Raw genomic sequence first — 144179 nt, forward strand, 5'->3', positions numbered from 1 at the left:
TTTAGTAATATTAATAGGTTACCTAATGAATACTTCACTTAATTTAACATTAGATTTTAGAAAAGAATGTACAAGCTAATGTAGGCCATGTGAGTAGATGAAAATGTATGCCTAATTACTTATTTGAATGCTTTTGATGGTAAAATGGCATACCAGCTTAGAGATAAGGAACCTAGGACTTTAAGAGATGCTTTCATAATTGCTATAAATGTAGAGAATAACTTGAGAATCTCGAGATTGGAAAGTAAAAGAGACGATCCTAGGTTGTTTGGAAATAAGGGGAGCATAAAGAAGGATAAAAAAGGTGGAGGTGGAAAAAGTTAAGAGCCTAGTAAGATAAGTCAAGTTCTAAATGCTATAAAGAATCCAAATATCTCTCAGGTAAAAAATGATAGGAATCCAATTGAAAATAGGGTCCCTTACTAGTCAAATTTCAATAGACACAATAGGTTGCAGAATTTCCCTTATAGGAAAATATGTTTTGATGGAATCCCTGGTTACCTTGATCCTACTCCATAAGAAATGAGAAAAGGATTGCCTAAATTTGTAGGGAACAATGATATCTCTTGTGAGGACCATTTGAGTTTTCTAGATATGATGAGTGATTATGAGGTTGAAGCTAAAGATGTTATTATGGAGTTGTTTGTTCTGTCCTTAAGTAAAGATGCTAGAGAATGGTTCAAGAGACTTCCTAAATTATCTATTGTTGATTAGAAGGATATTGAGTACTATTTCAAAAAACAGTATGGTGACAAGAAAAATTAGAGCTACATTTTGAGTGAATTCAGTAATATTAATATGTTACCTAATGAATATGTCACTTAATTTAACATTAGATTTTAGAAAAGAATGTACAAGCTAATGTAGGCCATGAAAGTAGATGACAATTTATGCCTAATTACTTATTTGAATGCTTTTCATGGTAAAATGGCATACCGACTTAGAGATAAGGAACCTAGGACTTTAAGAGATGCTTTCATAATTGCTATAAATGTAGAGAATAGCTTGAGAATCTCGAGATTGGAAAGTAAAAGAGACAATCCTAGGTTGTTTGGAAATAAGGGAAGCATAAAGAAGGATAACAAAGGTGGAGGTGGATAAAGGCAAGAGCCTAGTGAGATAATTCAAGTTCTAAATGCTATAAAGAATCCAAATATCCCTTAGGTAAAAAATGATAGGAATCCCATTGAAATTAGGGTCCCTTACTAGTCAAATTTCAATAGACAAAATAGGTTGCAAAATTTCCCTTATAATACCACCTGAAAAGATGGTCATCCTAATATCACTCCCCCCAAGAATACCAATAACAACGTGACCCTTGATCCCTTATCCAAAAACTCTATAAATTTAGTGGATGGTCCTAAATTCACTACTGAACCTACATGGTACTTTGTGTGTCAATTACTCCATGCCCTTGAATCTTGTGTAGTAGCCTTGTCCTTCCCTAGAAAATAGGCTATAGTAGAAAAATGTCAAGAACATGAAGAAAACAATGATGATGTACGATGTAACATGTTTGAATCACACTATGATTATTCTAATTCTGAGGATTATAATAGAGATGTAAACGAGCAAAGCAGTTTCACAATAAAATTTAGTAGCAAGTATTTTTTGATGAGAGTGATGTTGAAGACAATGTGTGCAACATGGTAAATGCCAAAGAAGAGGTCACATTAAGGAAGCCCTCTAGGGAAGAGATTGATCAAATTACTACAAACATGATAGCTCAAGTACAAACTAGAAACATGGCTAAAAATTAGGGTAGTGATAAGGTGGCTAGTATGTTTATAAAGGAAGTTAATCCTAAAAAAGGGGAAGCTATGAAGCCTAAAGAAATCCCTACCAAGAAGGTTAAAATTATCAATAGAAATTGGGAAGCAAAGAAGGAGAATAATTCCAAGGTTTGTGAGTTCCTGAATAATGCTCCAAAGAAGTTAGATGAGAAGTTACCAAAAGAAATCACTACAAGTGACAAGAATCACCAAGGTGTTTTAAATATTTTTGTTAAACATTGTGATTAAAGGAGTATTGTTATTGATAGCCCATCTAACTCTTCTATAGATATGACTATAATGTTATCAAAAATCATTGTCAAAGTTCCTTTGTTTGAATTGTTAAGGATCCCTAAACATAGAAATAAAGCTTTAGCATGGTTGGGAGGTACTAATATAAATTTGAGACATGAGTGTAATGAAAATCAAAATCCCAAGGAAAACGATAAAGAAAGGTAAAGGAAAAAGAAGTTGAAGTAGTTGTGTCTCAAATTCCTCAAATGTTTTTGGATAATTCTGTAAATCAATGTTTGGGAAATGTTGAGCCATTTTTCTTAAGCATTTTAGTAAATGGTAAAACATTAAAAGATTTCATGATTGACTTTGGTGCTTCCAATACTATGATTCCTTTTCAAATAATAAAAGAATTAGGCTTGAAGGTAGATACTACTCAAGGAAGATGTTGTGCTATGGATAAAAGAGAAGTGACAGTCATAGATACTATTAATTTTTTACCATATAGACTAATAGCCTGTCTTGACAAAGAACTTACTATGAGTGTATTGGTTGTTGATATTACACCTCAGTATGGCATGTTGTTATCTAGAAAGTGGAGTGTTTCCATGGGAGGGAGTCTACAATGTGATTTATCATTTGGTACTTTTAACATTGAGGGGAATTTGATAAAAGTAAATAGGGAGCCTAAAAGTGTATACATGATAGAAGAAGATGTAGAGGACAATATGAAAAATCTTGTGGATATAGATATTAATGCATTCTGAGCTGAGGTTTTGACTTTGAAGAAATCCAAGCATAAGTCTCAGATGGGAGTAGAAGCTAACACAAAGAAAGACAAAGGTGATTTATGAACAATATTTTTTGATGGTGCATGTTGCAAGGATGGATCTAGTGTAGGTATTTTGTTGATATCCCCAACAAGGGTAACATACAAATTCTCTTTTACTTTAAGTTTCCCTTGCACCAACAATATAGCAAAATATGATGCTTTACTATTAGGCCTTAGACTAGCTCATAAGCATAGGATAAAATGTTTACATGTTATAGGAGATTCTAAATTGGTTGTATCCCAAGTAAGAAATGCTTATGTGTCAAAGAACAAAAGATTAAAACAATACATAAATGTTGTACGGGATATGATTGAATATTTTGATGCATTTGGGATAGTTTTGAAAGATAGGACTAATAATAAGATGGAATACTTACTAGCAAATATAGAAATAAAGGCTAATGATATCACATTTGCTGGTGTGTCTAAACTTGAGATTCAAACTAGGCCCATTGTTCTTGATAATGTCCAGAATTGGCAAGTATCTGAAGATGATAATGACATTTTGAGATTTATAAATTGTGACAATATGTTGTTAGGACAAGAAATTGATTGCGCAACCTAAGTAGAGAATATAAATGGAAAAAAATACTATTTTTGGGTAGGAAGTTGTACAATTAAAGACAAAGAAAATCCCAAAGGGTTTAGTTGTTTTAGAAACTATTTTTGATAACCAAGATAGATCACAAGTTGATGCCAATAAGTATGATGTTGAAGATCTAGAGGAGATAAATTAGGGAACTAAGGAAACACCTAAAAATGTATATATTGGTAAGAAATTGCCTCCTAAAATTAGGAAATATTTTATAGACTTGATAAGGAAATATAGACATGTGTTTGCATGATCATATGATGACCTAAAAGCCTATAGGGAAGATTTTTTCAGCATGAGATACCTTTGAAACTAGATGCTAAAAATTTTAGGTAGAAACAAAGGCCAATAAATCCAACTTTGGCTCCCAAAATACAAGAGGAACTAATCACATTAAGAGATACAGGACTCATAAAGCCTATTAGACATTTCCCTTGGTTATCCAATTTGTTCTTGTTAGGAAAAAAAATGGAGACACAAGGTTATGTGTTGACTCCAGGAATCTTAATATATCTTCATAAAAGGATAATTATGGATTGCCATATATGGAAGCTATGTTGCAAAGGGTCACTGGTTCTGAGCTTATGTCTATGATGGATGGATTTTTAGGTTATAATCAAGTGGTTGTTAAAGAATTAGAATAGTTCAAGACTACTTTTACTACTCCATGGGGTGCTTATGTTTATGTTAGGATTCCTTTTGGGCTTACTAATGTTGGGACTACTTTGAAAGGGCTATGGATGTGGCTTTTACTGATATTATTGATAAAAAATTTGTTGTCTATTAGGATGCCCTCACTATTTATTCCAAGGATGAGAATGATCATTGCATATGTTTGGAAAAGGTATTTATTAGAGCCCTTAAGTATGGTATCTCTTTGAATCCAAGGAAATATAATTTTGGTGTTACTAAAGGAAAGTTGTTAGGACATCTAGTTAGAAAGCATGGAGTAAGGATTGACCCTGAAAGGGTAGAAGCAATAGACAAGATTCAAAAACCTAAAAGTGTTAAAGGCATTCAGTCATTTTTGGATAGATCAACTTTCTTAGAAGATTTGTGAATAATTTTGTAGAGATTAGTACCCCTATATCAAGGATGCTAAAGAAAGGGTCTAAGATAAAATGGGAAGGTGAACCTAGCATTGCATTCCAAAAGATCAAGCAAGCTATTAAAGATGCTCTTGTTCTCAGGGAACCTAATTATGATAAAAAAATGCATATATTTTATTTTTCCTCATTTCAAATTATTGCTACAATATTGTTACAAAAAAATGAAGAAGGTTATGAGCAACACATTGCATTTTTTAGCAAATCTTTGCAAGCAACAAAACTTAAGTATGATATAAATGAAAAATAGGAATATGCACTAGTGAAGGGGGTAAAATCTTTTAGATGTTTTTGATTAGATAAAAAAGTTTTATAGGGATCCTAAAACCAAAGTTTGAAACAATACAAAAGGTTGAAAGTAAGCAATTAAAGCCCAACCAAAGGACAATGGCCAAACAAAAGGCTAGAACAACAGATCACCAAACAAAAGGTGACCAAAGTGGCAACATAACACCCACCAACATAGGTTTTATCTAGGTTCCTAAAACCAAAATAAGATAAGGGGAAAATTTCCCCAACCATGATATGCAACAAATTACAATAGGCCAAAAGCTAAGGAAAAAAAAAAGTACGAAAAGCCAAAAAGACTAGTCATACTTTGCCTTTAGATCCCTTCTTTTTAGAACGTAATGCCATATCAAAAGAGGTAGTGGATAGATTGATCTATTTTTATTTTACTATGGTCCATCCATCCTCTACCAAGCTAGTAACCTTCTACCACCATAAATTAACAACACCAGAGCCAAGCCCAGAAATCCCTAAGACCAGGGAAGAGGCCGCAATAAGAATATATGCAACCAAAGAAGAAGGCACAAGAATGTTTGACCTTGATAAAGAAGAAGTGGAGGGCATGACCATATTTCCTTTTATTGTGGTCCTTCCAACCCCCACCAAACCATTAGCCATCTAGCTCTAAGAAGAAACAATGCCACAACTAGAACCTGAAACCCTTGAAGCCAGGGGAAAAAATGTACCAAAGGAAGATACAATAGAAACAAGAGAAGGAACATCAACTTGAGAAGGAGATAGAGAGGTGGCTGCCCCCAAGACACTAGAAAATAGAAAAATTTCATCCATAGAAGGAGCCAAAGGAGGATCCTCCATCAAATCACTAGAAGATGAGACAATAGAAACCAAAGACTGATTTGCTGCAACCAAAGGTGCCAAAGGATGATCCTTTGCTAAAGAGCTAGGAACAATAGAAGAATCCTCCACCAAAATATCTTTAAGAGAGTCAACATCACCTATAGAGAGGACCTTGTGGACTGTGTAGTGACCATTTGAGACCCCTTTCCACCAAGAAGGGGTCATCTTCGGTCTAGATTTACCAACAGAGCAGCCAGAAGCTAGGTGACTAGTCTTGTGGCACTTCCTATAGTAGAAAGGGATACCCTCATATTCAAGAAGAATAATCCATGATCCTAATGAAGAAGCCACTAAAATCATTTTTGGAAGTGCCTTGGAGACATCAATCTCAACTAGTATGCGAGCATACATTGTTTGAAAAACATTGCATGAATCCTTATCAATCAAGAAAATGAACCAAGGGATCTCCACACCTCCTCCAAAACAAAATCTACCCAAAGGTGAAAGGGGAGATTCAACAACCTAACCTAGACAGGGAACATATTAAAAGATTCTGTCAATGGTTTGAAATCTTTATGCCAAGGTTTAGCCATCAAGGAAAAATTTTCTTCCCAATAGAAAACATGGTGAAGGATGGAATCTCTATCAATAGTAGATTCAAATTTAACAATGAACAAACCCCTAGGCAAAGGGTAAATATGGGCTATCTTTGAAATTATGGGGTCCCAAAAATGGGTAATCCGGGCATGAAAGTTTGACAAAGAAGGCCAAAAACCCTTAAAATAAAAGATAGTAGCATTGGCTAAGAATTCAACCATATAGCTTGAGATCTCATCAATAATATCATATTTTAAATCAATATTTAAAGGGTTACTTACCACAATCGAAGCTCTTGAATGCACAGTATATGAATCCCTGGCTTATTAGCAAGTCCACCAAGACTAGCCTCAAAGGCAACCACATTAGCATATGAAATGGCCGAACCACCCGCACTAGACAAATAAACCCTAGAAGCCAAAGGGACCTCCATAAAGCTAAACACAGGAATAAACTCAATCCAAAGCTAGTTGCTAGAGTAAGAGCAGGACCCATATAGGAGGCAGAGCCAAATCCAAGAACAAAAGTTGAGCCAAAGTCAAATCCAGGCATAGAGGCAGGATTGAAGCCAAGGGCCAAAGCCAAAGCCTAAGCCAAGCGTAGGGAACTAGGTGAGAAAAAATCAAAAAGTTGTAGAGCCAATCAATGAGTCCATAGCTAAGAGACCATGTAGGTCTAGATGCAAAGGGTAGATCACCAAGGGCCGAAGCCAAAGCTGAAGCCAGGCACAGGGAGCCAGGTGAGAAAAAAATTCAAAAATTGCAAAGCTCGGAATAATGTATTAAGCTCAACAATGTAGAATTGTTGTTGCTTTTAGATGTTACTTAATGGGAGCTTCTATTATTACTTTTGATCCTACTACTACTGTAAAAGATATTTTTTCACAACAAGAGGTATCTAGTAGAAGATGTAGATGGATTAACAGAATATAAGAATTTAACATTGATATTTAGATCACTAAACTGGTAAGGGGTCAAGGTTTGGCCAAATTGATGATAGAAGCCAATTTAAAGGCAAACCAAATCAATCAACTTGATGATAGTTGTAGGGATAATCTTTGTGATATGGATACCTCTAACTAGTACAAATATGTGATCTATTATTTGCAAAACATAAAATCCCCATCAGAGTTAACAGACAACTAGAAAAGATCCCTTAAGTTATAGGCCATAAGGTATGTTATAGTGCAAGGTCAATTATGGTGGAGAAATATGGAAGGGGTGCTTTTGAAGTGTGTAGATGAAATTGAATCTAAAAGAATTTTGAAGGATATGCATGAAGGTGTATGTGGTGGTCATTTTATGACTAAGACCACTGCTCATAAAATTCTTAGGGCTGGCTTTGATGGCCAACACTTTTCAAAGATGCTCATGAGTTTGTGAAGATTTGTGATGCTTGTCAAAGGTTTAGTTGAAAGTTAATTTTTTTTAGAATTTACCATTAAGACCTATTGAAGTACATGCACCATTTTAGCAATGGGGAATTCATTTTGTTGGTGAGATCTCAAATAGGTCTAGTGGTGGACATTCTTAGACACTGGTAGCTATTGATTACTTCACTAAGTGGGTTGAAGCAATTCGTACTAAGAATGAAACAAGTAAAGTGGTGATTAATTTCATTCTAAATAATATTGTGACCAGGTTTGGATGCCCATAGAAGATTGTAACTGATAATACTATGTGTTTTAGATCTGAGGAATATAATTTTTTTTGTAAGAAGTGTGGCATTATAGAGTACACATCATCACCCTATCATCACCAAGGAAATGGTTAGGCAGAATCAAGTAATAAAAGTATATTAAAAATCATCAAGAGGATTTTAGGAGAAAACAAGAAGGCCTAGGATTCAAAATTTCCATTAGCTTTGTGGGTTGATAAGGTTACTATGAAAAAGGCCATTGGATGTGCTCCATTTGATTTGGTCTATGGTATAAAAGCTAGACTTCCATAGAATATCTTAAAGGAGATGTATAAATTTGTTCAACTATATGAAGATGATATCATTGATGAGATACAACTCAGAATGGATGATATTTTTCAATTAGAAGAAGCAAGGAGAGAGTCTTCTATTTAGAATGCCAAGTTACAATCGCAAATGAAGCACTTATATGACAAAAGGGCCATTGAGAGGAAATTTGAAATAGGTGACATGGTATTGATGTGGAATGCTAGAATGGAAGATAAATGAAAGCATGGTAAATTTGACCCAATCTGGCTTAGCTCATATAGCATTTGTGATATAAGTGGAGAAGATTCATATTTTTTGAAAGATTTAATTGGTGACATTCTTGAATTTTCAGTTCATGGATAATTCTTGAAGAGGTACTTTTCTTAAAGTATTTATTTTCCATGAACAATAGTTTTTAGGTTTCCTTGTGTTCTTGTATATTTTTTATATTTTTTAGATCCTTGTAAATATCTCTATATAGTCTAGTTCCTTGTTTCTATTGTTTTGTTTTGTGCTCTTTGAAGAATTTGTCATTCCCATACTAGGTGTGTGGTCCTTTCTTCCATATATTTTGAACTCTTGCATAGACTCAAGTAGTCTATCATCCCTAGATAGAGCCACTGTTGGTCTGATTTTTCATAGTACAGAGAATTTCTAAAATTTTGGTGAAAAATCATTTAAGTCATTGTATAATCTAGATTAGGGTTTTGTTCCTTATAATTTTTTCAAATTTTTAGGTTACCCTAGTCATGCCCTAGTTCGCTTGCTATTTGAATTCTATTAAATTTTCAAGGTTTGTCATCAAAATAGTCATTGAAATACCCTAAGAGTGTAAAAAACCTAAAACTTTTTCAAATTTTCAAAAGGGTTTGTAAAGCACTTAAGTTCTTCCCTTTATGGTCTTATGGGGTAGGGTTTCTCGTAAGAATGAAGTACCTTCTTGCTCATGTTTTTGTGGTCATGTTTCACCATGCAACATAAAGGCATAAAGGAGCTCATGTTTTATGGGGATACATTTATGTTTTCTATAGTAGCAGAATAGTTCATATTGAGGTTCCTCTATCATACACTTGATCCTTGGGCAAAGAGGCATAAAGGCTTTTTATGCTTTGAAAGTGGTCCTACAGCTTTATAGTGATAAGTTGAGTGAGTGAGCGAAAGGAGTTTGAAGAGGTATTTGTGGTCATACATTAAAGTGTTAAGCATATGAGCATGAAAGGTTTTAAAGGAGATGTGTTAGATCACTTTACGAGAATATGAGCAAGTTATTGAGTAGAGGGGCAGCAAGGTATTGTGGTTTGATCTATGCACCTCCATTCTATTGAATGGCATAAAGGCATAATATCTCAGTATGGCATAAAGGATGGTTTATAAGAAGGCATAAAGTGTCTTAAGGTTTTACATGTAAAAGGAACTCATAAGAATGAAAGTGAAGTTCAATTTTGTTTATGTGCCTTCACTTCTTGGACTTTCAGACAACCATAAAGCCATATTATAATGGTGATCATGCTAAGTTTGACTTGTTGAGTTGTTAGATGGGCTCTAATGAGAACAAATCAAATAGTGACATGCCATACATGCCAAATGGGCCCAACCTACATGGAAAACAACTTAAGTTCTTCATTTTGCATGTGCCTAAAATCAACGGTGATGTTCTTTTCTATTTTTCTAAGATGCAATTTGGGTTGTTGATAAGTGAAAAGTGAAATTTCTCATTATGCCTTTATGATTGCATAGTCACCGTATGAACAAATAGTTGTTTCATCCCTTTCTTCATGGTTACAAGTTAAGTCTAAGTGTATAATTGTAAAAGAATATATAAAGGAATGAAAAGAAGGCTTTATGTTGCTACAAGAAAGGAGAAACATAAGAGTAGGATGCCATTTATAAAGACTTTCTAATGTTACAAGGTTAAGGTAACTCGTGCAGGTGTAAAGGAGATATAAAGAAAAGATAAGAGATATTACGATGCCATGGATAAAGCCTGAAGTGTATTATTGGAGGACAAATGTGTAAAGTGTTACAATGTCCTAAGTAGTGAAGGAAGCATAATAGCATAAAGAAATTTCATAAGGGTTTCGGTGATATGTGTGTGTATCAACAAAAAGGGTAAAGTGAAGATTGTAGCAAAGGCTTTACTCTCATAGGAGAAAGGTTTGAAATGTAAGAACATAAGTATCTGCTAAGGAGGGTTGAGATTCTATAGTGTAAGGAGCTATGTAAGAGTATAAAATAATTTTCAATACATTGCTAGACAAACCCTAATGCTTCCATGCCTCAAGTATTCTAAAGCATCACTAGACATATGTAAAGGCTTGCTAAGTGTGTTTTTGGGCTTATGAAGATTGAAAGGTTTTGATTCAGTGTATAAAAAAAAGACCAAAATTTGAAAAGGGAGCAATTGAGGTGTCATGGTAGTTCAAAAAAAAGGACAAATTCACCATGGCCAAGTAAAATAAAACACTAAAAAGTACTTCAAGATCAAATTTCATGATTGATATTCCTTGTTGTCAACCTATGAAGGTGGTATTCAAAACTTGTGCATGCAGAATTTATTAAAAAGTTGGTAGATTGTATGACTAAACCATAAATATTTGATTGAACATTTGAAATATTACCATTTTGAAGAATTTGTGTTCCTATTCTAAAAAATTCTCCAAGTATCCATAGCCTCATGATTTTTGTGTTATTGTTATGAGAGTTCAAAGTATAATTTGTAGAGAAAATGGCTAAGAAAGAAGTCAAAGAGGTTCCTGCAGAAGAAGTAGAGGTTGAAGACGAGGGTGACAATGTTGCAAAGGTCACACCTAAAGGAAAAAGGAAGAAGGGTGCTATCAAAATAGAGAAGAAATCAAGGGTTAGGAAGCCAAATAAGCATGCAAAAGATTGGCTAAAGATCCTTCTAGGGTCATCCAATGCCATTTTGGAAAATAACCATATTTTCAAAGACCCTTATTTCATAGTTAGGGATGAAAAATTCCCTAGGATTGGATGGTTTTAATCTATTTTTTAGATTTCTACCAAAATAGAACTAAAAACATACTAGTCTGCAACCCATGGAATAGGAAAATGGAAAAGTTGATATCCCTAGAGGTGTTTTTTGATGTGGACCTATTAAAGGCACTGATAAATTCTTACAAACTAGACACTAGGACATTCCAAAGGCATAACAAGAGCTTTTTGTGCACACTGGATGGAACTTCTTTCATAGAAGGTTTTGTATTAGAATGACAAACAGATGTACCTATTGACATTGAAGAGTTACAAGGGAAATTTGGGAGAAATAAGACCTATTTTGTGAACAATGTGATGCTACCCCAAATCCCTTAGAATGTAACAAAGGCGGGGCTGATTCCAAAGAAGGTAGGGGATCATTTTCCCTTGAGTAGGTTCAAGAACTACTTCAATAATATTGTATATGGACTGCACAAGGTTCTAGGAAGTGATGGTATAGAGGACTGTGTATATGGTTCATTATTTCTGATGGCATGTGACATACAAAACCCCTTCCAGCACAAAGAATATGATTATGTGGCATTCATCATGGACAATATGCGCACTCAAATTGTCAATGCAAATAAAGGAGAATTGAAGGATTTCAAGTTCCATCATTACTCACTATTGATGCACTTGATCTTGTATTACAACACTGGTTATATCAGCTAGGACTTCATCGATCAAACTTATGATGAATTTGGCAAGTTACTTGTGCAACTATGGACTTCCATTTGGGATAGAAATTTACATTATTCAAATGCACTTATGTTCTTTAATCTGTTTAGTTGTGTGATTATGAGGCAACTAGACCGTACTTTCTTTAGGGCCCCAAATGTTTTGAAAACTTTTCTTAGACATTCTTTCTTCGATGAGAAAACAAAATTAGATCATAATTGGGGGGACATATTTTTTTTAAGCAGTGCACAATAATGAGGTATATGCATGCTCATAGCCTCCTCACATTTTGCCCAAGTATTTACCCCCTAGATTGGCCATTATTGAATTCTTTTAGCAATTCCTAATAATGAACAAAGAGATGATCCCTCCTTTTTTACACAAACCCACATTTGTTTGTAGAATTTTTAAGGTAGGAGATTTTGAAATAGGTAAGAATGCATTTGAAGAATTGAGTGAATACCTAGGTCAGTATAAGTTTTCCACTGGACCTTATAGGATATATGATACTAAGAACTACATTACAAATGAGGTTAAAGCCATCATGGGTTATATTTTACCTCCTAGTAAGCCAATATTTATAGAATATTTGATTGCTAATATAGTAGCAATGGGGGAGGTTGATGAGCTATTAGGAAAATATGGTGAAATAAGGAAGGTGGAGGAGGCCTTAAGAAGGACGAACCCTAATTTCAAGGGTTTCTATATAGAAATTCCATACCCTAGTAACTTAAGGAAGATGGTAGAAAATTTTGATTACATAATTTCTTAGATGCCACATGAGCCAAAGGGAGAAGAAGCAACTATAAATAGAGAATCCCTAAGCTAGATGTACAATTGGAGGTTCATGTGGAGGAGGAGCAACCATCATCTTCAACATGGGTGCCAAAGGATAATAAGAGGTAGAAAACAATGCACATCCTAGAGAAGGTGGTAAGTAGGGCCTTGCAAGTGATGCCAAGGAATGATGAATATTTTTTTGCCATTAGGAAAATTTATTTTAATCAAAGGGCTATAGAGCTAGGAAAAGCCTCTAGTGATCTTCAAATTGTAGCATCAAGATTGGATGATAAACTCATCAAATCTAAAAAAAAAATATGGAGGATGATGATTCCATTAAATCATCAAAATTAAAAAATTTTCTTTATAAAACAAAATAGAATGAGCTCACATTGAGCCTCATGCCAAGAGAGGATCCTAAGAAGAATAGTGAATTGGTTCAAAAATTGTTAGCTTATTAACCAAATAGTGAAACAATGACCCCTGCAGAAACCAGGGAGTTGGTACATAGGAGTGTTATGATTTTGATACCAAATTGGGATATTGAGAGAGAATTTGTTCTTGATCAAATGAGGAGACAAGACAAAGCCATTAGCTATGAGGCCAGTAGCAATGAGGGACTGAAGAGGGGGTCATGTTTTAACACAAACACAAAGGCCCTAGTAGTATGGAGTGTTGCCCTAGACACCAAAAAACCTAAAATGATGAACATATAGGAAACTGCATAGGACAACATGATTGTTTGAACATTAGATAAAAGTAGTGGAAAAGAGATCTCTAGCCTGGTCAAACACTTTGCACTCATGAATGAGGCAAAAGTAGATCAAATTGAGGATAGGTTAGCTACTATATACAATGAATGTCTAGATGTCAAAATGCTATATGAGGAAGAGATCAAAATGAGTTTTGTTAAAAAATAGAGGATAGGGGAGTTGGAAGGGAGAATTTAGAGCCTAGAAGAAAAGGTGGCATCTATAAAAGAATAATTCAGTCTGATGTAGAGGAAAAACATGCACCTAGACAAGTGGAAGATGAAAAGCACACTATAGAAGTAGAAGGCCAAATATAAGAGATACCTATAGGAGTGATAGTGCCAGTCCCTATGGTGAGTGTGGAAATAGAGGTTCCTCAATCTAACAGTGCAACAAAGAACAATGTTATGATGAATGTGCTGAGTCAGAGAATAAGCATCTTGAAGATAATCTCTCAAGATGCATATAATGCATGCATCAACTTACAATCTATAGAACATGTGTGTAAAGAAAGTAGTAGGTTGGCTTTATCCAATTTTCCAACAATGGGGACCTTACATGCAATTCTTTGACAAGTTAATACCATTGCTAGCCAAAAGGCTAGACCTTTCTGATAAGGTTATTGCTATAAATGAGGGCATGGACAAGGTGAAAGATCTGTTGCAATTCTTCATAGGGAAATTGGCAATAATTCAGAATAAAATGAAAATATTGACAAATGGTTTTCATTCTTTAATTTTTTCTATCCTTGATTCTAATAATAAAGTAAAGGATTTAGATGAATGGTCTAATTTTTTTGACCATATTGTAGACTTTTCATAGGTGGCATCCATTTTTCAAGGTGATATTGATGAGTGTGTTTTTAATGAACTTGTTGATACCCTATTCAAGATTGAAATTGAAATGAATTGGTTTCCCACAAAAGGGAAAGTGATCACTAATGCTAGGTGATAGAATTCTATTGGTGAATTAGGAACAACCAAGACATGTAAGTGGCCCACCAAAATTGAACTCATTGTATGGGAAGCAATCATAGAAATAAAGGATTTACCAATAGGGGGCAACTAGAGAAAAAGACAAAGTTAAAGTTTTTATCCTCCAACTATCATATGGAACTATTTTTGTTGTTCCTTTTTGAATTAAGGTGTCCAAGATATTTTGAAAAAGGTTTTTTTACATATTGTTGTAAAAGGACACCTATAAATCACAATTTCCCTTTGCTTATTGCTACACATGCTTATATAAATGAGGTTTTAAGGTATTGTGAGGGTCTAAATACTTGTATGGTTTTTCAATTATCAAGAAAGTATAGTTGCTCCAATTATGTGTAGTTATTTTTGAGTTTACTTCTAATTATGTACTTTCTGATGATAGATAGAAATGATAGAATTAGTATAAATTTTTGGGTTTCTCATTTAGTTTCTATTGGTTATTGTATTTGTTAGCAAAAAGGGATAATGCACAAGGGTATTTACACTAGATCTGTGTCACCATTTTCTATCTCCATTTCATGAGTTTGTTAATTTTGAGATCATTTGAATAAGGTTCAATTGATTGAATGCAGTCTGGATGGGTTGTCCATTGGTTATATTGTTGCTTTTAATTCAATGGATTATGTAAATGCTTCAATAAATCAGTAAAATTTATGAGTTTATGAAAAGAATATTTCATAGGAATAGAAATAGGTGATTATAGTTGATAAATTCAATTACAATTTAATTGAACAAGATCTCCTACCAATAGTTGACTCTTTGCTCTCATCAATAAGCCAGTGGTCATATAAACTAGAAATGGTTGAGAGTAAAGTTTTCTTCTACATTTCAATACAATTATAAATTCAAAATCATTTTCATTTCATTTTGTTTGAGGTTATAATGCTAGTCACCACTCATTTATATTTAGTTTATGAGTCTTAGGTAGTAGCTATTTCTAGAAATACTTGTAAACCCTAGGAGAATCATGACCAGATCTTCTTATGATGGATGCACATAAACTTGTAAGCATTAAAGAAATTGGTAAATTGTGTATGTGCCTAACTATAGAAGTTGATAATTAGAATGAAACTAAGTTATTTTTTATTCAATAGTTTGCATTAGAATCATCCCTAGGTATACCCATCTTGATTTTGGAGAGCCTAAGAGTAGAAAACCATCCTTGGTTTTGTTGAAGTTGGGTCCAAGTCTTTTGCACATGTAATTGTTTATAGGAATTGGCTAATCCTAAGGTTATATTAGTATTATCACTTTGGTATTGAGCATTTTGTTGTTCAGTAGTTTCAAACACTAAAAAATGGGATTCAAAGACATTTAGTATGATTCTTTGAATAATGATGATCAAGTTAAGCATGCAAGTGCAATGAAAGAGATGATGATCAAATTCAGGCACACACATCTACAATTGAGGACTAGAATTATAGTGGTTTTATAAAACAAAGTGGATGCTAAGTGGAAGTGAGCATAATCCATTGGAAAGAAAATAAGAGAGACAACATTGGCACAAGTTATGCCATATTTAAGGAAGACTCATATGTCTATAGACCTTCAAGATTTTTTAAAGAATTTTATGCCAAGGGAGAGAGTATATAATGTTTTGAAAAATAAAGCTCATGAAGTTGAGCAAGATAGTATTCAAGTATGGAAAGAATAATTTTGATTTCGTATTGCATCTTTTGAAGTGAGGGAAGGTTGAGATGCCATAGAATTTTAAGATGAATACAAGCAAGAAATGGCCATGCTGACCAAGGAGTTTCAACAACTAGGTAATCGGTATGATAAAAAAGAGATAGTTACAACTGAAGATGACACTAACACCCCTCCACCTAATCCAAATATATTGATAGAAGGAGAAATTAAAAGCTTAATGAATGACTCAAGATAACTCTTCACTAACCCAATTTTATTATAGATAGTTAAATATCCAAAGCTTGAAGTCAAGAAGACTAATGATGTTAATGTCGCATCAATTTTAGAGGATGCAAGTGCCAAGTAACTTGGTAAGATATTATCTATATATACACTAAGTTTTATGCAAATATTGAAAAAAAAGAAGAAAATTTTGAGAAAGGTTGTTGCACTAAATTGGTAGAGGATGAAGTAACATAGAAAGAGAAAGAGAATACTCAAGTTCATATTCAATTTCCAAGTGCAAAGGTTGCTAAACCAACCAATGTGACACCTATGTGATAGGTGATTTCTACACAAGTGTAATAGTCAAAGTTAAGATCAAATGAAAAAGGAAAACACTTGCAATTATCAGTACCCCATCATACACCATCACAATCTCAAGATGTGATTCATGTAGGTGAAGGAGATGATGAGTCAATGAGCCTTGATGAGATAATTACATTTCCTAAATATGATTGGAATAATCTTACAGTAGAGAAAATGCAAGAATAGAAAATCTTGTTGATTTGTAGGGGAAATCAAAAGTAGTTGAAAAGAGAGAAGAAGAGAAGATAGATACTTCATTCTATAAAAGATATTTTTATAGATGCATTTGGAATCACAAAGTTGAATAATCATCATATAATTTTGGATCAACTAGTGTATGTAGTTGATAAAATCCAGATAGATGACATAGAGACTGTTGGTTTTTTGAAGCTTCACAATTTCAAATTACCCCACTAAGAACAAGAGACATCTAGGGGTATATACTTCCCATCTTCAACACACCCTTTCAGACACCAAGCCAAATATAAGGCTAGACCCTTTTTCTACTTTAGCCTCTACAAAACAAGGTGGGTGGACCTATAGATTCTTTATATGGTACTAGTTGTCAAAAACATATACTAAATCATTAATAGTGTGTTCTTTTTGATGTTACACAATTGTCATATCAATTGACAGATAGTGCTTACTGAGCTCACTTGGTTAGTGAAAATAGGTTTCCTTGTCTACCAAGCATTCAAAAGTTTACTCTAAATAGATGATAGTATCAATGATCATACTTGGGCATTGAAGGAATTTAGGAAGAAAAGAGTGTTAACCAAGATCACTTGATTAATGAAGGGAAATGATAATAGAGTTAGCATTCACCAAGTTAACTTAGTTGCCAAATGATTTCTACAAGTTTGCAATGTTAACTGAGCTTTTGTTGGTCAACATAGGAAATCATTCCAAAGTTAGTTTTTGTAATACCCCAAAATTGGCTCATTGCCATGATCACCAATTTTGGTATGTTTTGGTCAATTCTAAAATCCTATGTCACTAGGAAATTCTAGTTCTATTTTTTGCTACTTGACCTAATTGTCAAATGCAAAAAAACCCTAATTTACATTAATCATGCTATTTATTTAATTCCTAAAGTATTGACTCATATTAGTCACATTAAACCTATCTGATTAATATTTGATTTAATTTGAAGTGTTTACACTTTAATTAAATTAAATTATATCCTAAGGCTAATGTACTAGGGAATTAAAGTATTTAATTTAATATTATTCCCACTTTAATTAATTGCATTAGATTATTCAATTAAATGAAAAAGGTATTTATGAGCTCATATCTCACCTATTAAATTAAATGATATCTTCAAAATACTCTCTTCAATTCTAAATGGAAACTCTAAGTGAACTACTTCTTGAAATTGGAATCAATGTAGTTAACTTTCTCTCACACTTATGACAAGTTCAGTTAACTACTCGTCACACTCAAATTTGAAATAGTTCACTCCACCTGCACAAGGAAATTTCCATATTAACTAAATCTTCTATCTAATCCTAATTGTTCATCAAGGTTGATCCTGACTGTAGATTCATTTCTAGATTCTATTTAAGGGGCTCATAATTCCTCATTAAGGGGGTTGAATTGAATTCGTATCAAAACTCTATTCGATCGTGCACTCACTTACTCATTATTAGCATAAGCTTTCAATTCTTAGATTAAATATCATATAGCTTTAGTATGCATATATATGATCTAGTTTATTTTATATGTTCTTAGAATAATTGCATACCTCATATAGAATAATTTCATTCAATATAGACTTAATCGAATTTAAACCCTTTGTTTTAGAATCATCTGGTTACCTATACCTCAAATCTGAGAGCATAAATAGGAAAAATCCTTCAAGATAGAAATCAATGGGTCACACTATCAGACCTCTTGGATGAATTATCCCATGTTCATTCTAAGATGAATCCATAGGTAAGGACCATGTTGAAGTGTGTGTGAGGTTCAGAGGCCCACAAATTTATGCATACATTTCTAGTTCCCATTGTGGTAAACTAAATTTCTGCCAAGAGGGTGAAAACCTCATAAATAGGCACCTCTTGTTCCCAATGCTCCATCTTGTAGACCATCATTTGGCTATCTATATAGTTCCTTTACTACTTTTCTCGCTTTCTACTCATGTATCCATGGATTGAGTCTTGTCACAACTTGAAAGCATTACCCTTCAATGTCATAGAACCTTGTGCAACAATCACTAGTGGTCCTCACTATGCCCACCTATTATCACCAGTATCACTCTTTTCAATATTCTCCTCATAGAATCTCTTTTGAGATAGTCACTAGTCATTTTGGCTATGTCTACCTATTGTCACTAGTATCACTCTTTGTCAAGATTCTCCTCATAGAATCTCTTTTGCAATAGTCACTAGTTGTTTTAGCTAAGTCTACCTACTATTGCTTGGGTCATGTTTTGAGATTCCTTTATGGAAGATCTCTCTTGCATCATTCACTAGTCATCCTGGTTGTGTTTGTCTACTATGGTCAATCCTCTTAGGTTCTTCACCTTGAAGATTCCTCTTTGACCTCAATCACCAGTCATTTTGACTATGTCTGCCTACTATTGTCACCCTAACTGAAGAGATTTTTTTCATCCATGTTTTGGACACTAACACTTGACATCAATCCCATGACAAAAATTGAACTAAAAATGATCTACATGTTTGGATATGTTAAGCAATTTTTATTTATTTTTTGCTTTCGCTTTCATCATGTCTCCTCAAGCAACTCGATGATGTCATTTTTGACTAGAGAAGTAATGACTAGGGGCATGATATTTTCTTTTTTTTTTGCTTGTGGTTTAGTTCCAATAAGTTGGCATATTCCTATAAAAGGGGTGTTTGCTATAAGAGCCTCCATCTCATATTGGATGGTCGAGTGTACCTTGACTCCTTTTATATGAATACATCAATAGCATTGGTTCTTCTCCTTGTCTATTAGAGTGAACTCTTCATGCTATATTATATATTGATACTCATCCTATTAAGTGAACAGATGGGTCACTACGAGTATACCTAGCACACTTATGTCTCAGGTTGTGAATGCAAGGGTTATTGTAGATAGAATACTTACTAAATACTTAGCATAAGATGAATTTCTCATGTGTTTGATGTGTCTACCATGAAAGAAAATTTTTGGTCATCCTAATGTTTATATTTTGATGCTTATGTTAACTTGCTACAATAAAAGGGACAAATGTCCTAGTCATTCTGCCTTCTTGTTCCTCAAATGCTTATGTTCAATCCTAACAAACTTATAATATATGTCCTATTCATATTCCCATGATTATACTATTAGTGGGAAGTGTAGGACATATAGGATTTTGTTCTATGTTAAGTGATGATAAATTTTCAACGCTTGGTAACTAGACCTAGGGTTGCATTTAACATAGTCTTGCATTGCATATTTCACTTGCATAATCATGTGATTCAATCACAACTCTATTTCCATCCTTCATGATGGGGGATTGTGGATCTCTTCAAACATATTAGGATTTTCCATGGCTGCACAAGCATTTGGTTCTTTGGTTCGTATTCACGCACTCTTCGAGGGGATACATGTCACTGTCAAGCAAAAACATACAATACTTCATGAGATGTCAGTTCATTTCCATATACATTACATCCATAAACTCATGTCATTTACATTACATAATCAAGTCACATCACATCAAAAATTCATCCATTACATCACATTTCATATCTCATAATGATCATATAAACATCTCATGTACATCAAAGGAAAAGACACTAACAATGACATGAACACAATGCTACTCGATTCAAAATCTCATATATATATATATATATATATATATATATATATATATATATATATATATATATATATATATATATATATATATATATATATATATATATATATATCTCAAAAAAATGTGTCAGTACAAAAATGAATGCTACTCAAGTGTTATCGATCAAAAATTATACAAAATGGTGCCAGCACACCAATCAATACATAGCCAGAATCAAAATTGGTGCTAAGCATATCATATGACTAGTTGTGGCCTACACCATCAGCTTTAGCAAGAGGAAGAGGAGAATGTGACATATCTAGTCTAGTGAGAGGGCATGAACCCCTAGACTCATGAGCATACTATGATAAATGAGGCACCTACTAACCCTCATCAGGCACCACTATTGAGTATGCTACAAAATATTATGTTGCTCAGGCTGTCTGCAATCATACCTCATCCTGCAGCATCTCTACTCTCTTCTTGGCAATCTGCACTCGATCCCATAACCTCTAAATATCCTAATCTTGTTGAGAGATCTGTGCATCCTTGATGGCCACCTATATTTGTAGATCTCCCAACTATCAAGAGGCATGGAAAATCCGCTCTCTATACCATCATAGTGAATCTTGTGGTCTAGTAGTAGGTTGCTCCTGCAACTCCTCGTCCAACATCTCAAGTTCCTACTCTACAAGTGCCTACTCCTCTACCCTCACCCTCTATCATTGACCCTACTCTCCACCACTACCTCTAGCACCTAGGTTTGACCCCATCTACTATGGGGAATCTACACCTATTATACCCTATGTCTCACTTGTGGTGGTGGACCTTGTGGCTGATGCTACTATGGTGGTGGAACCTATGGTGGACTCTATGGCTAATGCTGATATGGTGGTTTCTATTGCTATATAGGCCCCTATACTACTACCTACTGCGGAGCTTGTGCTACTACCCCTAAGGGATTTGTGAAGTGTAGGAAGGGGTGACTGATAAGATAGGCCTAATATGCCGACATTGCCCCTACATTTGATATCTTTGGAAGGTAATCCCATTATGTTGTAACAAGGTTGCACACATCAATCATAGATTTACCAGCATCTAATCTTATAGGCCATCCTTGCATCAGGTCCTAGGCTACCCTCACATAGACACAATACTCCTAGGAGATATCTTGTGGCCACTACCTCCACACGCGTGTAATAGAAAATCTCTTGATAATCTGTGTGGTCCTACCCACCAGTGGCCATGAGAAGAACATCCAACCTAGCTCCCTCGAAGCATCATCCCAATCCTCTATCTCTCACTATGGCCACCATATGATGGAGACTAGGTCATCAAATGGGTCATCCAATGATTTGTCTTACCCATGCCTACCTAGGTAATCTACCCCTTATATCTACATATTTATGACTCTATACGATTGTGGGCATCCTAAAAAATGGGCCTCATCATGGGTAGACACTCCAATGCCCAAATTTGTAAAACATAAACTCTGGTGGCCATGCTCTTTCACTCATGATACTCAATCTTGTGCATCTCATAGAACATGTGTGCCAACATGTACTTGCCCCATCTAAATCACTCAGGAGAATCAAGCATATGTTGCAACATGACCCCCCATCCACACTCTAATCCATGCTATCCTCTATCTGGCATCAAGAATCAGCTAATTAATATGGCTAACACTAAATCCAATCTATCTATTAGTCCATAGGTGTGTATGAACTCATCCCATGTAATGGCTCACCCAATCGCTAGCTGTCTCTAGAAGATGGCACACAATGCCTCTATACCTACCTGAGGTACTATGTCATAGACCACTCTTGGTCCATTGAAGGGGATTTGCAATATCATATATATTTCCTCAAGAGTGATCATCATCTCTCCCTGTGGTAAGTGAAATGTGTTTTTTTTCAAATGGAAACACTCAACCAAGATAGTCAGCAAGCCATGATTCACTAGTACTGTTGGGATTTGGCATAGAGAAGTGAGACCCAATCTGTCAATATGGGCCATGTTTGTAGCATCAAGGCTTTGCAATAGAGCTCCATATGGCTAATAATGTGATCTAAATGTGACATCACTAAAGATCTTCACACACAAACAACAACAACGCACAAATAGTTAGTACTCACTCAAAAAGTCAAAACAACAAAGAAATGAAAGCAAATTCAAGGCTAAAACATCAAAAAATACAAGTTTTAAATTACATGGTGTGCCAAATTTTTGTGTGAAGATCCATTTCCTCATGCAACAATTCATTTCTTCATGCGAGATTATGCATCTTCACATGAGAAATTAGGTCCTTACATGAAGAAAGATGATCTCGCACGAAAGGTGATGACAACTTGAATGAAGTTCACCCAAATTCATGCACTTCTCACACGAGAAGTGGGTATCTCCTGCACGAGAATTCCCATTGACATGTACGAAAGAAACATTGAGTTGGTGAATCTTCACATAAGAAGAGATTGGATTGACACAAGAAAGGATAGTCTTATGCAAAAATTGATTGATAACCTCCTATAATATGCTAAATATGCAATAAATGACTTTGAAATGTGTGAAAATGAAAGTACAAAGTAAGGTTATCAACCACTCACTAGAGGTACATAGTCCACCGATCGGTTGTGTTGTTGAGAGTGCTCAAAATGGTGATATTGCACAGAGACTGCCATCCTCCTCCTAGAGCTCCTATTCACTAAAGACAAAAGGCAAAAATGATTTGAAAATGACCCCTTGGTCCCTTATATAGGGTGTGACATAATTTTCCAAAGTGCTCTGATTTGCACAAAAATCACCCCCTGGCTAATTTAACTGTTCTAAATCCATTTTTGGGATGAAATTTGAAATCTAACAAACCTAAGTAGCTTAAAGACATGTTCTAAAATTTTGGGACCGATGCAATCAAACACTTGTGCAGTCCAAATTTCTCTAATACTTTGTGATTCTTGGAATCCTTTCAACTCAAAATTTCTTCAAATTTCATCACTAATTTGGAAAAAGTTAACTATGGTCAAATATGGTCAACTTTTGGTCAAACATGGCCTTCAGGACCTTGAAATCATGCCAGATTGACTCTAAATTTTCCTTTGATTGTTCTAATATCTCCTTTATTCTACTGACTCTTTATGTTCTTCTATATCTCTCAACATATTGCTTTACATCATATTTCTGTTGTGTCATCTTTTGATTTCGCTCCTAAGCGGGTAGGATGATTACATCATTGAAATTGAATTTCAAATCAATCTGAATCTTCATTGCTCGAGATATCTTGTTCCAATATTATTTCCTCATCACTTAGGGCATCTCATTGCTAGGGGCATCTTTTTCCTTTTTGTGTGACATCTTTGTCATCTATTTCATCTTGTCATCGATTGATCACACTTTATCGTATCTTATAAAGAGTTATATGGATAGGTATCGTGATAATCTGAATCTTGACTCATGAGGATCAAAGCCTCATCTTGGGGATGATTCTATGACTCAATTTGATCTTGCTATCTTTTATCAATTTTAGGTATCTGGATGTTCTATCTAGATCCTTAAAGATTAAGCTCCATTTTGGAGATAATCTTTTAAATTCTTATCAAATCTCAGGTATCTAGATGTGATTTCTAGATCCTTAAGGTTAAACTTCATTATGAAAGAAACTTTTAAAATTCTTATCAACACTTAGGTATCTAGACGTTCTCTCTAGATCCTTAAAGATTAAGCTCTATTCTGGAGATAGTCTTTTAAATGCTTATCAAGGCTTGGGTATCTAGATACTCTTTTTGGATTCTTAAAGGTTAAACTTAATTCTAAAGGAAACCTTTAAAATTCTTATCAATTTAGGTATCTAGGTGCTCTACTTGGATTTCTTATGATTAAGCTTCATTCTGGAGATGGTCCTTAAAAACTTATCAATTGGTCTTTGTATCATCAATTTTGGAACCAATCTAATTTCTTGATCCTTGCATCACACTTTCTAATTTTCTTTGAATCGAATGTGTTTCTCGCACATTCATTCAAGGAGGGGAAAAATGTAATACCCCAAAATTGGCTCATTGCTATGATCACCAATTCTAGTATATTCTAGTCAATTCTAAAGTCCTATGTCACTAGGCAATTCTAGTTCTGATTTTTGCTACTTGACCTAATTGTCAAATGCAAAAAAACCCTAATCTACATTAGTCATGCTATTTATTTAATTATTAAAGTATTGACTCATATCAGTCACATTAAACCTATCTGATTAATATTTGATTTAATTGAAGTGTTTACACTTTAATTAAATTAAATCATATCCTAAGGCTAATGTACTAGGGAATTAAAGTATTTAATTTAATATTATGCCCACTTTAATTAATTGAATTAGATTATTCAATTAAATTAAAAAGGTATTTATGAGGTCATATCTCACCTATTAAATTAAATGATATCTTCAAAATCCTCTCTTCAATTCTAAATGGAAATTCTAAGTGAACTACTTCTCAAAATTGGAATCAATCTAGTTAACTTGCTCTCACACTTATGAAAAGTTTAGTTAACTACTCATCACACGCAGATTTGAAATAGTTCACTCTACCTGCACAAGGAAATTTCCATCTTAACTAAATCTTCTATCTAATCCCAGCCATTCATCAAGATTGATCCTGGCCGTTGATTCACTTCTAGATTCTATTTAAGGGGCTCATAACTCCTCATTAAGGGGGTTGAATTGAATTCATATCAAAACTCTACTGGATCATGCACTCACTTACTCATTATTAGCATAAGTTTTCATTTCTTAGATTAAATATCATATAGCTTTAGTACGTATACATATGATCTAGTTTATTTTATATGTCCTTAGAATAATTGCATACCTCATATAGAATAATTGCATTCAATATAGACTTAATTGCATTTAAACCCTTCATTGTAGAATGGTCTGGTTGCCTACACCTCAACTCTGAGAGCATAAATAGGAAAAATCCTTCTATATAGAAGGCAATGGGTCACACTATTGAACCTCTTGGATGAATTATCCCATGTTCATTCCAGTATGAATCTACAAGTAAGGACCACATTGAAGTGTGTGTGAGGTTCAGAGGATGACAAATTCATGCATACAGTTTCTACTAAGCAGGGTTAGCTTATGAATGATTTTTCTTATTTTGACATATGAAACTTAATTACTTTATGTATTGATTCTAACCAACTATGATGATGAGTATTGGTAATTATAATTTGAATTTGGGCCAACTTGACAATCTGGAAGGTATAAATAAAAGGCCAAGTTGAGATTTCTAATGTTTGCAAGTGTGTTGATTAAATTAAAAGGAAGAGAGAGAGAGAGAGAGAGAGAGAGAGAGAGAGAGAGAGAGATCTATAGCATGATTTTCCTATAGTGCAATCACACTATTTCAAATACAAAAAATTAATAAAGCTACTTTACTATTGAAGAATGTCCACATTCTATGTTTTACTTTTTCTTTTGTGCACTATATCAGACAAAAAATTACTTCTCATGGTGTAGGAGGTCACAAAGCACAATATTCTATCATTGTTCACCATTCTTTCCAATGCTAAACTATGTTGCTACATGTGAAATCTAATTATTCATCATCCAAGTTGATCAATTGAGACAAGTGTAATCTTTTTCCAATGGAAAATTTGAGGAAAGAGTCTTTTCTATTCTAATTTCACATGTTACAATTTCTAATTTCTAATTTGAGGTGTTGTAATCTATTGAAATTATAATATGAAAAATTGTATTATCTAGTTAAATTATAATTGGAAAGAGATCTAGATTTAGCAATTTAGTTTCATCAAAGTTAGGTCATTTCATTGTTACTATCTAACCATTGTAGTAGTGATCTAAAATCTCTTAACAAGAGTTAGTCTAATAGCTAATTGTAAATCCTCTAACAAGGTGGTAATTCCATTGAATATTTTTAAGACCTCTTGCAAGACCACACCTAGTAGGGCGATTAAATCCTCTAATACAGTCACACCTAACAATGTGTTTTGTAACCTTTAACAAAGTTGGCTCCTAATAGGGCTCACTTCAAAAGAGTGAAAAATAGTAACTGGTTACATTGGTGGTTTTTCCCACATTGGGTTTCCACGTTAAATCTTGGTGTCTCATGTGTTCATGTTATTTATTTTATGCTTCCAAGTTAATTACTAATAATGTTTTAAGATCTACTAAAAGCAATTTATTCTGTATTTACTAAGTTACAACAGTTTCTGTTTGTTTACCAAGCATTAGCAACAATCACTTTTTTCAGTGTAAATTTTATTGTTAACATTTAAGGGATCTAGGATTTATTTTAGTGGTAATTGATTCACCCCTCCTCTCAGTTACTCCTATATTTTGAAAAATTGATATCAGAGCTTTTGGTACCTATAGGAAAGGTTTCAAGGACCTTGTTTGTGTTGAAAATGTTACTAGGTTTTCTATTATCCCACTGAGAAACTGACATATCTAGGGGTAGCTAACTCCCATTTTCAACATGCCTTTTCTGACAATAGGCCAACTATAAGGCATGACCCTTCTTCTACTTCAAGCTCTACTAGACCTACGTAGGTAGACCTCAAATTCAATTGATACCATACCAATGCAAAACATATCCCTAAATCTATTTAATGTAGATGAAAACCCCTTGTATCTCCTAATAACTCATGAAATGACACAAATCTATAGTAGCTAAATGAAAATATATGAATCTCATAAGCTGAGTGAGGGTTAAACAATTATAACTCCTTCAACATGAAACATGAAAAAACTTTTGATTTAATAATGTTGAATTTCAACAAAACCTCAGATATGTAGCAGTAAGACCTAATGATCCTGTAACCAATCAGTGCCTTAACCATTGGGAAAATCTATGAATCAAATACATACATATAGATATCTGATACTTATTTATATATTTAGATATACAATCTATCTATTCAAGTTGTAAATAGACATCAATGCTCAATCTAAACCTCATTCTTACATGATATCCCCATTAGTAAACTTACAACCCTGTTGATTTCTCTGAAGCATTTACATAACTACTTGAGTTATAAGCAACAATGAAATAACATACAGCCTTAAGGGACTACAACTATGACCTAGACTCTTTGTTCAAAGACCATCAAAAATTGAAGCTCACTGATAAAGGAGACAAGATTCAAGATGAAACTCATGAAATTTTGCTATTCTTTGTATTAATTTCCTTGAAACAATACAACCATATGCATGAAATGAAGAAAAAACCTAACAAATATGAACTATCAGTATTATCCTTCTTAGTGTTGTTCATACAAGAGAAATTTTGCTGAAGAAAATGGTTTCACAGTAATAACTGGAACCCTGCTCGTATTACCCAGAGAAAACTGCCAACCTACTGGTTTCTCAGTTGAAAAAACTAAAACCTCTACAATGAGGAAAAGAAAAGAAGATACAGGAGAAGAGTTAATTCTTGGATCTGATCAAAACATGACATTTGTCCACTTGGAAAACCTTCTCAATAGGTTAAAACCAACTCTCTAATCTTTCCCCTCAATTGGTGAATCAAATCTTCAATCAGTTATGGCTCCAAAAGCATCAAATATCTTAAATGTATGATTGAACCAACAACTAATTTGGATTCCTGAACTTTACTCAAGGTAAAAGTGAAAATCAGTTTAAAAATGACTCCTAAAAGCTAAGAAAATCCTTTAGAATCAATTTTCTTCACATCTAGACTTCATTAAGCCTTCATACCTACCTTTTATCTGATCCTGATGCTTCATGATGAATTCTACCCCTTCCACTGAGAACGCCCCATAATTTGTAAAACTCCTTGCAGTGTGTACCAGTAAATACCTGTACAAAATCTAAGCTTAAATCTAAAAAAATTATCTTCTCCCAGTTTTGATGATATACTGCACTACCTTTTTCTTATAAAAATCACCCCTATTATGGCCATTTGAAATTCAGGCTCTTGGACTATGAACAGGCATTAAAATTAAAAAATTAATATAGTTGAACTATATAAACTTTAAATTTATTTCAAATCCTTCATTTTAATGATCTATGCATTGAATATTTGGACTTTTCTTTTAAAATCATTTCTCTTTCTGCCCTCGCCACTTGTCAAAATTTGATTGGTTGTACACTATATGAGATATTTTTTACTAACTAATACTTTAATATTAATTAATATCCTTCATTCCATCCCCATAGCCCCAGAGGCCTTTGAATTTATCTTTACATTAATACATTGTTTGAATATTTTATTTGTCTTCCCCATATCTCATAAGGTTGAAACCCATTGAATTCTCTATTTACACTCATACGCTACTTGAAGCATAACACCGAGAACCTTTATGAACTTGCCTTACGTGCATACATTGAACACTATCCTTTATGCTCTTACAAGCACTCATATCACTGGAGGTCCCAAAAATTTGTTTTATGCTCTTACACAAGTGAATTTCCAAGCGGAGCAGCATAAGGCTTTGAATTTTGACTTACGGACATACGTTGGGCTTCATGTTTCGTAACACTATAGAAGCTTGGAAAGAAGCTTTCTCTCATATGTATGAAGCTTACTGGTAGTATTGGGAGTCCTTGAAATCTCAACCTCCACTTATAGGAATGGAGCGTAACCCCAGAGGCTTATAAATTTGGCTTCATGCTCACACGTGAGCTTGAGCTCATGCTCACACTCGTGGCATCAAAATACATGAACTATGACCTATGGGCCCCTCTACCATGGATCGGCTTTAAAATTTGTGTGTCACAAGCCACTAAGCACTTTGTGTATGGTTTTATTTAAAGACCTAAAGAGTTTCCCACTCAAAGAATATGGTATTAATCATTGACCTCTATTATTTGCATGTGACGTGAGCTATATTTGCTGCAACTTTGCTTCATTGCTTGCGAGTTGTGTCTTTTAAAAAGACGTCTTCATCCCCTAACCAGAATCTTCCTTTGAAAGCTGATGCTTTGTTCTTTTCATTTTGCCAAGACTTCTATTTATGCCTATAGCTTCTTGAGCTGATGCCACTTTGAAACATTTAAAATCTCCTTCAAAATGGCATTAGATTTTCCTTTTTAAATATTTGTGGGGTCTCTTTTTATTGCGCTATGTCTCCTTTGAAATTTTTTAGCGTAGACTTTAGTAGGCTCTCCTACTTCTTAATGCACTTGCTCTCTTGCTCCTTAACGCACTTGGGTTCCTCCTATGTGTGGCTCTCTTAATGGTTGTGGCTGTTATGCTTTGAAAGGTTTGGCTTCATTGTTACTTTGACCTATGTGGAGAGATTCCTTTTTTTATTTGACACATACTCTACCTCTATCCATCATCTAAACTCTTTGTGAGTAACATACATTGACTGCTGATTTTATATGCATTGGGGGGGCTTGCCTCTTTTACTGCTCATGCAAGCTCTTTTTATGGTGTGGGTAGAGTTTCATGCAAGCGTGGAGTCTCTCTATTGTCTACTTTGGCTTTGACTACAGGCTGCACCTTTTTTCTATGTTGGTTTTGTTCTTACATGCCATTTTGCGTGGATCTTTCTCTTCTAAATGTGTGCTCTATTATTGTTTAAGCCATAGATATCCACACATGTTGTGGCTTTTTTTTCAATTCCATCCTGATAGATTTAGCTAGGCCCCAAAGTGGGTCCAGCTAAAAAAATTTCATTTTCAAACAACTGATCATCTTAAATTGATTTACCAACCATGTCGAACTAATTGGAAACAAATTTGATCAATGATTTGTCATTAAAAACTCATTTTCCATCAATTTTCAACTTTTCAATTTTGCACCAGGAGGTCCATTGACTACCTTTGAAAACTGACCCAAACCTCTGACCAAGCTCTAAAAATTGGCACATTGAATCTTTTTTCCTCATACTTGCATCCCACCAAATCTGATCTCATGACGAGTTCCCAGTCAAAAGATATCGACTATCAAAGTTGCCTTCTCAAAATTACCTACAAGCAAACATGTCAGAAAACAACAAAGTGGGTTTGGATTTGGCTTGGAAAACTGGGCAAATGGGCACATGGGAAAATGAAACTTGGGGCATTGGTTCTCTGTTATGAGGATATTATAAATCTGGGATTAAGGCTCATGATGAATAACTGGGCAGAAATTGCGAGTGGTCAAAGTGAGCTACTTGGATTTGCTGACTGGAAAGGATGATAGAAAAGCATTTTTTTGCAAATGGGATTGACCTAAAAAAGTGTGCAAATGGATTCTTCATGACTTACAAACTAGCACACTTGGAGAATTTTTAGAGGATAATATAGGGGTACAATCCATTTAACCTAGCCAATCATGGATTAGGAGATATAACATCACAAACATGGGTTCCAACAAATCTGCAAATACTGACACCAGTAAAAGGATAGAAATTCCATTTGGAATCGCGCTTGAAAATAGATCAAACAAATTTTTCATGAGATGAAACTTGAAACATAGCAAGTCTCTGATGTCTACAATGCAATGCAAAAGGAATTTCAACATTTGGTTCAACTGGGTCAAAAGTATAACACATCAAACAAGGATTCTTAGAATTCTGTGCAAAGTGCAAAAGCATGAGAATAGTAACTGACCAACTTTGAGGGATTCAAAACATAGATAAATGGATTCAAAATGACTGGAAATCTAAAATATAGACTCTTAGGTATGGATACTAGACATTCTTAAAGTGGAAATTCATGACACAATTCTGGGTGCGAGATATTTAGGTACCAACACAGCCTCCTATTATTGTTTGGCACTTTGGTGAAAAATATAGAATAGACAATGGCTCAAAATATGACTTCGCCAAATGACTCAGAATGACAAGTTATCATTGTGGAATGCTTAGATAGGCTGAATGGAAGGTGTTAAAAACATTAAACACCTCAAGGGCCTCAAACTGATAGTCAGGTACATAATCACTTAAAAGCATTTATAGGCCTAATTTTCTCAATGGTACTCAAAATTGAGGCTTTGATTTTGAGTCCCAACAATGGCTCTGTCTAGGGATGCATGCCCCTTGTGGACATGGCAAGGATTTAGATCTCTAGAAGAAGCATACCACACACTTGAACATTGGAAACTTCTCTTGAACAACTTTATTGAAAGCAGAGAAACAACTACTCCTACTATGTACACACGATGACCCTGGGTCATCAGAAAGTTTTCAAAACTCCTTACCTTTTTCATAAACCTGATTCTCATTTACATCTCTCTGAGGTAAGCTGAAATTATCTTTCTCAATTTTACCAATCAGATTACATCTTGAATCACATCACTTGACAAAATGAAATATCTTTCTTCATTCTCACAGTGAATATAAAAATCAGACATACTTTCTTCATCTTGCTCACTATGAGAAGAAACATCAGCATGCTTATGACTACACAAACTAAACTAAGAATCAAAATCCAATGAAACTTCAGAATCTACATCATTCACCAAGTTGCATATGCCAAAAACTTGCAACTCACCTTGTGTCTCTGGATGTGAAGAATATGTGAAATCTGATTGTTGCCTACTTGCAACCATGTTACTCATCAAATTGGATTTATCCTTTCCTGAAACCTCTTCACATTCTTCAAACAATTGATTAGTCACCAAACATGAAAACTCATTCTGAAAGTTTTGATCTAAACTATGCTAATCATAATCATTTTCCTCATCTAACTGAATGTCAGAATAAACCTTGAACTTATCTTTACAAGACCTATCAGCATATAAGGAAAATCTATAATCTGATTGACAATATTCACAGTTTTCCTCTTCATCATATTAAACATCAAAACAATGTTCAACAAGATCAACATAAAAAGAATCTGAAATAACATTAACCTTCCCTTCATTAACATTCTCCACATCCAACAAATCATCATGTGCAAAGATATTTGAGGTATTATCATCTACACCTCCAAAATCTGATAAGGATTGTTTGGGTTCCACATCTCTTTCTACATCAAACTTTGGGGAAGTAACTTGACTAAATGAAGAAACATTATGATGGAAAATATGAAAATCCTTAGAAACACTTGCTTTTCAAATCACGAGCCAAAAAATCTGAGATTTCATCAGTTCTCAAGAAGACTGCCTCAAAAATCTTCTCCTGACTATGATTGTCATCTAGATAACATGAAGAACTCACAATAGCAAGATCATTCGTATAACAATCTAGAAAATCAGAATTGTTACAACATTCATTCTTATCATGGCAATCACTACCCTTACTATTGTTACAAATTTCTTCAACTTCATATTCACTATAACAAAATTTATTTTCACTTTCATATCCATCTTCATTATGCTGATTGCAATTACCCGATTCACTTGCATTTGAATCCTTCTCTTCACATTTGGAAGATAGATTATCTTGCTCTATGGACTCATTGTATTCATTACTACCTTGGCTTTTAGTAGACTCATTATCATTAAGAGATATTTCATGAGATCTATAATCACCGCTTTCCATCTCCTCAATGAACCTTTCAATTTGCAAAATTATTTGTAACCTTATAGGTGCTGGCCAATTGACTAAATCAGGTACTATAACATCAATGAAAATACTAGGCAGGGAAGATTCCTCATGTCTACAATGAAAAGGCATCTTGTTGATTATTGATTTAATCCTTATATAACATTTTTTGGTATTTAAACCTTGAGTACTTCCTACCTAAATTATTATTGGATTGACAATCCTTTTGTAGACCAGTCTATTCAACAAAGCAATGTTATTATTCATAGTTTCTAAACTCTCAAAATTTGGCAAACTAATCTCAGATCCGAGATCTAACTCCATTATAAAGGAAAATTTCTACCTCTTATTTCTAGTGCTGAAAATCACTTGATAGAGGCAACCATGTTTTTTACATTTGACTTCCATGAAAAGAAAACATGAAAACCAAAATACCTCAAGTGCTGATGCTGAACTTCGACCTACTAATTTGGCATAGGTGCAAGACTGAAATCTTTACACCACTGATCAAACTTTGTAGAGCCGCCACCTCCTTTCAAGAGGATAAAGAGATCACTACTATGATTCACTTTTTACACTTCAATTTCTTATAACAGTAGATTGAAAAAAGAACTTAAAACTTATCAAGAATTTAAAATTCCTTTTCAAGAAACTACCAAAAACTTTAGATCTACTCATACAACTGAAATTCCTTCAAATTTTTGCAATGAAATCAACTAGGGACAAACTGATACAAAGATTTGAGAGTCACCACTCACACTTTGTGAGAAATAAAACATAATTTGTCACTTAATAAATCTGAACCAGACCTTCAATGTAGGAGAAACTTCTAGATCATTAACACCTTAAAAAGAAAATATACTTTATAAATCAATTCTTGACTCTGAAACTTTCTCAACAGCACCTGCAAAGACTAAACTGATTGAAGTTAGACTTATAACAGTCATAGAACACAATTTTAATCCAATTTTACAACATACTGCTGATTATGAATAAAGCTTAACTAGGGAACATGAAACTTAAGCAAGGAAATAAGAAACACATTTTGCTATATATATATAATATATCCAATCTATTTCATGCCAGAGATTTAGGTTCTTTCTAAATGCAACTCCCCAGCAGAGTCGCCATTTTGCTGGCTTTTTGAAAATGTTACTAGGTTTTCAATCATCCCACTAAGAAACTGACATATCTAGGGGCAGCTAACTCCCATTTTCAACATGCCATTTCTAACAATAGGCCAACTATAAGGCATGACCCTTCTTCTACTTCAGGCTCTGCTAGACCTAGGTGGGTAGACCTCAGATTCAATTGATACCATACTAGTGCAAAACATATCCCTAAATCTATTTAATGTAGATGAAAACCCCTTGTATCTCCTAATAACTCATGAAATGACACAAATCTATAGTATCTAAATGAAAATATATGAATCTCATAAGATGAGTGAGGGTTAAACAATTATAACTCCTTCAACATGAAACATGAAATTTTTTTTGATTTAATAACGTTGAATTTCAACAAAACCTCAGATATGCAGCAGTAAGACGTAATGATCCTATAACTGATCAGTGCCTTAACCATTGGGAAAATCCACTAATCAAATGCATACATATGGCTATCTGATACTTATTTATATATTCAAATATACGATCTATCTATTCAACTTGTAAATAGACATCAATGCTCAATCTGAACCTCATTCTTACATGATATCCCCATCAGTAAACTTACAACCCTGTTGATTTCCCTGAAGCATTTACATAACTACTTGAGTTATAAGCAACAATGAAATTACATACAACCTTAAGGGACTGCAACTACGATCTAGTCTCTTTGTTTAAAGACCATCAAACATTAAAGCTCACTGATAAAGGAGACAATATTCAAGATGAACCTCATGAAGTTCTGCTATTCTCTGTATTAATTTCCTTGAAACAATACAACCATATGCATGAAATGAAAGCATGAAAAAACCTAACAGATATGAACTATCTATATTATCCTTCTTAGTGATGTTCATACAAAAGAAATTTTGCTGAAGAAAATGGTTTCACAGTAATAATTGGAACCCTACTAGTATTACCCAGAGAAAACTGCCAACCTACTAGTTTCTCAGTGACAAAAATTGAAACCTCTACAATGAGGAAAAGAAAAGAGGATATAGGAGAAGAGTTAATTCTTGGATCTAATCAAAACATGACATTTGTCCACTTTGAAAACCTTCTCAATAGGTTAAAACCAACTCTCTAATCTTTCCCCTCAACTAGTGAATCAAATCTTCAATCAATTATGGCTCCAAAAGCATCAAATATCTGAAATGTATGATTGAACCAACAACTGATTTTGATTCTTGAACTTTATGCAAGGTAAAAGTGAAAATTAGTTTAAAAATTACTCCTAAAAGCCAAGAAAACCCTTTAGAATCAATTTTCTTCACATCTAGACTTCACCAAGCCTTTGTACCTATCTTTTATCTGATCCTGATGCTTCATGGTGAATTCTGCCCCTTCCATCGAGAATGCCCCAGAATTTGCAAAACTCCTTGTAGCATGAACCAGTGAATATTTGTACGAAATCTAACCTTAAATCTAAAAAAAATATCTTCTTCTAGATTCGACGGTATACTGCACTACCTTTTTCTTATAAAAATCACCCCTGTTATGGCCATTCGAAATTCAGGCTCCTGGACTGTGAACAGGCATTAAAATTCAAAACTTTAAAAATTTATATAGTTGAACTATACAAACTTTAAATTTATTTCAAATCCTTCATTTTAATGATCTATGCATTGAATATTTGGACTTTTCTTTTAAAATCATTTCTCTTTCTACCCTTGCCACTTGTCAAAATTTGACTAGTTGTGCACTATATGAGATATTTTTTATTAACTAATATCTCATTATATTTATTAACTAATACCTTAATATTAATTAATATCCTTCATTCCATCCCCATAGCCCCAAAGGCCTTTGAATTTATCTTTACGTTCACATGCTGCTTGAATATTTTATTTGTCTTTCCCATATCCCGTAAGGTTGGAACCTGTTGAATTCTCTATTTACGCTCATATACTGCTTGAAGCGTAACACCAAGAACCTTTATGAACTTGCGTTACATCCATACATTGAACACTGTCCTTTACACTCTTATGAGCACTCGTATCATCAGAGGTCTCAAAAATTTGGTTTACACTCTTATGCAAGCAAATTTCCAAGTAGAGCAACGTAAGGCTTTGAATTTTGACTTACGAACATACATTGGGCTTCACATTTTGTAACACTATAGAAGCTTGGAAATAAGCTTTCTCTCATATGTGTGAAGCCTACTGATAGCATCGAGAGTCTTTGAAATCTCAACCTCCACTTACAGGAATGGAGCGTAACCCTAAAGGCTTATAAATTTGGCTTTACACTCACACGTAAGCTTGAGCTCACACTCACATGCATGGCATCAAAATACATGAACTATGACTTGTGGGCCCCTCTACCATGGCTCGGCTTTAAAAGCTATGTGTCACAAGACACTAAGAACTTTGTGTATGGTTGTATTTAAAGACCTAAAGAGTTCCCCACACAAAGAATATGGGATTAATCATTGACCTCTGTTATTTGCATGTGACATGAGCTATGTTTTCTGTGGCTATGCTTCATTGCTTGTGGGTTGTGTCTTTTAAAAGGATATCTTCATCTCCTAACCAACAACTTCCTTTGAAAGCTGATACTTTGTTCTTTTCATTTGGCTGAGACTTCTATTCATGCCTGCAACTTGTTGAGCTGATGCCGCTTTGAAACATTTAAAATCTCCTTCAAAATGGCATGAGATTTTCCTTTTTAAATTTGTGTGGGGTCTCTTTTTATTGTGTTATGTCTCCTTTGAACTTATTTAGTGTAGACTTTAGTAGGCTTTCCTACTCCTTAAAGCACTTGGCTTCCTCCTATGCATGACCCTCTTATTAGTTGTGGCTATTACAATTTGAAATGTTTGGCTTTGTTGTTACTTTGACCTGCGTGGGGAGATTCCTTTTTTTATTTGACGCCTGCTCTTCCTCTATCTGTCATCTAAACTCTTTGTGAGTAATCATATATTGATTGTAGATTCTATATGCATTAGGGGCATTGGCCTCTTTTACTACTCAGGCAAGCTCTTTTTATGGTGTGGATAGAGTTTCATGCAAGCGTGGAGTCTCTCTGTTGTCCACTTTGGCTTTGATTGTAGGCTGCACATTTTTTCTATGTTGCTTTTGTTCTTACATGCCATTTTTCATGGATCTTTCTCTTCTAAATACATGCTCTATTATTGTTTAATCCATAGATATCCACACATGTTGTGGCTTTATTTTCAATTCCATCCTAATAGATTTACCCAAGCTCGAAAGTGGTTCTGGCTAAAAAAAAAATTTCTTCAAACAACTGATCATCTCACACTAATTGGAAACAAATTTGAGCAATGGTATGTCACTAAAAACTCATTTTCCATCAATTTTTAACTTTTCAATTCTGCGCCAGGAGGTCAGTTGACTGCCTTTGAAAACTGACCCAAACCTTTAACCAAGCTCTTAAAACTAGCACACTAAATCTTTGTTTCACATACTTGCATCATGCCAAATCTTGTCTGATGATGAATTCCCAATCAAAACATATCAACTGTCAAAGTTTCCTTCTCAAAATTACCTGCAAGCAAACGCATCAGAAAACAACAAACTGGGTTTGGATTTGGCTTGGAAAACTGGGCAAATGGGCACATGGGAAAATGAAACTCGAGGCATTGGTTCTCTATTATGAGGATATTATCAATCTTGGATTAGGACTCATGATGAATAATAGGGCACAAATAGCAAGTGGTTAAAGTGAGCTACTCGGATTTGCTGACTGGAAAGGATGACATAAAAGCAATTTTTTGCAAATGGGATTGACCTAAAAAAGTGTGCAAATGGATTCATCATGACTTACAAACTAGCACACTTAGAGTATTTTTAGAGGAAAATACAGGGCTACAATCCATTTGACCTAGCCAATCATAGATAAGGAGATATAACATCACAAACAGGGGTTCCAACAAATTTGCAAATAATGACACCAGTAAAAAGATAGAAATTCCACCTAGAATTGCATTTGAAAACTAATCAAACAGATTCTTCATGAGATGAAACTTGAAACATAACAAATCTCTAACATCTAGAATGTAACACGAAAGTAATTTCAATATTTGGTTCAACTAGGTCAAAACTATAACACATCAAACAGGGATTCCCAGAATTCTATGCAAAGTGCAAAATTATGAAAATAGTAACTGACCAACTTTGAGGGATTCAAACCCTAGTCAAATGGATTTGAAATGACTCAAAATCTGAAATATAGACTCTTAGGTATGGATACTAGACATTCCCAAAGTGGAAAATCATGACACAATTTTGGGTGTGAGATATTTAGGTACAAACATAGCCTCTTGTCACTATTTGACACTTTGGTGAAAAATGCAGAATAGACAATGGCTCAAAATAGGACTTCACCAAATGACTTGGAATGACAAGTTATCATCATGGAACGCTTAGACAGGGTGAATGGAAGGTGTTAGAAACATTAAACACCTCAAGGGCATCAAACTAAAAGCTGGGTACATTATCACTTAAAAGCATTTATAGGTCTGATTTTCTCAATGGTACTCAAAATCAGGGATTCGATTTTGAGTCCCAACAGACCTAAGCTAAAGATTAGGATGTCTTACAAGAGAGAGATTCCAAATCTTAACAAAAACAACTTCTCAACATGGCAGGGACTCATGAGATTTTATCTAGCCACCATTAGTGATTTAGGCTACAAATACCTTGATGAAGAACACAAAACTCCTACTAGTACATTATCTATTGGAGATCTTGTTGAGAAAAAGAATCATAACATCATGATGATTGATATTGCATCTACTATCAGCTGTAATGAATTTGATGAGATCAAAGACTGTAAGACTTCTTTTGATATGTGGAACAAGTTAAAAGATATCTATGGTAGTGATGACAATGTAAGGAGAGCCAAAGTAGAAGGCCTTAGAGGACAGTTTGTTCAGATGATGATGAGAGAAGATGAAAATATTGTCAAATGTGTGAAAAGAATCAAAGCTAGTGTTAGTGCAATTAGAGCCTTTGGAGGAGAAATCAAGGAAGAAATTTTTGTAAGGTAAAGTTCTCAGAACTTTACTTCCTATCTATGCAATTAGAGCATCTACTATTCAAGAAAAAGGTTTGATCTAAATCACAAGTTAACTTTAGATTCCCTAGTAGGAAGATTGATAGCTTTTGAGCTAAACAACTTTGATAATTATGTTCCAGCCTCCAAAAATATTGAGTGTATATTTGAAGCCAAACTTTCACTCAACGAAAAAGATAAGAAAACAAAGGACAATCAGTCAAAAAGTGAAGAGGAAATAGAGGAAAGTTTTGATAGTGATCTTGAAGTTGTGTAATCTTTACTTGCAAAGAAATATTCTAGAGGTAGAGGAAAGTAAAAAGGTAAAGTTCCTTTAATCTATTTTTCATGTGAAGAAATTGGTCATATTGCTGCCAGGTGTCCAAACAAAGAAAGAAAGGACGAGAAGAAGAGCCACAAGTACAAAGGAAAGAAGGAATCCAAAAGTCACCAATCCTTTAAAGAAAAAGGTAAGAAGACTTGTTTTGTTGCTAAAGATTCTAATAATGGTGAAGATGAAATAGTATACATTGTTGTAAAAGATGAATCTAATAAAGAAGAAGATAAGATGTCACTTATATCTCATGTTAGTAAAAATGATACATGGATCATAGATATTGGATGTTCACATCATATGACTAGAGACAAAATAAAATTTGAACACTTTGAACACTATGATGGAGGTAGTGTAAGGTTTGGAAACAATGAACCTTGTTGCCTAAAAGGGAAAGGTCACATTTCATTAACCAATGAACTTGTATGTGACAATTTCTTTTGGGTTGAAGGACTAAAACATAACCTACCAAGTGTAGCATAGCTAATCAACAATGGATTCAAGGTAGAATTTATGCAAGGCAAGGCAAGACTGCTAGATGACAAAGGGAATCTAACTGGATTAGGCAAACAAATAAGAGGTGACCTATTCTATCTTGACCTTGATGATTGCTCATGTTTTATTGCTCAAATGAAAGAAAGTTGGTTATGGCACAAAAGACTATGTCATGTAAATTTTGATAATATGGTCAAGATAAGAAAATTTATAAAAGTAAGAGGTATCCCTAGTTTGAAGAAACCAAATGTTGGTTTATGCAAAAATTGTCAGATTGGCAAAATGGTAAAGATTAGTTTTAAGAGAAAAAACTATCAATCTAAAGATGTCTTTGAAATTATACATACTAACTTATGTGGACCTATTGGAGTAGAAAGTTATAGTGGAGAAAAATTATTTATTCTTTTTGTTGATTACTACTCTAGAATGATGACTGTTATGTATCTTAGAGAAAAGTTAGAAGCATTTGAGAAATTCAAATGGTATCTACCAAGAGTAGAAAAAGAAATAGGAAAAATACTAAAATGTTTAAGATCAGATAGAAGTGATGAATTCATTTCCAATGAATTCAATAATTTATACATTGAAAGAGGAATCAAAAGGAAAGTATCAACCCCTGGCACTCTTGAGAAGAATGGAATAGATGAAAGAAGAAATAGATCATCATGTATTGTGCAAGAACTCTTATGATTGAAAAAAATGTTTCTATCAAATACTGGAAGGAAGCCATTAGCACTACAGTTCATACTTTGAATCAAGTACAGTTGAAGGACTCAAATAAAACTCCCTATGAACTATGATATGGCTACAAAGGCAATGTAAGTTACCTAAAAGTATTTGGTAGTAAATATTATATCTTGAAAGAGTCTAGAAAAGGAAAATTTGATGTGAAAGGTGATGAAGGTATATTGTTAGGATATTCCTACAGAAGTAAGGCATATAAGTGTTTGAATTTGTCTACTCATAAAATCATAGAAAGTGCACATGTGAGAATTGATAAGTTTGTAGAAAAGATTAAAGAAGAAAGGAAAGAGGAACCAAAATATTACAAAATATTTTTTGACTTCAAACATGATTGATACATTGTTAGGCATATCTAACAATAAGGAGACTTCACCTCCCAAGTCTTCCACAGTTACCAAGTTGCAAGAAGTACAAACCAAGTCATAGGGACTCGAGTGACGTTCTAAATCTATTGAGTCAATACCTAATGAGTCTAAATGACCCAAGCCTAAAGTTGAAATTCAAAATGAAGAAGGCATCATGCAATACCTACCAATTTTGAATGAGCTAAGCCAAGTATGTTAGAAAGCATCATGCACATGATCAAATTATTGGAGATAAATCAAAAGGTACTATGACAAGAAGCAAATTAAAAGGTACATGTTTACTTGCTGATTTTGAACCTAGAAGTATTAAGGATGCTCTAGAAAATTAAAGTTGGATTGAGGCAATGAACGAAGAAATAGAACAAATAGAAAAGAACAAAACTTGGACTCTTGTTCCTAGGCCTAAAGATAAAAATGTGATTGGAACAAAATTGGTATTTAGAAATAAGTTGAATGAAGATGGACAAGCATTGAGAAATAAAGCTAGATTAGTGTGTAAAGGATATTCTCAAGAAGAAGGAATTGATTATGGTGAGACTTTTTACCCTATTACAAGATTAGATGGTGTCAGGACCCTACTTGTATATGCAGCTCATAGAGGATTCAAAGTATATCAAATGGATGTTAAATCTACATTCTTAAATGGAATTCTTGATGAAGAAGTCTACATTGAATAGCTAGAAGGTTTTGTTGATCCTAACAAAAGGGACATTGTCTATAAGGTACACAAAGCACTATATGGTCTCAAACAAGCTCCTAGAGCCTGGTATGAAAGACTACATAACTACTTGATATAGATTGGTTTTCAGAGAACAGATGATAATAGTAGTTTGTACATCAAGGAAGGACCAAATAACAAAATTGGGTTGGCAGAGATATTTTTGGATGATATTGCAATGAAATCAACTAGTAAATAACTGGTGCAAAGATTTAGAGTCACCACTCACACTTTGTGAGAAATAAAATATATTTTGTCACTTGACAAATCTGAACTAGACTTTCAGATCACTTGACAAATCTGAACTAGACTTTCAGATATAGGAGAGATGCAAATCATCAAACCACTCTTGTAAATTTACAAACTTGGGAAAGGGAACACAAACATATGTTCATTCTTGACTCTAATTTTACAATAGCACTTTGAAAACAAAATCCGAATAAATTGATTGAAGATAAATACTCTTAGCAATACAATTTAGACTCAACCTTCAAAGCTATTGCAAAAAATGGATAAAAACTTACTCGGGTGCATAACTTGGAGTAAGATACTAGAATGAACATCAAAAAACTTACTGTTGTAACTTTTTTATGCACTTCTTCTATTGTATTAAATCTCTTCTTTTCAAATTCTTAAGGTTTGTTTATCATTTTGATCTAATATAGTCCCCAGTTGGTGACTCAGATGGGCAAAACCATACTGAAAAATAGGACTAAAATATTCAATTCACACTAGAGATTCTTATCCTTTTAACAAGGTGTAATTTCCATCATCTCCCTAGCATAGTCTCCATTTTGCTGGTTTTTTGAAACTTCATGATATCAAATTACCCCAATGAGAATAGGATACATCTAGGGGCAGTTATTTCCCATCTTCAACATACCCTTTTAGACAATAGGCCAACTATAAGACTAGGCCCTTCTTCTACTTTAGACTATACATAACTTATGTGGGTGGACCTATAGATTATATATATGGTACCAGTTAAAAAAAGCATACACAGAATCTAAAAAAGAAGTAGATAAACCCCTTAATCTTCTAACACTTATGCAAAAATCCTAGACATGAAATAGCTAATGACATAACCTAAGAAATTGATGAGCTAAGTGAGGGCACCACATTTCAGTTCATTTAACATGAAAGGGAAAAGATTTTGATTAATGATGTTGAAAATCACCACAACCCAAGTATGCAACAACAAACACATGCAATCTCCTAGCTGATTAGTCCCTTATCCATTGGGCACAGGCTAAGTCAAAACATACACATGGATATGTGAGATATATTTAGATATATAATGTATCCTTTCACCTTGTAGATAGACATCTATCTTCATAAAATCTCTCATGCTTATTGTAATATCAACCTAGTGAAACTTGCAACCCTATTAAGGTAAATAAGCATTTACTTGGCTCTTTGTTCCAATAGCAAACCTATCTAGACATACAACCTTAAGGGATTACAAAACATTGTAGACAAGAGAGGAAGGAGACAAGAATCAAAATGAAACTAAGAAAATGAAGCTTTTTATTAATCTCCTTGAAACCAATACATCATGATATATGGAAAAACTCAAAATATACACAATAAATGACTGCATAATCTATTTTCTTCAAGGGAGCTACAATACTATTGTTCATAGAAGAGAAATATGTTGAGAGTAGGTGGTATCATAGTAATAAAATTGGATTCATCCTTGTGATCACAATATTAAATACTAGAACCTTCTTATTGGTCTCTCAATAGTGAGAAAATTTAAAAAATTTGGAACTTTACAAATGAGAGGAGGAGAGAATATATAGACAAGAAGAAGTTTCCAAATCAGATTTGATGATGCCACGTGTCCACTTGAAACTCTTGCTTCTACTATTTTTGAAATGTTTCTCTTATTTCTTGGTGACCGAGAATCAAATCTTATCATAGCCAAATAACTATTTTGCAAAATATCTCCTTACAGTGATGAGAAAAACTACTTTATTGGAAAATGTTAGATAAGCAAGAGCCTTTAATTTAATTCTCTTTTTGTTCATCTAATCATGATCATGAAATTCTCAACTACCTCTACAATTTCCTTTGAGATATTTACCTTTTCTTTGGTGTCCATTTAGAATCTGATTTTATATCATTTTCCACCATATCCCCTCTCAACTAAAAAATCTAATCCTTACTCAGAGACTATGTCTGCAAATCAAATTATTTTCTCATTCTATTTTGTGGTGTGCATAACCGTACCCTATTCCTACATTTTTTATCAATTATATTTATCACCCCAGGTCAAAAGCCATCTAACTTTCTAGGTGGCATGAAGTCACTTCCCTATTTTCTCTAAAACTCACACAACTTTATAAAGTAGGAAAGCACCCATCATCAATCTTCAATTGTTGGACAGTTCCACAAGATTTACTTCATTTGAAAATATTCATCAACCTTATCCAATAAAATTTAGCTAACCCACAAAATGTTCTAACACCTTTCCAACTTGGTGGCCCCTAAGAGAAGTGATCATAGCAATTAAAATGTGTTGCACAGGTGCTTCCCCACTTTATCTAAACTTTGAGCTTGTTTATATTGTGGGTAACCACTACCCATTGATCTTCTCAAGATCAATGGTGTACATGTCTTGAATCCTTTGGCATTTATAAACTTCCTTTGTGATGTCATTGAAGACATGTTTCACTAGGGTGCTTTATTGCTTTGGTTAAAATCTACACATCTTCATAAAGTTGTAATATGCCCACCATTGATATTTCCAAGATCAACAATACATAGATGTAACACCAAAAGTGATCCCACTATATGATTCGACCAATGATATTGCTAGAAAGTTGCATGTGCTTTGAATAACTCTGACAACTTGAGACTTTTGTAGTGCAGTAAAATGAAATAACCTCATCACATGCTACATGGCACAAAGGTGCTTGCCCACATTACATAAGCTTTGAGCAACTTTATCTTGCGGGCATGCGTTGATCATTGATCTTTCAAAGATCAATGATTGACATCAACATACTACTATAGTTAAGAATTTTTCCCAAATGCTTATGAAAATAAGCATAGTTAAGGTATTTCTTACAATGAAGAGTTTTTATTTCACTAAAATTGAATAAAAATAATTACAAGAAAATGAAAACTTAGGATAAATGGTTCCCACAAGATTTAATTAAAATATTACATTCCACTATTTTGAGGGTTGGGGCACCAAAAGAAGCGTTTATGGAATTTGAAAGATTTTGTCAAAGGTTTTAACAAATTTTAAACACTAAACTAGGGTTTTTCACTATAAGGTATAAAAAAATAAAGGGTGAAAAACTAGGCCAATAGAGACTAGTGAGAAGTTATTACAATGGTATGAGAGAATAATGGATCATAAGGTTTTGCTAAAGGTCTTGCAAGAACTTTTATAGAGACAAGCTGAACTTTCTACATCTATTAAATAGTTGGACACAAATTTGAAGACCATCAATTCTTTATATTTAAAATTGTGTGATATATATTTCTTTATAGCAGATACTACATGCTCATTAGAGCTATTGCATGAAAATATAAGAGAGAATGTTATTGCATTGGCCAATAATGCATGTTAAAGATCATCCTCTTATAGTGAACTAACATTCAGTCAAAAGAGGTTAGTGAAGCTTAGAGCTAGAGATAGAGAGATAAGGCACAAGTTGAAATTGGTTTGAATTCAATTATTTCTATGTATAGAGATAATTTAGAAGGCAATCTCTATTGCTAGAGATATTTGGAAGAAAGAGACCTTTTTTTCACACATTGTAGGATTCATTGATCTAGTTGTCAAGCTCAAAATTCAACTTCAAATTTTTGAATAGGTACACGAGAGATGGAATAAAGGCTATGCCAATAATGTAGCAAGTCATCAACAATTATTTGGTAAGTATCAATTAACCCCAACAGCCCCAAGTTCCATCAATGAGAAAACTAAGGGGAATGAGAATGAAGATGATACATGACGATATGATATAATAAGACAAGGAGAGTAAATATGTAGATCAAAGATCAAGTATAATATTTTATAAGATAACATTATGGTCTCAGGGGGAGTACTCATTTTTGAGCAATATATGGTTTCATCACAAAATATTTTTCCAACTAATGTCAAAGGGGGAGATTGTTGATCCTCTAATCCTATGATGTTGATTAGTGCACAAACACTTTGTCCTTTACAAGGCAAGATTACAAGGTCATCATTGTGACCAAGATATCTAGTAGAGGTTGAGCATACAAAGATTATACTATTTAGGATAGTGATTGTTGAGTATTTAGTAGTGACCAAGAAGATGACTGAGTCAAGCAATATAGGTAGAGGCAAGAAATATAGTAGAGAGGAAGCATGTTGAAAATTTATCAAGAGAAAAGTAAACAATTATATATAAGTCAAGTAACAAGATTAAGTTCTTTACATGATCACACATCAGAGAACTCAAGTGTCAAGTAGTTCAATTTTCACATATAAGTGTGTAATGGCACAAACTCATATGTAAACCATTTTGGGAAACTTTTATTTGATATTTAATATTTTAAGAGCTCGCTAAGATGTTGATCATGTGTCTTTGTAGAAGGTAATGATCCCAAGGCATGCGATACAACCAAACATAAAAGGGATATAAATGGAAAAAGATGATGAAGTGTAAATCATCAATCAAGATCTAGGACCTTCACAGAACATCTATTTAAGGAGGATTCTAACCCTAGAATTGAAGAGAGGTTGAAAATATGTGTAAGAGTATGTTAATGCGCATGTGAAGGAGTGAAGAAAAAGTCTGAAATCAAAGCAAACAAAAAGAAATATTATTGAAGAGGAACTAAACAGAGTTATCAAATTAGAGATATAGAGAGGATACCCAAGATCATCTTGTAAAGCATATTGAGGGTCAAGTACTAAATTACTTATTGTTAATTGAGATGGGATAAATCTCTTAATAGAGTGTTCTTAATAGATCTATGTAAACCTCCTAATAGAGTCCTTACTTCATTGTGAGTGTAAAATCTTTTAACAAGGTGAGACCTAATAGTGTCTTAAGCTTTTAACATGGTAGACCCCTCATAGGGTAGATCATATTTTATGATCAAATATTGTAACCATAATAGGTTAACTTTATTGTTGCAACATTGACATTTTGTGGGTTTCATCCCCACCCTAGTTTTACCTTCATCTTGAAGTGTTTCTTAGTAACCAAATCATTGTGTTATGTGTTGAACTATTTATGGATTTGATTTATTTCATTTATGTGTCAACATTTCAGTTTTAGTGATAGATCTGTGAGATGAATTAGGTATGAATGAATGAAATTGGTTTCTAAGTCAAAAGTTTCTTAGTGTCTTGTTTCCCATATACTTATTCCAAGAACAATGCCAGCAATGTTTTAGGATATTGTGTTCATGTTGTTTGATGCATTTTATAACAATTAGAAGGATTAGAAACATCCATTGTAGTTGGGATCAAAGCTTGAGTCAATTGAGCGATAGTGAGTTATGTCCAAGAATGATGTTGGGAATAAGTGCATGTTTCATGAGCATTGTGTGAAAATGAAATCCATGACTGAACCTGATCAAAACATGTTGGAAATTTTGTTTGGACCACCTAAGAGTCAAGGTTCTTTGGTTTAACCTCAAAGATGCACATGATTCCTTGTGGGTATACCAAGAAATGGTGAAACCCATGAGTAGAATGTAATGCCCCACCAAGGGATCTAAAAGAAATAAACTAAAGTTTTACTAAGTTTGCCAACATTTTTTTCAAAAAAAATAAGAAAGAATGACATAAACATCAAACACATAGTAGTAGAAGCAATAACATACAATCAACTACAACATACATAATAGGTTACAGTCCTTAAGAATCCCATGATGTTGAATCACATTTAAATCTAATTAATATTAAGTCCATCAAATACCACATCCATATGAAAGAATAATTATAAATTCAAATGTCCATTTAAATAATATACATTTTCTTTGAATGTCTCTTGGAAAATGAAATTTGGAATGCTCAATCATCCACTATACATGTCATTGAAAGGCTTAAAAGAATATACATATGTAGAAATAAAAATACATCATCCCCCTCAGATCCATGATACAAAGTACAATAAAAATAAATGAAACCATCCACCATACATGATATATCCATCCATCATAAAAGATATAATCATCCATCATAAAGTATAACCATCCATCAAATGATACATAGAAAGAATGATAGTAAATGTAGACAACAAAGCTCCAATCGTGGTGACTATAGATAGATCTCGATGGTAAGAGTGAAAAAGCACTACAACTTGACCGCATAGGACCTAAATGGCCCACTCCCACCACACTGAGGAGATAGTCTCAAGTCCCAAATAGTATATCAATCCACATGTCAAAAGTACTCTCTAAGTCCAAGTAAACCTAAAAGTATTCTAACTCAAGGGTTCCAAGATAGGTCGACATCTATACCCAGAGGCGCACAAGATATTTAGGAAACCTCCTATATAAGTGGGCAAGTGTCATCACATGAATCACGCTAGAGTTACCATGGTAGTCTCTTAAGACCTTGGCCCCCTAGTGATTCCTATGCAGCTACTAGTATCCTCTTGTACTAACAAGGCATACTATAGAATGCAAGGTCATAACCAAGCATTTTCTCTACTCCCATCCTAGTTTGTAATAGAACTTGAGGCATGGGAAAGAACATACAACGACTCTTATTAGGTTCATTTAACTCTCATTTAATGTAATATTTTCACTTATTAAAAAACTTACAATGAGTTACCCTGGTAGCCACTTAGGGCCCTAGCCCCCATTGCAAGCCACTTCTTGACACTACATATAGATTTCCTACCCTAGGCTCATGAAATCACAAATCACAAAATCATAGTAAAATCACTTTAGTCCTATACAAGTGACTGAAAAACATAATAAAGAAAATCATAATATTCGCATTAGTTCTCTATGATCAACTAGAAAGAATCAAAGATAGATCACAATATCCATTGGTTCTCAACAAGAAATTGAAAAGTGTCCCAACAATACTAATCAATGACTCAAAATGCTTAAATCAAGTATCTCATAGCATAAGTCTCACTATCCCACATAGACACTAAAGACCATAATCAGCAATATAAACACACTCAACATAGAGCATACCATCACATACCATGGTTAAGTAAAAGTAATCAAGATCAAGTTAGCATGCTACCACACTCACAAAACTCCCAAGCCTCTAGTAGACATCCTAGAACTAGTCAACAATCTAGTCAACCCGAAACCCAAAATACAAGTAGCATATAGAGATAAGATACAAGTACATGTTTTAGTTTGTTTTTGAAAACACATAGTCAAGTCAAATAGGAGGTTTCAATTTTTGTTTTAGAGTTTGTTATCAAGTAAGAAGACTCTCTTTTACCCTATAGTTATCCTTTATATATATTTGAATAAAATTAAGGTTTAACCTTTGTAACACTTGAAGTCAACCTTTCTAAAATTTACTAAGGCTAAGTTATTTGTTCGTTTAAATTTGCTAAGTTAAATTCATATTGCTTTTCGATAAGATAATTGTATTTCTACTAAGTCAAAATTTGAATAGTCTTCAACAAATTTAAAAAAAGGTCTCCTATTTAGCTATTGTTTATAATAAATTAAATTTATTTAAAATAAATTAATATCTTATAAATAATATTAATTAATTATTATAAATTTAAAAACTTTTAATAATATTGAATAATTTATAATGATTAATAACTAAAAGCTTTTATTAAAATTAATTTTAATAACATTTAATTTTTTTTTATAGAAAATAATTAAAATGCATATTTTTTATAAGCCCACTGGCTTATGCAAGGCTGTGGCCTCTGCGCCGTAGTACCCTACTATCACAGGGCCTATGGCAATAGGTACAATGTACATTGTCATTGTAGTACCTGCAACAATAGGTGTACTAGTCATATAGCAGTGATAGGGGGGTATGGGGTAATTCCCTCCCCCTCCATTTTTAATTAAATTTTTAAAAAAATTATTTAATAACTTTTCTAAAAAACACATTTTATTATATTTTCAATATATATATATGTTATAAATTTTAAAACACAAATTTTTTTGAATAGAATTTGTTTAAAAATTCCTTCTTTTGTTTAAAACAAAATCTTAGCATAGATCTGATAGAGTTACTACTACCAATTGGTCAAACTTTGAATGAGATCTTCAATTTTATTGCACAACCCTACCCTATTCTATTTTCTTCCAAATTCAAGATCTATGAAAAGAAATATTGTATTGAACATTTATAACTTCCCATACATAGAAGATTTAACACACACGCAAGAGAATCATAATATGATAAATTTGGTCACAAGAACTATCCATGCATTCATTAAACAGACATGATGAAGGCAAGAAAAAAAGAGCGTATTAAAATATGTGAAAATCACAAGCATCTACCTAAACACTGATGCTAATTGCTATGCCCTAGAAAAGCATAGAGAGAATTTATCCTCTCGGAACCTTCTCATTTTCAAAAATTTCTTCCTTCTCCAATATTCATGGTGATTCAAAAATGAACCCCCAAGTTGTGATATGGAGTTCTCTCCCTAAAATTGGGCCACTAATTGTACTTTCACCTAAGAGAACTCCTTGCTCACAACCCTTAACTCATTATTAACTTTTATTTATCTTTCTTTTATCTTTTCCATGCACATTCATCAATTAATTAAATTACTTTATTTAATTTTTTCTTGACTCTTTCTAAATTAATTTATTAAATTTAATCTCATGCATGCATCATGCGATCATCAAATTTTTAATAAATTAATTTCTTTTTCACTTCTAAATTTATTATTGAACCTTAAATTTGATAACTATTTATTAACTTAAATAATAATATTATTTAGCATTTATTTGAAAATTAACTCTAAATATATTATTATTAAATTAAATAAATATTATCACGTTCCAAATTTATACTATAACTTTTTATCTTCAAATTTAATTCTCTTATTTAATTAATTTCTAAATTAATTAATTATAATTTAATTATTAAAATATCATAATAATTTTCCATTAAATTAAATCATTAATTTAATCTTTTAATTAGACTTAATTAATAGAAAGTTCACCAAAGACTCAAAGTAAAATACGAAAACCCATCATAGAAAAATGCATACAAAATCAAACTAAAGGGTTATAATCATGAATTAACATCATCTGACACATTTGGAGGGTAATCAACTCAGATACTTGTCCTAATTTTCAATTATGACAAATGGCTTAAATGTTTAGGATTTTGACTTAAGAATTTATCTCCCTTCTCTTACTATTGAGATAATGTTATAGGGTACACTCATCCTGACAATTCAGGAAAGTTGATACCTAGTACCTACAACCTGCATAAAATCTACACATGTACATACACAATATATACTAAGCTAAATAGGTAATGGCAAGAAGTGGTGCATCATGTAGATCCTAACTAGTAGCTGACTACAACGCCCTCCCTTAATAACATCAAAAATGCCACACATAAAGAAAAAAAACACGCACACCATACACATGTAGTATGGGGCAAGTATCCATAAGAAAACACATATAATGATCCATCTAACTAAACATCATGAAAAATTAAAAAGCACTATAACAATCATCATGCACACATGAAGGATAGAGTACTAAGTAATCTCATCATATATCAACTTAATCTAAAACAATATCTGATAATCTAAAGAAAATGCTACTAATCATCAAACATAAAACTGGCCTAAAAAATTTTGGTAATGATAGCAAAAATGTAAACTAGAAAAGTGTAAACTAGGGGCAGGCACTACATCCACCCCCCTAGGATTAGACTTACTCTTGGAAGCCTATAAACAAGTAGGGATATAAATCCCATAATCTAGATGCATCCTCCCATGTAGTTGAATAGTCATCAATAGGGTCCCATTAAGCCCTCACTACTCCAAAATGTGAATGAGCTCCAAAGCTAGCTACCCATCCTCTACGTACAATGCATTCCAATCAAGAACATGTACCACATCAAGGATATACTACCTAAGTAATAAATCATGGAAAAAATCATGAATGTGAGCTAGGTTGGGCAGTAAAGCAAGATGATAGGAAACTAGACCAATCCTCTCAAGTATCTTGAACAATCCCACAAGATGAGGTGCTAGCTTCAAACCCTTTCCATAACAGATCAGACTCTTTTGCGAATGCACTCTCAAGAAAAATTTCTCTCCTAGAACAATCTGCTTATCTGTCCTATGTGCATCATCATACCTTTTTTGTCTATCATGTGCCATAGTCAAGTGCTCTCAGATATGCACTACCTATTGCTCCATATCTCAAAGCATCTCAGAACCCAATAGGATGCGATCCTCAAGACTACCCCAACTCAAAGGTGTATGACAAGGACAACCATCTCAAGCCTAGAAAGGTTTCATGCCAATAGAACTATGATATATGTTGTTGTAATTAAACTCCACTACGTAGAGATAGTCCTCCCAATGTGTCTACCTATTCATCACATACATCCTCAACATATCTTCTAGAACTTGATTCACTCTCTCCATTTGTCCATCTATCTCTAGGTGATATGACAAACTGAAATTCAATTGTGCTCCAAGATCATGTTGCAACAATGTCCAAAATGCAGAAGTGAATACAGGATCCCTATCCAAAATGATCTTTTAGGGAATACCATGTAGTCTCACGATGTCATGCATGAAGACATTAGCTATAGAAGCTACAGTGTAGGAAGAACTTATTGGTGAAAAATGTGTTGCCTTATTCAATCAATCAACAATGACCATGATAGCATCATGATGATGAGGAGTCATAGGTAATCCTACTATGAATTCCATAGAGATGATGTCCCACTTCCATGAAGGAATGAGATTTGATTTCAGAAGTCATGTTGGATGCTAGTGCTCTACTTTGACCCTCTGATACTCAAGGCACCTAGCCAAAAAATTAGCAATATCATGCTTCATCCCTATCCAATAAAATAAATGTCGCAAATCTGCATGCATCTTCTTGACACCTAGATGTGCTGAGTAAGGTACACAATGGGCCTCTAATAGGATCAGTGTGCAAAGCTCATCCAATAGTTGCACATAAATCCTCCCTAAATGTCTCAAAAGGCTATCTAACTCTAGGACATAGTCTAAAAACATACCCTCAAAAGGTCTCCCTAACTCTATCTCTTTGCACATCTCTTGATACGAAGACTTGGTAGAGAGCCTAAAGTATCTAGCTCCTCAAATTGACACTAAGATTCATAGATGATATCACATGTCTCCTGTGACTCAAAGCATTTTTTACCACATTCTCTTTCCCCTAAATGTACTTTACCTTGAACTCATACTCACATAGAAACTCCATCCATCGTCTTTATCAAGCATTCAGATTAGGATCAGTGAAAATGTATTGGAGATTACAATGATTGCTATGAAGTTCAAATCTATGCCCCAACAAGAAATGTCTCCATCTCATCAAGGCATGAACTACTACTGCTAACTCAAGATCATGTGTAGGATAATTTAACTCATGATCCTTGAGCTTACATGATTCATATGCAATCACCCATCCATTCTACATCAAAATCACTCCAATATCCTTAAGGGAAGCATCTGTACACACCATGAAATAACCTACTACATTAGGTACTACTAAGATTGGTGCACTAGTCAAAAGCTCCTTGAGCTTCCAAAATGCTTCCACATATTTCTTCATCCATAGAAACTTCTTTCCTTTCCTCTGAAGGGAAGTGATAGGATGTGCTATTATGGAGAAGTTTTGGATGAATCTATGATAATAATTAGCTAGACCTATGAAATTGCAAATTTCCAACACAATAGTGGGTGTAGGCCAATCTACTATTGCCTAGATCTTCATAGGATCTATAGAGATACCCTCACCTAATATGATGTGCCCTAAGTACTGCATCTCTAATTGAAATAAATCACACTTTACTACATTGGGATAAAGTTGATTATCTCTTAAGCACTACAAAACCAAATGCAGATGTTCCTCATGCTCCTTCTAGGACTTAGAATATATCAGTATATCATCAAGAAGTACAAGTATGAATCTATCAAAGTAGGAATAGAACACTCCATTCATCAGGCTAATAAAAGTTGATGGAGCATTTTTTAGCCCAAAAGGTACTACTGTGAACTCATAGTGCCCATTGTTGAGATAGTGGGTGTTGCACACATTGCATAATATTGTTATTTTATTATTTTATTTTTTATTATGTAATGTTGTGCCTAGATGGATGTGCAACATGTAAAGATTCCCATAGAATATTCTTCATGAGTTGTATTGTAACATTGTGAAAATATTTGATGTAATTATTTAATATTGGGGAAAAGAATTAAATGCCCAATATTAAATGTGGGGTTAGTGGGTTAGGTAGCACATGGTTTATGTAATACCACTTAGTGGTTTTGTGGGACTTGCTACTATATAAGCAGCCACAAGGGTAGTTGTTGTATTGTGAGAGAAGAGAGAGTGACAAGGAGAAGACAAAAGGCAAGAGTCAAGTGGGACAAGGCTTGACAGGTTAGCCAAGGGAGCATTTGTGAAGTTTGAAAGCATGGCATGGGATGTGTGGATTCATGCTTGTTCACATAGTTTGCTCGGTTGTGGCTATGGCCATGAAGGCTTCCATGGTTGTATGGCAATGGTATTTTTTGCTGAATAATACATGGTGATGGATGCTTTTGGAGGCTAGGTTTTTCTCTCAATGAGGGTTTCCCAGGGTATATCTTGTGTCACATTTTGTGGGTATGTTGTCTATTCTCTTGCATGTGGATTTTAATTCTGTGTTTATTTCAAATCTATTATGGGTTATGTGGAAACGGTTATATTTTTTATCGCCAAGTTTCCTTACAAGTGGTATCAGAGCTATGGTTTTATTATTGTAACCCTAGATTGAATCCATGGGAATGCATGAGAGGATAAAAGAAAGGGCAAGATATATGAATGATTTATTGCAGATATGAGGACTTTGGGTTTGCTGTTATGATGGGATGTTAAAATATTTTGGGCATGTGAAATTGTTGGACAAAAAGATTTTTCGGATGTTTCATTTAAATGAGGGTTTTTTGGGGGTAGCTTGCAAAAATGACCTCCTAGGTAAAAACAGACCTCACCACTAGATCCGGGTCAATGTTTCCATAAATTTTGATCTATAATATGCCCTAGTTTGGCCATGTTCAGAGGAAATGAAAGAGTTTTTTAGTTTCAGCCTATGATGACCGTCAAATTTAATCCCGTCGGAATTTTCATCACTGAAAAAATAAAAAAATAAAAAATCGTACTGGAAATGGTAAAAAGACTATCTTAGTAAAATGACCATAACTTTCTCTCAGAATATCGAATTTCAGAGTTCTTATAGGCGTTGGAAAGATAATTCAGAGCAGTACAAGATGGTGTAGGTTTGGTTTTGTGATTTTGAAATTTTGTTAGGTTTTAAGAGCCCTAAAGTTAGATGTTATTTATTTTGAGCACGGATTAGGGCATAACTTGGGCATAGGGAGTCGGATTTTGGACTTCGAGTAGTCAACAAAAAGCTCTTGGAGAGCTCTACACATTGGTTCAGATTTGGTGCAGGTTTGGCATGATTTATTTTTTGATATATTGATCTGAATAGCTTATAGGTATATTTTGACTATGGTAACATTATGAGTTTATGACATTGAAGATTTAAGATTTGATGTCATTGTATACTCAGTTCATATTTCAGATTGGTCTCATGATGATATGGTTATTAGTGTTTCATTTGGATATGTATGATGACTTGTTGGGTCTACAAGTTGTGCAGTATTGTAAGCGGTCTATACTTACAGGTTGCATTTATAGCTTGGTTATGGGTTGTCTTTGCCCATTGATCTTTCATTATTGATGCATATTCAAATTGGTGGCTTAGATTTGGGTTGTCTATGCCCTAAGTCACATGATTTTATCTTCATGTAGAAGGGATGAGATGTTGTTACCAGGTACAATCATGGTGGAGGATTGTGGTTGACTATGCTGACAGGTTGAACATATTGAGAGCCAGATGCTCGGTTCATGGATGTGATCATGGTGTCATGGATTTTGGCATGACATGATTGGTTATACAATTACATCCTTGATGTTCATTAGCTTGGATTTCTGATACAGTTATGGTGGTATATCTTCTTGGTTGAGGATCATGATTAATTGGTTTCTTTTGAGGAGCTCATGATGTGCACTTTGAGTTCTTTTATGGTTTGATGCCTTGGTTGATTCTCATAGTTAGAGGATGGGTTTTTTTCATCATTATGTCATGGATAGCTTGGATACATGGTTTAGTGGGAGCTTGTGACAGTGATGGGGTGACAGTGCAGGATTAGTTCCTGGTTTGATTTGGATCTTCAAGTAGGAGATGGATTTTATGATGCCATAGGTGACTTGGTACAATGGTTGAGTGGGAGTTTATTGTTGGCATTGATATATTTATTGAGTGTTTGCAGATGTTGGAGGTTTGTCTTAGATCCTATTGCTACAGAAGCGTCTTTGACATTTTCATGGTGCACTTGTTATCTTCATGGTATGTGAAGATGGTTAGATCTTGAGGACTCATGGAGTTCTTGGTTATCTTCATGGTGTATGGAGATTGTTCTTCCTGGTATGTGGAGATGGTTTTCTTCATGGTGTGTGGAGATGGTTGCATCTTGAGGACTCACAAGGTTCTTGGAAAAGGTGTGGTTTATGCTTTTATTTGGCATGTTATCCTTGGTATGAGGATGGTTTCATTATTATGTCATGGTATACTCTTGATACGTTTTTAGAGTTGTGACATGTTATGATGTGTTCATATGGAGCATGTTATCTCTTTGGTTGAGATGGTTAGATCATGTTGTCATGTTTATGTTCCTGAGGCCATGGTTGGAACTTTGACATTGATCTTGGTTTAGTTTCTTGGTATTGAGTACACTGATCATAAGCTGGATACTTCATGATATTTATATGTTGCATTTGAAGTTGGCATGGATTGATTGGTTATAGGTGCTCATGGAAACTTAGAGATGGTGGTGATGTTGATTTCTCTTGGATTAGAGAAGTATTTGTTGGGACGGTTGATGGTTTCAATAGGAAGTCCGAGGGGCAGTCACCTAATATGGACTTGAGAGGAGATTGTTCTTAGATGAGTCTTGGTTGGAGACTTGGGTATCTTGACGAGCATTCTCATTCCCCACTCTTGGTCTACTCGGCAGTTTGCTACTTGAGAGGTATAGCCCATTATTTCTCTCAGTTGCATTATATTTATGCTTGTCTTTCATGGATATGGATCTTGAGCTATGGTACATGAGTTAGTTCTGGAGGGTTCATTTGAGAGATGGTTTAGCATTAGTTATCTCCATGTGCATATGTTGTTATGCTGGTTGAGTTTGGGAGATGGTTTTATATTGGGCATTTTCCTTGGATTAGGAATGGTTATTCCTCGGTTTAGGAATGGATTTATTGAGTGTGATCTTCTTGTGAGAGGCTTACATACATGAGTAGTTATATGGTATGGTTTGGGTGTTGTTGAGGCTTCTTGTTGGGAATTTTATGGAGGAGATCATACTTGCACAATTTACATCTAGAGGTGTGTGTAGAAGGACATGATACAGGTTATGATTTGCATGGTTTCTCTGGTCTTGGTTATCTTCTTGGATGTTTAGTTTTTCCTACATTGGATTTGAGATTGGTTAGAGATTGTGATCACTAGTTTGTGCTCATGTATGTCATGTGAGAGATGACATGGTTATTTCTTTATCTCTTTCCTCTATTGGTTGTGGTGAACTTGGGAGAGCATTGAAGATTTGTTATGAGAGTTGTTCTTGCAGGATATTAGTTTATGTATTGTGGATGTCCTTGATACTACATGGACTCACTTCTTTGAGATGTGTTGAGTGGATTGGTTATAGATTTGACATTATCTTTTGCAGTGGGAGCTTCTTGGTATATATGTGGCAGGTATTGCTCTTGAGGCTTGTGATTGCAGGTTATAGATTGGATATGTCGGTGATATGAGAATTCACTTGTTATACCTTTGAGTTATGGATAGTTGGATGGGTTTGGCACTTATTGTGGGTGTTATTTCAGCTATGGATATTTTGACAACTATGGATACATGTGATTACCTTTGGATCAGGTTATTTGTGCTTGGAATTTCAGTTGGTACAGGATTTTATGATCTTCTAATGCGACAGGTTGGGTGGTTTTTCTCTTTGGATGGCTTCTATGTATGTCCAGTGGGAGTGGCATAATAGGAGGTGAGATCATTCATGTTCGAGATGTTGGATACTTTGATTTTGTTGCAAGTACCAGGATGGAGCACTTTGTGTATTTTGATCCATGATGGTGGATGTGCTGGGAGGGATTGTTCCCTTGTTCATTTATGTGGCTACAGATTGACCCTATGCAATGTATACAACAAGTGGGAGATTGTTGAGATAGTGGGTGTTGCACACATTGCATAATATTGTTATTTTATTATTTTATTTTTTATTATGTAATGTTGTGCCTAGATGGACTTGCAACATGTAAAGATTCCCATGGAATATTCTTGATGAGTTGTATTGTAACATTGTGAAAATATTTGATGTAATTATTTAATATTGGGGAAAAGAATTAAATGTCCAATATTAAATGTGGGGTTAGTGGGTTAGGTAGCACATGGTTTTAGCACATGGTTTATGTAATACCACTTGGTAGTTTTGTGGGACTTGCTACTATATAAGCAGCCACAAGGGTAGTTGTTGTAGTGTGAGAGAAGAGAGAGTGACAAGGAGAAGACAAAAGGAAAGAGTCGAGCGGGACAAGGCTTGACAGGTTAGCCAAGGGAGCATTTTTGAAGGTTGAAAGCATGGCATGGGATGTGTGGATTCATGCTTGTTCACATAGTTTTCTCGGTTATGGCTATGGCCATGAAGGCTTCCATGGTTGTATGGCAATGGTATTTTTTGCTGAATAATACATGGTGATGGATGCTTTTGGAGGTTGGGTTTTTCCCTCAATGAGGGTTTCCTAGGGTATATCTTGTGTCACATTTTGTGGGTATGTTGTCTATTCTCTTGCATGTGGATTTTAATTCCGTGTTTATTTTAGATCTATTATGGGTTATGTGGAAACGGTTATATTTTTTATTGCCAAGTTTCCTTACACCCATATCGAGTTTTGAAGGTGGTCTTATGAATGTCAGCTTCCATGATGTGAAGTTGATGGTATCCTAACTTAAGGTCAATATTAGAGAACACTATAACTACCTTGATCTGATCAAATAAATCATTGATCCTTGTTAGAGGATACTTGTTCTTTATTATCACCTTGTTCAGTTGTCTATAATCAATGTAAAGGTGCAAAGAACCATCCTTCTTCTTCACAAAGAGCACTAGAGCTCCCCATGGTGATACACTAGTTTGGATACTACCCTTGGCCAAAAGTTCCTCTACCTATAGGTGCAACTCACTTAATTCCTAAGTCATCATTCTATAAGGAGCTCTAGAGATAGGCTCTACTCCTAGAGTGAGGTCAATGCTAAAATCAATATCTCTCTTCGAGGGCATGCCTGGAATCTCACTCAGAAAGACATTTGTATACTCCTATAGAATAGGGTGGTCCAAAGTCTTTCTTGTAGGATCTTCTTCATCTAGCTCACTTACCATAGTAGCAAATATCCAACATCCCTTACAAAAGCTATGCTTCAATTGCATAGCAAAAATCATCTCTAGAGATATAGGCCTCAATATCCCCACAATCTCAACATCCTTCCCTTGGTCATCCTGACACATAATGGTCTTCTTCCTATAGTCTATACTAGCTCTATGAGAGCCAAGCCAATCCATACCTAAGACCACATCATAGGAGCCAAGAGGAATAACTCAAAGGTCAACTAATCTCTCAAACCCTCCTATGCTAAGCCCACACTTATGAACTATGAAATTTGTGGAAACCTTAGCACCTAATGCTAGTTCCACTTGCCAACCCTAATCTTGCTTAACCACTTCTAGCTTACACTTAGCAACTAATATTGGTGAAATAAAAGAATTTGTGGCACCTGAGTCAAACAATACAGAGAGAGGTGTACCTCAAATAGCTCCCACTATCTCAACCATGGTCCCCTGATGGTCTTCTTGACAAAGATCAATTAACACAAAAACCTTATGAGCTCTACTGACATCTCTAATTATAGGCTTAGATGTTGCTAGCCTAGGACCTAAATACATAGGTGCTCACTATGGACAATGAGCTATAATGTGTCCAATCTCCCCACATGTATAACATCCTATGCCTCTGCCAGATTCTCTCCCTATAAGTGGTGCATTCAACCACTAGTGGTTATCCCTACAAGTAAAAGATTGGATACTCTATGTAGGTTGAGTGTGTTGATTTATTTTATTGCACTAAGCATTTTGATTGTTCTTAGAGTTAGAACCACTACCACCACTTTGTGCCTAAGGATATGATCCCTTCTACTACTATGACTATTGAGGCTATTGTTGATACTAATTCCCATTAGGAAAAGGACGCTTCTTGTTCCCACCTAAGTTGTGATTTCCCTTAGATCCTAATGTTGTAGGTGCTACACAAAACCCCCATGCCTAAGGTTGATACTCTACTCAACAAGGATGGCTCAATGTATCACATCCTTGAGGTTTTTAGGGTCAATTACCTTAACACCCCCAACTATATAGTTTTTCAAGCCTCTAATTAAATGTTTTACCAACTATGCTAGGTTGTCAATGAATTTGAAAAAAAGGTATGAGCTCATAGAACTTGCGTTCATACTCTACAATGGCCATATTTTATTGTCTCAGGTTATGAAACTCATCTGCTCTATGTCACTTCCATTCCTCTGGTAGGAATCACTCATGAAAGCTCTCTAAGAATATTTCCCATGTGAAACTATTCATATTTATGCCTAGCTTCTTTTCCTCGATAGTCCAATAAGTGGCTTCAAAGTTTTCTAGGTTGGCAATGGAAAAACTTTCTTTGACATTATTATCAAAGTCCTACATAGAAAAATTCTATCAAGAGGAAAAAGGCACTGTTTGGCTACATATCCTGAACCATGCCCATTAAAGGGCTTGACCTTGGTCCTCATAAGGTCCTTCATTTGAGCAGATACTATGGATCTATGATGATCCCTCCAAGGGCTCCTAGACCTAGGTCTATGCTCATGTCATGCTTGATGTACTCTATCTTGATCATGAATAGGAGGTAGGCAATATATAATAGTTTGCATCATTTGCCTCAAATCCATGTCCTTAGAGTCGGCATGCTACTCTCTATGGCTCTCTTCCTGATGCTCACTAATATGCTCTTCCCTATTCTCTTCCTAAATGGGGCCTTTGTGGATAGACTCATGTACATTGATAGCTCTACCTCATCCACAACCTCTACCATAGCTAAGGCCATGACCTCTAATGGAAGATCTCATCACAGATACCATCCTACAATAATATCCAAGATACAAGATACTAAAACAACCATAAAGCATACTAATAAAAGAAATTATATAAAAGACACATGGTTTTGAAAACAAAATATGTTTTAATGTTCAACTTTTCCTATGTTTAGGTTTAAGTATAATTTTTAGTTTCATGACTAAGTGTTGAAGTATGAAAAATATACAACTAAAAGTTTAAGTTTTGTTTCAATTCAACTAGTTCAAGTTTTAGTTTGATATAGGTACATATAACAGTTTAAAGTTTTTATTTTTGTTCAACTAGTTAACACTAGTGGCATTCCAATATATCTAGAGTTCCCAATGTAGAAACTTGCACTTTAATACCAGATGTAATGCCCCACCAAGGGATCCAAGATAAATAACCTAAAGTTTTACTAAGTTTGCCAACATTTTTTTTTGAAACAAGAAAGAATAACATACACATCAAACACATAGTAGTGGAAGAAATAACATACAATCAACTACAACATACATAACATGTTACATTCCTTAAGGATCCCATGACATTAAATAACATTTAAATTTAATTAATACTAAGTCCATCAAATACCACATCCATATGAAAGAATAATTATAAAGTCCAGTGTCCATTTAAATAATATACATTTTTTTTGAATACCTCTTGGTAAATGAAATTTTGATTGCTCAATTATCCACTATACATTCAGAGGGTATGAAAGGCTTAAAAGAATATACATATGTAGAAATAAAAATACACCATCCCCCCCTTGGATCTATGATACAAAGTACAATAAAAATAAATGAAACCATCCACCATACATGATATATCCATCCATCATAAAAGATATAATCATCCATTATAAAGTATAACCATTCATCAAATGATACATAGACAGAATGATAGTAACTGTAGAGAAGGAAGCTCTAGCCATGGTGACTATGGATGGATCTCAATGGTAAGAGTGAAAAAGAACTATCACTCGACCACATGGAACCTAAATGGACCTGAGCACACTGAGGAGATAGTCTCAAGTCCCAAATAGGATATCAATCCACATATCAAAAGTACTCTCTAAGTCCAGGGAAACCTAAAAGTACTCTAACTCAAGGGTTCCAAGAAAGGTTGACATCTATACCCAAAAGCACACAAGACACATAGGAAACCTACTATGTAAGTGGGAAAGTGTCATCACATGAATCATGCCAGAGTTACCCTAGTAGTCTCTCAAGACCCCAGCCCCCTAGTGATCCATTTGTGGCCACTAGTATCCTCTCATACTAACAAGGCATACTATGGAATGTAGGGTCGCAACCAAGCATTCTTTCTACTCTCATCCTAGTCTATACTAGCACTAAAGGCATGGGCGAGAACATACAAAGACTCTTATTAGGTTCATTTTAATCTCATTTAGTGTAATGTTTTCACTTATTAAACAACTTACAATGAGTTACCTTGGTAGCCACTTAGGGCCCTGGCCCCCATTGCAATCCACTTCCTAACACTAATATAGATTTCCTACTGTAGGCTCATGAAATGAGAAATCATAGAATCATAGTATAATCACTTCAGCCCTATAGAAGTGACTAGAAAATATCATCAAGAAAATCATAATATTCACATTAGTTCTCTATGAGCAACTAGAAAGCATTAAAGATAAATCACAATATCCTTCGATTCTCAATGAGAAACCAGAAAGTGTCCCAACAATACTAATCAATGACTCAAAATGGTTAAATTAGGTATCTCATAGCATAAGTCTCGCTATCCCACAAAGACACTGAAGATAGTAATCAACAATATAAACACACTCAACATAGAGCATACCATCACATACCATGGTTAAGTAAAAGTAATCAAGATCGAGTCAACATGATACCACACTCACAAAACTCCCAAGCCTCTGGTAGATGTCCTAGAACTGGTCAACAATCTAATCAACCCCAAACCTAAAATATAGGCAACATATAGAGATAAGATATAAGTACATGTTTTGGTCATGTCAAATATGAGGTTTCAGCTTTCATTTCAAAGTTTTTTATCAAGAAGACTCTCTTTTACCCTATAGTTATACCATATATATATTTGAACAAAATTAAGGTTTAACCCCTGTAATACTTGAAGTCAACTTGTCTAAAATTTACTAAGGGTAAGTTATTTGTTTGTTTAAATTTGCTAAGTTAAATTCATAGTACTTTCTGATAAGATAATTGTATCTCTACTAAGTCAAAATTCGAATAATCTTCAACAAATTTAAAAAAAGGTCTCCTATTTAGATATTGTTTATAATAAATTAAATTTATTTAAAATGAACAAATATCTATCAATATATCATTTAATTATTTATCATACATTTATTTTAAATTAATTAATATCTTTTAAATAAAATTAATTAATTATTATAAATTTAAAAACTTTTAATAATATTAAGTAATTTATAGTAATTAATTACTAAAAACTTTTATTAGAATTAATTTTAATAACATTAAAAAATAACTTTAAAAAAAATTAAAATGCGTATTTTCTATAAGCTCACTAGCTTATGCAAGGTCATGGCTTCTGTGCTAAAATGTCTTGCTATCACAGGGCCTGCAGTGACAACTATAGTGGACGTTGTCATTGCAGTACCTGTGACAATAGGTGTACATGTTGCAAAGCAATGATAGGGTGGGTTTGGGGTAATTCCCTCCCCCTCCATTTTTAATTAATTTTTTTTTAAAATTTATTTAATAACTTTTTTTAAAAAAAAATGTTTTATTATATGTGCAATATATATATATATAATATTTATTTATTTATTTATTTATTTATTTATATATAAATTAATTTATGTTATAAACTGTGTAATACAATTGTTTTTGAATAGAATATTCTTTAAAAATTCCTTTAAAAAAAAAAAAGAAATCTTAGTCTAGATCTAATAGAGTTACTACAACCAATCGATCGAACTTTGAATGAGGTCTTCAATTTTATTGCACAACCCTACCCCATTCTTTTTTTTTTCCAAACTCAAGATCTACGAAAAGAAATATTATATTGAACATTTATAACTTCCCATACATAGAAGATTTAACACATGCATCAGAGAATCATAATATGATAAATTTTGTCACAAGAATTATTTAGGCATCCATTAAACAGACATGATGAAGGCAGGAAAAATGAGCGTATTAAAATATGCAAAAATACAAGTGACTACCTAGACATTGATGATAATCGCTATGCCCCAAAAAACTATAGAGACAATTTCTCCTCTCAAAACCTTCTCCTTTTTGAAAATTTCTTCCTTCTCCAAAATTCTTGGTGATTTGAAAATGAACCCCCAAGTTGTGATATGGAGTTCTCTCCCTAAAATCGAGGCAATAATTGTGCATTCACCCAAGAGAACACCTTGCTCACAACCCTTAACTCATTATTAACTTTTATTTATCTTTCTTTTATCTTTTCCATGCACATTCATCAATTAATTAAATTACTTTATTTAATTTTTCCTTGACTCTTTTTAAATTAATTTATTAAATTTAATCTCATGCATGCATCATGCCATCATGCAATTTTTAATAAATTAATTTCTTTTTCACTTCTAAATTTATTATTGAACCTTAAATTTGATAACTATTTATTAACTTCAATAATAATATTATTTAGCATTTATTTGAAAATTAACTCTAAATATATTATTATTAAATTAAATAAATATTATCAAGTTTCAAATTTATACTATAACTTTTTATTTTCAAATTTAATTCTCTTATTTAATTAATTTCTAAATTAATTAAATATAATTAAATATAATTAAATATTAAAATATCATAATAATTTTTTGCTAAATTAAATCATTAATTTAATATTTTAGTTAGACTTAATTAATAGAAAATTCACCAAAGACTCAAAGTAAAATATGAAAACCCATCATAGAAAAACACATACAAAACCAAACTAAAGGGTTATAATCATGAATTAACATCATCTGACACATTTGGAGGGTACTTAACTCACATACTTGTCCAAATTTTCAATTAGGACAAATGGCTTAAAGGTTTAGGATTTGGCCTTAGGAATTTATCTCCCCTCTCTTACCATTGAGATAATGCGATAAGGTACGATCATCCTGACAATTTAGGAAAGTCGATACTCAATACCTACAACCTGCATAAGATCCATGCATGTACATACACAATATATACTAAGTTAAACATGCAATGGCATGAAGTGATGCATCATTTTGATCCCAACTAGCAGGTAACTATGACTCCCTCCCTTAACCACATCAAAAATGCCACACATAAAGAAAACAAATACACACACCATACACATGCAGTATTGGGTAAGTATCCATAAGAAAACACATATAATGATCCATATAACTAAACATCATCAAAAACTAAAAAGCATTGTAATAATCATCATGCACACATGAAGTATATAGTACCAAGTAATCTCATCATATATCAACTAAATCTGAAACAATATCTGATAATCTCAAGATAATGCTACTAATCATCAAACATAAAACTAGCCTAAAAGAGTTTGTCAATGATAGCAAAAATGTAAACTAGGAAAATGTAAATTAGGGGCAAGCACTACATTGAATAAGTTTACTTAGAGAGACATCAAAGGGCTCTACATTAGAGTTATCATTTTATTTGTAGCTTTGTCATTCATGAAATATAGTCACAAACATAATTATTACTAATGGAAAGATTTTTTATGTAATCCTATTGGATAATTCAATGGATACATTTAAGTAGCCCTTGTTTTGAGAATTAAAATCATGTTTAGAGTTTCACTAATCAGATAGGAGTTCAACTTTTTAAAGGATGGATGATAAATTTGTTTGGATGTCTTAAACCCATAAGAAACTAAGTTCTTATTAAAATCCAAAGAGTATATGTGAACAAGATTAAAATAAAAACACTTGCAACTCAATGATAGAATGGTAGCACCATAATATAGCAATAATAGACCCACAAACTCTTATACACAACCCATATCCATAATTGCATTAAAAGAGGCATGTAATAACATTTTGTATAACAAGGTGTAATCCTTAAACTCATTGAATTTGTTGTATGTTCATTATAAGCCAAGTGTATAGGTTATACATTGTTTACAATGTATCTAACAAGCTAGTAGCTTTCTCTACCATTCAACCCTTTCCCAAAAATGGAAATGACCTACTAGTTGTAGATATGCATTAACATGACGTAAATTTATAAGAGGACCAATTCACTCAATTGTTCTATAAGGCTATGAGCAATTTGGCATTTCAAGAAAAGGATCCTAGGATAATACAAATGAGAATTATGCCATTTTCTACAATAAAGAGAAGGTATTGGTAGGGTTATTCTATATCCTTAGTCAAAATAAATTGAGACTACACACAATTTCTAAATAGTGTATCACATAACCTAGTCTACATATCGCCCTAGGATGAAGATTGTGTAAGAAACTAAGGAGATGAAATGAAAAATGCATGAATTTCTATAGAAAGGGTTTGAATAATATCTCATCAATAACTACTTACTATATTAGGTGTACTTACTATATTTTATTAGGTGTACTGAATTTCTATTAGTGCTTTCTATATTTTTTGCTTATGGTGTACTTACTAGATGTATTTATCATGAGTTGATACTCATTATTGGATCTTAATTATTGTAGGTGGTCGATGTTTATTTATGAAAATTATTTATTTGTTGGCTATTATTCTTTTGACACTTACCATTTGATTTGGAAGTGGTTTCATTTCAATGTTGTATATATTTGATTTTAATACTTGATTTATATTTGGTATATTTTGTTAACTTTTCTATGTAGTGTTGTTAATGGTTGAGTGTCTGTTCAACTTTGGTTATCTTTCCTTATCAATAATATGTGTCCCCTTGTGGTAGATTTGTCTATTAGGATTCCTTTCCTAGGATTGATTTTATGGTTTCATGTATATGGATTGTACATTATATCCCTTACATTAAAAGAGTGGGAGTCTAATTAGATGACCATGTAGTCGAGAGGTAATGACTTCTTACCATTTGGGTCCTCTAAGGATTGACACCAATATTGGATGTTCATTGATGTAATTGTACCTTTATCATTTTTGTTCTTATCTTGAAGACTTATATTCAGTGGATGCATATATGTATCATGTATCTTATATTATGAGATCCTACAACATGTGGTGTTGTATTTTGATGTACATGAATTTATTATTGCATACCCCACAACATGTGTAGTAGATGTTGTTATTTGGACACTCTTTATCATATCAATTACATTTATGTATTTTCTTATGAGATTTTGTATTTGTTACTCATTTACGATTGTGGACATTTTTCTTGAGATTAAAAGTAATTAATAAAACCTTCTTAAATGTGATTCAACACAAAGAAACCCTAGAGAAATGGGAACTATACTTTTAATTACTTATGTGTAATTGATGTATATGTGTATATTGTTTCCTTGTTTTTATCTTATGTCGTTTAAAATTTAAAAATATATTTCATTAAAAATTGTAACATAGTAGTTTCATTTCTCTAGGGTTCCCAAGTGGAGCATTACACCTAGCTTATAAATTTGTGAAGAAAGGTCTAAAGCTAAAACTAGGTGAGCTTATGCTGAAAGAATTTGAAGACAATATGTTGATGATTTGGGTTGCAAAGACCAATACATGCAAATTTGGTTCTCTATGGGTATATTTATTTTTATATCTTCAAAATTAATTTCCCACTATTGGTAATGTGGACTAGGATGTTAAGAGGCCTATTATTTATCAAAATAATGAATTTATCAATGCTCTTAGTGATAACTTGGAAAGGGTGATGGATGAATATTTTAAACAATTCAAGGATATAATGCAAGAAAAGGTTCCAAATTCTCTCATAATAGTTGAACAATATAGGGATGATATATATTTCTCGGTAGACATTGGCAACACATTGATCAAAGAAGTGGAATTAAGAACTACTTGGTTGGAGCCCATGGAATATGAAATGGAAATTGACTGAGTAACTAGGTCAATAAAGGATTTATTAAATAAATTCAAGGATTTGAAAGCCAAAATTTTTAGTACTTATGAGTGATCAAAAAAGAATTAATATGGAAATTTTTGTAACTAAGTTGGTTAAGAAATCAAAGAAATTGATTGATAAGATAGAAGGTCAATTCAATGGAGAAGAAGAAACAAGGAAGTTGGTTGATGTAGCAACTGAGAGAAATGAAGAAGATAATGACAATGAAGCTAGAGAAGAGATTGATATGGAAGTAACTGATCCTAAGAGAGGAAAAATAAAAAAATCTTATACACCTCTGATTCCTAAGATGCTTGGTTTAGGACTAGGGTTGCTACCCCACCTACCAAGAAAGAAGACATAAAAATTCTCAAACATGTGCAATCACAAACTAAAACTTAACAAAAGTGAAAGGATGGTCTGTTAGAAATAGATAATAGTGAGGGGGGGTGAATTAGTATTCTACAATATTTTTTCCCACAACTAAATATTGTTAATTACTTTATAACTTGCATATGAAATTAAACCAACAATATTGAATAGTAAATATAACCATACACATAAATAACTTATAATACCATTATCTATTAACTAGGGAAACCTTGGCCAAGGGAAAACCCCGATGGGGATTCAAATTCCACAAGATGATTCACTAAAAAAAGGATCATGTTAAGGATATTGACCCTGTTAGGAGTCTATGAAGTACATATAGTGTCTTAAGTCTTTGTTAGAGGACTAGGCCTTGTTAGAAGCCTCAACCCTATTAGGAGTTGGTAGCTCAAATATAATGTATGGAAGAGAAGCCCACTCCTTAACATGTAGTTATACAATAAAATTCTTAAAGAATAGATATAAATATAATATTTTATTACTATTTTAACTCACCCTTTCTCTGACCATACATCAAATCTCACATAACATAAGGCTCATATATCTTTCAAGCTATATGTAAAATAATTTACATATCATACAACTTCCATATCTAGAAAACCTATTATGCAAGATAAGATCTTTACTTATACCTCTCACATTCATAATTCTCTACTTAGTTAGCCTTCATGTCTTCACACACTTGATATAATATAAAATAACTTATGGATTGATATCCAAAAAGTTGGCTCATCATGACTTACTAATTATTTTGTCACTGAAATAATTCCTTAAGTCATACATCTCATAAATATGCTTTGTTTTTCCTTGTCAAATACTCATATTGGTATTTCAACTATAACTTGCACCATATTGTCCATACACATCTGCACATTGGAATAGGTCATCATGACACTATCATAGAGCTATACTCAACTATGCATAAGGTAACTCAAAATGATTCTTTCATGCATATCACATATGTTTCTATACTACTGCAAACTATCTAACACCTAGAAAATTTTCTAACTCTAAATGCATAAATAAACTATCAAATACATGTTGCCATAAATGACAACTATCAAGAAATTTAACTGACCATATTGCTAACATGATCAATCATCCACCAACCAATAGAAAAATATGAGAAGAAGGTTAGTTATTGATGAAGATAGTGAAAAAATTGAGCCTGATAATATAAGTCAACTCAAAGTAGCAAGGAATAAAGTACCCAAGATAATTGATGAAATTATAGATTCAATAAGGGAAACTTTAGGATTAGCTGCATTTAGACATTTAAAGTATCCCATGTTGAATGAGGAGGGTAAATTTAAACTTGAAGAAGCCATTATTGATATGATGTATAGGTTCAAGCATGTACCCATTGAACTTTCTAACATGATTCCAAAATATTTGTGTAACAAGATTGTTACTAGATGGAGATATGAAATAGACCCTAAGAGAACAATGAAAGAAAGTACATGTGCAATATTTATGCCACACTTTTTAGTACTAGAGTGAATCATGGAGTTAAAAAATACTAGGATATGTTCATGCATAAGCATAAAGCATTGAAGTTATTAACTAGGAGGATTTGAGAATTTAATGAAGCTAGTATCAAGGTGTTAAAATGAATATTTAGTATAGAGAACATCAAGGAGACAATCCATGAATCTAACACTAAGCCAACACAATATATTGAACTTGATAATAGAGAAGATTATGTTGAAAATATATCTACTCAAAATATTATTAATGGCATACCTAAAATGGTAAAGGACATAGAAGAAAAATTGTTAATTGAAAAAATGATAGGAGAATACCTAGATGAATAATTTAATGAAGATTGGGATGTCATGGATACTACCCAGAAAATCATGAAGATCAGCCAAATGCCAAGTTATCCACTATGAATGTACCCAAAAATTCACCTGTCATTGAACAAATTCAAGATTATGAAGTACCTGAAACACCAATAGAAACATGAACTATAAATATAAATGTGAATGATTCTTGTTATTCTTTATCCAGTATTATTGATATGGATGTAGAAAACACCAACAAATAGAAAACCAAGCATCAAGGTGAAACAAGAAAAGATGAAGGAACAAATGATAAAAATAACCTACTAGAGAAAATGTTGGAAATGTTCAAAATGAAGGAGGTGACGATACAAACACTATAGATACATGTTCTATTACAACTAGCACAAGGCCAAATGGTCAAGGACCTTAGCCTAAGGGAATAAAGGCACAAGATCAAAAAATTGAAAATGAGAAACAAAAGGATAAGCAAACTCAAGAGCAACCTCAAGTACAAATCAAGAAGAATACACAAAGAGAATCCCCTAAGTAAAAGAAAGATTTAGAAAAGAAGAAGACTAATGTATAAACAAAAACTAAGTAGGAGCAAAAAGTTTTGATGCCACCCAATGTGTCCTCAAGAACTAGCTCAAATACTTTTAAAGGAAAGAAGAAGAAGAAGAAGAAGTCTATATGAGATCATATCACATTAAAGTAATTGTGATTCCTAAGTGTGACCCTCACAAGCTTGTTCCTAGAGAATTAAAAGGAATATTGTGAATTATGGACAATGAAAGATGAACAAGATAAACTCAGAAAATATGTAAATAACAAACAAGTGTTGATAGATATCAAGTTTATTCTATTACAAATTGCACCCACCATACCTTTAGATGGAAAATACCTATTTCTTGATTAATTTGGATTCATTTTAGAGAAGGTAAATGCACTAGATATATATGCCCAAGAAAAGTTAATGGACTGAACAAAAAATAAGTTAGAGCACAAGGTAATGGAAAAGGTTGCACAATCAATTCCTATCCAAAAAGTGAAATTATAATCTATTGTTACCAAATTGGAGGAGATGAAAAAGTTAGTTATTAACTTATTTTATAAATTATGTAACATTTCATATTTTATAGAGGACATCAAGGAAGAATTGTAGAAAATTGACGAAGATCACAAAAAATAGTGTAGATCATTTACTAGCTCACTTGAGTTCTTTCCAAGTTCATTGTTCAAGAGTTACACTTTTTAGGTGTTCAAAATAAATTGAGAGAATAAGAAGAAAATATTAGAGAATAATTTAATGAAATCCAATCTATGGTACTACCTCACATTGAGGTTAAGAAAATACATGTGAAGAAGGCCAAAGATATAATTGCTACAGTTGAGTTATATGTTATTGAACACATGTTAGATCTTTATGCACAACTACATGTTGTGAAAATTGCATGTCAAGCTCACAAGGATGCCTAAAACTCTTCCTTAGACATTATCAAGAATTCCTAGAAGTATTTATTTGGAAAATTGTGAGTATATTATGTACACCATTTTTATTTTTGAGGCTACTTTTTGACATCATTGTCAAAAAAGGGGGATAAATATCTATGTTGATAGGGGGAGTTAGATATGGCTATTAGGAGATATAATTACTTAAAACTTAATGCAATGCTTACAAAAATAGATTTTGAAAAAAAAAGGTTTGGAAAAAAATATATACATGGTGAGCCAAGGAGTAAAGAATCTACTAAAGAATAGAATTACCATGCAACAACAAAGGAAGAATTAGTGACATCAATAATAGAAGGTGATATATCTTTACCAAGTATAAAGAAGATCTAAATAACCAAAGTGGCATTTTGATTAGATCACTATTGTTACTTTCTCACCATTATAGTAGAAAATCTCCTAACCGAATGGACTTGATGGATCTTTGTTGTAACTCTCTTAATAGAGTGAAAACTTGAAGAGTGTTGCAAAATCCTTGTAAAAGGTAGACTTGTTGGTATCTCTAAACATTATTATTTATTGGTGTCAAACACTTATTCATTTACAAGGAAGATTTAGATGGTCATCATTATGACCAAGATACTCTATATAGGCCAAGTCATGTACATAAGTAAGTATGTACCTAGCTCTATAGGAGTCAAGTAAGTTTTTTGGTCACAAAGTATTTTAGTATATGAACTGAGAGATTCATCAAGAACCAATAATTTTTTGAGAATACATGTTCCAAGTGACTAAGTGTGTACTAAGAATAGTGAAGGTTGAGCAATAGCAATGCTGAGCATAAGGAAAGAATAAAGGTCAGGCTACATAGAGTTTACGTGAAAGTGAAGAATGGAATAGAGCTTTAGGCAAAATGATTATCAGGGTGACTTGGAAGGGAAATTTAAGTTTTGAAGAGGTTTTTATAGAAAATTTAAGAATACTAAAGGTTTTTATAGAACATTTACACATTGTGGATCATTGATTCCTATGTTGTGTGTTTGATGATCAAAATGAAGAGGGAAAACATAGAATCATCTAGAAAACTCTTTACAGATATCTTTACTACTCAAATGATAGAATTTGAGAACAATGACTCTCATTAAAATTTCAATTAGTGGATCAGAAATATTTATATTTTATTTTATATCTAGAAATACTTTGTTGGTATTGGTAATATTGTATGGGAAGCAAGACAAACAAGTGACAAAGAAGATTGATGAGTATATTACTCAATTGGATAATACAATGGATGCTTATTTTGATGAATTTAAGCAAAGGATGAAAAGAAGAATGAGGATTCCTAAAGAATTGCTTACAAGGTACTACAATGACATATTTTTTCTTGTTGACATGGACAACACTTTTGTATAAGCAGTTAAGCCAAGGAAGGCTTAGTCACAAAGTTTTCAATATTATATAGAAAGTGATGTTGTAAGTGCAAATATTGAGGCACTATTGAAAGATAAGATAGACATCTAGGCTAAATCTTTTGGTAGATATGAGGAATCCAAAGTAAGAAAAAATGTGAATATCAATATAGCTTCCAAAGAGAAGAAAAGAAATAAAATGATTGAAGATCTAAAAGCTAAGATGGGTACCTTAGGAAAGGGAAAGGAACCATTGAAAATTACACAAGATATTGGTGAAGATGAAGAACAAGACAATGGTGATAACAAAGAAGAAGAAGAATGTGACAAGGTAAATCCCTAGTTGTTGTCATGCCACCAAGGAAGAAGGCTCAAGGAACATAGGAGAAGATGATAGTGACACCTCCACCACCAAACAAGCCAAGAAAAATTATTGTTTCTAGTGTCATGTAGTTTCCAAAGTAGAAGGTAGTAGAGACTACTGAGCCTAGTGCCCCCAGAACTAGAAGAAGGAGATTGGTCAGAGGATCATGTATCAGGTAGATAATAACTATTGATGAGGTATGTGAAACCTTGAGAAGATCTATAGGATCATCTAGTTTTAGATATATGTCATATATGAAACACTAGATAATGATGATAGAAATAAAGTTGAGGAGGCTATGGTAGAAATGATTGTAAATTAAGAAAATAAATCCTAGTGTAATAGAGAAGAAGATACCCAAAGATCTTTATGATAGACTAGAAAGAAGATGGTAGTAGGTTGAAATAGTAAAGAAATAGATAAGAATTGACACATTAGTTAGATTTATACCTGATCTTTCATAGGATCAATAAGACATTATTTTTGGAATAATATAGCACTAGATTTCTTCCTAAATATGGAATTTTTTTTATATTACAAACTAAAGAGGAAGATATACAACAAGTGATTTTCTATGGAAGAGCATTTTTGGTCTAACTAAAAAGAAGGTAGAGACTATAAACATTAATGATGAATATAGTAGTGGAGAAAGATTAGGTGTGTTGAGTCCACAAGGTAGCATGTCTCCTATACATGCTAACATCCCGAATACTGCAAAAGCTGAGAATTCAAGGGTCACCAACATAGAGGTAGATGGTGAAGATAGAGAAACAAATGTAAGTGATTATATTGTTTCAGTGCCTGATATTGAGTAAGAAAAAGAATCAAATAAAGATGAACTAATTGCAACTATTATTTTCTCAAGTATAGGTGCACAAATACAACCAAGTCATCACACCCCCTCACCAACTTCAAAAGCAATTTTGAGTAGTAGCACTCCTTCACTTAGTAGAAAAGGAAAAGAAATAAAAGATGTTTCATTAGATATTGATGTTAGTCTAGATGAAATTATTGAGATTCCATAGTTGGATATAGAAAATCTCACCTTGGAGAAAACTATTTTTCTACAAGAAATTTTGATGAATAAGAAGAGACAAGAAGAGATCAAAAGAGAGCACAAGTAGGAACAGGTACTACACAATGTAAATCATGTTTTTGTTGATGCTTTTGACATTCAAAATTTTAAAGAAGATGCACCAATCATAAACTAGCTTGTAAATATAGTTGACCAAGTGAATGCTAGAAATATGGAGTCATATGAGAAGTTAATGGATTGGTCAGCAAGAAGATTTGAAACCAAGGTTGGGGACAAAGTTTACATAACTATTGCTGAGAAGAAAGTGCTACTATAAGAGAAAGAATGGTTTATGATTTAATTGATTCAAAAGGTACAACATTTCTACACAATTTTGTAAGATGTTCTAAGACTTACTCACAATATTTTGAAAAAAATAAATTCAATTCAAGATGAGATGAAGGCATCCAGTAGAATTATGTTAGAGTTAGCGGGATCAAGCATTGATCATTACAATAATCTACTAAATGGTCAAGGCACATTGGTCGAGCTTCAAGTAGCTAACAATAATATGAGATCCAAATTGATCTCTATTCAAGCAATGATGATACCTCATTTGGAGGTCATGTAGAGAGAGATGAAAAAAACCTAGGATCTTATTATAGAAGACCACAATTTATTAGTGGTTGATAGTTTAATTGATTTGGTTGCAAGACTTCACTTGCAAAATCACATTTTGGAGGTAGAAAGAATCACATGGTATCATGCACTATCCATGATTACCACAATTCACAAGGAATTCATTAGAACATATGGATTACTTCCATCCATTCAATGCCAAAAAAAGTGACATCTAGTATTCAAAAAAAAGGGGAAATGAGATATGTGTATAAGGAAAGAAATTTAAAGATGGGAAAATAAAATTGAAGAGAGACAGAGTAATGTGATGAGAACAAGATGCAAAAGAAAGGTAAAAGAAGAAGTAAAAGTGTACTACATGTATAGATTTTAATAAAGGAGAAATAGTTATGTTATTCATTTTTGTATTTATTTTTATTGTTCATAAGTCACATGACTTAGGGGGAGAGATTGGTATCAAATTGTATTGTATAGATGTAAATATGCCAAAAGTGGTGTAAATATGACAAGACATTTTTTCCACTAATGTCAAAGGGGGAGATTGTTGGTATTTATAACTATTGTTATCTATTAGTGTCAACCACTTAGTTATTTACAAGGAAGAGTCAGACGATCATCACTATTATTGAACTAATCTATATAGGTCAATTCATGTACATAAGTATGTACCTAGCTCTATAGGAGTCGAGTAAGTTTTTGGGTCATAGAGAATTTTTGTATACAAATTGAGCAAGTCATTAGTGATTGAGAAAGTTTTGAGAATAGATGTGCTAAGTTACTTAGTGTGTACCAAGCACAATGAAGATTGAGCAACAACAATGTTGAGCATTAGGAAATAGTAAAGGCTAAGCTATCCAGAGTTTACATGAAAGTTAGGAATGGATTAGAGTTTTAGGAAAATTATTATCACACTAACTTGGAAGGGATATTTAAGTTTTCAAGAGGTTGTTATAGAAAATTTCATATTGTTAGAGGTTGTTACAAAACATTTACTCATTGTGGATCATTGATCCCTATGTTGTGTGTTCAATGATCAGGATGAAGAAGCAAAACATGGAATCATATAGAATTTTTTTATGAAGATATTTATATAGTGATGATCTTAACATAAATCATATACTAGTAGAGAAGGAGATGAAAAAGAGTTTATGTGTGAACATGAAGCTATTGATACAAAAGGATTGAGATTTGTTTAGAAGTCATTGAAGGGTTCTATTACGATCTAATAGATTGAGTGGCCTAGTCATTGCAGTGAAGTGAAAGGGAAAGACAAGCATATTAGATTAGAGGAGAGAATTAGTTGGCATGGAGTAGACTCAAAATCATCTTATAGAGAAAACTAAGAGTCAGGTCCTAAATCTATTTTACAAAATTGAATCAGGGTAAATCTCTTAACAAAGTGGTCTTAACAGATCTTTTAAATCTCCTAACAATGTCCTTACTTTGTTGTAAGTGTTAAATCGTCTAATAAGGTGAGACCTAACAATATCTTAAGCTTTTAATAGGATAAATCCTCCATAGGGTAGATCATATTTTATGGTCAAACATTGTAACCATAATTGGTTAACTTTATACTATAGTAGTGAAGATTTGCACACATCATCCCCATCCTAGTTTTACCTTCATCTTGGAGGGTTTCTGGGTAACAAATATTGTGTTATGTGTTTTACTTTAATGCATGTGATTGATCAAACTTATATGTTACAATAGATTTACATTACTAGTTTTGCATGCACAAGTTATTGATAGATGTGAATGAATTGGCGAAAAGTGAAAAGTGTTTTAGATTATGATTCACCCCACTCTCTCATTATCTAGTTTATCTTGTTTACTCCTCCATCAATCAATAGACTTTAGTAAGTTTTTTTTATTACTCATAGAAAAGTAAGTCACCAAAAGTGACATTATTATATGCCCAAATAGGAAACCTTTATGTTGCAGTAGTGAAGAATTTGTGGGTGACACCCTCATTGTAGGTTTCCTCTAACCAATGATTTCTATATTACCAAATCATTCTACCAATTATGTTAATTTGATGGTGTGTTTATGTGTTTCAAATGAATTAGATTAGATATGTTTACTTTAATTTTAGTAAATGCGATTATGGATATGTATGCAAATGTTAATTAGTTATAGGAGAGAAAGAGATTGTTCAAGGTCAAAAGTTTTGGAAGGTATTGACTTAGCCCCCCTTCCACACCTCCCCACCCTCTGAAATCCTACCTTTTCCCTAAACTCCAAACTCCTAGAAGTGATATATACTTTATTTCTGATCATTAGAGCGTTGCAAGCCTTATCCAACAAATGTTTCTTTTTCCTTTTCCACGTTTTGAAGCTGACTCTTTTCAGAATTGATTGTAAAATCCATATAAAAGGGGTATTTCTCCATTCATTTTTATATCCATATTTCATGAGAATTCCTAAAATAAAGCTACTATGAATTCAAGGAGTTAAAGAGAAATAAATCATTCACTGAAGTCATTCAACATCCATCAACCATAAATTCATTTATTTCCATAGATCTAGATAATTTCTCCATAGGAGATAAAGACAACTTTTTTATCAAGGAGGTCTAGATCTACATTTATCCATCAAGTGTTCTTCTTCAAGTAAATGTTTTGGAAAACTACAAAATTTTACATTCAAGGGTTTGGTTACATGATTTGCTACTGGGTTTTTGTGGAGTCCAAGCTATTGCATCAACACTTATGATTGTCTCCAAAGTGGGAAAAACATCATTGAGGTATATGGTAATTTTTTTAGATCTATATTACATTTCCTCATGTTTTCTCAATTTGATTTCAAGGTTAATTCCTAGATAAGGGATTGACTAAGGAAAACCCACTCCCTCTAGTAATTTCCCCTTATTTATTGTATGGAGGTACAAAGTTATGGAGTTTTAGATTAGGAATTACGTATGTGAAGATATGATATTTATCATAGTCCTGAGACCTCTAGATTTTTTCCTCTAAACAATGAGTCACCTCAATTCAACCTCTTCCTCTAACTATGATATTCCTTAATCAAAAGATGTATCCTTTAGGTTTTTTGGTACCATTATTCTTGTACTTTTAGTATATTCTGATCATGTTTCTAGAGATCTAAAGTTTCTTCTTCTACTAAGCCTCAAGCTAAATATATTACTTCTCTCTTCTACTTACATTCATAGATTAGATCCCTTTCTTTAATATCATTTAAGACTCCTCCTTATGGAAATTAAGAACCATCCAAAACTCTAGAATAAATGAAATTGTATCTTATCATATACTAATCACATTTCATTTGTTAGAAGGTTTTGGATCCTCCTACATGTGACCTATAATTTGGTGAGTAATCTAACCTAACATTGTTAACCATTTTATATGATATAGACATCAAGGGACCAATCTTTGATACCAATTATTAAATAGGATAAATAATTGAGAGGAGGGTGAAACAATTATTCCTAGACACTTGTAATTTTTTTTGACTATCCATTAATTATTAACAACCATCAAGCAATACTAAACAAGTTTTTGTTAAAAAATACAAAATAACCATATGAAAGATAAGAATGAATGCACAAGAAGAGAAAAAAATACAATATCAGAATCTAAATTGAAAACCTAAGTTGGGAAAAACCATAGAGAATCTAATTCTCATGAAATGAAACACCTATTAAGGTGGCATTGATTATGGTATTTTTCACAACAAGGATAACTTCTTGAAATAAGCACTATAATAAAGGGGTGTTGTTAATAGGTTTCACTTTTAGAGTGGAAAATTCCTATAAATATAATAGGTCTCATTATTGAAAGGTATATGAAGGATGAAAGTTGAATTGACATACATTATAGTTTTTGTTGTTGATATTGTGCAATTACAACCTTTCATTTCCTAAAACACCTCAAATTAACTATCGTAGTAAGTTTTCAAAATATCAAAGACATCTAAATGATCACTAAATAGCCAAAACAATCACTAGAACCCAGTAAATTATCAACAAGTGCACCCATAAATTGAACTAACAACACATATTTAGAATTACTAGGGAGTATGAAATATTGACATTCTAGTATATTCATTACAATGAAAATATTTATCAAAATAACATTTACCAATATTCCACAAAATATACCAAAATTTTTAAGTCCTTTCAACAACCAATTGATACCACTAAAGTGATGGTATGGATGTTTTGACATCACTAACAATTAATGTGAGAACCATAATGTCAAGTCTAACAACATCTTCCTTTTGTGAATTATTTTTAGGAATCATACCACCATTTCTATTTTCTATTATAGATTAAACTATTTAGACAACATTATGAAAGAAATGGTTGAGCCAAAAAAACCTAGGCGATAATTCCACCATCTTCCACTAGTGGCTTATATTTACGTTGTACAATTTTCATATGTCTCTTTGTGATCCTCATTTTATGTTTTTGTGTAAGTCATTGCCTCATCAAACCTTCGTGTAGCTAATACCATGGACACCCTAGGCCTTAGTATAAAATGATGTCTTAAAAACCTTTCCTTAAAATCTATATCCTAAGAACCTTATCTAAACTCTAGGTCTATAAAACAAGGAGGTGTAAGAAAAATAAATTCCCCACCTTCAAAAGTTAAAAGTAAGGCCAAAACAAAAGCTAAGTTAAAATTCCACCTAATTGATTCTGACATATAATTAAATTGAGGAGACTAGCACACTACATATGTTTACTAGGTTGGCCATTGAATTTGAAAAAGAAAATAACCTTAAAGAGGGATTTGATTTTGATAATGTAGATGAAACTAAAAAATAGGTCAAAGGAAAATAGTATCATAGAGGATGAGACCCTCTCAACTTCTGCAAGCAACCCCTCCCATATTTTTGCAAGTGCTAAATTTGATTCTTGTGATCCCACCTTAGTTTTAGGGAAGGTCAAAATAATTACTATGATTACTAAAAAATCCAAAGCTTTGGTAGAGGGGGATTGTAGAAATTTTTTCTTAGTATAGAAAGAAGTTAGTAATATGAAAAAAAATGGTGAATATGGAGGAGAGACTTTATAATATTTCCCACTTTTCCTTCAAGGTCTTGTATAGTTTAGCCACCACTCTATAATTGCTACAAATAGACACTTCTATTGTAGATGATGAAGAAGCCAACTACAAGGAGCTATTAAGTTCAGTATGGAAGATTGGGCTATAATAATTCGAACAAAGGAATGCAAGAAGAAGAAAGACTAGGGAGGTGTTTCTTTTTATTACACTATACTTAGGAGTGTCTTCTCAGGATTTTTTATATTTTGTTCAAACTTATATCATGTTACACTACTTTTATTTTTATGTTAGTCTAGTATGACTCTCCCTAGTCTATGGTTAAGAGTTCTAATATTGTGATTTTTATTTTGATAGACACTAGTATTAGTCTAGTTGTTTTACTAATAGCTACTAATATCTAGATTTAATAGCTATGTTCAATGCTAATGATACATTTCTTAGTTTCTAGGGTAAGGTTGATATAATGGGTCCTATTGGTCATTTTTTGCATGATATTCTATATATGAAAAAGTTAGGATGTTTATTTTGTAATTCCCTATATTGTTGATGTAAGGCTAATGTTTTCCACCCTAAGCCTTTTTGAAAAGGATATCACCATTATTTTACAAATTTTTTACATTAAATTTTTATTTTTTTCAATTATTATTATTTTTGTTAATGGATCATAAATGATCTAATACAGATAGATAACTTGAATAGACTTAAAGATGGTAAATCTTATGTTATTTAACTATAGAAATTATTAAAATGTTATATCATTTGATGTATATGAATTAATTTAATATTCAATTTCTATTATATATCATTATTTTTCTGAAATGTTTTTTCTCCAAAAGCATTAAGTGTTAACTAGAAAAAATGAACTAATCTTTTGTTCTTTAAGATCATAATAACTTTTATATTTACAAATTCCATGAAAAATGTGAATATTACAAATTTTTACAACTCCATATACATATTAAAAATATAAATTAAAAATAAGCATGCCCCTTTTGTAGATGGTGCCCCCAAGATCATCTGACTATTACTAAGAAGAGTACAACACTCATTTTATCCCATTCTTTTATAAGAATACACAATTATCTTAATATAAAATATTATTCAAAATTCAAAATATTCTATGCTTCCACACTATGAACTAATGCTAAAACTATGGGGCAAAGAAATACAATATGCAAGAATAATGTCACAACACAATTGTATCAACTATATAGACTTAATATCCCACGTACAGATTTGATTTAAGAAATATTTATTATAGTGATGTTTATTTTGTTCTCGCATCTAGAATTGTTTCTTTGTTTATGTTATGTGTTTAATATGGCAATAAGCGGAGCACCCTTCATCACAATGAGTCACCTCAAGTCAATTTCTTCCTCTAATTTTGATATTTCTTTAATCAAAACATTTATCCTTTAGGTTTTTGGGTGCCATTGTTCTTCTAGTTTCAATATATTTTGATAATGTTTCTATAGATCTAAAGTTTCTTCTTCTACTAAGCCTCAAGTAGAATATATTACTTCTTTATTCTGTTTATATTGATAGATTAGATCCCTTTTGTTCATATCATTTAAGACTCCTCCTTAGGGAAATGAAGAACCATCCAAAACCCTACAATAAATGAAAATGCATCTTATCTTGTACTAATCACATTTCATTTGTTACAAGGTTTTGGATCCTCCTACATGTAACCTATAATTTGGTGAGTGATCTAACCTAACATTGTTAACCATTTTATATGATAAAAACACCAAGGGAAAAATCTTTGATACCAATTATTGAATGGGATAAATAACTGAGAGGATGGTGAAATAATTATTCCTAGACACTAGGCAAAAGCCTGCAACACAATAGTAACTTGCGAGCCTCTCATGTGGGAGGTCTTGGGTTTGAATCTACCTTCACTTAATATATAATAATAATTAATCTAGGCTTGGGTTGTTTACTGATCAAAAATAAAAAATATTCCTATAGACTTGTAAAAAAACTTTTGATCATCCATTAATTAGTAACATTCATCAACCAATACTAAATATACTTTTGTTAAAGAATAGAAAATCACCATATGAAAGATAAGAATGGAAGCATCGGAAGAGCGAAAAAATTAATACTAGGATTTAAATGGAAAACCCAAGTCGGGAAAAATAATAGAGAATCTAATTCTCATGAAATGAAAAACACCTATTAAGGTGGCATCGATAATGGCATTTTTCACAACATGGATAACTTATTGAAATAAGCACTGTAATAGAGTGGTGTTATTAATAGGTATCACTTTTAGAGTGGATAATTCCTATAAATATAATAGGTCTCATTGTTGAAAGGTATATGAAGGATGAAAGTTGAATTGACATAGAGTATAGTTATTATTGTTGATCTTGTCCAATTACAACCTTCCATTGCTTAAAACACCTCTAGTTAACTACCTTAGTAAGTTTTCAAGATATCAAAGACATCTGAACGATCACTAAATAACCAGAACAATCACTAGAAACTAGTAAAGTACTAATAAGTGTATCTATAAATTGAACTAAGCACACATATTTAGAAGTACTAGGGAGTATAAAATATTAGCATTCTAGGACATTCACGTATAGTGAAATTTGATTATCAAAACAACCTTTACCAATGGTTCACAAAATTTGCCAAAAACATTAAACCCTTTCAACAACCAATTGATACCATTGAAGGGATGGTATGGATGTTTTTCCATCAATGAGAATTAATGTGAGAACCATAAATTTAGGTCTGACAACATCTCCAATTTGTTATTTTTTTATGAATCATACCACCATTTTTATTTTTTAATATAGATTACATGATTTAGAGAGTATTATAAAAGAAATGGTTGAACCAAAAAACCTAGACGATAATTCCACCATCTTACTAGTGGCTTATATTCATTTGTACCATTTCCATATATCCTTTTGTGATCCTCATTTTATTGTTGTTGAATAAGTCATTGCCTCATCAACCCCTCCTTTAGTTAGTACTATGGACACCATAGGCCTTAGTATAAAATGATTTCTTAGAAACCTTTCCTTAAATTCTATATCTAATGAACTTTCACTGAACTCTAGGTCTATAGAAAAAAGGAAGTATAAGAAAAAAAAATGCCCCACCTTCAAAAGTTAAAACCAAGGCCGAAACGAAAGCTAAGTTAAAAATCTGCCATATTGACTCTAACATAGAATTAAATTGAGGAGACTACCACACTCCATAGGTTTACTAGGTTGGCCATTGAATTTGACAAAAGAAAATAACCTTAAAGAGGCCTTTGAGTTTGATTACATAGGTGATCTCAAAGGAAAATAATATCATAAAGGATGATACCCTTTCAACTTTTGCAAGTAACTCCTGCGATATTTTTGCAAGTGTTAAATCTAATTCTTGTGATCCCACCTTTGTTTTGGGGAAGGTCAAAATAATTAATATGATTACTAACCAAGGCAAGGCTTTGGTGGAGGGGGATTGTAGAAAATTTGTCTTGGTATAGGAAGAAGTTAGTAATGTGAAAAAAACAATGGTGAATATGGAGGAGAGACTTTATAATCTTTCCCACTTTTTCTTCAAGGTCATGTATAGTTCAACCACCACTCTATAATTGCTACAAATAGACACTTCTACTATAGATGATGAAGAAGCCGACTATAAGGAGCTATTCAAGTTCATTATAGAAGATTGGGCTATAATAATTCTAACAAAGGAATTCAAGAAGAAAGACTAGGGAGGTGCTCCTTGTTTTTTTTACACTATACTTAGAAGTGTCTTCCCAGGATTTGTTATATTTTGTTTGAACTTAGATGATGTTACTCTACTTTTTATTTTTATGTTAGTCTAGTATGACTCTCTCTATTCTATGGTTAAGACTTCTATTACTGTGATGTTTACTTTGACGGACAATAGTATTAATCTGGTTGTTTTGATAATAGCTACTAATATAGATTTAATAGTTATTTTCAATGCTAATGATAGGTTTGTTAGTTTCCAAGGCTAGGTCCTATTGCTCATTTGTTGCAAGATATTTATATATGAAAAAGTTAGGATGATTCTTTTGCAATTCCCCATATTGATGTAAGGTTGATGTTTTCCACCCTCTAAGCTTGTTTGAGAAGGACATCACCATTATTTTACAAATTTTTTACATCAAAAAAATTATTTTTTCAATTATTATTATTTGTGTTAATGGATCATAAATAATCTAATAAAGATAGATAACTTGAATAGACTTAAAGATGATAGATCTCATGTTATTCAATTATAACAATTATTAAAATTTCATATCATTTAATGTATATGAATTAATTTAATATTCCATTTCTATTATATTTCATGATTTTTCTTTAGTAAAAAATAAATGTTAACTAGAACAAATGAACTAATCTTTTGTCTTTTAAGTTCATAATAAATTTTATATTTACAAATTCCATGAAAATTGTGAATATTACAAATGTTTACAACTCCACATAATTATTACAATTTTTTTTTTAAAACTTAAGCATGCCCCTTTCGTAGAGGGTGCCCTAAAGATTATCTCACTACTATTAAGAAGAGTACAACACTCATTTTATCCCATTCTTTTATAGGAATAAACAATTCTCTTTCATATAAAATATTATTCAAAATTCAAAATATTCTATCCTTGTGCACTACGAACTAATGCTAAAACTATAGAGCAAAGAATTAAAATATGCAAAAACAATGTCACGACACAATTGGATCGACTATATAAACTTAATATCCCACGTACAGATTTGATTTGAATAATAATATTGTATGTTGGATTACAACTAAAAAGTACCACCAAATCAGTTTCAAAGCTTAAATCAATCATTGTAGGTGGATTACAACTAAAAATTAGATTTCATACTTTCAATTATATTCTACTTGCTTTTGTTGACTACGGTATTCTAAACTGATCAACTAAAATCAGTGGTTTGACACGTACAATCTTCCACGAACTTTTCATAGTGAACATGCGCATTCCCTACAATAATTAAGAAAAATAATTGACATAACATATATGGAAATTTTTGTCACAATAGCACTTAACCACAATTTTATAATGGTCGAATCACATTATTCACAAAAACTTTTATTTAAATTCTTAAAAATTCTTAAGAAATGACTCTGTAAAGTTATAGTCTATGGCATTACCTTGTTGGGTAATGAACTTTGTGGAAAATATTTTAGTTGGCTTTTGTTTCGAATGTTCTTTTTTATTATTTTATGGAGGGCTTTAAATATATATATTTTTAAAAAGAGAATAGTATGCAAGTTTAGAATTTGATAGTCACCATTATTTGTCATCTAAATTGTTTATAATGGTTTGGTCATTTTAATACCTTTTATTTTATATTTTAAAGTTTTAAATCATTTATTTATATTAAACATTTTAAAATATAAATATATTTATCAATTTATCAAAAAATTATTTTAATTTTTTATATTTTTATTAATTTAACTAGTAATATACATTAAATATAATAAATGTCTTATTTCAAATAAATTAGAGTAAATACTTTAATTTTGTTTCGAAACATAATTTATTAGATATGATCGATTTAAGAATGAAGTCAATTTTCATATTACTAGAATTTAAGAGAATTTTTATAGAAAATTTACCTAAGGACCATACTATCATAAAATTTAATCTTTAAAAGGTCGATGTCATCATAAAATACAATCATTTGAGAAAACTAAATAACTAAAAGTTTTGGAGAAAATTACCCATTGGTTATCACCTAACATAGAGAGATCTTCAATCTAACAATATAAGATAATATACCCCCTAGTAGTATCACTAAAAAAACATGAGGTAATCTTGTATAAAACTATCTGTGAGTCCTACCATATTTAGCTCCTAAAATAGGGAAATAAATAAAATGACCAAGATTTATCTTATCTAGGCAATCAAAGTCTTGATGCATTGAAGAAGACTATGCTTCATTGTTTTGATTAATTGAAGGATCCCAAGACCCCCTACCAACGTTGTTCGTTTCTTTGATTGTCTCAAATAGATACTATCAACAAAGAAATGGCCATCACTTTGGTGTAAGAAACCAAAGAAATCATCTACATTATTTTAAATTATCATTCATCTTTTCAATTGCCTCTCTCATGACTCAATTGCCCATTTTCTCACTCCCTTTCATCATTAGACTTTGGAAATCTCTGGCTATCATCTTCTTGAGTTTTTTTCCTAAAAAGGAACATGCCCTTCTTGTATAAGATAATTATTTTTCCAACCAATCTTTGAGACTACCTTTCTCACTAGCCATTTTTGAAGAAATTTAATGTTTTTTGTTAGAGTTGGTTTATGTGTTTCGAAAATCCTCCATCACTTATTATTATAATCAATATTTTTCATGATTTCTTCCTTGGTGAATTGGATACATCTATCACCATCACCTAAATCTACACATTACATAATAAGCAGATCATGGGTCACATTTTCAATGGCTCTCTCCATGTTCCCTGTTAGGTTCTTCTTAAAATCTCCTTGACATAATTTCTTATCTAGTATAGCTTGAGTATTTCCATGAACAACAAGATGGATATAAAGACACATTTGATATCACTATCAACCTAGTATGTATTATCAATATGCATAAGCTCACCCCCTAAAGCAATTTTTAGTGTGTCATTAGTGTTGAATTGTTAATGTCATCCATATTTCTACTCCATCTATCTTGAGTGACTTCATCAATGAAGGTCATCTTCATGAGACTTTTTAATGGTTTGAAGAAAATAGATTACTCCATTTCTCATATCCAACCACTCTCTACAAAAAACCTTTTTGGAAAATAGTATAAACTTTAGTAGATTTCTGGGCAAGCATACAAAATGATACAAGATAAAAGTGCCATTATGAGTATGCCATCTTAAAAACCTAGCATGCATAATTGATTGATTTATTATTGCCTATTAGACCCCATTTTGGTGATTTATAGATCTAAATGCTTATTATGCTTAACCCTAGAAACCTATTTCTTTCCCCACATGTTTTTACCTATTGGGACATCCAATTCAAAATTTGGCTCATTCTCTAGGTTATAGAACACCAATTATGTTGTTTCCCTAGGATAGAACATCAATAGCATTCCATCCATAAGGACCTAGGCCTGAATTGAATCTAGGTTCCTATGTTGGGGAATTAGTCCAGGAAATTTAGTTTTGTGGTCATCCTATATTATTTTTGAATCCCAAAATGATGGATTAAGTATAAAAAACATCATCTTTCCTTTTATTACATATCACTACTATAGAATCCCAAAGTTTCCATTAGGAGGGGAAACAACCTCCATGAGAAATAGAATGAGTGTGGGACTTTTATTGTGCCTCACTAGATGACATCTAGGATTTTAGAAGCCATCTCTTCATTCACAAAGGAGGGAAAGGGAGTAGAAAGATATTTATAAAAACTAAGTTGGTACACTAAAATGTCTAACCAAGTGCACAAGCTACCCCAATACAGGTTGTACAGGCATAAAAATGAATCCCTCCAACTAGAAATAATTACTAACCTCTAAAGGATAGAACTCAAGATATAGCACAATCATATGATTATAACTATAAACATAAAATCATGATGCACATTCTCATTAATATTCATTGACATGTGTGTATTAAAGTCAACATTTTTCATAGAAGATATTTAGAAAGCAGACGTGATTACAACAATGACAACATGACTCAAGATATTATTGATTATAGTGACACTCCCAAAAATTTTATTATAATCTTAAGGCATACAAAGATGAATCCTCTCCATCTAAGTAACAATTCCTAGTTTGGGATCCTTACAATATATTACCCCATTGAAAATGCCTTGATATGGCCTAGTCTTTTTGTTTATAGGAAGAAAGGAAATTTTTTACCATCTCTACATGTCTTGTTAGATAATTACCATATCCTACATGTCACCTCAAAAAAGAGAGTATCAATTAACCTTTCAGCCAAGCAATACATGTGTCATGCAAGTCATGAATACTTAGTCTAATGTAAGATCACTTTTGGTTCATAGGAAATCATGCATCAAACAAAAATAGTTTCTTTATTTTATTATTTCCAATTGGTTGATCACATGAGAAATATTGTTGTTCTTGGTCATTTCATCTATGAGCACATGTTTGTAGAGTAGATCTTTTGTGGATAATATCTCTTTGATCATAGTTCTTAATTTCTTTTCACTCACACATTCTCATTCATTCTTAGTTTTGACATGCTCTTATTTAGAACCTCATGTAGTGTGTGGAAATCTTCTTAAATGTGAAATCCTTATGTGTATGCAATATTTCATGGATTCTCATGTTGGTTCTTAGGTCTTGTGTGGACCTATCTATCTAAGATCCCACATCTTCTTATGTTTGATTGTGTTGTCACTTATTTATCAGTGAGGGGTGTGACATTTATATTGTACTAAATTTCATTCATTTGGAAATTGTGATTTTCCAGCCAACTTGTGTGTCCTGATGTCTACATTATGTAATGAACTATATATCTAGAGGAAAGTGGTTTCAATAAGAATATCTAGAGGTAAATCTCTTGAGATATTAAGATTAGACATAAAATATCTATTTTAATAGAAGGATGAAACTAGGAAGGCCTGATGCCTTACATGGTGTAAGAAAGTTAGATCTACATTCAATTGAACTCTATTATTCATTCTCAACCTTGTCATGTGCTTTTCTATGTTTAATCTTTTGATTTGGTTTGGACATCTCCTTTGAGGATTTTCCATACCTAGGATATATTGGGGGGTATCAAAGTGATTTTTTTCTTCTTTTAGTAGTTTAGATCATGCAGAACGTATTTTATTTTGGTACAATATGGTGGGATGATTGTAATCTAATATCTACTTTTAGAGGGTTATGATCATGTTAGAATTGTTATCAAAATGGTTCAAGGAAGAGGGAATGCATATCAATCTATTATGGATATATTAAAATACATTGACACTAGGATTGAAGCTATTGAGACAACACATATATGAGGAAGATATATTGAATATGTTTTTCAATTAAAAAGTAACCAAAACAAGGGGGTCGACCCTTACAAAAAAAATTGGTAACCAACACACTACTAGCAAACACCTATAGAAAATAACAAGGTGCAACTAGCAACATAGACCATATCAACCAAAAAGCACCAGTAATAAGGAAACAAAACTAGTAAAAGTCTAAAATAATATAACCAACTAATGTTTAGGATTGTATAACCAAACATAGTAGCCAAAAACTATAGTACTAAACAAACTATATAAAGTTCTAAATAAAAAAAATGTTGGCTCAAACAAGCCAACACAAGTCTTAGTAATAACTGTGAACCAACAACTATGTTGCAGTAGAAAACAAACAAAAAACTAGGATCCTTAAATACCTTTAAAAAAGTCAAACTTTTTTCTTTTCCTTTCCTAGCCAAAAGGACCTGGGCCTAGTCATCAGCAAGAAACTTGTAGAGGAGCTTATAATCTTCCATGTCCATCCCCAAATCATCCTTCTCCTATGCCAGCAATTGGAGGGTGGTAGCCGTAGCATGAGTGACCTTCAGTAAAAATTTAGAGAAAGTATTGAATCCCTCCTCCAAGGTTCTGACTCTTTGTCCTAGCAGTGCAGTCTTTTCATTTCATTCCTCCTCTTTTTTGTTTCCATCCTTATCAACCTTTCTAGGTCCCTCGTTAGTCTTTGTCAATTTATTTTCATCCTACAAAACTTGAGGGTTAGTAAAAACATTACATTTTTCTTTAACCGAGGAGGAAATTATGATGGGGGAAGTGTCCACTTTGTTACTATCTTCACAAAAAGGTAATGGGCTGAAGAGTGAAACTGGCTAATACATGAGTCTCAGTGCTAATGTCTCTACTAGTTGATGCCATGGTATTACTAGCAGACGTCTGGGGATTATCCGCTGAGTTTTCACTTTTCTCTTTTTTCCCTTCCTCATTATCTCTCTTGGAGTTAGAGAGATTTTCCTCCTCTAGCTCCCTTTCCTTGCTCTTAGAACTCTATCTCTCTAAGATCCCACATCTTCTTATGTTTGATTATGTTGTCACTCATTTATCAGTGAGGGGTGTGACATTTATATTGTAGTAAATTTCATTCATTTGGAAATTGTGATCTTCTAGCCAACTTGTGTGTCCTGATGTCTACATTATGTAATGAACTATATATCTAGAGGAAAGTGGTTTCAATAAGAATATCTAGAGGTAAATCTCTTGAGATATTAAGATTAGACATAAAATATCTATTTTAATAGAAGGATGAAACTAGGAAGGTCCTATACCTTACATGGTGTAAGAAAGTTAGATCTACATTCAATTGAACTCTATTAATCATTCTCAACCTTGTGATGTGCTTCTCTATGTTTACTCTTTCGGTTTGTTTTGGACATCTCCTTTGGGGATTTTCCATACCTAGGATATATTGGGGGGTATCAAAGTGATTTTTTTCTTCTTTTAGTAGTTTAGATCATGTTAGAACTGTTATCAAAATGGTTCAAGGAAGAGGGAATGCATATGAATCTATTATGGATATATTAAAATACAGTGACACTAAGCTTGAAGCTATTGAGACAACACATATAAGAGGAAGATATATTGAATATGTTTTTGAAATAAAAAGTGACCAAAACAAGGGGGTTGACCCTTACAAAAAAAACTAGTAACCAACACACTACTAGTAAACACCTATAGAAAATAACAAGGTGCAACTAGCCACATAGACCACATCAACCAAAAAGCACCAGAAATAAGGAAGCTAAACTAGTAAAATTCTAAAATAATCTAACCAGCTAATGTTTAGGATTGTATAACCAAACATAGTAGCCAAAAACTACAACAATAAACAAATTATAAAGTTCCAAATGAAAAAATATTGGCTTAAACAAGCCAACTAAAGTCTTAGTAATAGTTGTGAACCAACAACTATATTGCAGTAGAAAACAAACAAAAAATTAGGATCCTTAAATCCCTTAAAAACAATCAAATTTTTTCTTTTCCTTTCCTAGCCAGAAGGACCCAGGCCCATTCATTAGTAAGAAACTTGTAGAGGAGCTTATTATCTTCCATGTCCACCCCTGAATCATCCTTCTCCTATGCCAACAATTGGAGGGTGGTAGCCACTACATGAGTGACCTTTAGTAAAAATTTAGAGAAAGTATGAAATGCCTCCTCCAAGGTTCTGACTCTTTTTTCTAGTAGTGCAGTCTTTTCATTTCATTCCTCCTCTTTTTCATTTCCATCCTGATGCAGGAGCATCTTGGATTTACTTGGTGACTACTTTGGAGTTCATGGGAGGAGGCTCAGTAGTTGCTTTGGAGGGTTTTTGGACTGGTACTTGGTCAAAGAAGGATTGGAGCTCGGCATGGTCTTGGGAGCTCGACATGGTCTATGGATCTCGGCATGGTCTAGGGAACTTGGCATGGTCTATGGAGCTCGACATGGTCTTTGGTTGCTCAGCATGGTCTGTGATTTGGTGTCTATTTCAGGCTGTATAACTAATTTTACACAATGAGTTAAAGGATGAAACTTTCAAAGATTGAAGACAGCCTAGACTTCTACCTATGGTTTGAAGCTTGAGTTCTAATTCATTCAGAGCTAGTAGATATCATAATTTTACTAAGAAATTGATTTTGGGAATTTAATTGTTGTAGGAGGCTGACTTTGGCATTTAATTTATGTATTTGCATTTAATTTGTGTTTTGGGCTGACTTGTGTCTTAGATTGGTATAATTAGGGGTTGTGGGGAAATTTTTAGTCATTATTCATTCACTCAGAAGAAGAGTGGGTGTGGGAAGTAGCTGAAGAGTGAGTTTTCTTGAGTCTGTAAACAGAGCGCCAAATGTGAGGTAGTTTATAGTAGGATTGTGATGGAGTTGTGAATGTGTGAACAAAGCACTGAATGTGAGGCAATTTACACTTGGATGAAGTTGGAGCAAAGGTAGTAGCTATGGCTTGGAAAATAACGAGATAGGTTGGTGGGCTTGCGAGCACAAGTTAAGATCTCCCTTGTGAGTTTCTACCAGAGTGTGGATCTGGACTAGCTAGGGTTTGCAATTGGATCTTGAGGGATCTTGTAGAACTATTACTTGCTTTATATTTGGCCATAACTAGGAAGGCCTTATAGCCTAGCACATTGCATGTAATCATTTATATTTTATGAATATATTATTGTGATTTGGTATCAGATCTTGTGTTATTGCTTCCCATTATTGTGTTTTCTCTATGTGGTTTTATAGTAGAGGGCTAGGACATCTCCTTTGGGGATTCTCCTACCTTGCACTACATCAGGTGGTATCAGAGCCAAGGTTGTTCCTGAGTGTGTAGATAGATCATTAAAGCTGAGGCAATTTACACCAGGACCTTGGGAGGACATGAAAATTGATCGATGGATGCAAAGATGGAAGTTTGATCTTGTTGAGGCATGATCGTAGAGAGTTTTTGGATTACAAGATCCATGGTCCTAGACTTGTGATGGGGTTCCTGATTGTTTATGCAAGGTGGCAGGTTGCGATATGACTTGCAAACAATTCAAGGTTGTCACAAGGAGTGTGGGAAGGATTCGTTCTAGAGGGTTTACAAAGATCTTGGAAGATGGTTCCAAGAGGATTGGACCCTGAGATGATTGTGAATCTCCATGATATGGTAGAGAGGAGGTTTTCTGAGATGACTACTCGATTTGAAGCTAACTTTTCTAATCGAGTTGCTTAGTTTGAAGCTAGCTTGGCTAATCGAGTTAGGGACAAGGTGAGGAAGGAATTCCATGGATGTTTGTGGAGCTGGAGTCTACCAATCCAGAAGAGAGTTGTTTGGTCAGTCAAGAGACTTGTTCATGATAGAACATGGCATAACAAGGTCAAGGTGGAAGAGTTTGGTTTTGTTGATTAGTTTGTGGAGTCTAATACAGAACCTGCAGAATAATTGGAAGTTGTTGCTGAAGATATTCCTAACCTTATTGATGCTAGGATAGAGGTTGGTTTTCATGATCAATTGGTTGAGTCTGACATGGAAATTGCAAAGTGCTTAGAAAAGTGTGTCCCACACTTTGATGCCCAAAGAAAGAGCAACAACCAACTTCATCTTCACCAAAGGCTTCCATGCCAACAAGGATAAGAAAACCAATCTGCACATCATCTACATTCACATCATTCTCTCAAACACTAGAATCTCATCCAACCAATCATCATGCTCACTCCTAGGAACAAACTAAACATAATGCTTCATCAAAAAACCCACATCTATATCAACAACTAGTGAATCCATACCAGCAGCTGTATACACTGATATGTTAGCAAGAAACACTAATCTATTTAAAAAAACAAAGCATTTACTAACAAAACTAATATAAACTTTAGATGAGACAAAGTGAGGTCCTCAAACGAGAATATGAGCCATGGATAGGCTCTCTCAATGAGGATGATCACTTGATTTGTAGAGGTGTCCTTTGATATGGATTTGGGATGTATGCTCAAGCTTCAAAATGCTTCAATGGAGGTGGATTTGGGATTTTTGGTGTGGGTATATGTAAAAGTATGGATTTGGCTTCTCAAACTGACATGGTATCTTTAGCTTAAAGATTGTGATCAAAATGGCTTGGGAGGGGATTCCTTAAATAGGCAAAGGGCTTGAGGGATGGACGGCTAAGATGCAAGGAGAGATGAAAGCTTATGGAGGGCTCAGATTGAATGAGAGGAGAGCACATGGATTGTGCTTGTTTAGCACCAATAGGGAGTGGACACTTGTTACAAGGAGGATGGGTGTGAGAGGATAGGATAAGGGTTGGTCAAAGGCTTGATGAGGGTGGTTGGGTATGTAAGAGTCATGAGTGAGGATGTAAGAGCCATTTATGGCTTTGTAAGAGAATTCATGGCTTGGTGGTTGGGATATTTTGAGGGGAGACATTGGCTTGGTTTAGGAAATTTTTAAGCTTGCTTAGGAATGTGGAAATGATTAGGGGATGGGTTAGGCTTGGGTTAGGATTAGATTAGGGATGTTAGAGATGTGCAAGTGGATGGCATTTACGAGGGTGGGTGAGTTAGTGGTTAAGCTTGGTTAGTATGGGTGGATGGGGTGGATTAGGCTAAATGGAGGATTTAAGATAGGCTTCAGGGGTTATTAGATTTGAGAGTTTTGTTTATTAAAGTGATTTTAATAAATTTGGGATTTGGGATTAGATAGGAGAATAGGATTAATTGATGAATAATGGGTTATTTGATTTATCAATTAGGACTATAGATGACTAATTAAATTAATTAGCTAGGGGATGGCAAAGGATTAAATAAATAAGAATTTAATTAATGATGCATTTTAGAGATAGCTAAATAGGATTACCAAAGCGATGTAATTTAATTTAGGCATCTACTTTTTTCCCCTCTTTGACATAGTGTTGAGATAACACAATTTCAAAGAAGTTCGAATGGAGACGACATGAGGAAGATGTTTTTAGCAACAAGGTTGCCCTAGTCTCAGATAAGAAGATGAGAGACTAGACTTAGAGATACCCCCTCAAGAAGGTGGCGGAGAGAGAAGATGAGGCTCAACAGCTTCTTGAAAAGCAAAAGAATTCGAGACGAGTAGAGACACAGATTGACAAAGAGAAGGGGCTGAAGTAGCTCAAACACGCACTATGGGAGAATCATAAAGGGAGATCAGATGCCCAAGAGGAAGCAAGCCTAGGATGATCTCAAATTTGGGGGGGGGGGGGTGAAGGGGGGGAGCGCGATAAAAGGAGATCAGGAGGAGGTGATGGATGATGGGAAGAGAAAGAGGTTTGGATGGGGGATAATGGAGATGAAGTGAAGTCATGGAAGCAATTTGAGCGGGGGGAGATGGAAAAAAGAAGTACCACCACCTAGTTGAGCATGAGATTTAATATAGGAATGTTGGTTTAATGGCCAAGTTTACCAAGAACATCAAGGCATGTTCACCAACTTTCTAGAGGACTGACGAGCTAACTCAAAACAACCATGCAAGGATTGCCCTAGCATCATACGAATTCCAGAGGAAGTAGTGTAGAACCAAGACTGGGTAACCCACAAGCAAAAAAAACAAACAAAAGACCTGATCAAGACCTTGCACTTGAATTGCCCCATTCGTAGCACACCATGATATAAAAGATCATGGAAACCATGAGGAGGGAACAAAAAAGATTGTTGGGAAAAGATACTTGAAGACCCAAAGGGGTAAAGCCAAATCAAAATAAAGAGAAAATACAAAAGAGAATCATTTGCCAATGAGAGGTGTAGGATGTGGTACTAACGGACCAAGATCAAACAGGAGGAAAGCTATATCCTACAAGGATCTATCGGAGAGCACCTAAGCGGAGGGAGCAGGATGAGGGATATGATGGGCAAGCTGAACTAAGAAGGATAACAGGGTGGGGATAGGAAAGCTAGCGAAAGGATGTATTGAAAACACTAACCAAGAGTTGTGCGATGTGTGCAAGATGCTAAGGTTCGTGAACAGACACGAAAGAAGGGACAAAGACAATGATACATAGCGAAAGAGGAGGGACAAGCTGACAAACCAAGAGTTGGTATAAGTGTACAAAGATGTGTTGTGATTTGTGGGTGGGAGAGGGGAATGTTTGGGAAGGTTGGGATGACTAAGAGGGGTAAGCAGGGCACCATCTGTCACTGTATTCTTGTTTTTGTTCCAATATTGGGTTTTGTCATTTCTCAACCCACGGTCTTGGGTGTTTTCTTTGTACAATCTGATGACACCATCCTTAATGAGGCCTTGCTCGAGGCCCATTCCTTTTTCTTTGATGTCCTTGTATGTTTGCAAACAGTTCATAACCATATGATGAGTGAGGCTAGAGTGTGCATTGTTTATGAACATCTTGACAAGATGGCACTCAGGGATGGTGCAAGAGATCCTTGTTGTGAGGATCTGCCAGCGTTACAAGTACTCTGTAAGACTTTCTCCTCCCTTTTTTTTAGTGTGGAAAAGGTCCACTATAGATAATTCAGTCTCAATGAGATGGGTATATTGAGCAATAAAGGCCTCAGAAAGTTCTGCATAAGTTTTAATAGTACCTTGAGGGATATGATAGAACCATTCCAAGGCTAGTCCTACTAGGCTTTTGGGAAAGAGCCGCATGAGGAACACATCATTATAAGCTACCTCCTGACAATGCATATATAATTCCTTAACATGAGTGACTGGATCACTCTTTGCCCTAAAATTTTCAAACTTGGGGGTCTCGAAATGTTTAGGAAATGGAGTTAATGTGATAGTCCTATCAAAAGGGTATGGGCAATCATTTTCAAATTTGAAAGTTTTGGTGTCTATCCCATCCTTGAGGGCCTTGAGAGCATTCTTGATCTCTTCCCATTCAAACTTTATAGGTGGAGGAGTGGGTGCCCCTGATCCAAGTGCCCCCGGTGTAGGATACATGTGAGAATTTGAAGTGTGATATGGAGAACTCTGATGACCATATGGCATCTGTGGAAAAATGGTTTGCATAACCGATAGAGTGGATGCTATGGTTTGCTAGAATGTGGGTTGTGCATACTATTGCATCTGTTGAGGTGGGTGTGGTAGATAACTATGAGGTTGCTACCCTATGAGGTGGTTCAGTGTGGGTGCTTAGGCATACTACTGATGTGAAGACTATGGATGGAATGGTGGTAATGCAGATGATGCTTATGCTATGCTCTAGGAATATATACCATGCCCAATATATGTGGGTTGTGTGCCCGCTTGAGAGTAGGACTAATTTGGAGTAGGTGCAAGGTTGTTAATTTGCGGCGAAGTGTTTACTGTAGAGAACTACAATGGCGGTGGATTTGGGCTATTGCCTAGACGTGGCATGGAGAAATAGTTGGTGAGGGGTGGGAGTGAATAGCTATGTGAAGCAGTGGATGATAGTGTCGAAGTTGTGAACATGACTACAGTGCTAGGGGGAAGACTAATGATAGGTGCCTGTGTTGCAACAAAATTCCAAGGTCCCAAAGGAAAAGTGGTTGAAGAGCTTTGGCTAGTTACAAAGGGGTTGATAGTGATGTTTGGTGGGATGGAGGATGAGGTATTGGACCCTAATGGGGGTATTTGAGTAGCAAATGGACTAGATGCAATATGGGGTGGAAACAAAAAGGTAGTGCTGCTAGATGCAAATGGAGGATTTGGTGGAGCAGAAAAATGAGTGGTGGAAACAAATGCAAATGGTATACTTGAGGTGGTTGGGATGTAGTATGCACTAATGGTTGAGTGAGAATGGGATGAGTATTCTATGGAATGGGAACCGACACCTGGATCGAGGGGATATTTGGGTCTGCTAGTTCTACTTGAGGTGGTTGCCATCCAAACAATGGGTGACTAGGATCTATTATGTTGATAGGTGGTGGACATCCAAACTCAAAGACACCAACATTGTCTCATAAGAAATTTTCCATGATGGTTTCCTTGTTGCGATCTACGATGGCATTTACGATAGTAGCATGAAGGTACAATTCGAAGGAGACTCTTGAGAGAGATTTCACTAATTTCTTCTTTAATCTTTTTAAGATGGAAGAAATTGAATTTTTTTTAGATTTTTCTGGTTTACCGCCAAATCCGATTAACTTTTGTGTGCTCTAATTTGTGCAGGTTACTTTTTATTTTCTATTAGTTTTCATCTAACCCTCTTTGGAAGGCTTGCCGCCAAAGTATTTTCCTATAAAAGCTTCAATTTTTTTTGTTTTGGAAGGCATGCCGCCAAAACAACAAAATATTACTTCATATCATTCATTTATTATTATGCTCTGACAAAGATCGGTTTTCTTTATGCAATCAGGTTTATTAGATTGTCTCTGCATGCATGCTTTAAGTTTTTTAAACTTTAACTAAATTTCTGAGAAAATTTCTATCCCACTATGTTGGATCTTGAATTTTATCCCCATATTGTTCTTTGATCGGTTTTGATGGAGACTAGTTCTTCCTCCTCCATCCTTCCTGCGATCATGTTGTTATTTCAGGGTTTGTTTTGGAGAATATTATAAACATAACTGACAAAGACCGTGCCTCTCCAAATCACAGATGCTTGATGTAGAAACTTGCATTAATAATCACAACCAACTTATCTCATGTAAGACCATCGGTTTTTCTTATCTTTGCCACCTGGAGCTATCCCTTTCAATTCTTCTCGCATTTCTCTGGTCTCTATCGCCAAACGGCTCATATTCTGTATGCTTTGTTTACAGATATTTCTGTTATGTTTGATCTTGGTGATGTTTGAGGTACATTATAAGTTTGAGTTGATGCCAGAGACCTTGTATCTCACCACAAACCTAGTTAATAGATACCTTTCCATTGAGCCTATTTCAAGGAGGAATTTGCAGTTAGTGGGTGTTATTGCTATGCTTTTAGCTTCCAAGTATGAGGAGATCTGGGCTCTAGAGATCAATGATTTCGTCTGCATTTCAGACCGAGCTTATACAAAATGGAAAATTATCAGTATGGAGAAGACCATGCTCAATGAACTCAAATTTCATCTTACAATCCCCACTCCATATGTATTCATTGTTAGGTATCTGAAAGCAGCAGATTGTGACAAACAGATGGAAAATCTGGTATTCTTTCTAATTGAACTGAGCTTGCTCCATTATGTCACCATCAAGTTTGCCCCATCTTTTCTTTCTGCTACTGCTGTCTATACTGCCCTGTGCACACTAAAAAAGGATCCATTCTGTAATGATCTACTTAAGCGCCACACAAGTTATTCTGAAGTAGACCTAATGGAATGTGCAAGACTGATGGTTACATTTCATCAGAATTCGGCTGATAACAAATTGAGAGTGGTTCACAAGAAGTACTCTGCACCTCAGTTTGATTCTGTGGCCCTTTTAAGTCTTGCTAAGCTCTCAACATTATGCGACCCTTATTGGGTTCTTGCAAGCTACCTGCATAGACTTATAGTTTTTTGAGATTGACTTAGATATTTGAAGAAATACTGAAGATGGTTATATGATCTCTATTAACAATGAATAATGACCTAAGATACATTTTTTCTTCATTCATTATTCTTTCTTGCTACCGTTGTAAATAGCTTCAGAGTTGAGAAACACAATAGTAGTTGAAGATGTACTGGAATCTAGCTACATTGCTAGTAGGCCCTTCTGCGTGAATGCTGGTCCTGTGCATGCATACACAATAGTTTCTGGTGGAAAGACCTCATATCTTTCTGAGCTAGAATCTGGCAGAGAGGTGATTGTCATGGACATGCATGGCAGGCAGCGGACAACGATTGTTGGTCGTGTCAAGATAGAATCAAGACCTCTTATTCTAGTTGAGGCAAAGATTTAATGTGTTGGTGTGGAGGGAATTATGATGGATGTTTCAAATATGTGAAGGCACACATGTCATTCATAGTTAACATATTTTGTTCAAGCTTTCTATGATTTCAGGAATCACTCAATTGGAAAATCTGCCACAGTTGGAGGTAATGATTTCTTTTCATGCAAGATTCCTTTTCTTTTTTTAGCTCTTGATAGAGGTATCATTTACTTTTATTATTGCCTCTTGTCAACCTATTTTTGGCAGGTAATCATTCACTATCAAACAAGTGTAATATTCTATCTCTCAAGCTTTTTTTAGAAAAGTTTTTTTAACTCTTTTTAGTATATTCTTATCTGCCAGATCTGAACTCTATCATTATTTACTAACCTTTTTTGCAGGGTTAGTTGTAACAAATTTTACATAAAAAAAGAAGGGGAAATCATTTTTTTTAGCATCAAGCTATCATTTAATAATTGTAATTGTATGATTTCATACTATGATATTTTAAGTATATTTACCTTGGTATAAATGTGTGCAAGATAAATATACTAGCTATTATAATTTTCATACTCATGCTTACCCAAAATGGAGTTTTATACTTGATATCTATATTTAGTTGATCTTCCTTAAATCATTTTACTTACTTGGATTATGAGTAATCTTACACATTTGCCTTCATTTCTTCTAGGATTTTCTATGGTGGGTCTGATGGTGTCATGGATACCACAGAGTATGGTTGAGCTTGAGATGTGTTACCACTATGACTAGGATCCATGTCTTTTTTCTATGTGTGGCTACCAAAACATGTGGTGGGTGGCATGAAAGGATGCTTCTCCTAAATATAGAGAGGGATGATACTAAGGGTGTTAAAAGGATATGGTGCTAAGTGCAAGAAGCTTGTGTGTTCCTAAAATATGAATGTGGGAAATGTGATGGTGATGCAAAAGGTGTGACCCTAACCTTTGGTTCAAGGTGATTGAGACACCAAAGGCAACCTATTCCTAGCAAAGTGTTGTGTTTCAAGGATACTCAGGATGATGAGAGATGTGATGCAAACATGTTTCTAAGTGAGTGAGGAAATAATGTTAAGATTTTAACAATTGTAGGTGAAGGATTCTTCTTCAACAACCTAAGATGAGAGGAGATGGTCTAACTCCAAATGCTTGGATGGGATAGTGCAATTCCTATACAAGAGACTAAACCTATATGTTTGTAGAAAAAGGAAGGACCTAATCAAAATTAGTAACAATAGAGTTGTCGATAAGGCTCGTATTAAAACCATGTTGAAGGGTTAGGTTTTGGATTTTGTAGTCCCATTTAGTTTGCAATGCTACTTCAACTCCATATTTCTCAATTTGATCCAATTTGGTGATCCTAGGGTTTGGGGTATGCTTTTTATGCTTTTCTTTGATTTTCTTATAGGTTGGTATTTGAGGAAGCTTAGCCTTCTTAAACTTAGTCTTGGGATGGCTTGACATGAGATATTTCCAAGGATTAACGATCACAACCGTGGGGTTCTTTGGAGGTAGTGACTATGCTAAGTATTCCCTATGCTAGGATTGACCAAGTTTGGTAAACATTCACTCAATAAGTAAAAGATCAAGCAATAGATAAGAACAACTAGATAGAAACTTTGATTCCCAAAATGTGATATTTGTGCCAACGAGTGTGTATGTTTTTACAATTTTTTTGAGCAATCACTTCAAGCACATGAACATCCTAGATGGTTGGCTACAAAGCTGATAGTTTTTTTATCTGAGGAATCCTCAATATACGCAAAGTACATGAGGCCCAAATTTGTAGATGAAACCAAAAAGATGTCACACAGCCAAGAGGAGTAGTAACCCACTTCTCCTCTTTCACTTCTCAAGGGTATAAAGTTCCTTGAGGCTTAGCCTGAGTGACAAAATCTTGATCTCAAGAGAGGTGTCTTTGGATTCACCTCCCAATTTTTATACTCCGTCGGAATCCTAGAGTTGAGGTCATCCCAAGGGGTGATGAAATTCCCAAGCAGGCCCCCTAAAACTAAAATGACAAGATTTTGGATCCTAATCTTATGCACCCAAGATGGCCTACAAAGGCAACAAGGGGAGAGAAGACTCGAATGATCTCAGGCTAAAAGACAGATGTTCTTTTCCACTAACACTTAAGTTGTCTAGTCTAGACCTTGAAAACACACATGTTTAGGATGCAAATGTTCAATTCCAACTTGATATATGTGAACAAAAGAAAATGTGATCTATGAATGAATACACAAAGGAGAGTTAGGGTCAACAAGAAAGTAAACCCACGTGCTCGGAGGCCCTCCATGTCAAGTATTGATTTATTTCCTTTAAGGCATTCAAGAGTTGGTGTTTGTTCATTTTAAGGCCAAAACAAAGATGTGTGTAAAGCTCAATTTCAAATGCACACCCAGAGGCCCTCCACATCAAGATTTGTTCAATTTTAATGCCCAAATGAAGTGTTAGCGAGACAAATGTTTATTCAAGAAATTTTCTATTTTAGAAAACCCAATAAAAATCCAAGTGAGTGGAGTTTGATTTTTGTTGAGCACTTCACACCCTCTTAGGTAGACCCATCCCCATATATGGCACTGATATTGCAACCAATGGTTAAAATGATGGGTGATTAAAAAGGGTGAGTCCAACAACAGACTCAATCAAAGTGTCTTGATTTGTTTTTATAACTTAGAAAGTTTCTAAAATGTGGATTTGAGTGAACATACATTCTAATAGATTAAAAGAAAGCATTTTTCATTTTAAGCCAAAAATTGAGATGTATATTTTGTTTGTGATTATGCATACATGTTCATTTCCTAAGATTTAACCATGCAAGATAAGTGCAAAGACAATGACAATGAATAGACTCAGACAACGTTCCCATAGAGAAAATGTGAGAAGCAACGTTCTCACGAGGGTAGCATTCCCACAAGTGGGTTCATGATCCCACCAGAGTTTTCTTTCATGGGTATACATTCCCACAGGTGTTCCCAGGTGCGAGAATGCCAGGAAAAATTGTCAAAAAATAATTAAAACCACGAGCCAAAAACTTGAGAGCTCTTTTTGACAAAGCTATCCCATGAATTTATGGCCTTACAATGTTCCCACAAGTGGGAATGATGATCCCGTAGACAAAGTTTTATTACAAATTTGAGATGTTAAGAAAAGAAAAAGTCGGCATTCCCACTAGCGGGAATGATGATCCTCCCATTCTGAGGCACATTCTAGCTGAAAGGTTGGCCGGTGGGTTCGTTGGTTGGGTTTATGAGCATGTGCGAGTTGATTGGAACTGGTTTTCTGGCATTATTGCTGGTCTTTCTTCATTCTTGGGGCTATGAGATCGCGTCTCCATCTGTCTGATGGCACATTCTTGGGGCTGTGGGATCACATTCCTAGGGTCACGGGGATGCAAAATGTTTTGTATTTTGATCGTTCACTGGGTGAAAATTGAGAACAAGGTTGGGAGCGTGTTCCTGAGGCGTTCAATGTGACCCTACAAGCAAAATTAGAAAGCAACACAAACAAAAGATATTTCCATTAATGTTAGTTTTCCATGGTTAGCCAAAACATGAAAAAGCATGTGAAAATAGCATTAAACAAGATTAAAACGACCCTTACGAGGTCCCACCAGGTGTGCCAAAATGTATACACTAATATGTTAGCAAGAAACACTAATCTATTTTAAAAAATAAAGCATTTACTAACAAAACTAATATAAACTTTAGATGAGACAAAGAGAATATGAACCACGGATAGGCTCTCTCAATGAGGTTGATCACTTGATTTGTAGAGGTGTCCTTTGATATGGATTTGGGATGTATGCTCAAGCTTCAAAATGCTTCAATGGAGGTGGATTTTGGATTTTTGGTGTGGGTATATGTAAAAGTATGGATTTGGCTTCTCAAACTAACATGGCAACTTTAGCTTAAAGATTGTGATTAAAATGGCTTGGGAGGGGATTCTTTAAATAGGCAAAGGGCTTGAGGGATGGAGGGCTAAGATACAAGGAGAGATGAAAGCTTAAGGAGGGCTCAGATTGAATGAGAGGAGAGCACATGGATTGTGCTTGTTTAGCACCAATAGGGAGTGGACACTTGTCACAAGGAGGATGGGTGTGAGAGGATAGGATAAGGGTTGGTCAAAGGCTTGATGAGGGTGGTTGGGTATGTAAGAGTCATGAGTGAGGATATAAGAGCCATTTATGGCTTTGTAAGAGCATTCATGGCTTGGTGGTTGGGATATTTTGAGGGGAGACTTTGGCTTGGTTTAGGAAAGTTTTAAGCTTGCTTAGGAATGTGAAAATGATTAGGGGATGGGTTAGTCTTGGGTTAGGATTATATTAGGGATGTTAGAGATGTGCAAGTGGATGGCAATTATGAGGGTGGGTGAGTTAGTGGTTAAGCTTGGTTAGTATGGGTGGATGGGGTGGATTAGGCTAAATGGAGGATTTAAGATAGGCTTTAGGGGTTATTAGATTTGAGGATTTTATTTATTAAAGTGATTTTAATAAATTTGGGATTTGGAATTAGATAGGAGAATAGGATTAATTGATAAATAATGGGTTATTTGATTTATCAATTAGGACTATAGACGATTAATTAAATTAATCAGCTAGGGGATGACAAAATATTAAATAAATAAGAATTTAATTAATGATGCCTGTTAGAGATAGCTAAATAGGATTACCAAAGCGGTGTAATTGAATTTAGGTGTCTACAAACATATCTGGTGTTGTTGTGCATGAGTATCTTGTTGTGGTTTCTGATTATATTGCACATATGGTTAAAGTTTAATAAGGTTGATGATTTTGATATTAATTCGATAATTAATTAAAACCCCCCTGCTAGCTATATTGGTGGACTATATATTCTAAAAATATCTTCTACAATGCACCAAACAAATCTCCTTCTAAAACTTGGATGTTTTAACTTGCAAACTTCCCCAATTTTCATTTAAATATTATATTTAAATAAAATTATCTTTAAGAAATGATTTTCTATAATTTTTTAAAATATTAAATGATTCATTAAAACTTGTAGAACTTGGGCATTTACAAGCTAGCTATCCAACCATTCAAAAACATGTTTCAACATTGATTTTATCAGGATAGTTTTTAGAAAATGAATTATATGACCCATTAAAAATCCATATAAAAATGTTTTCTTAATATAACTATATAAATTTTCACCAATTTATAGGGACATAAAATTCCATATGTGGTTGTACCAATTTTTTTTACTTTTAGGTATAGGCCCAAAAATAATTTCTAGGCAAGTAAATTTTTTATGATAAGAAAAAAATTTGTTTCTAACATGAATATATAATTTTTTTCCCAATTTATAGGGTCATATGTTTCCATATGTGGTCCTACCAAAATTTCCTTTTTCTATTGTAGGCTTGAAAAAAATCTCTAGGTCAGGTGTTGTCATCAAAATAGACACAACTCTTTCATTTCTTTATGAAAATGCCTCAAAATATATTTATAATAGAATAATTAGATAACTTTAATTTAAATATGATATTACCTATTCATATATCCATATATTTATGCACCATGCATGCAAAGTGTTTCATTAGTCAAAATCAACAAAACTAGTTAAACTGCATTCTTCCTACACCAACATATAGCTTTAGATTTTTCATTCTTGAATTTGAATATTCCCTAAAACAAGTATTTTTATTATTTATCCATTTATAATTCATATATATTAATGGTTATTTCTCAATGAAGGCAAAATCCTATAGCATAATTTGTCTCCTATAGCATATCATCCTGATTGAACCCGCAAAGTGAAAATTAGATAACATTTTGGGGAGCTTTGATGGGTGTCTACCTACTAGACATTTGACCACTTTCCCTATCTATAGCATAGAACCTACTTTAAAAAAAAAAAATAGTAAACCAAAAATAAAACAAAGCATGCTTCAACACTTATGGAAAACTAAAAACTCAAACACACCCCTATCCAATCCTAGGCTAATAAATCATCAAAATTCTCAAATACATCCATTCCATGATTGATTGAAGAAGCTTCCCTTTCTAAAAAGTTGATCGTTCCTTTCATTCATATGGGAAGATAAAAAGATCGACATGCATGAAAGATATAATGTTTCAATTTGAAATACCATCTCAGTGCTAAGAAAAAAGAAACTCTTTAGTATTGGAACATTCCCTTGTTGAGCCAGATACACTTGGTCCTTTTTATGGTTATTTACATACTTAAAAGCAAGCATGAAAAGTAGAAACTAGCCTATTTAAAAAAAATATATATTCCTTTTAGGCCATCCTCTTTATGGAACTTGATTTAAGCAATTAACCTTGACCATGTTGTGGTTCACAACTATGGTATCTTTTTAGTTTGAAAGTAGCTCCTCCTTTCCTTGTGAAGATACATCTCCACCTTGGCTTCATACTATTTAGTTGTAAAGTGAAAAAACTTTAAATGAGATGTAGACTTCTCCTTTACTATTTCACTGAGCCATTCAAGTATGAATGTGAGAGAAAGAGGGGAATTTTGAAGTATGATTCCACTTATGCTCCAAATTAGATTAGCAAGGACCCAAAGAAATAAGGGTGCTAATAATAAATTTGGATTACAAGGAGGAATACTATACAAGGAATTGTACTTTTTGACACAAAAATATGCACCCTTACTTGAGGTATGACCCTCAAGCAACCTTGTATAACATCGAAACAACCTCCAAATATGGGACTTGCACTTTGAGGATGAATCTTTGGAGAAGGCCAACTTTATCACTATCAAGGTGCACCTAAACTACAACTTTGAGGGAAAAGGAAGAAGGAGAACATATATTAAATTATTGAAAGGGAAAGGGGGATGATGAACCGATATAGAAATAGTGGTCACATCTCTACCTGTAGATGTACTACATGCCAATGAAACACCCCACTACACTAATCTTATGAATATGTATCATATAAAGAAGATGATGAGAGTGGTTACTCAAGTCAAGGTGAGGGAAACATGTTTTTATTTATATGAATTTGATACAAATTGGGAAGAAGAGAGAAATGAGAATAGTGAGTGTTCTTATTCAAGTGAAGATATGGCTCCTTTTCCTAAATTTGAAAATGAAATTCCATCTCTGAATTGTATAAATCAGCTTGAGGTTGAAAGTTGTGAAGAAGAGTTGTTTACACAATATGAGGATAAATATATTATTTACAATGACATATTACCTAGTTGTGAAGAAGAATTCCATGAGGCTGCATTTAGTTGTGATCAACAATATGCAAGTGACTCTAAGGTGAATGCATCAACACCTATTGATAAAATAAAAGATGATTGGCGGTCTAGTCATATGAATCATCTTAGTGAAGATCATACAAGTAATATTGCTTTATATTCCACATGCTTCATTGATGAAGTGGATGATGTGTCTTTACATAATGAAAATGATTCTGATTTTTCCTCTTGACATGCTAGAAGTATTCGAGACAGTGATGTTAGAAATGGTTTCAAGGTTTTTATTAATCCATTGTATGGTGAAGATTTAGAGTTATCAACCTACTTTTTGAAGAGAAGATGGAATATTTAGATTTGGTTAATGTTCATCTCGATGATCATATACTATCCTACTACTATCAAAGATTAGATTTTTCTTATTCTAGGTGTGACAATGAAACTAATAATGATGTTGGATCTTGTGATGTTGATAGCAAGGTGTTAGAGGAAATTATTATTGAAGAACATCCATCACCTTACAATGAGTTTTTTGGTGAATACTCAAATATGATGGATAATTTGTTAGCTGAATGTAAAGAATCATTAGAGGATTCTAGATTAGTTTCAAACATTGACATGGATGACATTTGTGAGTATAAATCTGATTACTCATCTGAATACAAGCCGGTTATACATGAAGATACACAATTTCAAGATATATGCAATCCTTTTCCCCAAGCTAAATGTGAATCTTTCATATTCAAGGTTGATAGCATGCATGATTCATCTAACGAAGAGGATTTTCAGTTTGATTCTTATATTTTTGAGCATGTTTATTCATACTTTCATTATTAGCAAGTTGTAGACAATGTTTCTATTTTTTATATGCATTATGAAAGTGAAGATGTGGACTCTGTTTTGCCAAGTGATTTGATTCAAGATGTTAATCTAATTGGTTAAATTGATATAAGTGATGTTTCCAACTTATTGATGAAAATACAAATGAAAATTAGGTCTATTATAGAGGTAAAATTTGATGTTGAAGTTTGGTGGCCTCAGCCCATTGTTTGTACAGTTTAGGAGTAGTTATTTTTGCTTTCAATAACTTGTTTGAGATAAGTTTTGTTGTCAGGTGTGTGGTTTGCTTCTTCTAGTGATTCTAAATACTTTCTATTCGCACAAGGAACATGCATCCCTAGAAAGAGCTAGTGTTGGGACTCAAAAATTACATCCTTGATTTTGAGTACCATTTTAAGCTTTGAGTCATTTTGAGCCCCTTACAAGCACATTTAATGCATGTATACCTAGCTATCCTTTCGAGGTCTAAGAGGTGTTTTATGTTTCTAACACTTTGCATTCAATATATCCATGCATTCTCTAATGAGAAATTTCCATTCCAATTCATTATGTGAAGTCATGCTTTGAACAATGTTCAAATCTACATTTTTGCCTAAGTGTCAAACAACGATAAGAAGCCTAGTTTGCAATTGAATATCTTGCACCTAGTAATATTTCATGACTCACCACTTTGGGAGTATTTATTACGCATATTGGAGAACATATGTTTCAAATTTTGAGTCATGTTTGACATGTTTTGACTAGGTTTTGAATTCCCCAAAGTTGATTGTTTGTTGTAGTCAAGATGATGTAAATTTTTTAGAACTCTAAGAGGCCCTATTTGACCAGATATAACTTTGATCTAGCTAACCGAAATGAGAAATTTCCTTTTGAATTGAATTATAGAGGTCAAAGAATCATTATGTTTCACTTTTGAGCTTATGAAAAATTTGTGTGATTAGTTTTTGAACGCGATTCAATTTGCAATTTGTAAAGTTTTATCGATGTCAAGAAATGTAGATTGATTAGTACTGTTGTTTGGGATGTCGTAAATTTTAGTCCATGATAGGTGATCTCATATGAATTATATCACTATGTTCTACTCTAAAAATTCTTCAAGTGTGCTAGTTTTCATGTCTTGATGAATCCATCTGCACACTTTCCCAGGTTTAATCTATTTGTGAAAATCATTTTTCTACCATTGTTCCCAATCCTACAATTTTGAGTACCCCACTTTGAATATTTGCCAATTGAACCTAGCTATCTTTCATCAGCCCAAACCCTAGATTTATACTCTTCTTGTGATAATAAATGAATGCCCCAATTTTCATCTTGACCTATTTTCAAAGCCAAAACTAAATGTGTTTTATGATTTTTAGACATGTTTAGTTGTAGACAATTTCATGAAGGAAACTTTGACGGTCAATATCTTTTGACCTAGAAGTTGTCAAGACACAAGATCTGGCAGGGTAAGAGAAAGTGGAGCAAAGAATAAACATATAATTTTTCAACACTCAGTCAAGTGTTTTTGTTAGTTTTTCAAGCCAGATCAGAGGCTTTCTAGGCAAAAAGTCACTACTTGCAAGAAGTGGTAAAATGAGTTTCAAATGATTACAACAAGGATTAATTTTTTTAAATCAGTTTGACAGGTCCAATGAGCTAGTTTGAGATATCAAGCATTTGAGTTTGAATTTCTTTTAGCTAGACCCACCTTGGGGCCTGACTAACATCATGTGATTGATGAGATATGAATCAAGGGATTAGAGGATGTTTTAAAAAGTTGTTATAGTGATGATGATTTTCAAAGGACATGGAGAATGCATATGTCATTTGGAAGATAAATGGTTTGAGGTTACGCAAAATTGGCAAAAAAATGTAAAAATGATACAATGTTGAGCCATGAATAAAGACTAAGGTATTATTTTTCATGAAGTATTTTAGAGCATAAGTTAGACTTGTCCATAAAGGGAAATATGGTGCAGGTATATGCATGATTTTGAATAGTCTAGTAAAAGTAGTGATATTCATTCCCTTGAGGTGTCCAAATTCATTAAAACTTTCCAAAGATGAAATATGATATGTGAATTGACCACTTAAAAGATGAATGTAGATGAGTGGTTACTAATGAAGTTGTTTATGGACACCAATGCTCACTTGCCTCTCTTCTAGGAAACTAATGACTGTAAAAGACAAATAAAGTTTTTCTTATTTAAACCTTTTCCTAAGTTTTTTGAAAGAATAAAATCCAAACTCACTAGGTTCTATACCTGAGAAGGTTTTAATATTTTTGAATCTTATATGGTAGATGCATTGAGTAACAAGATTCCTTCTGGTTATTCATAGCCCATGAAAAAATGATGGCAATTTTATTTTTGTGGCTAAGTTCATTTTTGTTCTAGATTCATTTGTGGTTATTTTTGAGTCAAGGAAGAAAATTTCTAAGCAATTCTTATCTTTGACCATAATTGGAACTACAATCATGGAAAGGTGGCTGAATTTTCTTGCTTGAATAAGGAAAGGATGGAAGGCTGACCCATCCCCCTTCTGCATCTGTGTCGAGTTGCATGACCTATATGCACATCACTCATATTAGTGTTAGAGTGTGTTTGTAGAAAAAATATATGAAAGGTTAAGTGTACGATCCAAAATGAAATAGGTACATCTATCTTGCAATGGAAGAGCCTTGCCATTTTGCAAATGTGCAAGGGGAGTACGAGAAGTAGATTTCTATAAAAAACCATTTAGTTCTACCACATCTTAGTTAGAGAAGTCTACTAAAATTTAGTCAAATTTGTTATTAGTGACAACACTTATTTAGATTCTATATGGCTACCAAGCTCATTGAATAGTCTAGAGTGTTTTCCATGTAATTTAATAAGCACTGAGCTCTGCAATTCCTACTGAGCATTTTAGTGGTTACCAAGGGAATTCAGTTAGTGTGAAATGCAATAGTTCAAACCTTAAAAAATCAAGTAGTGTGAAGTCTAGTAGTTCAACCCAAGCAGTTCAGTGGTTACCAACCTTTGTAGTTTCTATTAAGCTTGCAGTTCATGTAAAATGAAGCTAGTGTTAACCAAACTATGTGATGATTAGTGTTTACCGAGTACACTTATGGTAAACGAGTAATTCAGTTTCTACCAAGTCATACAGTATTTACCAAGTCACCAGTATAGACCAAGTTCGAGACTACTCTGAGATGATTAGTATGGAACAAGCTTCTACTTCTACTAAATGAATGATGATGCTAAGTAGTGATAGTGGATGTCATGTATCAGAACTTCACCAAGTTAGTCCTTAGAACCTAAGTATCTACATATGGGCTGACTTTGTAATATTGGTGTTAACTTGTATACTGGTCAAATTTGAAATTATGTAAATTGGATTGATATATATGTAACGTATTGTATTATATCCAAAGTAGAATGAAAAAGTGTGATAGTGAAAATAATGTGAAATAGAAGCATGTGAATGTGAGTCAGCAATAGAAAAAGTGTATTGTACGGCTAGATCAACAAAGGAGCAGTAGAGTCATATCTATCACACAAAAGTGATCAGCAATTCAAAGAAACTCTATCAACAAACCAGTTGTAAGTCAAAGATCTACTATTTCATCCTAATAGGTGAACTAGTGTAAATCCTTTAACAAGGTAGACTTAACAGTCTTTTCTCAAATCTCTTTATCGAGTGAATACTTCATTGTGTGTTTGTAAAACCTCTAACAAGGTAGACCTAGCAGAGGGCAGATTATTAGAAGTGATCATTGTAAGCCTTAATAGGCCAACTTTATGCTGTAGTATTGAAGTTTTGTGGGTATCATCCCCACCCCAGTTTTACTTTCTATTTGGAAGGTTTCTAGATCACCAAAATTATTGTGTTCAAGTGTTATGAATGTTTCATGCTTTTAGTTTCTTATGCATATAGTTAGATCTAATTTAATGAATTAAATGGTAATTGGATTATTGTAATTAAGATCTAAGTTTGGTAAAGTTTTTGAGGTTACTAATTCACCCCTCCCCTCTCAGTAACCTAGCATAGTCTCGAATATTTCCAACAATTGGTATCCGAGCTTTGTGGTTCTTAGGATAAAGTTTGAAGCTTGAGCAAAGATCAAGGACAATGGAGATATTCAAACTTGATAAGGCAATTGAAAATGAAAAGCTAGATCTAGAAATGGCCATTGCACAACTCAATAAAGCTAAGGAGCAACTTTGCCAATCCCTAAAAAGAAGGAAGGAACTTGCAAATCAAATGAATTATCGTCAATACATTTAAGAAAAGATTGAAGATTTTTTTCCCTTCAACCGGTTTAGATGAAGCAAATGATGCAATCAAATAACTATTGGAGAAGAATGGTTCCTTGCAAGAAGAAGTAAGAAAGCTCAAAAGAAAACAAGAAAATCAATCATTAAGGCTATGTGAAATCTTGGAAAAAAGGAATAAGATGAAAGAAGAAATGGATGGAAAGAATAATGAAATCCAAAACTAATCCATTTAGCATATAGATCTTATGGATAAAATCTTCAATACAAATAAGGAAATCATGAGACAAAGATAGACCAATGAGTGATTAAGAAATTATCTAAATTTGGAAAGACAAATCAATGAAAGAATAAGAAGTGAGTTGAGATCTGAAAATCAAATCAGTGAAAAATTGAAAAATGACCTAAAAAATGAAAAGAAAATCAATGAAAGAGTGATGAAATCCCAAGTAGACATGAATCAATTGAGCAGAATCTCTATAGACAAAAAGGAAAAGAAAGAATTAGATACAAAGAAGAAGGTGAATCCTCCAAAGAAGGTGCTCAAAGGAATCAAAGACCTACTTGCATTCACTATGGTAAGATAGGTCATACATCAAATAGATGTTGGAGTAATAGTAAAGAAAAATTTAGTGGTAAATGCTACAATTGCAATCAGCATGGTCACAAGGCTAATGAATGCAAAGAGAAACCAAAATTTGAAGGCACCTATCACAAATGCAAGAAACAAGGTCACAAGGCATCAGACTACAGAACTAAGTCATTCAATCTAGTAGAGAAAATTGTGAAAGAAATATTTGGTTGGGACTATAACACTTGGTGTAGATATCATTACTGTTGGTGTTTTAAAATGCACAAAAAACTACTAAGTGACAAAAGGCTTAATACCAAGATAACAGTACATACACAACCTAAAGATTAGCCAATTCTTATTTAAAATTGCACATGCAAAGTACTTGGACCCAACCTTAACAAAAACACAGATGGTTTTCTACTCTTTTGGCTCTGCAAAATCAGGGTGGGTATACCCAAGGATGATTCAAAATTGGAAAACTTGTATGAGGTTTATTCTTAGTTTTATTATGATTCTCATCTCACAATCCTCCAAACATATACATAATTCCTACTAACTGGATAAACACATCCCATGAAACAGATATGGCCAAGAATTCTTCTATAGATCTACAGATGTCCTTAACAATAGAGGCTAACTGTAGTTAAAACATTCCATGTAGACAAGTGCTGGCCAACTTTGAAGATCTACAGGAAATAAAAGTAAAATTTGATTTGATGATGCATTTGAATGACCATTTATAATATATTTCTCCTTCAGCTAAAATAACTCGATCAGTGCCTAATCCATTGGGGTTCAGAGTCTATAGCAAATTCTTAGATCTAGTTTGTTGCCTTACAACAAATTTTATCAGCAATTCTTATCAGAATTTATCATTCAAAATCCTTTTCAATACTTAAGGAATATCATCACATTCATCAAAGCCTTTATTTAATCCATTGAATTAACAACAATGATAAATGGATATACAACCTAAATAGATTGCATTCAATTGCACAAGCTTTTACTCATACAACATCAAGGTAGCTAAGTATTTAAAAGGAGACAAAATTTAGAAAGAACTGATATGGGGATAGTTCACAATTTGTATTCATTTCCTTTGAAAATGGTATATCCTTTACAATAGACTCAGAATGGCCTTCAGAAAGAAACACAGCTCATTCTGTAGTCATGTATTCTCAGAGAAGTGACAGAAAAATACATTATAAATTTGCTTTCAAAATTTGGACCAAAAATAGACTAAGCATAGTACTTAGAAGAAATAGAATTCGGACCCTTCTTTAGCCTTGGGGTCTCACTTAAATAGTGTGAGATGCAACAAGATTTAGGCTAAAGAAAAATGACAGGTGTCCTTTAAAAGAAACTTACATACACCTCTGTCAAAAAGACAAAAACAAATAACAGAAAGGCTTATTACATTAAACATTCCTTGGTGGGTCCCTTTCCGTTATGCTTCTCAGTTGTTGAGACAAGAAAATATGATCTGATTTTACAATCATTCTTCATCCTCGGAGTACATAATCATGAGGTCTGAAAGTGATGTATCATCTTCAGTTACCTGTAGACTTACTTTAGCCTGGGGATTTTCCATGTCTTCATTACTAACTATGAGGGTAACTCTTACTTTTGCATCTTCCTCCTCATCTTCTCCTGACATCTATTCTATAAATTGATTTTTCCATTTATTAAAAGCATCATCATCTAGCCAATCAAAACTTAGAGATTCTCTTTGTATCGTTATTAAAGAATTTGCACTTTCTTCTAAATCATCAAATTCTTTTCTCATAGCAGTATAAAATAACTATATTTTTACTAGCTCTTCATTTGTCTTTTCCCAGAACCAGTGGCTAGTTTCACTCATGATGTTTATTACTCTTTCATTAAATCACTCATCCAACTCCCTTTTCCACTTTTCCTTTTCCTTTATTGTATCAACAGATTCTAAAGCACAAGGAAATAAAGTGAAATTTTCAGCAATATATCGGGAAAAATAGAGTATTAATCTTTTCTGTAAAGAATCTCTTTTATCATCAAAATTTTCTAGCTTATTTAATAAATCAAAGATTTTCTCAACTTGATGATAAGGCATTTGGACTACAGATATACATATGATTGTAACATTATTATTCCTCTCCCTCCATTTCTGTGCAAGAGGAGTCGGTTTATCCTTACCTCTATTCAACTCATCCCTGAGAGTTGCAATTCTTGTCAACTGATCAAAAAAAGTTGACCATTGTATTTAATCCCTCAAATATATCACACACTACTTTACTTTTTCTTCATATTGATTTCTTAATTCTATCTGCAACTCATGTAATTTTGTTTTTTCTTCTTCAAAGTCCTCTGTAGTATAGAATTGGGGCCTTTTAGGGGTGTCAGGTATTTCAATAATAGGGGTTGATCCAACAAATGACTATGAAGGGTATGCAATTCTAAGTGTACTGGATTCTCCCACCTTTCTCTTCCCAAGTATCTTCTCCATATGAGACATCTTGTTTTCAAGCTCAATTCTCTTTTTTACTTCTTTATTGTAGGCATCCACCATTATTTCATATTTACTCTGCAGATCAGTCATTTCCTTTTCTTCTTTTTTCTACAGTGGCCAAGGAAAATTTAGAATAGTCCACATTCATGTGGGCTACCTGTACATGTGAAGTATCAGCGACCCTCCTCACAGTGATACTCCTTGTTAGTCCTGAATCATCAGGCTGTAATGGAGTAGTCCTGGATCCTCTTCTTAATGACCACATAACAAGAGCAGCTTGGTCATTACTGAATGTTGTTCCCAAGAATTCCTCTTTATCCGGATCTTGTAATGCTAAATTTTTTGACACAGAATTAAAAATTAAGGCATTAGCAATATCCCAATTGGGAAATAATAAAATATTTGAGCTTTCACCATCTATCTACCCTCTTCAAGGGTTATATTGTGGAACTCTTGTATCATTTGTTCCTTTATTTTATTTTGAATAGAGGCATCATCCATTTCTGGATGCTCTGTTTTCATATTCCTACACTTTTTCTCAAAAATGTGCATGTTTGCCCTCCATGCAAATTGATGGAAAGCCCTAGATTTTACAAAATTGTTATCAAACAAAAATTGCTGATTGGTTTGTTCCAAAATAGGGTCTAATTCCCTTCCCCTAAAATCTACTACAATAAATTCAAAACTTGGCACAGGAGGCTCCTGGGGGTTCCCTTCATCAATTTCTACTTGAGTAACAAAAACTCCTCCTTGTGATCCTATTTGTTCAATTTGCTCATTGGTGAGCTGCTCCTCCTCAATTCTCATTGGAGTTTGGGAAGGTGAGTAACCTTCATCATGTGATTCCTCTTCCCTAATTATTTTTCTTCTTTTGGGAGAGGGTTCAGGAGGTCTTTCTTCAAAAACAGTACTGGTAGATTCAATTATCTGCTTTCCTTTATTACAGTGGGCATATGATCTCGAATAACAGTATACCCTGTCCTCTTTCGCACAACTAGTGGACTTGCGCCTATGTTAGGGGTGAAACCTAATTTTCTCATAACTTCCCTGGCTTTATCTGGAAAAGAATCAATAAAATGTTGTTTCTTCTCATTCATTACCTCCATTATTTTGGGGAATGTACTAATGAGCTTATTTATTCTATCTGCATAGTTGGCAGCATTACTAAGAGGACTGTAATCCATGTCAAAACAATTAATAAACTCCAAAATTTTTGAATAGGCTCTCCATTTCTCTTTCTTTGTTTCTTGCTCCTGGAGAGAATATTCATTCCTTATTACATCTTCAGGGAAATAGAACTCATGCTAACATGGATGTAGCTTGATCCTATGTCTAAGAGTAGAATTAAAGAAATCTTCTGTGTCACAAAAATGAGAATGAGATACTGCCATCTTATACTGATCCAAAAAATTGTAGAGGAAGATCCACCCCTCTTTAGTTATTACAAACTGGTGAGCTACAGTGCAAGTAGGAAAAATTGATCCTATTCCCCTTTTATGCAAAAAGGTCTCCTCCACTCCTCCCAATTGCCATAAAAATTCAGCTACTCCTACCTTTAAAGGCACCTGATAGGGTAGTACATGGGGTGTCCCTTTGAATCCATAAACTCTAATGACAGTTGAGATCGGATATGGGATGATATCTCCCCAATTATGTGAAACATTTAGACTATGGGGTCTGTCCATAGGCCTACCAATATGCATTAGTGCCTTAAGAATTTTGGGATTGTCACTCAATATGAGGCATCTTAGTTTAGAAGCAAAGTGTCTATCAAATCTAACAAAACTGACATTTTTTGCTTCCCCAGTCATGTCTGCACTCCATAATTGAACTGGTAGTGCTTCCCCTTCTTGTTCCCTATTTAAAACCATTTCTTTACTGAAATATGTAACCCCTTTAAATAGAAACATATGCATCAATAGGGTGTACTGATCCCAAACCTTTTCCACCTTGCCCTTTGCAATCCCCACCAATCCACTATGAATCTCATTAGCCATGTAAGATGAAAAATCAAAAATTATTTCTACACCGAAAGAGGAGATTTGGGTGATCATATACATGAAGCTCACAGGAATAAAATCTTCTTCACCCTCTCTGAAGACTCTGCATAGGGTCTTGTATATCTCTATTGCCTTGGCATTAAAGCATGATTTCTTGAAAGGTTCTTTAGAAGATGATGTTATTTCTGGTAGGTTTCCAATTCTGCCTATGTGGGCCTTTAGTGCACCTTGTCTAACTACATCCCTTTTGGACATATATTCTTTGTCTAACTCTATCAAATCAATGGTCACATGATACCTAGTGAGAGGTCCTAGATTGAAAACTTCCCTAATTTCTTTTGGACTGATGGTAATTAAAACCTCACCATCCATTCTTCTCACTACCTTAGTGGCTTGATCATAACTTTTCGCTATAGCTTCAAGAAGGTCATAATCCATAAACACACTAGGAACAACTAGCTTTCCCAGATCAAAATTCCATATATTGGCATGAGGGGCATATAATTTCCTTTCTGCAAACCATTTCTTGAACAAACTCAAACCAGTTTGAGAAGTTTGAGCATCCTGAACCCAATTACCCTTATCATACAATCCATCAACTATCCTTAGCCTAGGGTTCAAAGAGGTTAACCTTTTAACTTGCACTGTCTCTACAGTAGACTTAGGGAGCAACTCAAGCAAGTCATCATGCACATTTCTATCCAAATAGTTTATTTGACTTGAAAATCCCTTCTTCGGAGGCATCTTGGACTATTTTTTTAGAACTGGAAAAAACCTATGAAGATTATGGTAGTACTACTTACTTGAATTCTGTCTCTGTTTTCCTCTGTATTTCTGCAATCTTTCTACGAGCAGACAATTTTACAAATTCTGCCAAGCTTTAGCACACTTTCCTTCTATAATTGCTTTTGCACAAGAATGGCTCAAAATCTTAGCTCGTGTAAGATGAATTGATGAAATCTTCTGTGTTATACTCTATTTTTTCACACGCGATGCTTTCATGTCTAATTAATACAGAGACTGGCACCACATTTTGTGTTTAAAGCTGTGCCATCAATCTTCAAAAATCCTATGATCATGTGATACGGAGAGAACAACTAGGTGTTGCACTTGACATGTTGGTCAATTTATCCAATCGATGCTTACCACATACATAACTCTTTCCTTGATGGCGCTTATATCCGGACCCACTGGCAACTGAGGACACGTGTCAGCAGGTCGCTACTTTTTTATGCATAAAGAATGAGCACCTTGCCATAGCGAAGTAGCGACAACCATTGATCTGATCTAAAATCTATAGATGATATGTTACTGGGCTTGCTCAGAAAGAAGGTGGTGGGCCCTATTTGCTATGTCGCTATACATATCTTCCTCGCAACTTTTCATAGCGAGAAGACAATGGCCATTGATCATAGGTCTAATCAAAGGTGAGGAAACTGCATGTAGTCTTTTGATTCATATTCACTACGTCGCATAGCTTAAAAAGCATGCAACTTTTCAAAGTGAGGTAGCAAGGACTGTTGATTTTGTTATAATCTGACACTCAGGTTCTCTTTGCACATTTGATCAGAAGGGCATTGATGAAGTACATAATTCTACATAGTTGGTGCCCTTTAAGATCTTACTTTAGTCTTAATCATCATCCCACATCACCAAAGGTCCCATCGGCTCTTGATTTCACGGGGCCTCCCTACTTCGCTAATGACGAGATGTCAAATTTTTTCGATAGCAAGGTAGCGAGCTCCGGTAACTTTAATGAATTTTGGCACCATGAAATGCAAGGGTCCATCAGATTATTATTTTTGCTATTAAACTACTTCTGACAATGGCAGTTATTACTTGTCATGCCACCTGGTTTAGTCATGGTGCTAACAACTTGCAATGTCACTGGCTCTTCAATTTCACGGGGCCTCGCTACTTTGCTAACAGCGAGATGTCAAATTTTTCCAATAGCGAGGTAGTGAAGCATCAAAAAAATCATCATTCCAGCTCTGACTTCAGACTGCTTTTGTTGGGTCCCCTTTCCTATTTTGACGGTAATTGCAATGTGTACTTGAATAATAAATCAGCCAGAAAAAAAGCTCCAACTGCCGTATCTTCATTTTGCGGTCCCATTTTATAAATTATTTAGCACTCGCTACCTCGCCATACGTAAAAAGTGCCCATGTTTGCATAGTGATGTAACGACAACGGTAGATCTACTTAGATCAGACGGCTGGGGGAATATGAGAGGAAAGGTATCTCGGGGGCACAAAAGATAAAAGATGACAAAATATTCACCTTATTTGAAAATTCAAATATTTTGCGCCTGACAATTTATGAATAGAAAGAACGTAGGGTTTTCACAAGCTTTTTTCAAAGGCTAGCCAATGGATGGATTATCTAGAAACCCTATGTTTCACTTAGAATGAAAAAATCTAACTTTTCTACAATTGGACAAAAGACTTCTATCACACAAAAAGTCAAACCAACAATTACTATGGAGAATATGGACACATTGGCATGAACTATGTTAAACATCACATAAGAAAGAGAGATATCACCATAAGATGTTTCACTTCTATAGAACTTGGTTATCTGGCCAAGAATTGCATGAGTATATGTAGAATTGAAGATGAAAAGAAAGAAAAAGTAGATAAAATTCGAAAGCAGATGGGGCAACAATGGATTCCTAAATCTACCGAGGAAGCTAGTTTAAGCAATGATAGTCATGTCACTCAAGAAGTGGGTGACTACACCATTTCCAACTAAGTTCTTAAGGAAGAACTGTAACTATGTTATCATGATCACATCCAAATAGTTCCAATTACAAGGTGACAAAGATCAAAATTAGTATTCAAGATACAAAAGGATCATCAAGAAGGATCAATATCAATTATTACTAAGTTTCCTTCTCTACTGAGTAAGGTTGGGTCACAAACTCTACCAAGAAAATTTAGGAGCAACAAGTCACACATGTTTGGTCACTGAGTTATGAAGCCTTCACTGAGTAATCAATTGAATAGTGGATGATAGCTTGTTGTGCATAATGATTTCATCATAGCTACCTTCATACCAAGCATTAATGACATAGTTTTAACAAAAATTAGGAAATTGAATTCATTTTCACTAAGAATTCTAAGTGTTATTGCAATCAAGAAAATTGTAGAGCGATTAAGTGATTTCAAGTAGAATTTGTAGCTAAAATCCTTCAAAGTTTTTCATAGCTTATCAAGTAGCCATGGCATCATCAAGTAGTAGTACCAATGAAAGGAAAGGTTCAGAGATGTTGGTTAGAGGAGTTGAATGGAAAGCACCTAATTTTAAACTTGTACTGACAATTGCTAAAACCCTCGATCCAAACAGAGTACAATCATAGATCCCTCCTAAGGTACTACTTATTAATGATATCTGAACTCATTTTAAGTGTGTAATTTAGGAAATCAAAACCCTAGAGATGGATGATGCTCTAGGTGAACTATGTATGAATGGTGTTCTTAAACCTGAACATAAGCACTTGGAAGATAAGGGTTTAACCCACATTCCCCACCTACCCCAAAGTTTCCAAATCAAATGGATCAAATACATCCTAAGCCAAGTTCAGAATGGTTAGTTATGGCTTGAGCAAGTAGTTTTGATCACTAAGAAGATGATTCATCACATGACTAACCATCCCATGCTCTCCAAGGCCAAAACCACTATAACCCTAGGTCAGGTGGAGTTAAAAAAGAAAACCCTAGCCTAGTGGGATTATAGAGGTATGAAGTGTGATGAACCTGGATTAATATGTTTCTATATTATGTATTTAGTTCAAGGATTTACAAAATTAATATAATCAATTTGCTTCTTTAAATGAAATTATTTTTTGAATTACTTTAATTAAATGTCATACAAGTGTTAATAAAATAATAGATCCATAATGTCTAAATTCCATATGAACATTCATAATATAAATATTATTATATGCTAAAACTTTACATTAATATATTAACATTATTGTTACAAGTGTTATCTATGTATAATAATTTAATTATTATCAACACTTTTTAAAGAAACCATAATCAAATAATTATTATTAATTCTTGCAAATGATTATAAAAATGCTTTAATTACAATGCGTTGAATTATAGAAAGAAGGAAGTTAAGACAAACTTGAGACATGACTGTTCCTACATGACATTTCAACAATATATATATATATATAACTTTAGGGTTAGGTTATTAAAGCATATGATACAAAAGTCTAGTAGAAAAAAAGGAAAATATCATAATAAAGTAACTCGCCTTGCTCGACGCACAGAGATCTGATCATTCTAACACTATACGTGATTGCCCACCACCTGCAAGTCATCATTCCAACTCTGCCATGGACTGTCCACCGTCTATAATAGGTACGACGCCAAACCTTGATGGCATTCATTAAAAGAAAAAAATTGGCATCATATATATATATATATATATATATATATATATATATATATATATCATTATGAATATTGATAATCATATATATATGATTATTACTACCTTGATTAATATTATTGTGAATATTACTACCTTGATGGCATTTTTGTTAAAAGAAAAACATTGGTATCATATATATATGTTATTATGAATATTGATAATGGTCTCAAGCATAATGAATTGAAGATTTATGTATCCCATTATTATATATAAGTTTTTCCTTTCATAATATCAACCCTAACCAATATGCATAGCATAGAATTAGGTTAATACAAACATTTAAATGTATGTCACTATATATATATATATATATTTGTGTATATCGATACATATTTTTATGTACACAATGATGAACATTCCAAATAATAATAATAATGTGTGAATAACGAATATTACTACATTATATTCAACAATAATTTGAAATATTACTATAGCCCAAGAAGCTTTTCCCTCATCTGAACTATGATATCTTCAGATAGGGAGTGGGTGGAGGGAGAGGCGGAGTAAATTCGAGCACTTGACGGTGTCCTCTAGGGAGCCGCTTGTAGCTTGTTTCACGTGCCCTTTGCACCGTCAATCTACCGTCTCCAGATAGTCAAAGCTCGAAGAGAGTAGTTTTCCTGGTGCTATAGAGAGAAACTTTATATAAATCAATTAAACTAATCAAATTATATTTCTCAATACCTCCATTTTAAATATTAATAAGGATCTAAGGCATGTTAACTAAAATGAATTCCTAAAATTATACTAACTATTGTAATACAGGTCAAAGAATTAAAAGGGGTCATTACAATTGGTATCAGAGCCTGATCCTGCCATCTTGAAAATATAGTAAATCACAAGAGGAGAAAAAATGAATGAGAAATTATGCAATGAAATTAGAAATGTTATGGAACAGAAAAACCAAACCTTAGCAGAGAAAATAGAAAGATCAAATCAAGCACTTCTTCAAGCACTGCAAAACATGGGAAATTCCATAAACAATCTTAAAAATAATAATTCTAATGGAAGGGACATAAGTTCAAATCATTCTGAAAATAATGGAGCTATGCCATCTCAAGTACCCAAACCTCTTTTCTTACCCAAGCAAGGCCCCTCAATGGAAGAAGGTCAAACACCCAATACTGCTATTGAAAATGCTAGAGCTAGAGCTTATGCCAATCTTGAACCAGAAATCAGGGAGTTAATAACATTCAGGGAATTCTGTGAAGCCAACAGGAAAGAAAGTCATAGGAAAGAAAAAAGACATCAGAATCAAGATTTTAGAAGTAAAGTAAATAAATTGACACTTCCAAATTTTGATGGAACATAAAAACTTATGGCACATGAATGGCTACAAAAATTGAACACCTATCTCACCCTAAGTCCAACGACAGAGGAAGATGTGCTTCAATTTGCAATCCTTCACTTAGAAGGCACATCTCATGATTGGTGGCATCATGGCCTTATCACCCAAGGCACCAAAATATTACTTCCTATGAAGAATTTTCTCAAAAACTCATTAAGAGATTTGATAGGAAGCATCCTCAAGAAAAATTTAAGAAATTAACTCAATTAAGGCAACAAGAAACATTAGAAGATTATATTAAAAAATTCCAAAGGATCTTTGTCCAAGTCACAGGAGTAGATGATGAATGCTTTACCTACTTATTCATAGAAGGGTTGAAAGATTCACTAAAAGGTCTAGTAAGTGCCGTAAAGCCTTCATCCTTAGATGATGCTTTTGAAATGGCCTTGAGCTTGGAAGTCTCAAACACGAGCAACAAATCATGGAATAAGCCCATTTTAAAAATCACCAAAAAGATAAATCCTATGAAAAGTTCATTCCAACTAAGGAACGAGAGGAATCAAAGAAAAGGAATTTATGCTTTAAATGCCAAGAACCATGGGAGCCAAGCCATAGCTACAAAAAGAACACTTGTAGAAATTTTGGAATCGACTGGGTGCCCGAACACAGATGTGGGAAAAAATGCTGCATCGAAAGAATAGAAGAGGATGATGAGGAAGAAAGGGTGAGAAAAAAGGAAAGATGTGATAAAGGCAATGAAGAAGAAGTAGAGGGGGAAGAATATGGAGTAATACCTACTATGACTCAACCCTCCACAAATAGGGTCTTAAGAATTACATGCACCCTTAATGGACAGAAAACCATTGTACTGGTGGATATTGGAGCATCCCATAACTACATTAATGAAAGACTGGTTAACAGAATGAAATTAAATATAGAGAAGTTTAAAGGCTTTATTGTTGTTTAAGACACAAGATCATTGGTATGTTGCACAAAGGTAATTCCATAGCAAGAAATCACTTTAGGAAGAAAGCACACCATCAGAGAAGACCTACATGTGGTTCCACTAGACTTAGATATAATTTTGGGTAGTCTAGGATGTTTTAGGTTCGACCTTCCAAACCTAAAAATCCATTTTGAGCACAATGGGGAAGAAATAACATTGGAAGGAATACATGATGATTCTGTGAAATTGGTTTCTTGCAAAAGAATAGAAAGAATACTATGACATGATCAGGGAGAATGGATTGCACAATGTTTAGTATTAAATAAATCAACTCCACAAGAATCTATCATCCATATTGACATTGAACCTATCATTAAAAAACATCAAAGAGTATTTGAAGAGATTCCCCTAGGATTACCTCCCAAAAGAGGATTTGAACACATTATAGAATTGGAAAAAGATGTTAAACTAGTGATCACCACCCCTTACCAACATCCTCAAAAGTATAAGGATGAAATTGAAAAGGACATTCAAGAACTCTTAGCAATGGGACACATTCAACCTAGCTCCAGTCCCTTTGCATCGCCAGTAGTACTTCTAAAAAAGAAAGATGGGACAATGAGGATGTGTATAGATTATCGAGCCCTAAATAAGAATATAAAAAATTGCTATCCCATTCCTAGGGTGCATGAACTCATAGATGAACTTCATGGAGCAATATATTTCTCTAAAATTGATTTACGTTCAAGATACCATCAAATCAGGATGAGGAAGGAGGATGTGCCCAAGATGGCATTTAGATGTCATTATGGGCATTTTGAGTTTCTAGTGCTACCCTTTGGCCTAACTAATGCTCCAGCCACCTTCCAATCATGAATGAATCATATATTCCAAAAATAACTTAGGAATTTCCTTCTTATTTTCTTTGATGACCTCCTTATCTATAGAAAAACATGGGTAGAACATCTCCAGGACATTGATGAAGTCTTGAGTACATTGGAATCTGAATCCCTATTTGCAAAAGCATCAAAGTGCGAATTTGGATTAGAAGAAATTTTATATCTCGGTCATAAAATCAATGCCAAAGGTGTAAGTGTGGATGAGGAAAAAATTAAAGCAATAAGAGAATGGCCAAAACCTAGAACTCTAACTCAACTCAGAGGGTGCTTGGGCCTATGCAGCTATTATAGATGGTTTGTGAAGAATTTTCAAAATTAGCATCTCCTTTGATAGACCTGACCAAGAAAGGAAATTTTAGATGGAATGAATCGGCGCATGAAGCTTTTGAAGAATTAAAAGAAAGAATGAGTTTGTGCCCAGTCTTAGCTATCCTAGATTTTACACAACCTTTTGAATTACAATGTGATGCTTCTGGTGAAGGAATTGGGGCTATGCTTATGAAAAACAAACACCCTATTTCTTTTGAAATTCAAAAACTTTCTAAGATAGAAAGACACTTCTCAATTTATGATAAGGAAATGTTAGCTATCATGCACGCACTAGCAAAATTCACGCAATACCTAGTGTGTGGAAGGTTCAATATTAAAACAAATCACAATAGCCTAAGATTATTTATGAGTCAAAAAGATCTTAATGATCGTCAAAAAAAATGGATAAGTAAAGTCCAAGCTTATAACTTCAATAGTGAGTATGTCAAAGGAACCCATAACGTGGTAGCTGATGCTTTATCCAGGCAAGGACAATTGAATTCTATTACTAGTATTACAGATAATTGGAAAAATGAAATTATTGCAGAATATGCTAAAGATCCTAGAACCAATGAAATCATGGAAGGAAACATAACCAATGATGAAATCAAAATTGTGGAGCAACTCATACTATATAGAGGAAGAATATTGCTAGCAACAAATTCCAAAGTTAAAATAAAGATCATGACAGAATATCATGACAACCCCCTATTTGGTCACACTGGATTTTACAAAACTTACAAAAAGGTAAGAGAAAGGTACTCCTGGAAAGGTATGAAGAAGGACATCATAAAGCATGTCCAAGAATGTATAACATGTCAAAAAAATAAATCTGAATAGCATTACCCAGCTGGTTTCTTACAACCATTACCTATTCCCAATCAAAAGTGGGAGAGCATTTCTATGGATTTCATCATAGGCTTACCTAAAGTGCAAGAAAAATATTCCATCTTGGTAGTGGTGGATAGGCTAAAAAAATGTGCACATTTCTTTCCCATATCCATACATTATAAAGCACCACAGATAGTAGAATTATTCTTTAAAGAAATTTTTAGGCTTCATGGATTGCCAAGAAATATCATAAGTGATAGGGATAGAAAATTCCTTAGCCTATTCTGGAAAGAAATCTTTAGGTTAGCAGGAACTGAATTAACCCCCAACACTAGTTATCATCCCCAAACAGATGGACAAACCAAAATTGTCAATAAGTGGATAGAAGGTTATCTCAGAAATTATGTGACAGGACAACAAAATACATGGGTCAAATGGTTGTACTTGGGAGAATATTGTTATAATAATACCCATCATATGTCAATCGGGATGAGTTCGTTTAAGGAATTATATGGATATGAAGCCACTACATTTGGAGATTTAATTAACCAAGAAAGTAGGATATTGGGAGCCAAGGACTTCATTCAACAAAGCACTGATATTATGGAAGTTCTTAGAGACGAGTAGAAAGATCATTCCAAGTTGGAGATCTAGTATTCCTAAGATTGCAACCCTACAAAAAAACCTCACTCCAAATTAGTGGAGCAGAGAAATTAAAACCCCATTTCTATGGGCCATACCAAATCCTAAGAAGGATAGGAGAAGTGGCATATGAGATAGAGCTACCTGAAAATAGTAAAATTCACAACATATTCCATGTATCGAGGCTGAAAAGGGTCCTCGGTAAGAATATAAAACCTTGTGTTGATTTGCCACCACTAGACAATGAAGGAAAGCTTGTTCTAGAGCCTGAGACTATTCTTGAAAAGCGGGATAGGAGATTAAGGAGTCAGACTATTCCAGAATACTTGGTAAAATGGAAAAATCTTCCTAAAGAAGATGCTTCCTGGGTTGGTGAAGAAGTCCTTTCCCATTCAGCATTGCTTGGGGACAAGCAAAATTAGGAAGGGGGGACTGTGATGAACCTGGATTAATATGTTTCTATATTATGTATTTAGTTCAAGGATTTACAAAATTAATATAATCAATTTGCTTCTTTAAATGAACTTATTTTTTTGAATTACTTTGATTAAATTTCATACAAGCGTTAATAAAATAATAGATCGATAATGTTTGAACTCCATATGAACATTCATAATTTAAATATTATTATATGCGAAAACTTTACATTAATATATTAACATTATTGTTACAAGTGTTATCTATGTTTAATAATTTAATTATTATCAACACTTTTGAAAGAAACCATAATCAAATAATTATTATTAATTCTTACAAATGATTATAAAAACACTTTAATTACAATGCGTTGAATTATAGAAAGAAGGAAGTTAAGACAAACTTGAGACACGACTGTTCCTACATGACATTTCAGCAATATATATATATATATATATATATATATATATATATATATATATATATATATATATATATATATATATTACTTTAGGGTTAGGTTATTAAAGCATATGATATAGAATTCTAGCAGAAAAAAAGGAAAATATCATAATAATGTAACTCGCCTTGCTCGACGCACGAAGATCTGATCATTCTAACACTATATGTCATTGCCCACCACCTGCAAGTCATCATTCCAACTCTGCTGTGGACTGTCCACCATCTACAATAGGTACAACGCCGAACCTTGATGGCATTCATTAAAAGCAAAACATTGGTATCAAATATATATAAATCATTATGAATATTGATAATCATATATATATATGATTATTACTACCTTGATGAATATTAATACCTTGATTAATATTATTATGAATATTACTACCTTGATGGCATTTTTGTTATAAGCAAAACATTGGTATCATATATATATGTTATTATGAATATTGATAATGGTCTCAAGCATAACGAATTGAAGATTTACGTATCCCATTATTATATATAAGTTTTTCCTTTCATAATATCAACCCTAATCAATATGCATAGCATGGAATTAGGTTTTAATACAAACATTTAAATGTACATCACTATATATATATATATATATATTTGTGTATATGGATACATATTTTGATGGGGACACAACCCAAGAACATAATGGACACAACATAAAAAGGGAAATTATATTAACTAAGAAAATAAGCTAGTACAAACAGTACAGAGAAAATAAACTTCAGAACATGCCCTAAGAGCTTACAATAGCATAAATCTGGAGAATATTTCTCCTTTTAGCACCTCCTCTCAAACTCCACTCTGAACTGCCTTTTACAATGCCAAAAATCTCCTTAAATAGACCCCGGAGGGTTAAGGACTAGGAGTACATTCTAGAAAGTGCTAGTAGGCATCCACCGATGAAATAGAAGGTTCCGAAAGCTGCGTTAGAAGTCGGTGCAAATCTAGAAGAATCCAAAAATGGTAACTGAACTTCTGGGAGGCATAACTTTTGAACCATAGCTCCGATTGACGAACTGTTTACATTTTCGGAAATCTCTCAAAGTGCTCTATAGCCCTATGAATGAGCTTTGCTCATCCCCCATTTTTTGACCCTTTTTGAGGTCATTTAATGCCCCAAACCTGACTTTGAAGCATTCTTAGGAGGTCTCCAAAACCCAAAAAATTGCAATAACTTTCAAACTGTGGGACCTATTGACCTGATTCTTTTTCTAGAATGCTCTAAATCATGATTGCATTCATCTGGTCGATTCACACCTTCTAGTTTACCGAAATGATGGCCCAAATACATGCTCCTATTTTTTTAGGATTTTCAAACGCACTAATAGTTGAACTATGAGAGTTGGAACCTTTATTTGAGCCAAATGGGTATCCAAAAATGTAAAGACATGAAACAGAAACTAAGTCTAAGTACATTTTTTTGGGTGACACAGGATTGCCCTTATACCTCTGGATGCTCCTGCATCAGACACTCAGGGTAGATTGAAAAGTGACCCTATCACTTTATGGATGGTAGAGGAAATCCCAAATGGGAAACCTCAGCTACTGAAATCCAAGTTGAGTCCTCGATCGGCCGTCCTTTCCATTTGACCAAATACTCTTCATACTGCCTATTTCTGGTACTCCTACCCACACGATGATCTAGAATGTCTTCTATCTCCTCCTTCTTAGAAGCAAGAATTGGACATGGCTCTAAAACTAGCTCCTCATCTGCACCATCATCATGATACTCTGTTAAATCTGCAATGTTGAAAATGGGAGAAATGTGAATACCATCTAGCAGCTCCACGTCAGATGCATTTCCTGAGTCATGTTTCTTCAAAACTTTGCAAGGACCAAATTTCTTCATTTTTAGCTTGTTGTAAGTACCAACTGGAAATCTTTCTTTTCGTAAGTGCACCATGACTAGATCCCCTACTTGGAATTCCTTATGTCTTCTCCTTTGATCAGCCCTAGCTTTATACTCTTGATTCATCTTGATAATGTGTGCTTGAACCTCCTCATGTAGACACTTGATGTGTTCAGCAAATTCCTCAGCTTCAGCACTTGTCCTCTCCCCTTGTTCTATCTTCCTCAATTCTGGTGCAATCCTTGGGCTATTCCCATTTACAATTTGAAATGGTGATTTTCCAGTACTCCTATTTACAGAGTTATTATAAGAAAACTCTGCCTGTGGTAGAATCAAATCCCATCCCTTTGGCTTATCTCCAACTAAACATCTTAGCAAATTGCCCAGACTTCTATTTACCACTTCTATTTGGCCATCAGTCTGTGGGTGATGCGTGGAACTGAATTTCAAGTCTGTTCTCAACTTCTTCCACAATGTCCTCCAGAAATACCCCACAAATTTAGTATCTCTATCAGAAACTATACTCCTTGGAAGACCATGTAGTCTTACCACCTCTTTGAAAGACAAGTCTACAATATGGATAGCATCATGAGTTTTGTGGCATGGAATGAAATGTGCCATTTTGGAGAACCTATCAATCACCACGAATACTGAGTCATTACCCCTTTGTGTCCTTGGCAATCCAAGAACAAAATCCATAATTATGTCCTCCCATGGCCTTGATGGAACAGGCAATGGCTGATATAGGCCAGTATTTTGACTAAACCCCTTGACAACTTGACAAACCTGGCAACTCTGTACAAACTTCTTCACATCCTGTGTAATTTGAGGCCAAAAATAATGTTCTCTAAGAATGGAAATGGTCTTATCCTGACCAAAATGTCCTGCCATCCCTCCACTGTGTTTCTCCTTAATCAAATTTTCCCTCATGGAACTCCTTGGAATGAACAATTGACTACCTTTGAACAACATGCCATCTTGAATCAAATAGTCTAACCACTTGGTTCTATCTATAGCAACAGGTTCTTTACAAGCTTTCCATGCTTCAGCAAAATCAGGATCCTCGGGGTACAAATTCTTGAGTTCATCAAACCCAACTACTTCAACCTGCATTGTTGTAAGCAACAACTGTCTCCTACTTAGTGCATCTGCAACCCTATTAGATTTTCCACTTCTATGCTTCAACACAAATGTATAACTCTGCAAGAATTCTACCCACTTCATATGCCTTTGATTCAATTTACCTTGGCTATTTAGGTACTGTAATGCCTGATGATCAGTATACAAAACAAATTCCTTTGGCAATAAATAATGCCTCCATGTCTTTAAGTCCTGAACTATTGCATAGAACTCTTGATCATAAACAGAACACTTCTTCTTTGCATCATTCAATTTTACACTAAAATATGCAATAGGCTTACCTTCTTGGCTTAATACAACCCCAATAGAGCTACCACTAGCATCACAATCCACCTGGAATACTTTTCTAAAATTTGGAAGTACCAACACAGGCTATTCAGTCACCTTCTTCTTCAGCAATTCAAAACTTCTCACAGTTGCTGCAGTCTGTTTGAACTCTTTTCTATGCCCTCTTATTGTATCAGTTAGGGGTGCACATATGCCACTAAAATTCTTAATAAAATTCCTATAAAAACTAACCAGACCATGAAATGATCTTACCTTAGTAGCAAACCTTGGAGTAGGCCATTCCAAGATGGTTTTTACCATCTCTGGATCCATTTTGAGACCTTTAGGTGATATAACAAATCCCAAATAGACTTACTCCCTTTTTGCAAAGACACACTTCTTTAGATTAATTAACAGTTTCTCTTCCCTTAGCCTTTCAAGGACACTACAAATATGCACTAAATGTTCTTCCAAAGTCTTGCTGAAAATTAAAATATCATCCAAACAGACAATAACAAATTTTCCCAAGAACTTCTTAAGTACCTCATTCATGAGCCGCATGAAGGTGCTTGGGGCGTTCATCAATCCAAAGGGCATGACTAACCACTCATAAAGACCCTCCTTGGTCTTAAAGGCTATTTTCCACTCATCTCCTTCTCGAATCCATATCTGATGATAGCCACTCTTCAGATCTATCTTTGTGAAGTACTAAGCTCCACTCAAGCAGTCCATAAGATCATCCATCCTTGGTAAAGGAAACTGGTACTTGATGGTTATCCTATTTATAGCTCGAGAATCTGTACACATCCTCCACTCTCCATCCTTCTTTGGTGCAAGTAATGCAGGTACTGCACATGGACTCAGGCTCTCTCGAATCAAGCCCTTCCTCAACAACTCCTAAACTTGTCTATTTAGCTCATCTATTTCAGTAGGAGTCATGCTGTGAGCGGCCTTGTTAGGAAAACTAGCTCCTGGAATCAGATCTATCTAATGATTGATTTGCCTTACTGGTGGCAATCCATCCAGAACATTATCAGAGATAATATCTCCAAATTCCCCTAGTTAATTTGAAACTTCAAATGGTATTTCACTACTACCTTCTTTATCTTTCCTAGGAATCAAAGCATAGCACATATGCTGATGTTTCATGCCATCTAAAAACTTCCTTCCATCAACAAGACAAATCCTAGCACTGCTACATACCTTTTCACCTTCCTTTTTCATGGGCTTCAATTTGTGGTGAACTCCATCTTTTGTCAGAGAGTATGTGTTTGCATGTCCATCATGTATTGCATGTTTATCAAACTACTATGGTCTACCCAACAATAGATGGAAAACATCCATCGAAATAACATCATAGAGAACTTCATCATGGTAACTCCCAATTTTGAATTTTACTAAACATTGTTCACTTACTAGGACCTTATGATCATCTTTTACCCAAGAAATCCAATAGGGTTGGGGATGTTTCTCCCTCTTGAGCTTTAGCTTAAAGACCATCTCTTCAGATACCAAGTTATCAGTGCTACCACCATCAATGATCACGTCACAACATTTATCCTCACAGTTGCATCTGGTACAAAACAAACTCCTTCATTGTCCTGGTTCATTCTCACCACTTAGTAGGACTCTTTCATTTACCAAGGTCTCTCCTCTTTCTGCATCCTCTAAATGTGATGATTGTGCATCCTCATCCACATGAGCAACCCTAGCTTGGCCCTCAGCTCTCCTATCTGTCCTTCCTTTTCGTTGAGGGCATTCAAAGGCACGATAACCTTCTTCATTGCAATGGAAACAGGTATCACGGAAGCCTCCTCTTTCTTGTCCATGTCCTCTACCTCTTCCTCTTTGATTTCCAAAGTCTTGATCATGGGAGCAGTTGAAACCCTCATTCCTCTGGTTTCTGCTAGTACCCACATCTTCATTTTTCTTTTGGGTTTCATTGCGGCCTCCAGATGATCTACCGCTTCCCCTTCCTCCTTGACTACACGCTCTTTGTCTTCCTTCAAACATTTTATTCAGCTTCTCTTCAACTCATAGGGAAAACTGGTATGCCTCTTCAACGCTGGTCATTCTTACCAGACTTAATTCCTCATGGATGCTAGATCACAACCCACTGATATAATGAGCAACCTTCTCCTTATTTGCTTCTACATGCCCCACTCTAATCAAGAGTCGGTAAAAATCTTCTATATATTCTTGGACTGATCTTCCTGCTTGCTTTAACCCATGCATCTTCTTAAACAGATCAAGCTCGTAGTCCACAGGAATGAACTGCTTCTTCAATTTGTCCACCATGTGATCCCATCTTGTGATCTTCTCCTTTCCTCTTCTAAGTCTTTCCAGTTGAACCTCTTGCCACCAGATTTTGGCATGGCCTTTCAGTTTGGCCTTTGCAAACTTAACCCTATCTGGGTCCCTTATATCCTCATACTCAAAGTATTCTTCCAGTTCATTGATCCAATTGATCAACTCATCTGGTTTCAGATTTCCTGAAAATATACCCACTTCAATTGTAGGTCTTTTCCCAAACTTAGTAATGGCCCTAAAAAGCCTTTCCTCTACAGGATTCAGAACTTCCCCATCAACTTCCTCTTCTGGTCCCATTACTTCCTCTTCATTGTCATCCTCACTATTGTCACCTGCGGCAACATTTGCTCCTCTATGAAGCTCCTCTTGCAATGCTTGTACCTACCTCTGGAGGGCTCTAACCTCCTCAGGATCAATAGCTCTAGCCCTTCCACTACGCTCTCTTCGTGGAGGCATCTTCTAACTCGAACCCACAACCACACAGTCCTGGTGCAAACTGCCTCACAATCGGCGCTCTGTGTACACACTCAGGAAAACCCACTTTGATACCACTTGATGGGGACACAACCCAAGAACAGAATGGACACAACAGAAAAAGGGAAATTATATTAACTGAGAAAATAAGCTAGTACAAATAGTACAGAGAAAATAAACTTCAGAACATGCCCTAAGGGCTTACAATAGCATAAATCTGGAGAATATTTCTCCTTTTAGCACCTCCTCTCAAACTCCTCTCCGAACTGCCTTTCACAATGCCAAAAATCTAATTAAATAGACCCTAGAGGGTTAAGGACTAGGAGTAAATTCTAGAAAGTGCTAGTAGGCATCCACCGACAAAATAGAAGGTTCCAGAAGCTGCGTTAGAAGTCAGTGCAAATCTAGAAGAATCCAGAAACAGTAACCGAACTTTCGGGAGGCATAACTTTTGAACCGTAGCTCCGGTTGATGAACCGTTTACATTTTCGAAAAGCTCTCGAAGCGCTCTATAGCCCTATGGACAAAATTTCTTGTCTCCCATTTTATTACCCTTTTCAAGGTCATTTAATGCCCCAAACCTGACTTTGAAGCATTCTTAGGAGGTCTCCAAAACCCAAAAAATTGCAATAACTTTCAAACCGTGGGGCCTATTGACCTGATTCTTTTTCTAGAATGCTCTAAATCATGATTATATTCATCTAGCCGATTCACACCACCTAGTTTACCGAAATGATGGCCCAAATACATGCTCCTATTGTTTTGGGATTTTCAAATGCACTGATAGTTGAACTATGAGAGTTGGAACCTTTATTTGAGCCAAATGGGTATTCAAAAATGTAAAGACATGAAACATAAACTAAGTCTAAGTACATTTTTTTGGGTGACACATGATTGCCCTTATACCTTTGGATGCTCTTGCATCATATTTTTATGTACACAATGATGAACATTGCAAATAATAATAATAATGTGTGAATAATGAATATTACTACATTATATTCAAAAATAATTTGAAAGATTACTATAGCCCATGAAGCTTTTTCCTCATCTGAACTATGATATCTTCAGATAGGGAGTGGGTGGAGGGAGAGGCGGAGTAAATTCGAGCACTTGACGGTGACCTCTAGGGAGCCGCTTGCAGCTTGTTTCACGCGCCATTTGCACCATCAATCTACCGTCTCCAGATAGTCATAGCTTGAAGAGAGTATTTTGCCTAGTGCTATAGAAAGAAACTTTATATAAATCAATTAAACTAATCAAATTATATTTCTCAATCCCTCCATTTTGAATATTAATAAGGATCTAAGGCGTGTTAACTAAAATGACTTCCTAAAATTATACTAACTGTTGTAATATAGGTCAAAGAATTAAAAGGGGTCATTACATGAAGATCAGTATTGTAATTGATGTAGAGTTGAAATTTGGCATACATGTGACAGCTCATAAGATCTATAGTTTTAGCCATCTAAATAGTGTATCGTGTGAAGTAGAAGAATTGGGATACAAAGTTGTGAAGAATAATCTATCATATGATCTTGCAGAATTGTTGTTGAAGTAGTTTAACAAAAACATGGAAAGTATAAGGACTTCCAAGAACAACCCTTGCAAATTTGGATCATTGTTGACATGTCTATTTTTCTACATTCAAAAAATTTTCCCTTCAAAAGATACAGTAGTATGGAGAAAGGATGTGCCAGTGCTACATCAGATTAATGAGTATATTGCAAAAATGGGAGATAATTTTGTTAGTATAATGGATAATTATTTTGATTTCTTCAAGGAGAAAATGAATAAAAGATTTAGGATGCCCATGAAATTGGTTGAAGGTTACAAAGATGGTGTTTGTTTCATGGTAGAATGTGATAAACTCTACATTCAGGTAGTGAAACCCAAAGTTGTATGGGTAAAACCTCTTCCCTATGAGGTGAATATAGATGAAGCAAAAGACATTATTGAAGCCTTGATAAATGAACCTGTTGATCTAAAGGAATCACACTTTGGAATGTATGTTGAGGCCAAGGCAAGAATAGAGCTTGAAATCAAGCTTCCACAAGTGATTAACAAAGGAAAGAGGAGAATAGAAAAACTCAAAACTAGCACACCTCTTATGTTGATTGAGGGTAAGGGAGAAGATGTGGAAGAAGCAGGGGATGAAGAAGATTCAAAAAATGAAGAAGAGCCAGTGAAGAAGAAAGGAAAGGTGATAATCACCAAGCCATCCACTATAGTGTTCACTAGAAGATCAAGGAAGAAAGGTAGTGAAGTTGTATTTAGAAAACCTCCTCCCACCTTCCAAGAAAGATTGAAACAATTGGAAGGTGTTGTAAATCATTAAAGTATGAAACTAGGACAAAGATTAAGAAGAAATAGGTTGAAGAGCTAGTTGTTAGTGTAGTTTTTTATTTTTCCTATTTTGCTAGGTTTTTCCTACACTTTTAATAATCTTGCTTAGGTTAATAAAGCATGTCTTATTAGGTGAATGGTTGTGAGGTGTCACCTTCCTACATGTGAGCATCCATTAGCTATCTTGGGAAGATACTTTGCTATCTTTAGTCCAATAGATGGTTGCTCCTCATTGGTTGGTGTTGCCACCTCCTCTCTCTTCCTAGCCTATATAAGCATGCTATCTGGCTTGTATTTGCATCTCTTATTTTTGCATCCTCTTAATGTTATTTTGCTTCCAGCATTTGCATTACTCTCTTGGAGACTAACTCTATGATGCTATTTTGATTTTGTATCATTTGCATTCATAGTTTAGATATTTACTCTTTGCACTAGTTTTCTGGGTTATTAATCTTTTCAGATTCTAACATGGTATCAAAGTTTTTCTATGTGCAAGAGTAGATTTTAGTTTCCTTATTTGAGAGATTCGGGGGGGGGCAAATAAACTTTATTGTAGTTTTTTGAAAAACAAAGTATGCTCTTCTCTTGCATCTTTGGATGATCCTGAGAATCAGAAAAGTTTTGACAAAAACAGTTTTTCTCTGGGGTTTCAATCTCAAATTTGACAACCAACTTGCATATTTGGAGTTTTCAATCAGTTTTGCAGGTTCCAGCATGCCATTGATGGACTTAAGAAGCTGATCCAGCATTTGCATGTCATATTTTGGTTGCTGGGGTCGTTTTCTGATTTTTGGAGCCGTTTTTTATTGTTAAAAGCGTCTAATTTACACTACAGCAACATCTTCTGTTCATCAGAAAGAAAAACGCTTTCTGGGTTTTGTTCGCAGCCCTGAAAAACCATCTGGGTATCTTTTAGATTTTTCATGAAAGTTGTATATTTTTCAGAATCGAGCATGCAAAGCTACAGCCATACCCCTCTCCGTTGGCAGCCGCAGATCTGAATGCAGTTTTCAAATGTCTCGTTCTTGCTCATACGGACTCCGATTTTGATGATTCTTGTTATGAACTTGGCTATTTTTTTGTGCTCTATCCACTAATGGAGTTAGTTTTTGATTTTCATGCATGAATTCTTCAGAAATTTCAGATTCTCAGCCGTGACTATGCACAGTTCTCGTTTTGGAAACTTCGGAGGATCATAACTTTCTCATACGACCTCGTATCGAGGCGATTCTTTTTTTGAAAGTGCATGATTTTTCGAGTAAATCGCAGTGGTGATATTTTTTTCCTTGATTATTGTGCCCAAATTTCACTTTTAGCATATGCTCTTCATGAGGGTTTGTAATGCATTGAAATCAAGACCACTAAGTATCTCTTTCTAGTGGTAGTTGTAAATGCACTAAAATAAAGTGCCAAATCATATTTTTTTGGGGGGGGGTTCTTTGATTGAGTAAAAAGGGGGGGGCATTGTCGTGGCTGGGTTCTCTTCTTTTAGCATTTCTTTGCATTCCTTCATCATGGATCAAACAAATATGCCCATCCTAACTCCATAAAATTAATTTGAGTGGAAATCACGCATGATAATTCACTTAAGGAAAGCTGGATTAAATAGGATAACTATGGGACTTGAAACTGAACCTGCTAAAGATGAAGACAAGCCTAAGTGGTTTAACAAATGTGATGAGGCATATGGAACATTGTGTTTGCCTGTTTCTCCTGACTTGCTATTTCACATTGAGTCTTTGGATACACCAAATGAAGTATGGACAAAGCTAGAAACATTATTTGGCACACAAGATTCAATGAGGGGTCATATGTTGGAAAATGAATTAATTAGTTTGAGTCCAGGCAATTTCAACACAATCCAAGATTTCTTCACCAAATTGAAATCACTAAGGTTGCAGTTAAAAAAATGTGGAATTGAAAAGAAAGATGAACAACTGATTCTTAGTATTCTCTCTAAGCTAAGTTCAGAATATTCTGTGTTTGTCTCTACCTTCTATGCTACTAAGGGTGCACTTGGTACTCAATTCACCATGCCATCTTTAGATGATTTTGCTATCAATATCACTCGAGAACAGGACAAGCTAATCCAAATGGGCATTCTTAAGTCCTCTAAGTCACATGCCTTGGCTGCCAACCAAGGCACAAAAGAACAACAAGGACAAAGTAGTAACAACAATAGTAAGGACAAGAAACAAAAGAATAGCGAGGAGAAGAAGGATCAGATGCCAGTTTCTTCAAAAGAAACTATTGGTACACCATCTTCCAAGGGCAATAAGCCTAAGAAAGAAAAGGTCAAATGTGCTTATTGTAAAAGACTTGGTCATGATGAACATAAATGTTTGCAGAAACAACTTGATCACTTGACATACATTCTTGAGAAGAATAATATCAGTGTTCCTGAGTCTATCAAACAAAGTTCTAATGAAGGGTCTAACAAGGAAAAAGAAAACAACAAGGGGAAAGGAAAGGGCAAGGCTCTTTTTGCAGTTGCTTCCTCACCATTCACTTGGGTTCTTGATTCGGGTACTTCACACCACATGGCTTCATCTAAGGAAGAACTTCCATCCTTGGAGCCGTGTACTATGCCTTCTATTTTGATGGGTGATTACACTCTTGTTGAGGTGTGTGGGAGAGGGTCTGTGGGGGATGGTACATTCCATGATGTTCCTTATGTACCCTCATTGTCAACTAATCTCCAATCGGTACACCATATCACTCACACAGGTTTAGGTAAGTGGGTTGAGTTCACTCCTAGTTCAGTGGAGATATGTGAGTTGCACAATGATTCTACAGTTGCAGTTGGGAGAGAAGATCATCAGTCACAACTCTATATGTTTTCTCACTTTGTTCTTGATCCTCCTTTGACTTTTTCACTCACTCACGTTAATGATCTGAGCAGATTATGGCATGAGCAGTTTGGCCATCTTAACTTCCACTACTTGCATCAGCTTAACCAGCAGAGCATGGTCACAGGGTTGCCTTCTACTTTGACATTGGAGTCACTTGGAATACATGATAGATCTTCTAATGGGTCAGATTCACTTGAGCAGTCTTCTACCTCCACTTCTGATGCAGAGAGTGATTCAGAGGACTCACCTCCTTCCTCTCCTAGTCATCATTTACAGGTTGATGATTCTCCTCTAGATTCTCCATCTTCTGGTCCACTTTGGGCTAGACAGACCTCGCAGTTTGTAGGTGATTGGGTTGGGGATCCATCAGACACCAAGCAAACTCATTCACAATTCCAGGATGCTCTACATATCTTCATTGCTACTGCCTCAAATCCACAGTCCTTTCATGAGGCTTATGGTATTTCTGAGTGGGATACAGCTATGCAGGAAGAGTATAGTTCCTTGATGAGGAACCACACTTGGGATCTTGTCCCTTTTCCTAAGGGAAGAAAACTTGTTCGATGTAAGTGGATCAACCGGACAAAATTTGCAAGCTTTGCTGGAGGTGCAGGATGCTTCATCTTTTGGGGGGGCCTCTTCCTCTCACTTGGAGTCCTAATTTTCTTTGGGGAGTCTCTTTTCTCTCTCTTTTGGGGGAATTTTATGTACATGGGTACCTCATCAGGCTTGACTTGTCGGGACCCATTTCTACATCCACCTAAGCTTCGCTTATGGGGGGGTGTTAGTGTAGTTTTTTATTTTTCCTATTTTGCTAGGTTTTTCCTACACTTTTAATAATCTTGCTTAGGTTAATAAAGCATGTCTTATTAGGTGAATGGTTGTGAGGTGTCACCTTCCTACATGTGAGCATCCATTAGCTATCTTGGAAAGATACTTTGCTATCTTTAGTCCAATAGATGGTTGCTCCTCATTGGTTGGTGTTGCCACCTCCTCCCTCTTCCTAGCCTATATAAGCATGCTATCTGGCTTGTATTTGCATCTCTTATTTTTGCATCCTCTTAATGCTATTTTGCTTCCAGCATTTGCATTACTCTCTTGGAGACTAACTCTATGATGCTATTTTGATTTTGTATCATTTGCATTCATAGTTTAGACATTTACTCTTTGCACTAGTTTTCTGGGTTATTAATCTTTTCAGATTCTAACACTAGTGCTAACTAAGATGGGAAAATGGAAATACTTGCCAGACTAGATAGCCTCCCAAATCTCTAATGAATTATTAGAGAAAATAAAGCCAAGATGAGACTTTGCTATACAAATAGCTAAAGATACCTATGCACAAACCTTGATGCAATTGCTACCAAGCATAAAAAATGTTGAGGTAAAAGAGTCCATAAAGAAAAATAAAGATAAGATGACCATGAGATTTAATACTTGTTTAATTTTGATAAAGGATATACAGCATGTGGTAAAGAATGCCGCAAGTTTTTTGAAGAATGTTTATCACTTACATAAACAAAGTGACTTTCTAGTAGAAGTCAAGGATGATGACAGTGATGATGAGGAAGAAGAAACATATACTGAGCCAACACATTTTGACAATGAAGAAGTTGAAGAAGACAAAAAGGAAGAAGCTACCAAGGAAGACAAATAAGATGATGAGGAGATTGATCCTATGAATATAGTAGCCATATTCATTGCCTTACTTCCTCACTCTCCAAGAAAATTAGCAGCTACATAAAGATCAGAGATAGCTTTAGCAAGTTTGACTATGACCACAATAGATACATCAAATGTCCAATCACTCTTTGCTCCCTCACAACTCAATACATCATTGATAGAAGTGTCTACCACTTCATCTACCAAGCTACGACATCCCTCTTCTTAAGCTCCCAAGTTATCATTATCAGCAATGAGTATAGTGGCTTCCATAATTTTGAGCTCTTTAGTAGTAAGTACTTTAGTTTTGAGTTATACAATTTTGGATTCTATAGTTTTGTCTTCTAGAGTTTTGGATACTTTTGTAAATACTTCAGTTTTGGATTTAGTAAGGATTACAGTCAGTATTCCATCTATTGGTACTATATCAATTTTCACTACTAGTCCTACTATCTCTATAATTGTTTCCATTTTGGATTCCAAGGCATTAAGTACAAGGATAGTTGAACCTAAGGCTCAACTGAGTAAAATATTTTTGAGTAGAGGAAATGAGATAGAGGACTATAGAGACCTAGATGAGGAGATTGAGATTCTCAAATGGGATTTTAATAATATCACTGCAGATCAAATGCATATAGCTAGTCAACTCCTCCAAAAGAAGGAAAACTAGAAGAAATTGAGAGAGGAGAGAGACAAAGAATATAAAATTATAGAAGATGCCAAGAATATTTTGACTGAGGTGATAGGTGTTGAATTTTATACTTCTCAACACATTCTATTTTAATTAGAGGAGGTAGTCCAAAAGTTAAATGAGGACTCTAGTAGTCAATTGTCATTCAACAAGTGGAGCTTTCCTCAATTTATTTTGGGAAAGTTGTGTAATGTTACTAAGTTCATGAAGGAAATAAAGAGAAAATTGAGAAAGATAGATGAAGATCTAAAGGCTAGTGCATTGTAGTTGCAACTTGGCCCTAGTTTAAGCTCTGCACATCATATGAAGATCATATTCTTGTCAAATATGTAGGCAGAGTTGTTGAGAGAAGAAGTAATGATCTGATCTACAATGATAGATATTTAGAATATGATCCTTCCCATCATGGATACAATGTAGAAGCATATTACTTATTCCAAAACATTAATCCATGAGAATAACTTCTCCATTGCAAATCACATGATAGAACTCTCTGCAAAAGTTTAAATTGCTCTACATATATGCAAAGTTTTGCAAGAGAACTAGGATAAGACTCTAGTGCTTATACTCAAGGTACATTCTAATTTTCTTTCTTATATTGGTGACTCCATGTAAATAAATTTTGAATAAATCTTTGGCACTATTGTCAAAAAGGGAGAGAGACACTTAGTATGCTATATATGGGGAGAGACACTTATTATGTATAGTGAGATACTATGTATATTGTATTGGTGAGAATCATGCAAAGGAAAGAAAAGTGTATATAGCAAAGAATTTGTAGATACAGTATACTATATATACTTACAAAGAATTTTTTTGAAAAATCTCAAAATATAGTATACCATACCAAGCTAGTACTACACTATGATGTATATAGGTTTTGGCTAATAAATGTTTTTGTCACTAATGCCAAAGGGGGAGATTTTTTACATTTAGTCAAGTTTTCTATTAGTGACAAAAATTATTCAAATTCTATATGGCTACCAAGTTCATTGAATAGTCTATAATGTTTTCCATGTATTTTAGTAGCCACTAAGCTCTATAGTTCCTACCGAGCATTTTAGTGGTTACCAAGAGAATTTAGTTAGTGTGAAGTGCAATAGTTGAAACCAAGTAGAATCAAGTACTGTGAAATCTAGCAGTTCAACCCAAGAAGTTCAATGGTTACCAAGCTTTGTAGTTTCTATCAAGCTTGTAGTTCATGTGAAATGAAGCTAGTGTTAATCAAGCTATGTGATGATTAGTGTTTATCGAGTATAGTCATGGTAAATGAGTAATTTAGTTTCTACCTAGTTACATAGTATTTACCAAGTCACCAGTGCAAACCGAGTTTGAGACTACTTTGAGATGATTAGTATGGACCAAGCTTCTACTTCTACTAAATGCATAATGATGCCAAGTAGTGATAGTGGACGTCATGTATCAGAACTCCACCAAGTCAATCTTGAGAACCTGAGTATCTACATATGGGGCTAACTTTGTAATATTGGTGTTAACTTGTATATTGGCCAACTTTGTAATTATGTAAATTGGATTAATATATATGTAATGTATTGTATCATATCCAAAGTAGAATGAAAAAGTGTGATAGTGAAAATAATGTGAAATAGAAGCATGCAAATGTAAGTCAGTAGTAGACAAAGTGTATTGTAAGGCCAGATCAACAAAGGAGTAGTAGAGTCATATCTATTGCATAAAGGTAATTAGCACTTTAAAGAATCTCTATCAGCAAACCAATTATAAGTCAGAGATCTACTATTTCATCCTAATAGGTGAACCAATGTTAAATTATTTAACAAGGTAGAGTTAACAGTCTTTTCTCAAATCTCTTTACTGAGTGCATACTTCATTGTGTGTTTATAAAACCTCTAACAAGGTGGACCTAGTAGTCCTAATTGCTCCTAATAGGAAAAATCATTAGAAGTGATCATTGTAAGCCTTAACAAGACAACTTTATGCTACAATATTGAAGTTTTGTGTGTATCATCCCCACCCTAGTTTTACTTTCTATTTGGAAGGTTTTTGGGTCACCAAAATTATTGTGTTCAAGTGTTATGAATGTTTCATGCTTTCAGTTTCTCATGCATGTAGTTAGATCTGATTTAATGAATTGAATGGTAATTGGATTATTGTCATTAAGATCTGATTTGGTAAAGTTTTTGAGGTTACTGATTCACCCCTCCCCTCTTAGTAACCTAACATAGTCTTGAATATTTCCAACAAAGTCAGCATGATAAAATGAAGCTCCTTGCGATGCCTAGGGGTGGGCTTGGAAGTGGCCCTAACACATAGTGTGGTCTAAGTGGAATGCTATTGATTTGCCATGGTTTTGGCATTAATTCCTCTCCTATGCATGTGCCTATCAATGATGTTCTTACATATGGGGGGTGGTAAAAGATAAAAAATATTAACTTTTAAAATTTCCATCTTGTTATAATGGCCTCACACAAATTTTTTAAACCATGTGAGAAGAGGAATCTTTGATGTGAGCTCGAGAGGTGCATCGAGGTACTCGTAATCAAAAAGGAGGGAGATGGGGTTTTTTCTAACCCTTCTTGAAAATTTCCACCTTTTGAGAGTCATGTACAAGTACCATGGAAATGTAGAGAAAAACATGGCTAAATATTCCACATACATTGGAAGGTTAAAGTTTCGGATGTTTAAAATTCTAAACACTCAATACTCAAGTGTCTAAAATGCAGTGCCCTTTTGAGAAACTAGTCTCATGTGTGTGGGACCTAGGATAGTTGGTTATGAAGTAAAACAAATTTTGAACAAACATTGAGATGTGGTAGTATGGCTTGGCCAACTAGATGAATCAAAGCATGCCACATGGTGCCCAAGTGGACCAATCACTAGGTGAAATGTGGCATAGATTTTGAGGAGGTATAATGTGGTAGTTTCAAAATTAATGCATGAGATGATGACATGCGACAGGATCGGATGGCCTGCGCTTCCCTGCAAAATGAAAATGCAAGTAGGGTTTACTTTAGTGGCAAATATTTTCCAAATAGCTAGTCTCAATCATTGAGGACCCTAGATTTGGCAAAAAAAAATCACTTTTGGGGTGGTGATGTCCCTTGCACTTTATGAAAACTAGGTACCATGCTCAAACCAATCGCCAATAATGATACACAATCATTTTTAATTTGATGATGAGTTCCCCAATAGAATTTAATCTTTCCACATGGTAAATTAAATATTTTCACCCATAATTTTTGAGGCTTTTCTTATTTGATGTGTTGGAGTTCTTTCTTGTAAAGAACATATTAGGTGGATATAAAATTGATACCAAGAAACAAAGACAAGGATAAGCCTAAGGATGAGCTAAATCCTATATTCAGCAAGGCTAAATATTAGTTCCAGGCTAATTAACTGAGTCAATAGAACTCACTTCACTTTAGGCTCTACTAATCCAAGGTGGGAAAACCTTAAAGATTTATCTCATTAATTTGATATTATCTCTATGCAAGACTATCCCCTATAGCAAAAATGGTCAATATTCTTCTACAATTTGTTGATAAACTTCTTGATTACAGTAGCAAACTACAACCATAAAAAGAAATAGCAAACAAGCTATGACCCAC

The 144179-nt window shown here is 34.1% G+C and overlaps 1 pseudogene; it reads left to right on the top strand.

The window, feature by feature from the left end:
- Window positions 1-10891: 10891 nt before the first annotated feature.
- On the top strand, window positions 10892-99183 carry LOC149531980 (G2/mitotic-specific cyclin S13-7 pseudogene; annotated as a pseudogene).
- The last annotated feature ends 44996 nt before the right edge of the window (window positions 99184-144179 follow it).

This window comes from Cupressus sempervirens, chromosome 11 (assembly GCF_028749045.1).
Source record: "Cupressus sempervirens isolate cs-2001-9-10 chromosome 11, ASM2874904v1, whole genome shotgun sequence".
Classification (NCBI taxonomy): Eukaryota; Viridiplantae; Streptophyta; class Pinopsida; order Cupressales; family Cupressaceae; genus Cupressus; species Cupressus sempervirens.